The 126,766-nt window shown below is 35.6% G+C and overlaps 2 protein-coding genes across 3 annotated transcripts in view; one reads left to right on the plus strand and one right to left on the minus strand.

Annotated features, from left to right (window-relative positions):
- LOC131161609 (uncharacterized) overlaps positions 1–9,733 on the plus strand; it is a 9,906-nt gene extending 173 nt beyond the window's left edge. The window contains exons 1-13 of the mRNA XM_058117478.1: positions 1–162; positions 495–678; positions 870–950; positions 1,426–1,508; positions 1,595–1,710; positions 1,809–1,919; positions 2,147–2,250; positions 2,509–2,821; positions 2,901–2,978; positions 3,054–3,104; positions 3,231–3,320; positions 7,964–8,032; positions 9,326–9,733. The exon at positions 1–162 is cut by the window's left edge and continues 173 nt beyond it. Coding sequence (XP_057973461.1) covers positions 153–162; positions 495–678; positions 870–950; positions 1,426–1,508; positions 1,595–1,710; positions 1,809–1,919; positions 2,147–2,250; positions 2,509–2,821; positions 2,901–2,978; positions 3,054–3,104; positions 3,231–3,320; positions 7,964–8,032; positions 9,326–9,391 — 1,356 coding nt within the window. The 5' untranslated portion in view covers positions 1–152 and the 3' untranslated portion in view covers positions 9,392–9,733. The remainder of the gene's footprint in view (positions 163–494; positions 679–869; positions 951–1,425; positions 1,509–1,594; positions 1,711–1,808; positions 1,920–2,146; positions 2,251–2,508; positions 2,822–2,900; positions 2,979–3,053; positions 3,105–3,230; positions 3,321–7,963; positions 8,033–9,325) is intronic.
- A 1,283-nt stretch (positions 9,734–11,016) lies between these two features.
- On the minus strand, positions 11,017–88,742 carry LOC131161612 (uncharacterized). Of its 2 annotated transcripts, XM_058117481.1 has the most exons (9): positions 88,241–88,742; positions 73,535–73,694; positions 73,329–73,390; positions 45,516–45,610; positions 23,380–23,493; positions 15,306–15,371; positions 14,949–15,046; positions 13,950–14,383; positions 11,017–12,399 (listed from the first exon to the last, which is right to left on the minus strand). In XM_058117481.1, exons 1-9 carry the CDS (start codon positions 88,638–88,640, stop codon positions 11,330–11,332), a joined length of 2,499 nt encoding a protein of 832 aa, XP_057973464.1. In that variant the 5' UTR covers positions 88,641–88,742; the 3' UTR covers positions 11,017–11,329. The 2 variants fall into 2 exon arrangements, with proteins under 2 accessions (XP_057973464.1, XP_057973465.1); XM_058117482.1 differs by lacking the exon at positions 88,241–88,742 and having other exon boundaries at positions 45,516–45,599; positions 73,535–73,584.
- Positions 88,743–126,766: the final 38,024 nt, after the last annotated feature.

A 126,766-nucleotide genomic window follows, 5' to 3' on the forward strand; every position in this document is an offset into this window, starting at 1 on the left:
TTGTCCTTCGATTCATGTCCGTTCCGTCCTTTCTCCCTTTCGGTTCAAGCTATTTTCGTCGTCGATCTCTTCTTTTTCTTTTCTAAATTGTCTCGTTCTAGGATTTGCAGTCAACATTGTACCCGTTTTTGACGAACAGAGGGCCTGCCGCCATGGGAAAGCGTGAGTTCTTGTTTGTTTGTTTGTTTTTTTTTTTTTTGCTCTTTTTTTGTAATTTTTATTGAGATTAGGGTTTCTGATATTGTAGTCGAATAATTATTGGGGAATTTCCTTGTTTATTAATTAGTTTTTTAATATTTTAATTAAGCCTGAATAATAGGTTTTGCAAAATCCTTGAAAGAAAAACCCTAATCTTGTTCTCGGTTTACAATGGGGTCAATGCCAGGAAAAAAAAACCTAATTTTGTTATGGATATTTGGCGACAACGTTTTGGGTGAGTGGGTAGCTAGTGTTCTGATCTGATTTGTGATGTTGGTATTCTTTCGATCTTGCAGGTAAGTCTCAGCGTAAAACGGCTGTTCCGTCAGACTTTCAGGACGATGAGAGTGTGAGTTCGACGTTGACTGACCAGTCGGATCCTGCCCTTGCTAAGGGGGTTGAAGACGTCCGGCTTGAAGACGTCGAGCTTAACAAGGACAGCTTACTTGATCAATCTCTTGATGCTCTATTTGAGAAGAGGTAATTTAGTTTTTTTCCCCCCCTGCTTAAATCAGTTCTGATTTGTTTGTGATGATTATATGACATTCATTGTGCCTGTTAGATTTATATGCTAAGATTGATTATTATGAGAATAGTTTTTTCTGATAGCCATGCAATGTTTGGCAATTGATAATGCTCTGCTTTTAAAATTTTTATTTTTCTGGATGAAGGGCTTCTACAAGAGAGAAGGCTTTGTCATCAATTGTTCAGGCTTTTAGCAGCAACTTGCAGCATGAGTTTGCGGAGAAGAAGTAAGTTTTTATATTGTTACCCGTTCATGCACATTTTTCTTTTGGGGTTCTATTTTGGGTTTTCTCTGGGGATTAAGATTGAGGCCCAGAACTCGGTTCATTAATTTTTTTCATGAACATTCTTCTGGGAGTTGGAATTTACTGAGTGGGTTTTCTCTGGGGATCAAGATTGAGGCCCAGACTTTGGTTCATTAATTTGGTTCATTAATTTTTTTCATGAACATTCTTCTGGGAGTTGGAATTTACTGAGTCAATGAAAACGAAAACTTAATGAAAAGCAGAAAGAGCAAGCTGAAAACAATTAACAATGAGGATGTTTGTTAAACATTAGACATGTTTTCTACGTATGTATCCATCGATTTCTTCCACCTCTATAGTAATGTTCCTTTGTACTTGCAATGCTTTGGTCATCACTATAACTTTAAAAGATTTTCTTGGTCTGAAAAATTTCTAATTATTTTGAGTTACTCTTCAGTTTTGTTACCTTACTGCATCGGTGTTTGAGTTCAATCAAGCGCGGGTTTTCCAAAGAGATACCTCTTGCATCACGTGCCATCGGTATATGCTTTTAATTGTTTTGACACTTTTTCCCTTTCTTGTTGCCCAATTTTTGGAGACTTTAATTTTAATTCTTCGTGTGGCAGGATTGTTAGCTTTGACACTTGGTTCTGGGGATAGTGCACATGAAATATTCAAGGAGTCAATCCCTGTTTTTTCACAGGCTCTCAAATCTCCATCTCAATCATCTAACCCATCAGCTGTATATCTATACTCCGCTGGTCAATTTGATTTCTTGATTTCTGATATTTCTATGAATGACTTCATTTTTTTTTTGAAAATTTGGATTTATGATTGTAGTTAGTGGAGTGTTTGGCTATCATCACTTTTGTTGGGGAAAATGATCCCCAGGAGGTAGAGAGGGTAGTGCAAATTATGTGGCAATTGGTCAATCCAAAACGGGGTTCCAATGTGAGTACTTGTGCCTGATAAATTGTTTTTAAAGTTTGATACAGACTTTGACCCTATTGGTTACTTGTAATGAGCAACTGAGTCTTTCATTAGACTTTCTTTTATTTCGCTTTAGCCAATGTATTTTGATGATTATCATTATTGATTCCAATCTAAGTTTAATTAATTGATGCTATTGTTGATTTAAATGTGCAATAGAGACTAAACTTGTGCATCTCACTCTTTAGGTTGTTGCAACTAAGCCTTCAGTTGAATTAATGACAGCAACTGTGTCTGCTAGCTCTTTTCTTCTTACAATTATGAATGGATGGAGATGCAAAGATTGGCAGGAGTGAGTGACTTCTTGGTTTAAGTCTTGCACTTAATTAATATTTTGGCTTCTTATTTTGGTTATTTTTATTTATTAAATGCGTACTTGGAAAAGCACAAATGCATTCACATATCTTGACTCCTACGTAGAAGAAAAAGCAGTGTGAAAATGTCACTTTTCTAAAATGAGCAGGGGTGGATATAATTGGGCTACAAGTTCTTTTATTGATGCTAATCAATTTGAAAATAATGGAAAAAACATATTATATTTGTGTCGCAGGTCAGTTTCTTATTTTTCTACCTTGCTAGATAAGGATGACCGATCTATACGCAAAGCAGCTGGTGAAGCACTGGCTGTAATATTTGAGACAGGAAATTTCGAAAAGTTCTTTGCTGAGGCTAAAGGTTCTACTGATGGCTCAATTCATGAAAGAGATAATTCTTTGAAAGGATACGAACATATACAAGGATTGAGGGCGAAAATCTTAAATCAAGTGAGAAACCTTTCTATGGAGGCAGGTAATAAAGGTTCTAGTAAGAAAAATCTTAAAAGCCAGCGGGATCTGTTTCGGGATATATTGGAATTTCTTGAGGTATTTGGTCTGTCCTTTTGCAAATTACTTCTTGATTTGTATGAGTTGTAATGTTGATATTTAATTGTGTTAATGTTAGTATGGATCCTGCCCTGAAACATATACGCTGATAGGTGATGATCCACTAACCACATCGACGTGGTCCGAAATGATACAGGTTCCTCCTCCCTACTTCTATTGCTGCTTTTCAACTCCTAAACTGGTCTCCTAAGCATGTTTCATTTTTTAACAGCTGAACCTTTTGAAGCATTTTCTTGGGGGAGGATTTCTGAAGCACATGCAGGTTAGTTTTCTTGGCTTTAACATAATCTGTTGGATAGATTTTAAAGATTTTTTGCTTATTACACATGCAATTGTCCGTAAACTTTCATTAATTCAAGGCTTATGTAAACCTTTTCTGTTTAAACAGGATAATGAATTTCTTCATGCTGTCTTTGGGTTTGCACCAACAAAAAGGGTACTATCAGGAAATGATCCGCGTATATTTAGAGGGAATAAGGTTTGTACCTTCGAACTTTGAAATCCGATTTATCATAGCTGTTAAAGAGTGTTAGGCTTATATTGTTGCTAAGCAGATCTATATTTTTTAAAATTTCTTTTGATGCATCGTTTGTCTTGACACCTGGAATTTGGGCATGACATGCACAGAACTATAGTTGTGTGGAGATATTCTGCATTCTGATGTTGTCTAGTTTGTGGGGCATGACTGATGCAGTAGTGAATATAAAAAATGCAACACATTGCACAAGGCTTGCCATGCCATATTGGAGTCTTGGGAGGGTATGATACATTAGTGAATGCACAATTTAAAATGTCATTTGCTAATGTAGACACCGTTTAATTGGCATTTAAAATTGTCAGTGATTGTTTGATTTGCAGAATTCTCTAAAACAAAAAACTATGCTTGTGGAAATTAAGATTAGAAAAATCTTATAATTGTTTTGAGGTTGGTGCTATTAGATGGCTTCGTCTCTTCTTGCATTCATTAGATTGTTATCTTTTAAAATTTTAGGCTAATTATACATCAGCTGGCTACTTTTGCCACTGTTTTCTGTAATGTGTTCCATGTATGCAAGATTTTGTTCATTATTGGTTGCCCTCAAAAAAATTTATGGACTAGTTGGAAATATTGTCAAATACGAAATAATTATAACTTCAATTATTTTATTGGATTAGCTCGCTATTTGTTGTTTATTTGGTTGTCAAATAATAAACTAAAATTTTCTGTTTTAGACTAGAATTGATTGGATGGGAGCATCTAGGGCTAGACACATATAGGTTGTTCGATTTACGACATCAAAAATATTCGTACGAAATGATATTCTTGGGAATCTCATTCCTAGGAATAAAACATCTGCCTCATGGGAGTATTTTTTGCTTGGTTCATGTTGTAAGATTCCTAGGAATGAACCTATGTTAGTTGTTTGGTTCAACATGGGAATCATGGTAGGTATTTTAAGAAGATGGCTATTATACTTTTGACACATGTAACGAATATATGAAGAAGAATTGCATTTTTTAACAAAAACACCTACTTAGGATGTGTACTCAATTAAATATGTATTGTAAAATTTTCAACAATTATAAATTTAAAACATTTAATATTGAAATAATTGAGGGCAATATAGTGTCTAATAAATTTCAAATATCAATTAAAATATTAATTAACATAAATATTAGCACTCTTAGTAAACATTTTAAATCTTGTCTAATTAAAAATTTAATTAAAATGTCCTGATTAATATTTGTAAATATTTCTAGTTAAAAAAATTAACCAAAGTTTATGTTTATTAATATTTTAGTTGCCATTTTAGTATTTTCTAATTAAAATTTATCTATTTCTTGATGAATAGTTAATTAAATTTAATTAAAATTTTATAATTAGTATTTTTAATTAAAATTTATATATATTTTGTAATTACAATAATTAATATTTATGCTAATTTAAAATTTTTACTTTAAGCTTATTAGTAATTTATTATTTTAAGTCTTATAATAGAGCGTGATTATTATATATATAGGGGTACTATTGTTCAAAAGCCAAAATAGTGTGGGCAATTTTGTCCAAGAAGCAGGATTCTCATGAAACTTACCCATGGACTGAGATGGGAGTATAATGTCCACGTTTTATAGGAATCCATGAATGTGAATATGTCCGCCACCTCATATTACTATTTTTGGATAAACGTGGAAATGAGATGCGTGGACATCATATTCCCAAGAATATTGAAAGATACCACGAAACTAACGACTCAGTTTTGTTTTATTATCTTTACCAAATATCAACTCCTTTATCTTTTGTTTTTATTTCAACTTTTTTTTTTTTGAGAGCAGATGATAAAAAACAATTATGATTGATATTTGAACATTGTTTGCATTGAAGAACTTATGGATTAGTTGTAAATATCGTCAAAAATCAAACAATTTCACTTAAAATCAAAAAGGAAGTTTTATAGGACTGCTATAAGATCAGCTATGCTATATGGATTGGAATGTTGGGCGATGAAGAAACATATCCAAAAAGTAAAAGTTGGCGAGATGAAAATGTTTAAATGGATGAGTGGTATAACATTGAAAGATAAATTAAGGAATGAACATATTCGTGGTAAGTTAGGTGTAGCTCTTATAGAAGATAAGATAAGGGAGAGATGACTTAGATGGTATGAACACTTGCAACGTAGGCCACATAGTGCACCTGTGAGGAAGAGTGACTTAGTTATTGTGGGAGACAGTAGAAGAGGTAGGAGTAGACCTAAAATAACTTGGAGGAGATAATGAGTAAGAATTTAATATTTTTGAATCTATAAAAAGAAATGGTCCATGATCGCATAAATTGGTGGAAAATGATTCATATAGCCGGCGCCACCTAGTGGAACTAAGGCTTGGTTTTGTTGTTGTATTAATTTTGTGCCGTCACCATCAGCCTTATAATGAGAAATCTTAAGAAAGAAAATGAATTTGTCAAATTTTTGAGTGGGAGAATGGATTGGAAATGAAATTTGGTAATTTAACATTTTTCATAATCAAATATATATATATATATATATATATATATATATATATTGCTATTTTTGTTTGCTCTTCCATTAAAAAAGTAACTTTTGTCCTGTAGAAATTGGTGGAGAAGAGCATCTCTGCCGTCATAGTACCATCACTGCCTCAAAACTATTTATTTATTTGTTTTTGGGTGGGAAAGGGGGAAGATGGAACACTATTGTTGACAATTTTTTAAAATGCGTAGGCGTAAGGTAGACGTTTTACCCTCCACAAGGCGAGGCGTAAGAATTTGGGGACTGTATTTTTTAAAAGAATTAATAAATGAAATCAATTTATATATAGTAAAAAATGATAAAAATTTTAGAATAATGGAGAAAAAGATAAAAACATAATTTTTAAATATCATATAGGCCAAAACATTACAAAATGAAAAGGGTTCTGCCCCTTTGACTCACCGTCAGACATGTTTTTGTTTATTGAACAAGAACAATCAGCAGCCAGCTGCAGCAGGAAATTAAAACTGAAAATTCAAAAATGAAAAGGGAAAACTGAAACAAATCAAAAGCAGCTGCATCTAGCTTGAGTTTTAGAGACACTGGCATAGAATCTCGTGGGAGTCTGCTACGAACAACATTGGAGAGGACGAGAGTTGATTACTCGAAGCAGAGAGGCTGTAGGAAGTTACGGAGAGAGACGAGAGGCTGTAGGGTCTCGCTGGAGAGAGACGAGGTCTGAATGGGTCGCTGGAGAGAGCTGAGACGTCAGAAGGGGTCTTCGGAGGCAGATCAGAGGTTGGAAGGGGCTGTCGACTCGTTGGAGAGAGATGAGAAGCTGGAGGAGTCTTCGAAGCTAGACCCTAGCTTGGAAAGAGATGAGAGCTCCGAAGGGGTTGTCGGAGAGAGACGATACCTCAGAAGCAGTTGAAGACTTGTTGGAGAGAGACGAGAAGGTGGAGTCGTTGGAGAGATATGAAGCTTGGAAGAAAGAAGCTTCGTTGAGAGACGCAGGGGGGGGGGGGGGGGTGTTTGACGCTCATCAAAGCCCTATTAGGCTATTACTTGTTTTTTTTTTCAAATATTTTTACTTAGGTGCTCCCAAAAGGTGTACGCCTTTCCATTTGAGGCGTAAAAGGCGTGGTTTTTTTCTTGAGGCGTACGCCTTCTCCACTGAGGCGTATGCATTTGATGCTTTTCGCCTTTTAAGTTACACCTTAGGGCTTTTAATGCCCAAAATGCCTCAAGGCGCGCCTCACGTACACCTTTTAAAACATCAATGGTTGATTTTCGAGTTACTGGAAGCTGGAAGAAAATGATTTCTAGAATGGGGAGCATTTTGGTTTTGGGCACCAAGCTTGTCTGCCCAATGCAACTTGTGGTACTATATTCTTTGGAGTGTTTGGTGAAATAAGTGTTAAGTGTGTGTGAACACAGGTTTAAAATATAATTATGTGACTGGTTCTAAATTTTAACTGGAAACAGTTGTAGAATATGAATATTAAATAATCTTAATTATTTGGTATCAAATATATGATATATGAATGTGTTGTTTCTCAGTAACCTCCTAGTTTATCTATATAAAAATAGTCATTAGAACAGTAGAACTAAAAGATAATTGCATATCTGAGTTTTTAATCTAATGCAGATGATATTTTTCTTATCATATATTTATTGTGATAATTATAAATAAAAATAATGTAATTATAATTAAATGTTAGCCACTGTATTTATCTAATGGTCCTTTTGGATTATTATAAGGCTTGATATATAATGTTGGCTCACAACTAATAGCTTAGACTTTTAGATAAAGTGGCCGGTACCAAAGCATTGTACCCAGGAAGTCCTGGGTTCTAGTCTTGCTGCTCCCATTGCTTGTTAGTAAAAAATTATTTTGTTCCCTTATATTAAGAGTTATTCATCATTTGTTTCTCTCCCCAAGTGCAACCAGGCTGCATGTGTGGGGGGAGTGTTAAACCTTGATATACAATGTTGGCACAATCTACCAGCTTGCATTGGTTGTTTGATTTATCTAGTCTTGGTTTCCAGTCTTGCCGCTCGCATTGGTTGTTTTATTTTTCTAAGACTTCTAATTCAAAGTGATGATGTTTTGTTTTGTTTTTCCTTGGGCTTTGTGTGATTTGTGTGGCAGAGGATACCAACTTCATCAAATGGTAAAGCAAGGACCAAGTTTCTGAACAAGCAGCGGATGTTATCTCAGGTAGCTTCTTTCCCTGTTCTTCCCCCTGTATTTATTTCTTCTTAGATGGGGTTGGCAGATCATTTTTGTAAATGGAAAATTCTATTAGATTAATGTGGCTCTTTCAATTTGGCAGAACTAGACCTGCACAGGAATTTGCTACGAATTCTAATGTGGTGGAATTTGTGTATAAATATTTGTGCAAACCATAACTGAATCAGCCATGTATTATTTTTTTGCTGTGATTACATGTCTCGCAAGAAAATGTTCCAAGTGTTTTTGTTTTCCTATAGAAGTTTTTATGATATAGAAGTGATGTTTTACTATAAACAAAACAGTTAATAATTAGAAATATTAGTGCACTATTGAATTTTACAAAATTTTACACATTATCCAAAAATCTTTTGATGGATAGCCTTTTAGTACTTGGATATGGTGTTTTCTTTTTCTTTTTCTTTTTCTTTCCCCTCCTTTTTGGATCTTCTATTTGGTACTGAGGCCATGACACTACGTGAAGTCGAATTTGTTCCACATCATCTTTTAGTAGACCATTTTTAAATTTTTTTTTCTATAATTAATAAAATAGCAAGAACTTGGCTTAATAAATTGTACATTCATTTGAACAAATGAAAAATTACAAATGTGATTTGAAGAGGTTGAATGTGTTTTTTAAGAGTAGTATAATTTAATAGAAATAAAATACTAGTGTAAATAAGTTCTATAGTATTTTTAGTATATTAAAATTGGTGGGTAATAATTAGGATTTTTTTGTTTGGGTGATTTGTTATTTTTATGCACTTGTCCTACAAATGGGTATAATTAATATTTGTAAAAACGGTGTAAGCTTGAAAAATGAAGATCTAAGATCAAGATTAAAATATAAATGATTCATTGAAAAATGAAGAAAGAAAAAAAGTTAAGGCACTAGTAGTGGGTAGGAAAATTTTATGTAACATAAATAAAATATAAAATGGAGAATAATTTTGTGTTTGAGATTTTATTTGTTAATATTATGGAACCAACTCTACAATTGCAAAATAAATTTTTTAAGATTTATAAAAATGCATGAACTTTAAATGTGAGGCAAACTGTGGTGTTTGAACCTGTAGAAATTGTGTGATGGATCAAAATTGAAGTGTAAAGTGGGATGCTGCTAATGTAATCTGTTGCTGGTTAAGCTGTAGTGAGTTTTATTATTTTTGTGGCCTGGTCTATTGCTGCTGCTGAGGTTGCGTTTCTGACATTTTAAGGTGTTGTGTTGTAATTATATTGTCTAATGAGTTGGTCCTCATTGCTACTTGTGTGTCTTTGCAGGAAAGGAACGGTGGCGTCTCTTCATCTGGTTGGGACAGTGAGCAGGAAGGGTTGTATGATGATTGATATGAGTATGCGTTGATGGAATGATAACCCATTTTTATTATATTGGGTCCTCTCTTTTATGTGTAAATGAGTTGGTCCTCTCATGCCAACCTTCCAGCTTGATGATGCTTGTAGTTAGTTGTAGGGGTTGGTTACAAAATTTTCTTGTTAATTCGATCACTATCACATACATCCCAAACTAGTAAATTGAGGGAGAGGGGAATTCTCTTATTTTTTATTATTTGTTTTAGTGGTGGGTTCCTAGTACCCTGTCATGTGTAACTTTATGTAATAATTCTTTTTCTAATTAGTGCCAATTCAATGGCCTATTTGATACCTAAATCAAATAGGTTTTGAATCTCAGTTTGATGGAAATTTTGATTGGCGTTAGTCCGAAAACAGGTGGTGGTGATGGTGTTCATTTGGTGGCGGCAAAGAGGTGGATCTACCTCGATGAATGTCTCACATGTTTTTGCCCATTTGAACCAAACATCAACCTACATCTCCAAAATTTTATGTTTTGGTTTGCAAAATGGATTAAAGCAAGTTCTGTTAATAAAATATGTTGCGACTATATTTGCAGCAAGATAAACATGATGTAAAATGTTTTTACCAGTTCGTGAGACTCTTAACTCCCTTTTTTTTGGATTAGGTCTGCATTTGGACCAAAAAAAAAAAATAAAAAAAATTAGGTTCTTCCGGTATGGCGAAGTCCTTTTGTTCAATCAAGTTGGTTGGTTTCACTTTACATGTAGATCAGTGGCATCCATCACTTGGGACTTTAATTGCTATTTTATGGGCAGGTTATATATACTTCTGTTATTTACTATAGCATTAGATATGGTACGTGGATTTACACTTTATAATGATATTGATGCTTGGAATTTGTTAAGAAAATTAATATACATATTATACGATTTGTAATACATTGAACTCCTAATATGTGTAAATGAAATATAGGTCAAATGGGTAATGTATGCGGTGGTCATACTATAAATTAGTTTGGAATCTCGATCAATTCAATTGGTCATACCAAGAACCGACCTACTTCATGGACCACAGTAATTTTCATATTTTATAACACAATGACACCAATATATTTGGGGAACTCGTGATCTAGCCAACCCTAACATACTGACACAAACTAGGGTCAAATCAAATTATTTAAGATTTGGGTTTTTTTTTTTATTCAATCATTTACTTATTAGACACATGATTGATAATTAATTTTATAATTTTAATTTACAGAGTATAAATTTTTCTTTTAAGAGTGTTAACAAATATATAATTACATATTTTTTTTTTTCAATTTTTCAATATTGTTTTTTTTTAATTTTTTTTTGAAGTAATAATATAATTATTGTGCCAATACTTGCATCCAATTAGACCAATCAATTTAAGAATCAATTATGTATTCAATTCATTTACCAATTTGATTTTTGAAACATTGTATTTAACCAAATTTCTCAACCTAATTTATTTAATTATTATTTTGCTCTTCCGACTGGAATAAAAAGGTCAAAAATACATATATCCTAGTAAGGGTAAAATTCACTTTTTCATGTGACTTAACTAATAATAAACTACTGAGTAATTTTTTTACGGGTCCCCTTGATAGTGCAGCAGCACTCGCACAATTCTATGGATTTCATCTTCCAACTTGAAAAAGCCCTTCATAAACATTGTCTATAATTTTTGAATCAACAATAACTCAAATGAGTAATTACACAAAATTTACTTGCTTCTCAAGACGACATCTAACCCAAATTTACATTGGTTGAATGACACCATCCCAGAGGGATGAGCTTACTATACAGCTGTTTGGCAGCTCCAACAAAAAAACCCATTGATCAATTTCTTTCTTCACCCCTCACCTTTTTTTTTTTTTTTTTTGAATCTTTTCATAGAAAATTAAATAGATGGGCAGGAGAAAAAAAAGCACACTTATCCTCAGCATACCTAATAACCACCCAACCCAGAAAAATGTTTCTTGAAGGCCTGGTCCTTCTTGTAATGGCTTCTTCCTCCCCCTCTCCTACCCCTACCCCTAGAGTTACCACGGCTCCCTCTTCCAGCCATCTCAGAAACATCAGGCTGGTCGTCTTGCTCTTCACTCGACTCTGTTAGTTTCTTGACCGCACCAAGAGGAAGGTTCCCACCACGTCCAAGGCCATGAATTAATTCTTTCTGTGCTTGATTTACTAATGATGCTTCATTATAATTCGCAACTGCAACTGAACCAGCAATTTTGTAACTGTAATTCTTACCATCTTTTACAAAGAACTGAGGCTTCTTCCTGGAGCCCCATTTTGAATTAAAACCATGTTGAGCTGGGCTTTCAGTTTGAGTCTCCAAAGACATATTTGAACTGATCCTGTCTCCCAGTATCTCAGTTTCCTCCAAACCTGACTCAACAACACTAAGACCTAAATCATCGAAAGAGTCATCATACTCGTCTTCATACTCGTATTGTGAAACTAGAGCAGCAGTCTTTGCTGAATCCCTTTCATCTTTAGAATTAAGGGTCTCAGAATCAGGCAAGTCATTTTTGGGCTTCCTGGTATACCTCCCAACTGAAGAAGAAGATGAAAATGAGGCACCCTGAGTTTGTTGCTTCTTGTCTACACCTGCCACGTCAGCAGAAGGTAGTGCTGTGAATTCAGAAACTTTCCCCTTCCCCTTGTCATTCCTGCCCAATGATGAAGATGACTTGGGTTGTGGAATCTTTTCCAACGAAGTGTCCAGGGACTGAAGATCTTCATGGAGAGTTCCCTCCAAAATCCTCTGAATCACCTCTTCCGGATTCTGGTTATAGACTTCAAGACAGGCTGATAGGAACCCTTTACCATAATCAGGGAAAAGGTCTCTTATTTGAGAGATTTTGGATTCAATAATCGCAGCATCTTCATCCGTTTGTAGTTTGTTACTTGCTAGGATTTGTGCAGAGGGTTGATTCTTAATAATGGGTTTTAAAGGATGCATGATCCCAGATAAAAACTGAAACTGTTCATCATCCAGGAAAATCCATCCTGCATGAAAAAAGGCAGAAGTTTTACAATATAAGATATCATACTTAGAGGATGCCTAGGAAATGTGCTCACGATAACAAGCATAAAAGTATAGAAATTCATGCATCAAACATGGTCCCCAGTAAACAACGCCACCATAAGGCATCCTATCATCTCATAGATTTGGACAATCTGCTGTTAAGCTAAACCAGGGAGACATTAATGACATTGACAAATTGCAATTACAATGAGCTCATTGAAAAAAAGTTGATACTTCCTTAACATATGTGGAAACATTTAGTTTTAATAAATATTAAAAGGATATGTAACATAAATTTCAAGTGACAAGTGAAGAAATATTACCACAAGAAGCCTCCAATTCTCATACATCAAGATGGATGTAAAATTTCTAAACCAACTAGATTAAAGAAATTAAAAATGGAAGCAGTTTGGTTAAAAAAAATCAGGTGAGGCATTATGAGGCATGTTCAGTTACCAGTAGCCCTTCCAGCATGCTGACAAGCAGCCAACAATTTCTCTTTTATCAACAAAAAAAATATTTGTTTCCCGTGAGTAAGAATTGTTTTTGGAACTTTCAAAAGAGAGGATTTGTGATGCTCCTCCATCCCCATTCGCCCCATTAAACCCCTCCACTCAATCACAAAAGCTGAAGACATAATCAACCTCTAGCGTTTGGGTAGAATATGCAGGACTTGAATGAAATTGTTGGGTATGAATAGATCAGAGGAGAGTAACTCAATCCCCCTTGTCTATGAACATAAGTTGAAAAGGAGAACATCTTGACTACAGGGTGTTTCGGATGCGGGGGCGAGGGAGGAGGACAAATCACTGCTCCTATTTATGAAAATGTTACTTTTGTCATATATCTTGAGTCTTCGAAATAAAAGGAGAACATTGCTTGTGTATTAAGATACCCTTATTTCTTATACAGAACAAAGAAAACAACAGAATCCAATAAGAGCAAACAAAATTTATAGAGATCAGCTGTCTTATTTTCTAAGAGTAATAACATCAAACTACTACCATGATGTTCAATGGTGCAGATCTTGAGATGGATTCAGCAAGTGAACCTATTATCCTGAGTTTAAACGTTTAAGTATCAGGCCTTTGGATTTTACTGTGTTTGAGAGTTTCGATTCAGCCTTAGATTAGAATTTGTGGATGGAACAAAGCGCAGCACAAAATTGTGTTGGGTTTTGTCCAAATCCATGAAAATCCATCTCCAAGTCTGAGATTCATGCTTCAAAACATTTGCTTAATTTAAGGGAAAAAAAGAACAGGTATTACGAGATGTATAAAAGTAAAAAAATCTAGGGGTCTCCCTGATGTGTCAACATGCCTTCAAGGTTTCCACTACAAGGCTGTATGCCTGCTCTACACAATTCTTGTCTTGATGCAGAGAAGAGAAACTAAAGAATTTAGTTAATTCAGCATGCCTTATATCTACCAGTAGTTACTGTGCAATAATTATTAACAAGCAGTAGTTTTTAGGTAGAAATAACCAAAATTTATTCAAATCTTAACCCAATAAAGCTTTATGAATTACCTACCATTATCTCGTAAATTCTCAAGCCTGCTCATAATTTTGCAATTCTTTTCAATATTCTGAAGAAATGTTACCCTGTTCTGGTTCTCTGGAACAGGTTGTGCAACTCCATTGACATCCCTAAAAGTCTGAATCAAAATGTCAGCCCTAACAACGGGATCCTCTACATTGGCTGGAAACATTTTTGTGGCTGCTGGAAGGGAGAAGCTACCATCAAACATCTCATTACTTAGATGGCAAATGTCCAATAATCTCCAACCAAGGTTAGCTATTCTCACTGATAACATCTTTAAACTGACAGCAACATCTGTAAGTACACCAAATGCATTCTGAAGTCCACCTCTTGCAGCAACGATCATTTGAAACCCTCGTTGTAAAGATGGTAGCAAGGAATCATGCAACCTTGCAAGTGCAATGAGCAGTTCCTCATTCCCATAACTGCATGGCAACAAGAATGTAGGATTGGATGAAACTTCAGAAATCCACCGAGGAATCTTGGAGAGCAAAAGGCATGAGATACAGTTCAAATCTGAATCTGTTGATGACAGTTACAGCTAACTATAACAAGACCGTGCCATAAAATAGACCAACTAGGGGTTTTGCTATGAAGATCTTCAGCCCTATGAAAAATATGAATACACTCTACTTTTAGGCAGTCAATCGAGAGCCTCCATTCATCCCCACATAAAAAGTACATTAAGACATTATTCCTCATAGAATTGATTTTGTCGACTTGAACAAATATTTACCAAATCCTATGTGACATGCATCCTCAACTCCTTAAACCCTAGACATTATTACTCATAGGGTTTGGTATAGTCATTCAAGACAACAATTTATTTTTTTTTTCGATACAAAAATTTCAAAAAGCGACTGTTGACTTGAATAACCATGCCAACTCTGCGACATGCATCCTACGCTCCTTACTGAAATGGTAAATATTGACAATTGTGCTTTGATAGAAAATTTTCACAATTCAAGCACCAACAGAAAGACAAAGCACCTCATTTCAACAGGACAAGAGAAGATCACAGCAGCAGGTTTGTATACACTGACAAAAGCATCCATTGATGCAATTGCATCATTTATGAAGTCCATTACCTGCAAAGCAAAACAAATATTCATTCTCCAGTAACATACGGACATGATTACACAGGGTTTCATTAGTCTCCAAATAATGTCATGTTATAGTCAATCAACACCGTTTTCCCCCAACTCCAGACTTGGAAGTCAGTTGACTCAGAAATCCCATTTAGCAAAAAGAGTAGTACTTGATATCTGTAGGCATTAGCACTAGCAGCCATGGTTGCATTTCATGTTTTTCTATATTTCCATAAAAAATAGATGAAAATAAATGTACCTCTAGAAAATCTGCATGGAGCTGACTAGATCCATGCTCTTCAAGGCCTCCAGAGGATGACAAAGCCTGTAAATAAGTTCAGGTAAAATTTGACAGAATGCAGGCTCTAATTGCAAATGCACAGAGAGAGAGAGAGAGAGAGAGAGAGAGAGAGATCAAAGACAAATGCAAGCATGTGCATGGCTAACAATGCAGTAAAAAAATAGAGAGAAAGAGAGAGAGAGAAGTCGACGTCAGATGCATACATGTGCATGACTACCAAAGTGTGAATCTGCATCTATTGCTAAAGGAAAATAAATTATGGCAATATAAACCAATATTCTCTGTGTAAAGACTGTCACACAATATGCTACACCTGACGACCTCAGTTTCTAAAGTGGCCTCATTTATTTCAAAACTCTTTTCTTTCCAGAAACACTGTTAGCATCATTTTACCATCATTGTTGTTTACAAATGTCAACCCCTCTCTGTCCTATAAAGAAGAATAATTTCATTTGCGTGTCTCATAATTATTTCATTCTTGAGAATGGAGCGAAACTCTTTCAACCCACCCCCCACCCAAAAAAAAATTTATTATTATTAAAACAAAAAAGGAAAAAGAATAAGGACAAAAAATAAGAAATATAAAATAAAATCCTCAATTTGTCCCTCCCCATAAAATAACATATGTCGCACAAACCATTCACCCAAAGTATATTTTGGGGACAAAGAATCAACCTTGCAAAGTCTGATAAGATCCATTTGCATAACTTTGTATCATATTATCACTCGACAGTCCTTTTTATTATTAAAATGCCAATACATATAACTACAAACACCAAGGCAGCGCCAATTCAAGGACAGAAGATGTAATACTGATAAATACAACAACAAAATCTATGAGATTCTGCCCAAGTCCCCACCACTCTACCCTGCTCATTACAAAAATCATAGAAGTTCAAGCAATTTACTTTTAAATTTTAAAAGCAAAACAGAAGTTTCCCCCCTTTCACTCATTTCCCTCTCTCCAGTAAACGTAAAAATGGCAAGAATACAAAATATGTCAACATCCTCCAAGTCCACAACTCATCAACCACATGTCCTATAGTTATCCTATGATTTATAAAATGAAGCTAAATTGCAAAATTGTCTATTCATGGTCTTCACAATGGTCTCCACAATGTTTGAAGATTGTTAATGGTCAACATTCTTTAGCACACTGCATCCCAATCTTTTCTTTACTTTCATTTTCCTGTATTTTGTTCTCTCTATTTGGTTTTGTTTTCTCACAACCAAACAGATCCCCTCCCTAAACTTTCTTTCTTTTCTTCCTTTTTCCTTTCTTTTCTCCCAAAGACCCAAACAAATCCAAGGATTCTTATTTCATCAGAGCCCTAAAAGCAAGAAGAAGCAGTAAAGATTTTATGGGTTGAGGAATCTTGTTTCTTCAATATTCTTGGATTTTGAATCTTGAATTTAGATTGAAGAATTCTTGCAATCTCTCGTTGCTTAAATATTTTTTGATTGATTTTCATTAACAACATCAAATTTCCTGCAGCAAAGGGTACTTGTAGTATTTTTCAAGCGGTTGTCATTACCTTTTAGAGTTTCAATCACCAGTGAGATCTTCTCCTCTCTTGTTATTTCTTTTATTATTATTATTATTAATTTTTCCAATAGTTGGTTAGTAGTGGAGATTTTGTGTTTATGATTTGTAGGCTTAGTATATGCATTTTTGTGTTCTTTCATTGGCAAGTTTTGGAATATACAATTTATTGCACGATTTTTTTTTTTTAATAGTCTAGCTAGGATTCACACCCAAAATTGTATGCTTTAAATTTTTCTATGTGAAGAAAAAAAAAATACACAATCATATACTTCGCCAGTGTAAAAAAAATTCTTTGTACACATAGTCGGTCCCAAGCCCAGATAAAGGAGCAGGGTTGTGTTAGGTAGCTTACAGCCAGCGTAAAACTTTGCTAGAACTTATTATCATGAATTCTTACCAAAATCACCTAAGTCAAGGGAATATACCGGGTCCATATAAAAGGGAGAGGGTTAATAAGTTAGCACAAGAAATTGATTAACAACTAGGAATATAGGAACTTACGGGAAAAAGAATGGAAATAGTGGAAATAATGTTTAGAAGGAAAATTAACTTAATTCGCCTTCAAAAGACAAAATGGGTAGGACAGAAAGCTAGAGAAATTGAAAAAAATCAGGATTTAAATTTTGGTACACTGGTAATGAGAAACATAAAAATGGGGTAGGTATTATTATAGACATAGACCTAAAATATGATGATGTAGATGTTAAAAGAATAGGGGATAAGATCATTAAAATCAAAATAGCTTTAGGTGGAGATAGTGGACATCATTAGTGCGTATGCTCCCCAAAAAAGCTTAGTAGAAAATCTTAAAAGACAATTTTGGGAAGATATAGATAGTATTTTAGAAGGCATATTAGTGTCTGAAAAGGCATTCATAGGAGCTGATTTGAATGGTCACATTGGAAGGGATAATATAGGTTATGAGAGGATACATGGAAGCTATGGATATGGAGATAAAAATGAGGCTGATGATACAATCTTATATTTGCATGTCTTACAACTTGGTTAAATAAAAACACTTAGGCTAGGTATAAATAAAAACCAAATAGATTTCTTCTTAGCTAAGAACGGGGATCATCAATCTTGTAAGGATTGTAAAGTTATTTTAGGTGAAAGTTTGGCTACACAACATAGTCTTAGTATTAGATATACAACAACAACAACAACGATGGTAGTAGCAAGCCTTAAGTCTTACTAACTGGGATCGGCTACATGAATCCTTTCCTGCCAATTCGCCCAATCTAGAGCGTTTTTCTCTATTAGATTAAGGGCTATTAAATCCTTACTCACTACCTCATTCCAAGTTATTTTAGGCTTACCCTTACCCCTTTTCATGCCAGGAATAATAACTCACTCCTTCTCACAGGAGTTCTACTACGCTTGAGTCTCAAATGTCCAAACGATCTAAGCCGCCCCTCTTTTATCTTATTTTCAACCAGTGTTATACCTAAATTATTGCATATATGCTCATTTCTTACTTTATCTTTTAATGTTAAACCACTCATCCACCTTAACATACGCATCTCAACAATTTTAATTTTTTGGTACATGTTTTTTAGTTGCAGAACATTTTGAACCATAAAGCATAGCTGGCCTTATAGCCGTTTTATAAAACTTTCCTTTTAATTTTAAGGGTATTCTACGATCACACAATACACCGAACGCACTCCTCCATTTTAACCAACCTATCTTAATTCTATGTAGTACATCTTCAATTTCCCTTTCAACTTGCATAATAGATCCCATATCTAAATCTATCAATGTTATTAATCTCATGGTTATCCAGTTTAATCTTATCTATTGCTAATCCTTACATTATTGAAAATACATTTCATATATTTTGTCTTATTCCTACTTATCCTAAACCCTTGAGACTTTAATGCGGCTCTACAAAGTTCTAACTTAGATTCCACTCTGCTTTTACTATCATTAATCAACACGATATCATCTGCAAACAACATACACTAAGGGATCTCATTTTGGATATTCTTGGTTAATTCATCAATTACTAAAGTAAAAAGATAAAGACTCAAAGTAGGACTTTGATGTACACCTATTGTGATTGGAAACTCTCTAGAATGACCTCCTATAGTCCTAATGCTAGTCACTACTCTATCATACATATCCTTAATGACCTCCGTATATCTACCGCAAACTCCTTTTTTTCTAGTACCCACCAAAGAACTTCCCTAGGTACTCTATCATAAGCTTTCTCTAGGTTAATAAAAACCATATGCGATTCCTTCTTCTTTTTCCCTAAACTTTTCCATTAAACTTCTTAAAAGATAAATAGCTTCTATTGTTGATCTCCCAGGCATAAAACCAAATTGATTTTCTGAAATCTTCGTTTTTAATCTTATTCTATGTTCAATTACCCTTTCCCATAATTTCATCGTATGACTCATAATTTTAATTCCACGATAGTTATTACAGTTTTGACTATCGCCTTTATTTTTGTACAAAGGTACTAACGTACTTCCCCTCCATTCTTCTCAAATTTTCTTGATTTTTAGTGTTGAATAGATTAGTTAACAAAATAATTCCTTTATTCCCTAAACATTTTCAAACTTCAATTGGTATTTTATTAGGTCCTATAGATTTCCCACTCTTTATTTTTTTTAATGTCATCTTAACTTCAAGCCTTCAAGGACTCTAATTTTGCGAATAAATCTCATATTTTTAGTCTTCTCCTCATTTGTAACTTCCAAGTTCAATCTTTTATTTTGGTTTTTATTAAAAAACTTATCAAAGTATCTACGCCACATCTCTTTCATATCTTCTTCTCTAATTAAGACATTATCATTCTCATCCTTTATACATTTTACATCACCTAAATTTTATATTTTCTTTCTTTAGCTCTCGCAAGTTTATAAATATCCTTTTCTCCTTCTTTTGTATCCAGTTTAGTATATAAAGTATCATAAGCTCTATGTTTAGCTTCATTGATAGTATTTTTTGCATTTTTTCTTGCTTTTTATATTTTTCAAGATTTTCTACATTTCTACAATTTTGGCATATTTTATACCAATTTATTTTTGTCTTAACGGCTTTTTGGACTTCTTGATTCCACCACCAACTTTCTTTACTGCCTCGGTATCTTAATTTAAACTCACCTAAAACCTATTTTGCTATCGTTACGATAGAATTTGCCATTTTATTCCAAATAGTATTTGTCAACCTTATCCCCTACTGTCCAATCATACTCTTTGTTCATTTTATTTTTAAATTTTACTATATTATCTCCCTTCAAGTTCCACCATTTAGTCCTCTTGTGTTGATTTATACTAATCCTTCCCTTCTATTTTTTTTTAATATGTATATCTAGTACTAAGACTCTATGTTGTGTAGCCAAACTTTTACTTAGAATAACTTTACATCCCTCAAAAGATAGACCGTTCTTAGTTAAGAAGAAATCTATTGGTTACTAATAGTAAATTATGTAAATTGTTAATGAGGCTTTGGGAAAAATTAAGTGAATAATTTAGAGACAATAAAAACTCATAATTTGCTTGATTTTCTTTGGTATGTAAATTTAGGCTGATATGTAGGGCAAGAATTTTGCAAAAAAAAAAAAGAAAAAGAAAATTGATTACCATGGTGGTTGTCGCCAATTACAGTTTGGTTTATAATGAGTAGGTTATAAAAATTGGGAGTCTAACAGGTGGCTGTTGGAAGTGGGTTAGGAAGGATTGGATAATTTCTCCTCATACATGCGATTTGGGCCAATGGGTTGGGGATTCATCTTTTTACAAGTCATTTCCTACTCTACTCATATAGGTTAGGATATAAGGGAACTTTTGATGAGTCCTTGTGTACGTCCTAAGTCAGTGGGTTGGGAAGTGATGTTTTGTGAACCATGCACTAGATTGAGAGGTAGAGAATTTCTCTTGATTCTTTGACTCACTTTATAGCATGGGCTAATTTATGAGAAGAGGATTCTGCTAAAAAGGGGTTTGACATTTACAACAACAAGAAGTCTTAAGTCCCACTAGGAGGATTCTGCAAGACTGAAGTTTGTTATAGTTCTGCATTTTAATCGGTGGATCTTTTACGATGGGGTTTTTCATGTTACTTAGGAGGTAGGTTATTAGGTGTTTGATATTTTCCTTCTCATGGGTAGGGTTTAATCTGATGCAAATTGAAATAGGAATACGTTAGTTACTATGATTAATGATTCATTTGCATGTCGGATGCATGTTCTTTTGATAGTGTGCATGTCTAGCATATTGGCCCTCCAAGAGATTTCAATCTCCAACCATGTTCAAAGGGGCTAACTCAGTAAATGGTTTTGAAGGTTCATGATTGGAAATGACCAATCTTGGAAGGAGGTTATTGTTGCAAGATATCACTCTAAACACAAAGGTCGAGTTCAAAATATGACTCTTCAGCCTTGAGAGTGTGTGGAAGGAGATAAGGGAAGGATTGGAGGTTTATTTCATTCTAATTCACTTAGAAGTGGGGAATGGTGACAATATCTGTTCCTTGCACAACAATTGATGCGGAGACAACCCCTTTAAAAACCCAATTCAGAGATCCCTGTTACCTTGGTCCAAATAAGGATGCTTAGGTGAGCTCTAGGCTTGATTTAACAGAAATTGGGGTGATGTGGAATATTTCTTTTGAAAGGAATGCTCAGGATGGGGATCTGGAAATTTCACAGAATTTTTTGAGAAGCCATATAGAATGGTGATTAGACATGAAGGCCAACATAAAATGAAGTGAAGGGAACAGTGGTTGCTATGAGATGAGTACCTTTCACAAAGACACCAACGAGCAAAACATTAATGACGGTGAACCATGAAGTCCAACAGGAACTGAGGTTGCAGCAAGGGGTTGCTAGCAGAATGTCAAAGATGGAAAGCCTAATTTTCCATGGAAGGACATTTGGAATCAGCCGACCTGGCTAAACTTGCTTTCCCTGCCTGAGAATCTGTTCTGGGCAAGGTTCTAACTTCACCATCAACAACTTAAAAAAACAGAGAAATGACGATGAACAGAAATTTTAATGCGTCTAAATCCATCTCACATTGCTCTTGGATAAAAAATATGTGGGATTTGACTCTCTTCAATTGACCGCCCTTAGGCAACAGCTGGGGACTCTGGAGGTGGAACTTGAGGCATGGAGGACTAAATTGTTAAAGAGAAAGGAGAAAAGCATTGACTTCGATTTGATTCCTCTAACTATTTCTTGGGTCATGAAGAAGGAAATAAAAGGGAAAATAGATATCACTGTCATTTGTTCATTACTAAAGATATGTGGCTTGGAACCTAACTAGTTGATATGAATCCTTCGGATGTATACACTTTTTTGGACTTACTGGATAACCTGTCTCATACTCGATGTTTATTTGTACTTGTGCTAGCACCCCCTTGGTGCCCTGTATTGAATTTCTTGCCAATCAAAGAAAGTACAGTGTAAGCCTGAACACGATTTCTATGGAGTTCTGCAATTTCATATTGATGTGATCATTCACCATTTGTTGATTCACTAACATCAAACTTTAAGAAAAAATATTTCGAGTATGTGGCTTGTCGGTGTTTTATCAAAAATAAAGAATAGAGTTCTATAAAAATAAATAAATAAATAAATAACAGAGTCAGCAGCTTGACTGACACATTTAACCCTGGACTATGTAATCTTAGGTTCAACTTACTGCGTTAGCAAATGTTATTTTCCATTTAAAGCACAGTTTACCCAAGCCCAAGCTCAACACAACCTCAGTTCTCAAAAACACTTGGTCACTGTTTGTACCAACACAATTGGAATTGTACAAAATGCCACCCTTTGTTTTCTAAATGATCCAGAAAATTGGTTAAATGCTATTTTATCATAATTTAAAAAAAAAAAAAAAAAAAAAAAGAAGAAACAGAATAATAAAATTTTAATTTGCATGGATTAACAAATCATTAATATAGATGTCACTTTTTCCCCCTTAAAGCCAGTTACAGTGCAAACCATTCTACATCAAAACGAACAAAGCCTTAATGGAGTGAACCAGAATTGAAGTTGGCGGTGGTGGACTAGAAATTTTCATGATTGGGTGCAGCATCAACATACTTACGCAAGAAGAAAAATATAAAAACAAAGATTATTTTTTAACCCTAGTTTTCCTGGACGTTGAACTTGAGATCTCCAATGTGGGAGTCTCATATGCGTCAAGCAACAGGAGTGACCCTTACAAAACATTTTAAAGATTTTTGACATAATTCAAACAAACATATAATCTTTACTTTGGATCAATATTGCTAGTACAATCTTATTATTTTATAATCATATTATTAACTTGGGATTTTATAATTATTTTACACTTTTTTCCAAAAAAATCCAGTGGGTCTGCTTGCCTGAACTTGGGTGCACCCCTGGATATTGGCCTTTTTTCCAACTGCTAGTGCTGGGATTATGGCAAGCCTGATTGCACTCCCTAGTGATTGCAATAGTTAAAACAACCACATGTACTCAACAAAGTTCCAAGAAAAGAACAATACCTCCAAAGATGAGCTGCAACGCTGATGCATTGTGTGGACAATGTGCAGAAAATGAAACAACACGGCAGTTAAACCATCATGGATTCCAGGCTGGGCTTTCAAAGCATTCATGACCTGAAAACAGGAATTATGAGAGAAAGAGAGACTCGAACTAAAGTATGCAACGTTTGGACACCCAAGCACACGATATTATTTAACCCAAAAAAAAAAAAAAAATCATTTGAAACACTTTGGTTAACTATCTTGCATTGTAAGACGAATAGAATCTCCTGAAGTACTTGATGTGCAGAAGAGAAGCTACAATGTCAGTGTTCTCCAGTAATTCAGACGGGAAGCCTACTGTTATATAAGGGAAAAGATCTCAAAACAATAGTGTTTTTTAAATCTTAAAAAAAAAAAAAAATGTAGCTAAAAGTAGGAGTTCATTGCACTTGTATACCAACACTCCCTAACCAAGTCTCTACAAAAAAGGAGACGAACAATGATAGTCATTCAAGACATGTCAAACATCAACTTTCCAAAGCTTGAAAAATTTTCTCACAAAAAAATCAAATTATATAAGAGATGATTTATAAAAGCAGAACAAAGCATCAAAATTAGCTATAACCTAGCTGAAACAAGGAAAACTAACATTAAGAGAAAACTAAGATGGCCTTGAGGATCGAAGTTAAAAGAAGAATAAATTTATCCAATCGGTTCATGAAAATAACATCAGCTGCATTGTGAAAATTAAAAAGAAAAAAGAAGAATTTGAACTCAGTTCTAATTGACTTGCTGAAAACATATCATAGCACAGTGGCATGAACAAATGGAGGGTTCTGCGTCAAATAAAACAGTAGAAATGAGGGCTAAAATAAAAAGTACAAGGCAATACTTCAGAATGAAATAATTTTAACATACGATTAGACATGAGATGGTTCAGACCTTAAAAAGCTCAACAATTTAGAAGTACGGATAGTGTCAATCATTTTATGTACAAAAAATATCTCTACTTTTTAAAAATATGAGGAAACATGGCATTAAGTGTTTTCATAATTTGCAAAAAAAAAAAAAAAACATTAATAGTCAAAATTATAAATTAAAAAAAAATTAAAAAAAAAAAAAACCAGCATCACAAGTAATCTATGACATGAACAACCTAAAAGGTTCAATTGAGGCTCAGCATGAGGCTAGCCTCAAGGCAAGGCACGCCTAAAACACCTTGAGGCGTAGTCTAATAAAATACCAAATCCCCAAAAAAAAGACCAACGCATTACATACCAAGGCTTACACATTTATATATAAAGCATGACTTTAGCGCTTTTTTACTAGAGGCTTACGCATTTTGGGTGTGTGAATTTCAAGTTAGATTTTAGTAGAAAATTTTAACTACATGTTTATAAGCTTGAACCTCAAGCCTTCCAAAATAATAGAGTTGCATCCCAAATGTCGAAAATAACTTGAATTTTGCAAAGTTATAGCTATTTCTTGGCATGATTTACTTAATGAATTCAAGTTTGTATTTTTGGAATGGCCAAAAAGCAGTTTATAATAATCATTTTAGTTTTTTTTTCTACATTTGATTTGTATTTTCCCTAATTTTTTTCTTTATTTTAAGAAATATTTGAAATTTATTTACATATTTTTATCTAAAAATAAAATTCTCAAAAGGCTTAAGCCTCAATGCCATAAGGCTCACACCTCACCTCTTATGGGTTCAAACGCCTCGCTTTAAGCCTTCACTTTTTAAAACATTGTTAACAACTAATCTGAGAACAATTGATAGGTGACAAAAGTAAAGCGAAAAAAAAAAAAACCCTGTTCCCCTTCAAAGAGAACAGACTAAGAGAATGAACATTAATTAAATTTATTTCTATAACAAATTATTGGTTTATAATTCTTAATTTGTTAGAGGTAAAAATATGCATATAAATAATAAACATTCAGTTATAAATATGCACTCTTGGGATTTCTATTTTGAAAGAAGTCTTAATGAGAGAGATTAATGAGTTGGCTCTTTTACTCGCTCAACTCATTTCACGCTCACTTGGAAGTGATAAAAGGGTTGGAACGTAGCTCCTTCTAGGGAATATCATGATCCTAATGTGGCCCCTTTCGCCTTGCACTCTTTGATTTGGAAAGCTAAAGTTCCCTAAAAAAATAAAAAGCTTTATTTGGATTGTGACACTTAGGAAAATCAACAACAGTGCCATGATATTTGTGTCCTTTGTTCGAGGAGTTGGGAGACTTGCTCACGTTTGTTTTGTCATTGCTCTCTCACTCTGGCCAATTCGAATAATTTATTTGGCATCTTTGGGAAAACTGGGTTTGTCCTTCAACATTTAAGGCTTTTTATAGAGGATTTGGCAAAGGAAATGATAGGAAGCTTTATGGATGTGCACTGTTATGGCTATTATTTGGTGTGTATGGCTGGAGAGAAATGCTTGAATCTTCAAAGCTGTGGCTACTACTATCAATTTGTTTTGGAGTAGAATGATTTATCTTGCATCGCTGTGGATGTCAGCACGTGGTCGTGGTCTCTTTCAACATGTTTCTTTGGAAAATTTACAGCGGGATTAGATGACTCTGATTCATTGAGTTGTTCTGTCTTTCAGTGATCTTGTAGCTGGTTTCTTCTTGTAAAAGGAAAATTTTCTTATTCCCTCTTTTTTTTTTTTCCTTTTTTCTCTTTTTTTTTTCTGTATATTCTCTCATCTTCTAATACAATTCTTTGCTTGTCAAAAAAATAATAAGAAAAAAAAGAAAAAAAAAATAAAGACCATAGGCCATGAGTTCAAGAAATATCTATACTATATATAAAATATGAATGATGTAAACCAAATAAAATTTTCAACTTAATTGTTAAATTTGTTTCTATTGCACATTATTCAATATTCATCATATTAGGCTATCATCTATAAATTTAAAAGGGTAAGAATATACATGTAAATTAATACACAACAAATCAAATACATAGGTCATGAGTTTGATGGATACAAACACAAATTCAAACAAATAAATCCAATCTTAATTACCATCAAACATCATGAACTAGTAATTTTCATACAAATATGAATAAATCTACATTTCTGTTGGAAAATTTATTCAAAATTTTGACAAAATAACAAATAAAAATATTACAATCATGAAAAATTAGGAAAAAACTACATAAAATATCCTCCTTCAAAGACACAACAACAACAACAACAATAATAATAATAATCATTATTATTGGATAAGAAAAGACGTGTTAAGAAAGGAAAAGAACTACAAACTAAGAGCACAAGAAATCCTCCAGGAAAAATGAAACAAAAGAAAACAACATAAATAAGAAACTAATTAAGAGACCCCCTCTTTAACTCCTTCCTGTCATAATTTATTAGTTAATTCTCTTTGGCCCTTTTTGTGTTCTTTTTACCCCCATCCAACCAAACTTCATTACCTCCAGGATCAGAGAGCACATCTTATTCAGCAGTTGCTGAGCTTCCAAGTCCTTCCCATTTATCTCCTCCTCCATTGGAATAGGCAAAATCCAGCTGTTTTTCATGCATTCCATCATCCTCAAAGATAGATATACCCTTAAGAAATTTCATCGGTAATGGAGTTACATACAATAAATCCCCAAGTAAATCAGACAAATCAGAATGATAGCCATATTGTTACTGAAATTCATTGAGAAGATCACCATCTTCATCAAGCTGACAAGTGTCAACACTATCACTTTCCAATTTTTCTCTTGACCTTTCCTTTACCAAAGACTCCCATCTATGTCCCCATTCTTACCACTGCACAATACACAAACTTCCTCAGCATTTCTGCTTGAGGTTTTTTTCATTCTCCCATCAGAATCCCCTTGCTTGGAATCAGTATCTTTTCCCACATCCACAACAGCCTCACCAGCCTGCAGAGATAGACCTTATTACCTCTTAACATTTTGACAGGTCCTTCCCTTCCCAGTAACCTTATCCCTCACATTATCTCCTTCACTATGAAAATCCTCATCCCATCCTCCATGATTCTTAATCAACCACCCTCCTCCTAAAAAGAAAGGCATCATTCACTGATTTCTGTATTCAGATCTTGTCATTGGCAGCAACCCTCTCTCACCGAGTACAGAGACTTCAGCCAACCTGCCACACTCACCACGGTCATTACTAGTCTGAGCTTTCTTTAGCCCTATAGAGTGTACCTCATTATTTAACCTGCAAAGATGAAGTGCTCGTATTCTTCTTCCCTGACTGAGAAACAGACCCATTGGGGCTGCAAGAATGAATGTTCCCAAAAATAATCCGAGACCCCAGTGCTGTATCCTCTTTCTCCTCAGTAACCTATTCATGTGCCCAGCACCCTTCTTTAATAAACTAGAATATTGGCCCTGATTAACACCCACCAATTTCTAAATCAAACTGAGCTTGTTTCTTTAAACTTTAAAGCCCCAGAATAGACTTCTGCTTTATTACCTTCCAGGTTGATCCTCCCTTCAGACTCCTTATGAGGCCCACCATTAAAATGGGTCCTCAATGAACCATGCCATCTATTCAAAGTCCATTTGGCATGGGCTTGAGCCCGATAATGACTTGAGAGTTAGGGCATTTAGAAGCTGGGCCTGCTGACAATTGGAGCTTGAACCTGTCACTCAGCCGGCCCACCTCAAATCCTCTTACCTGTCCAATAATTAGCCCAAGTCCAACATAGTCCTCAAGCATTCCGGCCCACTCTAGCCCATCTTCAATGCACTCCCACTCCACAGCGAAACCCTAGTAACCTCTGCCATCATTGCTGTAGTCCTCATATGGAGATGCTGTCTCACGGGCAATGGTCAAAAGGCTGTTTCTGCTTCCGCCTGCAGCTGCATTTTTCACAAATGTTATTCTTCTCCACCTTAACTACCTAGCTCCATGTCGTTACCTCACTTTATTCCTTTGCCTGTATCGCCATTACTAGTATAGAAGACCTTAGCCAATGCTCAGAATTCCTTCACAAACTCTTGCCCAGAGTTGTTATAATCTTACAATTTCCGATTTGATTCATATGATTCTACTCATACGATCCATATCAGTTCTGCACCAAATTGGTTCAAATCTTACTAGCAAATCCAAAAACAGCTGAATTGTTGCTGAATCTATTGATTTACCTTGTGAACCTAATGCATCGATCTGAATCTATCAATTCACATGATTGACCCAGACAGCCCAAAAGAAAACATTTCTGTTCTTTGTATTGCTTTAATTTTTACACGATTACCTTCATTCCTTGTCTATGTCAATTTTTTGCTACAAAAAGAAGAAAAAAGAACTTTAGGTCATGCTTTGCCTTTATAAAATCATTCTTCAATCATGAAGGAGTACAGCTTTCTGCCATTGAGAAGAAGGGACAGAACACTCATTGGTCAAGGTGGCACTCATGTTTTGTTGTGTTTTTAAGTTTCAAAAGTTAGCTTTTTAGTAGTTTGTTTAATTATTATCATTTTTAGGTTAATTATTTTTTTTATTTTTATTTTGAGAAAGAATATGCATGCAATATTATTTTTTAAAATTGTTGATAAACACCAAAAGTTCAGTTTTTTTTTTTTTTTTTTCATTTTTTCTGATCCTTCACTTAAACAGCATAAAGTTTAAAAAAAAAAATACTAATATTTCTTGATTCATTCCCTAAATTTTCATTTGTCTAGGGAAGCATGCAAATGGCATGATTTTTTAAAATTTCAATTTATATGTACATCGATTCACAATCCCCAAAACTGGAATTTCAATTCACCAATCGAATCTCAATTTGACTACTATGCTCTAGCCACCAATCCCACTTGATCCACCAGGAATGAACACTAAAAAGCGTCTTCCTTTTCTCCCCAACCCTAGATCCAAAAATTTCCCATGTTTCGTTTGTTGAATCACGCACCAATATCTCACACTACCAACTCAAAACTTTGAAAAAACCCTTCACAAATTTCCAAAACCTGATGCCAATCCCTCCAAAAACCACTTTGCCACCACCGAAGGAAGACACACACATCGGTTACAACTTTGATTATGCTCAAGAACCAAAAACAGATCTCACTTTCCCACTTTCTCCTGTATCATATTGGAAGTTTTCCCTTCAATTTGGATGGATCAAAATCGATCACCTCTTTTGATAGCCTGTGGCATGCCATATTTTTGTTGTTGCTGTTGTTGTTGTTATTTGAAAACTTGTGCAAGGGTTCAAGTATTCAACATTATGTATATAGCAAAAAAGTGACTTTATTCGATGCTATTAAATATTTAAAAATTTCATGTAATTGCTAGCTCAATTCACTGAATAAGTTAAGAAAAAAATCATTTACAAGTTTAGTCTACGAACAATAAAATTATTCTCATACCATAACATTTCTTTTATGCAAAAGATAAATGTCACAGTAATAAAGATGAAAAATTTTGTTTCTATACCAAGATGAAGAGTATGCATTCACTATCAATGTAGGGAAAAAAATTAACAGTGACAAACCAAAAAAAAAAAATACATGGAGACGTAATTGATATTGAATATATCAATGAAAAGAAATAGATTGCTTTATAAAAATATTTATTAATTTAGCCAATCCAATTCTGATAATTTGGCTATTTTCTATTTTTTACAAGTGCATTACAAATATATACATATATATATATATATATATATATAATTTCAATTGATAAGCTAAGGATTTTTAATTAATTAACTAATACTTTCAATATTTTTTTTTTTTATAAAAAAGATGATTTCATTGAACAAGGAAAAATGTACAAAAAAGGAGAATAAGAAATTCTCCTAACAAAAAAAAAGTAGAAAAAAAAAAAAAAAACAAAGGAAAACATCAAACAAACCAACAAAGATACCCATTCCCATTAGATGTTAGAGAATCCCAATCCTATAAAGCAACTAGCACACCAGAGCAAATCAAAGTAATGAATCTTATCCCGCAACAAAGGAATATTCAGCTTTTACCTAGTAAATATATGCACATTATTTTCCAACCATAAACCCCACAGCACTGCAAAAAAAGCACATCTCCATAATGCTATAGCATCCTTGCTTCTACCAAACCAGAAAAAAGAGAACCAAAAAATTCTCCAGTGTCTGGGAAAAACCAATTTTTTCTCAATAAACCCAAAGGCTTATTCCACATTTTCCCAGAAAAATCACTGCAAAAAAATAAAAGAGAAACTGCTTCTGAAATGCCAAAAGCATATATATGGAGAAAGTGCCTTCAAAGCTCTCCTAATCTGCAACACATTGTTGGTGCTAACTATATTAAACACAAGCAACCAAATATGCTGCTGTCTAGGAGCACTTAAAAAAGTGCTTATGACACTTATCACTTAAAATATTTAAAGCACTTGTAGAAAATATCCTCCTGTCCCCCCCCCCCCCCTCTCTCTCTCTCTCTCGGCATAGGCACCTCTGAACCCTCTGTTCAGTGGTTCAGTGGTTTCTCCTCACAGTTGTTGCCACTTTATGCTGCAATCGCCTCACATTGCCCGAACTTCCCTTCCCCCTCCTGCTCCCCATCTCTCCTTCTCTCTCTTGGGCCAATGTGCAGGATATCCTCCTCATTGCATCTCCTCTGCCACCTAATGCCATAAAAACCATCACCATGAGCCCCATTTGTCCATCTCCTTATAGTTGTTGACCATGCCATCATCCCATCCCCATTGCAGATTAAAACCGCTCCTGTATTTTTGGGGTTTAATTAATTTATTAATTAGTAATTACTGATGAATTATAAAAAATTATAAAATCAATAATACTATAAAAGAAGTTAATAACAATATCACTGTTAAATAGGGAATAATAATCATAATTATTTATTATATAAAATCTTAACAAATATTCATCAACATAATATTAATTAAATTGTTAATTAGAAAATTTTTAAAATATTAATTAGAAAATATTATGTAAAAATGTTAATTTATTTACAAATATTATTACTAACATAATAACTATATATTATGTTATATATTATAATATATTTATATAATAATATTATTCATAAGATAATAAATATTAAATACAGATATGGTACTGAGTACCTACATAGCCCTTATTTTACCAACACTTGTAGTCAGCACTTAATTTTAGACACAACCACACAGCACTTTAACTTTTAGTACTTTTTTAGTTCAACACAAAACAAATTTAGAACCTTTTCAGAAAATCACTTTTTCATAAATGCTTCCAAACAATCCAAAGCCTTAATTTTGGGGGATGTTTGATTCACAGCATCTTAAAACATTCCTGGGAATGTGATGCACATGACATCTCATTCCCACATTTCTTGGGGCACCAGAATCTACATGGTGAGGGCATCTTAACATTGCTACTAAAAATGAAAGATTCCCACCAAGACATGAGAATCCTATTCCCACCCTCCCGTGGGTGCATTCCATGGGCCCTTCTTGTGGGAATCCTACTTTTTTTACCAAATTGCCCTCAGTATTTTGGCAACTTGGACAACAATATTCCTGCAATATTGTATTACTAGTAAAACCAACCCGCTTCGTGACAGGCATATGTATGTACTTCGATAATTAGTTTTAACAATAAAATTAAAATCTAACATATTATTTTACACCATTTGTTCAACAGAATTGTCAAATGTTGATAAATTTATATGAATAATACAACGTTTATAAAAATTACATGTAGTACATAAAATTTTAAAAATGTTAGGACATGTACATATGATATAAATTTATTTGCAGCAGACCAATTTTAATATAAAATTAAAGAAAAAAAATTAAAATTAAAATACAAATATAGATCATACTAATATTGAATGAGGATTTAGAATGTAAAATTTGAGTAAAATTTTTAAATACTTTATTTTATAACATATGAGAAGTTGTACAAAATATTTTAAAAATAATTCAAATTTTAATATATATATATATATATATATAATGTATATGAATAGAAATGCAACATGGTATATATATATATTTCGATATTTTCAAATAATATAAATTAAAATTAATTCTCTATTTTAAATAGATGTAAATATAAACCAAAGATAAAGAAAGTAGGAAGTAATAATTTAAATCAATTCTATAATATAAAAGTATTGAGAAAGAAAGTGATAAAAAGTTGATCAATTGGGATCCATCTAAAAATATATATATTTTAGTAAAATTCATTCATATTGAAATTTTTAAATTTTATCTAATAAAAGAGAAAAATGAGTTCAAAAAATAATAAAAATTTAATGAGGCTAGATGTAGGAAGGGAGAGAAAAAATTTTTTTTAAAAAAAATTTAAAATATAGTGGAGCTTGCGTGAGGCCAAAGAGAGAAGTTTACAAATAAATTTAAAATAATTAAATTTTTTAGCGGGACTCACTTGGGGCCCCCTACCTCTGCTATATAGACAGGTGGGGGAAATATAATTGTTAAAAAAATAATGGGGCTCGCAAACAATATAATATTTATAAAAATTGCATCTAGTACGTAAAACTTTAAAAATATTATGCACATGTACATATGATATAAATTTATTTGCAGTGAATTGATTTAAACATAAAATTAATTGAGAAAAATAAAATACAAACATAAACCATAAAATATTGAATGAGGATTTAAAATGTAAAAATTGAGTAAAATTTAAATATTTTATTTTATAACATATGGAAAGTTGAACACTTAATAAATTACATGTGTTTATGTATTTATATATAAATGTAATATTTTGATATTGGAACCTTTGGGTGGAAGATAGGTGAGAAGACAACAACTCATTTTAATTTTAATGCATATAATATATCTGTAAACAGAAATGTAACACAATATATATAAATATATATATATATATATATATATATATATTGAGTAATATCAACTAAAATTAATTTGATAATTTTAGTGAAGAAAAATTGTATTGTATTGTATATATTATATTAAATATTTTAAAAATAATTCCAGTCATTTATGCTAATTTTAATGTATATAATAATGTATGTAAATAGATTTGTAATACGGCATATACCTTTCTATATTTTTGAATAATATAAATTGAAATCAATTCTACACTTTTAGGAGATGTAAATATAAATCAATAATAAAGAAAGTAGGAATTAATAATTTAAATTAATTGTAAAACATGAAAATATTGAAAAAAAAAATGATGGAAAGTTGTTGAGTTGGAATCATTTTTCAAGGGAATTCACTAATGTTCGGATTTTTTAATTTTGTCCAATAAGAAAAAAAAAATCCTGGAAAAAAATAAATAAAATTAATAGGATCAAATATATATATATATATATATATATATAGAGAGAGAGAGAGAGAGGGAGAGGTTCAATAAATAAATTTTAAAAAATTGGTGGGGCCTGCATGGGACCAAAGAAAGGAATTTAAAAATAAATTATAATTATTAAAAATTTAATGGGGCCCACATGGGACCCCCTCTATCTATGGTGGGTGATAGGAGGAAAAAAAAAGTCAATAAATGATTAAAAATTGTGGGACCTGCATGGGCCTCCTCCATCTGCCCCAAAGAGAGAGTAAAGTAAGAGAGAGACGACAAAAGCTTTTAAAAAATAAAAAAAAAAATATGGACGCAAAAAAAAAAAAAAACAAAAACTCTCATTGCCACGCGTCAGCACTAGGTGTGGCACTAAGGTTCAAAATTCATATATATATATATATATATATATATATATATATATATATATCGATATAGATTACACTTTCTTGTTATATTTAAAATAATAAATTATTAAAAAAATGAAAGTGATGTTATAAATTTATAATTATTGTGTCATAATAATATAATGCAATTGAAAATCCAAAAATAAATTGAAAAATCAAAGAAGAAAACAACACTTAGGTTAGAGATGAAGCGAAGAAAAAACCAACATGCAGTTTTCTTGGAGCCTTACATACAACTCCAAGCCTTTCACTTATCTATTAACAACAATAAAAAGGAATCAAGAACAAAAATACCCCCACTTTCACAAACTACTTACAAAGACATATTTCCTTCTAACACTCCCCTCAAGCTGGAGGTGTATAAATATCACCTAACTCTATCTTGTTGCAACCATTAGACAACGCAGGCTTAAATAAAGGCTTTGTGAAAGCATCGCCTAACTAATCCATAGATTTCACAAAACAGAGTCCTCACTACCTTCCTCAACAAAGCATCCCTCACAAATGACAATCAACTTCAATGTGTCTTGTCTTCTCATGAGATATTGGATTGCTAGAGATATAAACAGCAGCTTGATTATCACAAAACATATCTATTAGATTACCAAGAATCCCATCTCTAACAGCTATATCTCGATATTCTGCTTCAGCACTAGATCTTGCTACAGTAGTTTCTTTCAAACTACACTAGGCTCACAAATGTTCAATATTCAGTGGTACACCTTCGATCATCAACAAAAGCCAGTCAGCAGCAAAGTATCCCACAATCTCATAGTTTCTATTACCTTTATATATCAATTATCAAACCTTTGCTAGGGAAGCCTCTGAGATACTGCAAAAATCATACAAAACAACATCCTAACGTGATGGTTTGAGATTTTCCATGAACTGACTCATCACCCCTATTACAAAAGATATGTTAGGTCTAGTGACAAAGTAGATCAATTTGCCAACCAAATGCTTGTCTTGAAGTTCAATCCATCATCCATAGACAACTTCATATTAGGATCTGTGGAAGTATTAACTGGTTTAGCTCCAAAGAAAACAGTCTCACTTAACAAGTTCAAGGTATATTTTCAATTAGATTCAGTTATTTCCTACATCGTACAACCTCAATACCAAGAAAGCAACACAAAGTATCCAAGTCCTTGAATTGAAATTTAGCTTGAAACCAGTGCCTAACATCTGCAATCCCGCTGTGATCACTGTCATTATGATATCATCAACATAAATTAGTTGAAGTACCACTCCTGTCTCCCACTGGTGCACAGAGAGCGAATGATCATAGTAGCAGTAGATAAAGCCAAATGTAGAGACCACCACACTAAACTTGTCAAACCAGGCTCGAGAAGACTGCTTAAAACCATAAATGGCCTTACGCAATTTACAAACTCTATCATCCTCCTCCACCAAGCAAACATATATAGGAGGTTGCTCCATGTATACCTTTTCCTACAAATCTCCCTGCAAAAAGGTACAAAGGCCAATAAAATTAACTTCCAATGAGATCAATACACAAACCAAATTTAGTCGAGTGACAGGAGAAAACGTCTAAAAATAATCAATACCATAAGTTTGGGTCTCTCCCTTCACAACCAATCGAGCCTTAAGCCATTTGATAGAGCCATCAGGAAGATATTTGATGGTCTAGACACAACTCCACCTAACCAAAATACCAAATCCTTGTTGTGAGGAAGATACACCAAGTTTGATGTCAATCGAGTGGTTAAGGCATCTATGTCTATATCCATTGCATGCTTCCACCCATGATTAGCAACATATGAGGAAGAGATAGAAACAGAGGAAAAAAACAATGCAAAGAGGATGCATAGGACTAGGAAGGTGAGGAACTAAAACATAGTGAGCAATAGGACAAGCAACTAAGGAATGCAGAGTACATGTTTGACGGGCAAATCCAAGTCATACTGAGATGGATCTACAAAACCATAAACAGTGATGGGCAGAAGAGGTGGCTGCATGGTGATAGTGATGTCTGTGCTTGATTTGCATTGTTTATAAATTGTCAAATGTTTCTATGAGTTAGTAACTATTTGATTTGGAAGAGTAGTAGATTTTTATAGAGGAATAATTGCAGTACCAAAAGGATTAACACACGAGGGGGGGCATATATTGTTGATGGACTAAAAATAGATTCACCCGAGGAGATCCTTGCACCTAAAGAAATAAGGTGTTCCCTAGAAAGAGGAAACATCTTTATTGACATATTTCCTACAAGTATGGGGATCTTAACAACTATAACCTTTTAATCTCGAGTACTCAACAAAACACATTTAACATCATGAGGAGAGAGTTTATCCTAACTAGTATGTGGAATATGAATCAAACATGTGCACCAAAAGACATGAGGCACAATGGAGAACATTGATGTTTTGAGCACACGATGGAGAAGGGAATTTGTCCTCTTACAATACTAGAGGGCATCCTATTGAGCAAAAAAAGAGAGTTGTAGGAACAACATCAGTCCAAAAGTTTTTAGGAACATGCATATGGAGGCGTAGAGACCATACCAGGTCAAGTAAATGTCCATTTTTCATTTCTATTACTCCATTCTACCGAGGGGTATGTATACATGACATTTGATGAATAACCCCTTAGGACAAGCAAAAGACTGAAGTTTATTTTGAACAAATTCGAGTGCATTATTAGATGAAGAAATTTGAATACCAATGCAAAAAATAGTTTTTATTTCTTGGTAAAATTGAGTAAATGCATTCAAAAATTTAGACTTGTCTTTAACAAATAGATCTAGGTCACACACGAAAAGTCATTCACAAAGGAGACAAAATATTGATGAACAAACAAATTCTTAACTCTAAACGGACCCCAAATACCTGAATGAATAAGAGAAAACAATTATTAGCTACAAGACTCGATTTTGGATAGGAAAGATGTCCTAACATGCTTTCCCGCATGCATAGCACTCAAAAAACTTGATGTAGTTTTTGAAGAGATGGATGACCCAAACGAACGTGCCACTAATCAAGAGAAACACCATGAGTCGAAATTGAGGAAGCATATGACAAGAGATGGATCTATTACCACCACAATCAAAGTAGTACAAATGGCCCTCCTCAAGCCCTCCACCAATGTTCTTCTTCGTGGAGATCCTGTATAACACAATGAGAAGCAATGAAGGTCAAAGAACAGTTATGAGATTTAGTTAATTGACTAACTGATAACAGGTTCAAGAAAAATTTAGGAACATATAACACAGAGGAAAGAGGTAAAGAAGAAATGAAAGAATATTGACATAACCATCAGCAACAGCAACCTTAGAGTGTAAAGTAGTGGGTTTCAAGGACTGATATAAATTAGACCACTAGTCATATGGGTAGAAACACCAAAATCAATGACCTAGGGTGAAGTGGATCAAGAGGAGAGAGGCCTAGCAATAACCCAATGGACCACAACAGCATTAGATGTAGAAGAGTGAGTTTGGAGTTGTTGAACCATGAGGATAAGACTGCTATACTCCTTTCAAGACACAGTAGATGGTGTACTCAACTCCCTAGTGGGGTGGCCAAGTGCACTTGGAAGTTCCAATAATATTGAAGTCGCCCAAGACAAGGGTTATATTGGCCTAAATTTGTTTCCCATAGAGATCCCAACAACGATTGACAGTATGGTTTTCCTTACTACAATGTGCGTAAATGCAGAAATTGCCACGACAAACTCCTTGCCTTTATACACTATCTCTGCCACACTTTCCGCCTGTCCTCATCCTCTTAACACTTCCCTTACCACAGTTTGGGTTGCTAACCAAGGATGAACTATAATGGGAAGAAGTTCGAGAACAAAATTGAGAGCCATCTTTGGTGATACATTGGGTCCTAGCATATGCTGCATTCATGGATGGTATGGATTGACTAGAAAGAATCCAAAAACATGAATGGATTGAAGCTCAAGACTCAACGAAGACAAAAACTTGGTAGCCAAAAACTCTGCCCTTTTCCTTCTAATAGTCACAACGTCAGAACTAACTGCTACTGGTTGATTATTGTTTAGTTCCTCCGACATACCTTTCAAAGTGCTATAGTACTCACTGATGTGCCTACCTTCTTGATCACATTTGGAAAAAATTTCATATAGGTCACAAAAGAAAAGTTTGATTTTTATTCTTTGATAAACTTCCACAAAGATCATTCCAAACAACCTTGGATGTTCTATGAAACATCACAATCGCAGCAATTCATGGATCCATGCTATTCCACAACCACACAAAAAATATGTCATTCTCTTTCACCCAATCTTCATTAGTACTTGGAATCCGGAGATGGAGAAGAATGCAACAAATACTTGGACTTACCTTTCACGTTAATGTACATATGCATTGCATCGGTAGTTGGAGGACCAACCAATTTGATGGCTGTGATTTATACATTAACAATATTTGGTGAAGTTCTCTTCGTAGAGCCATCAAAAGCACCCCCATACACTACAATCAGCATACTCCAATATCAAGAATGAATAACACAGAAGCTTTGCAAAACAAAAGAAGTGCACACAGGCACAGGACAGCACTCACACAGAGGCACAGAGCACTTCGAATCTTAAAAGTTCCAGGACTTCAACAGGAAGCTAAAATCACAGAACTGATGTTACAGTATCCTAGGAGGACTCATACACATAAATACTCTCACTCATCTTATCAAAGTTGGCTTTTAGCAAACAAAGCAGAGGAGACCACACTTTGACCAAACAGAACAGGCCAGACCACAACTAAGCACCACAAACACTTAAACAACACTGCATTGACTACACAACCAAGCTAGCAGCAGCTAGAAGCATAAGCAGGCATGGCATGGAAACAGCAATTACAGCATCATAACAGGTTCACCACTGGACTACAGTCAACGGAACATCAGAACAGCAATAGCAGTCTGTGAGTCAGTAGGGTGCCGTCTTTACATGAGTGAATCACCAGGAGCTACACAACACCCACGAGAGTGGCTGACTGCTGACAGGAGAAGGATAAGAAACTCAAAAAGATTCTCAAACCAGGAAAAAAAAATCTCTACTTTAAGGATAAACAAGGGAGAGGAAAAGAGAGGAAGAGAAGAAGAAAAGGCTTGGCAATTTTCCTGGAGCCTTATGTACAGCTCCAGGCCTGCCCTTTTATAAACAACAACAACAAACAAACAAACAAACAACAAAAACCAAGCCTTAAGTCCCACTAGTTGTTGACTACACGAGTCCCTTTTCGCCAATTTAAACAATCATGAGCAATTTCCTCCGATAAGTTAAGAGCTATTAAATCTTTACCCTCTTGTTCCAAGTTATTTAAAGTCTACCTCTATCCCCTCTATTACCACTGAGAGTAGCTACCCCACTCCTCATTGATGCACAATTTGGCCTATGTTGCAAATGCGAAAACCATATGAAATGTTCCTTATCTTCTACAGTCACACAACAACTCAAAGCACTTCTTCAATTTCTCCATTTTACTTGCTCTTCTTTAATTCTATGTATAACATCTTTTTCAATTTCTCCTTCAACTTGCATGATAGATCCTAGGTAGCGAAATCTAGGAGTGATAATAGTTTCTTGACCATTAAGTTTAATATTTTTCCCAATATTCCTCCTACCATTACATTTCATATACTCTATTTTATTTCTATTTACACTAAACCTACAGATTCTAATGCTTCCCTATGTAATTCTATTTCTAACTTAGATTCTACTCCATTCTTAACATAGTAGTTAAAATTGCACCTCAGGCGCAAGGTGCAGTGAGGCAACCAAGCTAGCGCCTCATTCTTCTTCAGGCGAGGTGCCCTTCAAGAGGCACAGGTAGGCGCACACTGATTCTCTAGGCGCAGTGAATTGTGCCTTGAAAATTTTGAAGCTGTTAAGAAATAAAACGTAGCCAGAACCAGCCCCAGCCCACTTCCAGCAATCCAGCCTTTGACAGTTTGACTTGCACCAGCCCTAGCCCTTCTTCTTCGACCCTTAAAGCAGCACAAAACCAGCAGGAGAAGTTTTTTTTGACCAATCAATCCTTCGAATCAGTATGAAACCAGCAGGAGCCCTTCGTCTTCGACCATTCAAAGTTCGAACCAGCACAAGGCTTTCGTCTTTGACCCTTCGAACCAGCAGGAGCTCTTCGTCTTCAAGCCTTCAAACCAGCAGGAGCCCTTCATCATCTTCTTATTATTCTTCTTCTTCAGTTCTTGTTCTGCTTCTTTTTCAGTTCTTCTTCTTCTTCTTCAGTTCTTTTTTGTTTTTCAGTTCTTCTGCTGCTTCTTCTTTTTCAGTTCTTCAGTTCTGCTGCCTCCTGCCGGCTGCTTCTTCTTATAGTATTAACTTGCATTAAGCCTCAAAGTTAATATTATATAATGTGTAATTAATTATGTAGTTTAATGCAATTTTAAACTTTATAATTAATATATAACATTTTTTTACTGAATTTTGCTGCTGTTTTGTAATTTGTTTGGAAATGCAGTATACAAACTAAATATTTTTTTTCTGAAATATATTAATATATAACATTTTTTACTGAATTTAGCTGCTGTTTTATTGTACTCTTTTATTTTGATATTGAAGATGCTTTTGGGCCTTCAGCCTGGCAATTTTATTTCATTTCTAATTTGAAGCTTGTAATCTTGCATGTGTAATTACTTATGTTGAACTATGTTTGTCTCACCTGGAACTTGGTACTGAATTGTCATAATTACTATTGAATATTTTGGCATTTTAAATTCTGATATAACTATTGATGTGTTTTTATATCAATTACCCACCAAATAGGCATTGTACACAATTTAATTATTGTGCGCCTCACCTTCGTGAGGCACGCGCCTTTGCCTTGGGCCTCGCGCCTCAGCTCCAAGTACCCTCTGCGCCTCAGTGCACCTTGCACCTTTGACTACTATGATTCTTAGTTTCATCAATCAAGACAATGTCATCTTCAAAAAACATACACATTTTGGATATTCTTAGTAAGTTCATCCATCACCAATGCAAAAGGATAAGAGATCAAAGCAAATCCTTGATGTACACCTATTATGATTGAAAGTTCCCTAAACTCTTTACCCATAGTCTAACACTAGTCATTACTATATTATACATATCCTTAATGACATTAGTATACCTACTGCATATACTTTAAAAAACCCACCATATAACTTCCCTAGGTACTCTGTCATGGGCTTTCTCTAAGTCTATAAAAACCAGATGCATTTCCCTCTTCATTTCCCTAAACTTTTTCATTAATCTTCTTAAAAGATATATAACTTCCATAGCCAATCTCCTAGGCATAAAACCAACCAATTTGATTTTTTGAGACCCTCATTTCTAACTGTAGTCTTTGTTCAACATTACGCTTTCCCAACATTTCATTGTATGACTTACAAGTTTAGTTCCACAATAATTATTATAGTTTTGAATATCTCCTTTACTTTTGTATATTAGTGTTAAAGCTTTTTTCCTCCACTCATGGCATTTTATTAGTTTTTATAACTTTGTTAAATAAATTAGCTAACCATATAATTCCTTTATCACCTAGGCATTTCCAAACTTCAATTGGAATGTCATCTAGTCCTATAGCCTTTCCATTTTTCATTTTTTGAATGCCAATTTCATCAACTCTAATTTTGTGAATAAATATCAATTTTTTTAGTTTTTTCCTCATTTGTCATCATAATATAAACCTTCTACTTGGTTTTCATCAAATATCTTATTAAAGTAATTTCACCTTTTTTTTAATGTTTTCTTTAACCAAGACATTATCATCCTGAATTTTTATATGTTTTAAATTACCTAGGCCCTTGCTCTTTCTTCTCTAGCTCTAGCAACTTTAAATATGCTACTTTCCCCTTTTTTTGCATCTAATCTAACACATAAATTATTATATGTTCTGTTTTTAGCTTCACTAACAACCTCTTTTTGCATTTTTTCTTGCCTCTTTACTCTTTGAAGTTTTCCATGTTCTATATTTTTGCCATGTTTTACACCAAATTCCTTTTGTCTTTACAACTTTTTGGACATCTTGATCTCATCCCAAACTTTCTTCACTTGTCGAGAATCTTTCTTAGATTCACCTAAAATCTCTTTTGCCTATCCTACACCAAAGTATGTTTGCAACTACACCATTCCCTATAGTCCAATCACCCTTTCGATCATTTTATTTTTAAATTTTATTATATTTTTCTACTTTTTCTCCCTTTAGGTTCCACCACCTAGTTCTCTTGCATTGATTTATGCTACCCATTCTCTTCCATTTTTTTAATACATATATCAAACACTAGGACTGCCCTCTTATGTATTAATAAGAATAGAAAAGATTAAAGGACAAAAACGATCCCCACTCACACAACCTAATTACTAAAACAACACATTTCCTTCTAGCAAATATAATGGTTAATATTTAGACACCATATTTCCCTTAATTATTTTGGTTCATTGGATTATTTAAATGTTGAAATTTGTTATGCTTGTTGAAAATTTTATGACATGATTTTAACAAGTACATATTCTCAGTAGGTTTTGAGGATAGGCCTTGAATCAATGGTAAGGTTGCTCCTTAGTGACTAGTTGGTTATGGGTTCAACTCCAAGGAAGCAGCCTCTCTACATAAAAGTAGGGGTAAGATTGTGTATGTGTGCTATGACGACCCTCTCCCTACCCTGGCAAAGCAGAGCCTTGTGGCCTAGGGCGCCATTTTTATATTTTCAGTAGCTTTTAGGGTTGAAAATATAAATCCTTCATTTATTGGTTATACAGATGTCAAGAGTATAATGGTATCTTCTTAAATGCGTGTCAGGATTCCCATGATGAAACTTATAGTACATTCCTTCAAATTTAACACACGAACCAAACAAAAGTATTCCCATCAGGCAGGCATCCAATTCCTGGAAGTGTTATTCCATGGGAATATCTTTTATGCTGCGAACCAAAAGCCCCCTTGGATTTAGCTTTCCAAATTATTTTATAGAGCGGAAAGGAGAAATTAGCATTAGAAATAAGGTCTCAAAAAAAAAAGATTTGCAGCAATAAACCCCCAAAGAACTCAACGAGCAAGAACGACTTTCTGCTTCAAGGAAAGATGACTATTTCCAACATCAACAAAGAAGAAAGCTCATCTACCTCCTTATAATTAAAAGATCCGTGAAAGTGGAAATCCCAAGAATGCATAGGACCAAAGAGAATAAATAACAGCACTATGCCCCAAAGTCGAGCAATAAAGACAAAGAAAAGAAATGAACAAAGTAGCATTACCCACCTAGATGTCTTTGAAAAAATGATTTCAAGAACCCTCACCTAGAACAAACTTATATAAGGAATGGAAATGGGGTAAATCTGATACATAGACCTCCACGGGCTTTCCACCAACATTCCAATACCGAAACCCACCTTCATTGTAGACCTACACACCACTTCCCAACAAGCCAAATTATCCCTTTCCCCCCCGCAACCCTAGACCAAAGAAAATCTCTCATAATTTTCTCCAGCTTACTAGCTATATCCAACACAATCCTAAAGATAGACATGTAATACAAAGGGATACTAACTGATAAGTGTAACAAGAACCCCTAATGAAAATAACGCATCTTTCCACTCATCTCAACTCCTAGACTCCCTCTCCAGTCTCCACCATTGGTCCAAAAGCCCACCAACCTAGGATTGTCACTCAAAATAATACTTTCAATATGGTAGTGATCTTATGTGGTATTACGAAATCATACATGCTACGCATCAATTCCATTGAATTTAAATACTTCCTAATTAAAAAAAAAAAAGATTAAATTGTGTACATTTAGTTTGCCACTCAGTATTTTAAAATAAAAATATAATGACCTCAATCTCATATAATATTACTCACTTTTCAACCAATAGTGTCATGTGCAATATATGTGAAAAAAAAATGACTAATAAGAGAAAGGCACAATGATTTATTTTTGTAAATATGTTCAATTATATCTGAGGAGGAGACTCAAACAAGATTGAAAAGAGTAAAATGGTGGAGCACCACATGGAGTATTGTTGCTATAAATAAAGAACTATGAAAATAAAATGATAAATGAGTGGGCACTATTTATGGCACAAAATGTTCTGCAATGAAGTACTGACATGTTCACACGATGAGCATAACAAACCATGGATGTTAAAAGATGAGCATGTAAGTTGAGAAGGCAAAGGTAACCTATTTAGAATGAGATGTTGAAGTAAGTTGAGATAGCTATTGATGAGCAAAAAAAAGGCTAAGAGCTGCAGCTGTGATGAAAGATAGCATTGCCCATGTTAACGGGTCTCAAACAAACAAGGGTAAAACCAAAAGCAAACTAGTTTATTCATATTTTAAGAGATTATTATGCCTTTATGTGCAGAAATTTGGATTTGGATTCAAGCAGTCAACCATAAGTACTGAGGTGTTTGTTGAGTTGCATTGAGAAGACATCATGAGGATGTGATTCTTAAGAGAAAGACTGTATGACCCATGCATAAAATAGTGGAAAACCACCCTATTTGCTCTAGAACAACTCAGAGTGTGATCCAAGGGTCTTGAAATAATGCCAAAATATTGGAAGTGCTCTCTCTACCCAACCTCTTGTGATGCTTCAATAACTAATATCTGTCACAACACAAGTTCAAAAAAACATTTTCCTCACAAAACAAAGCCAGAAGTTATATTCCCAGAAACTTGTTTTAGAATTCCTTGTTCCATATTCTATTTCCCAATGTTAAAATATAAGCACAAGATAAATATGTACATGAGCAAAATATAAATTTAGAAAAACAAGAAAGCTTTTTGGAGACTTGGCAACGGTATCTATTTTGAGAAGATGCGTGTGTATTCTCATCCACTTCATCTTGAAGAAAAATAAAAGAAGTTATAATTTTCATCCCTCAACAGACTTAAACTCAGTTCATCAATGGGGCTATCTTGACCTTCAGTAGAATGCTTTTTATCCACTTGCACGGGTCCATAAAATTCAATTTAAACAGCTTCTCAATACCATCAGAATGGGGAAAGCCTATAAACCATAGCTTATAGGTTATAGCTCTTCTACTAGGTCCAAAGTTGGCAATGGATATAGTTGCAAATGACCAGCTAGTTCAAAATATTTATCCAACAATATAAATTGGAGCAAATCAACACCTTTAGGCATACATAAATTCTAAACAAAGCATTCTTACTATCACTCCAAATTTGTCTTGCATGGCTATTTTATCTGATTTTCTTCTACATCAAAAACCATCCAATCCTTTGTCCTCAACTCTATTAAAATATATATAATGTTTTTCCTCATTATGGAAGAAGGTCAAGAGTTAGAAGAAAGTTTACTTTGTGAAGCAAAGCTAAGAACCAAGCATAGTTCTTGCATTCCAATTACAGGACCATTGTTCTTACGATATAAAAATATTGTACCAAATTATTAGATATTTACAGTTAACATTAAAGAATAAAGTGGATGTGTGGAAAACAACAATGAGAGCTAATAAATAAACCAATATAGACACATAAATGCCTACCAGTGACCTTGTCAAATCTTGATTTTCATGTCCATATATAGCACATATATCTAACAACTTTGGTAAGTCGAGCAACTTCTTTTCCTGCAAAAGAACTACATATAGAATTAGTGAACAACAATGCAATGGAGGGGAAAAAAAAAAAAAAGAGGAAATTATCACCGGAACTTCTAATCACAATCATAATATTTGCAATAGCAATTCTTTTTGAAGCATTAGACTACTTTGTCTCTTATATTTGATCATTAGAAAAAGAAAAAAAAATTGATAGCAGTCCAAGTAACATTCATGACGCAATGTCTGAAGCTGTGGCAATTGTTCTGTAACAGGAAAAGTTGTCAAGAGCCTGTTTGATGTGCACCAAGACACAAGCTGCACCCAGGTGCCAAGTCATGCACCTTTGGTAGCCTCAGGCAAAGGTGCATAACTAGGAAACCAACGTGCATCCCTGGACCAGGTTCCAAACACAAAAAAGGGGCACCTGGTGCATATTTTACTCTGAAAAAACCAGCAACTTACAGATACTGTTTGCAGTACTATGAACAATTCAAGTAACTGTCATTATATCATTTCCTTTCCATCCACTTAAGATGTTACAACTAAATAGAGAAATGCAACCAATTAAATTCAATAAAAAATACTTCAAATAAATTTCAGAAGAATAAAAATTTAATACTCCACTTCATGAAGAAAATTGAAAATTTTCAAGATTGTTTTGCTCTCCCCCCCCCCCCCCTAAATTTCAGGTTTGAATGCATCCAACAAAATAAAGCTTAATAAAAATAAAATAAAATAAATCTAGACTAAAAATTATTAGAGATCCAAAATCTGGCAAATATTATTCATTAAAAAGATTCCTAAGGTCTTGGTTAAAATTTGGTCCAATATAAAAGATTCTCAAACTTAGACAGGTTCAAGATTTGGTCAATCCTGTCAACCTTGTAATGAACATAAACTTGATAAAAAAATTCTAAGCACTTGAAAAAAAGAAAACAATGAAATTAAGTCAAATAAAGAAAAGAACAGTATTTAGAACCATAAAACAATGAAATTAAGTTAAATCAAGAAAAGAACTTTATTTAAAACCATAAAACATCCAATTACACTCTAAACCAATAAAATAATTCTAAGCATTATGCACTGGCGTCATTGATTTTGTCATACTAGGGCTTATCACAATGTCCACAAGCACCATTCCTATAGATAATAATAATAATAATAATAATAATTTATTTACAAATTAAATATTTATTCAACAAGCAATTTATATTCTCGTATTTAATGACTGAGCACATCATTTTCCTTGCGCACACACTTGCACCTAGCAACTGTAGTTACTGTACCAAGGCCATAGTTGCCCATTTCGCCTTAGTGCAACTTGTGCCTTAACTTTAGCAATAGCCTGCAGATATTGAGTCCATGAATTCAATTTTCAGATTAGTAAACTCGTGTTTTAACCCTAGAATCCACCATACTAATATTTTAATTAATTTCTGGTAAATTTCAATCAATATATACATAAACATTCCATTTTATCCCGATTTTTAAGCCACAGGCAGCAGGATTCATGCAATACACATGAGCTTTTTAAAATAGTGATGTAACACTTTGCCAATTCGATTCAAAGCCAACATAAAACCACAAATTTGTAGGATTGCATAGGATCAGAAAGATTCTAGTAGGATCTTAGGATCCTACGAAAATTCATGTTTTTCGCTTTTTTCTAAAAGCTTGAACCATGGATTTGGTATCTGTCCTGTAAAACTTGTATAGGAAAAAGGCAACCTAGAATTTAGTTTTGCTTATTTAAAGCTAACAAAATTATTTTTTTTGTAGATAATAAATTTAACAAAATTATGAACTTAATAATTCATTTTAGGGCATTTTGTTCAATAAGAGCTCCAAATATTAATGATATGGTTGGGATAGAAATTAGTGCAATACCACATTTGATGATAATATTGGTAATGGTGATGATTATGAGGCATAATGAAGCCATTGATGATCTCAATGACATTGATGGAGCAATTCGTGAATTAAAAATGATGACAGTAGTGTCGAAGAGCCAGCTTCGATAGCTTGATTTTGTATTTGCTAAAAAGTTATTTCTTTGACTTTAGGTATTCTTGTTAAATAGCAGTGTGTTAACTGATTGTGTTTAAAAGGTCGGCAATTGAATTAGGAATGCAAGAATTTGGTCCTTGCTCTCTTAGTTGTACAAGGCTCTACTATTTGACCTACTCCAATTGCACTTCTTCTCATTGGACGAATCTTGCAAACATTATGGTTGCAACTTACTCTTCAAACTTTTCTAGATGACATCTCTCTTGTGGAAACCCCTACAATCAATTTCAAACATGTATCTTTTCAGAAGAATGAAAAATATTGAAGCATAAAATGATCAAGATGATCTCAATGAGTATGGTATTTTAGCAACTACCATTTCACAAGAGGAAGAGGTGAGAGAAATGGATGTTGCAGCACAATTTCTTCTGGAAGAGTGGGCCTGAGACTGTCCACTCTTGGAGGGAACAAAGTTAGATCAGATGGCAGTAAGAGCAGGAAGAAAAAAGGTAGGACAAAACTAGATAATTTAAAGTGCTGGATAAATTATGATGGAAAGTGTCTGAAGAAGGGCTTCGTGAATAAGTTGTCTCCGTTCCTTCTTTATTTTTCATTACATTTTCATTTTTAGTTTGGAGGATCTTGTCCTCAGTCAGCTCATATTTCTTTCCCCTCTCAATGAAATTTCTTTTCTTATCTAAAAAATAAGAAAACATAACAAATGGATACATTTTATACTGATTTTGTATGCTCAGTAGAATCCTCAATTCGATCCTACGATTGCTTCCTGCCAACCCCCCCCCCCCCCCCCACATAAAGGATCCCCATTAATGAGGCCAAAATTTTATTTTACTATATTTTGATTTTTTTAAAAAAATTCAATTTAAAGTTCTTTTTTTTTACTACTCTTTCGAGTACTAAGGCAATTTGTATAAGTATAAATGCAATAGAAACTAAGGAATCGTATAACAAAACATACACAGCATAACAAGCTATAAATTTTTTTTTTTTTTTTATAGCAGAAGAAGAGATTTCATCAGAAAGAGAAGAATTTACAAAGAGAAGAATGAGACATCTCCCATCAAAATTCTGGAATAATACAGAGAAAAGAAACTAAAAGCACCAAAAAATACATTGAAGTATCAAAGCAAAAAATTCTTCCAATCTGAAAAGCTCACTCCTAAAGCATCCAAAACCCCAAACCAACTGCCTATTTAATTTTTTCCTGAAAAATCTGCGCATTGAGCCCCAACCATAAACCCCACAGCACTGCAAATATTCCACATTCCCAAAGAGCATCCCTATCCTCCTTCCAAAAAACCCTTAAAAAAAAAAAATAGTCAACATTCCTTCCACCAACACTGGACAAACACAAGCTTCTCCCAACGTACCAAATAATTTATTCTATATGCTCCAAGCAAAATCACAATGTAAGAACAAATGAGATGCCGACTCAGAATTCAAGTAAAAAAGCACACAAACATCAGGAGATACCTGATTTGCAACAGATTATTAGTATTGATTCTATTAAGCACAGTGAGCCAAATGATGGCCTTAATCATTAGGGGAGCTTTGGCCTTCCAAATACATGAGAATAGAAAAAACAAGAGTTTGAGCAGGTCAAAAACTCAGAAAGATATACAAATATAAACCTCCAAATGATCCAATCCCAAGACCGAGAATCCCTACCTGAAGAAAGATGACAATTATTCAATAATGACAACAATAAGGAGAGTTCATCAACTCTCTACCATTTAGGGATGTTCTGAAATGAAAGTTACAAGAAACTAGTGGGCTAACCAAGTCAACCAAAAAGAAAGAAATCATACTATCCTGCCCTAAACTCAATCAAAAGAGACAAGGATAAGATGTAGATAAAACATCATTCCCCAACCATGGATCTTCCCAAAGATAAATCCAAGAACCCCTCCCCACCACAAAATTAATGTCAGGAGTGAATAAGGGATAGATACGAGAAATGCATCTCCAAGGACTTTCCAAAGAACATCGCATAATAACAAGCTATGAAATGTTTCTTGTACCTTCAATCAGATTAATCTCAATTTTCAATTTCATTCTTCATTTTTTAAAAGTGTGACCTAATATTAAAAATATGCTTTCTAAGCTTTAAAAGGTTAAAAATATTTTAAATACAAAACAAAACAAAGCAACAAGGGGGCAAACGCATTTAGGCAATTGACGGCCTTCTGTGAGTTGTTTTCCTTTTCACCCTCGTTTGGCTACAAGGCAACATTATAACCACTCGATAAAAAATAAAGAGAAAATAAGGAGAAAATCTTAGGCATTACCTGCACCAGGATAAGTGGATAACATATACACAGTTACACGCAAATATAAATTACAGAATAATATATTCAAAAAGGCACTAAGGGATGTGAACCCATTTGACAACCCAAAAAGTCAACAAAACAAATAATACCTTTTGACAACTTCACCTGTCACACTACCAATAATATAAACAACCGATACATATATCTGTAAAGCTCCTACTAGCTAGCTCTATACCTTCAAAAATCTCCTCCCCCACCCCCCCCCCTCCTCCCGCGCTCGCCCGCCCGCCCACCCACCCACCCTTATTTATCTCTATTCCTGACAATTCCATGCTGTCTAACATCACCAGGCCCAAAGTTCCTTGAAAAATTGTATCAGTTTGAAAAACCCTGCTACCCCTCATGCTCAAGCCACCCCCAGAGCTTCCTCGTCCACCTGCAGTGAGGGAATAAGTGCGGCACAGTTTCCAACTCTTCCTTACACAACATGCACCTAACAGCAAGCTCTTCCTTTCTGCAGGTTCTCAAAAGTTAAACCTCTTTCTCAGGCTGCTTCCCATGCAAGAAAAGCAACTTTGATTGGACCAATGGTTTTCATATAACTCTCCAGGGGAACTGCAGCAGTCCCCATCACCCACAGCCCTAAGGATCTTTTTATAATAAGTGCATCTGCATCCGCTGTCCAACATCCAGTTCATTCCATCTTCCCTTTGAACTCCAAGGTCCAAATCATAAATCAGATCAATGAAGCTAAAGAAGAGTTCCACCTTCCAATCTTGCGCCATCCTATTCAAATTCACATTCCAAAAAGTTACATTATCCAAAGTGTTATAATAAGAGAAGACTAAAGCTTGTTTATCTGAAACCATGAAGAAAACATATGGAGGACAGACACAGACGGTTGCGCCCCGCACCACCTATTTTCCAAATATGAACCTTCTCTCCATTGCCAACAATGAATCCTGTTAGAAGAAACCATCTTCCCCACCCCTTCTAATCCATTATGATATCCCCATCCCAATGGACGCATATGGTTTCTGCTTTCCTTGGTTATGCACCCACTGCTATCAGGCCCATAATTGGTTTGAATGATGAGAAGTGCTTTTTTTTGGGGATATAAAATAAAATATATTGAAAAGCAGAGGAAGAAGAAAATAAAAAGAAGAATGAGTTGTCCTCAAACAGAAAACAAATCATCAAAAAACCACATCATCTTAATAAAGCATTCCAGTCTTCGACGATACCTTCAAAACAGCAACTCTTAAAACAGCCTGCACTACAAGCCCAAAGAGAAGCCTAGTATTGATCCCATTGACAGTCTTTCATTTAAAAATTCTAACATTTCTTTCCAGCCAAATTCCCCACAACAAAGCCACAAGAGCATGTCTTCACAGAATTTTAGCGTCCTTACCTTTCTCAAAGCCAGCAAAAGAAACAGTCAACATATCTTCCACTGAACTTGGACAGACCCATAATTCTTCAAACACCCAAAAAAAAAATCCACATATTCCAACGAAAAGAACAACGAATAAACAAGTCAGCCACATCCTCTTAACTATTCCCACACACTAGAAATATAAACAGTAACAAAGCTTTAGAAGACCTCCTACTCTGCAGCATATTGTTGGTGTTAAACTCTATAGGACCACCAGCCAAACAAAAGCCTTTCTTAGAATGAACTTTAGCCTCCCAAGCACCCCGATAGAGGGGAAAGATCACATTAATCTTAACAAGATGAGAAAAGAGAGAATTACAAGAATAATCCCCCGAAGAAACCACAAACCGAACTCAGCCATCACTATTACTGAAGATATGACAACCCTCCAGTAAAATAAGTAAAGAAGCTCCTCCACCTTTGTATCATTTAAATCCCTTCTAAGGTGAAAACCCCAAGAAAAGGAGTCCCTCTCAAGAGAGAAAACCACTCCATTATGATAGGATGAGCGGCAATGAGGCAACAGAACCAAGCAAAGCAAGAAGATAATGCCCCCCTCAGACAAAAAAAAACAAAACAAAACAAAAACAAAAAAAACAAAAACAAAGCCCAAACATCTTCCCAAAACCTAATATGATTGTCTTTTCCAACGAAATTTTGTTAGAGGAAGAAAAGAAGTATAAACCTGAGAAATAAATCTCCAAGGGCTTCCACAAGAGTTTCTAACAACCCAACTAGCATCCCACCCATTGTTTTATAAGCCATATTTGCTTTTTATTACTATGTGCCAAAGAGATGTCACTTCCAAGGGAAACCTCCAAAACCATTTAGCCAACAGGGAAGTGTTTTTAGACAGCAAATTACCAAGACCCAGTCCTCCTCCTTTAAAACTAGAGAGTACACCATCTCCCACCTAACCAAATGATCTCTCCTCTCTCCTACACCTGACGAAACAAAATCCCTCATAATCCTTTCTATCTTATGAGCTACCCTTACTGGAATCCTAAAAAGCAAGGAAAAAAACAAATACTGCAGGATAGTGGAAGGGCTGGTCCAAATAAAAGCAATTTCTACCACCTAAAGAAAACAAAGGCCATTCCACCCACCCAGCCACTTAGCTGCCCTAGACACCACTGGATCAAAAAGGCTAACATGCCATCGGAAGTAACTCCTAAATAGACCAAAGGCCACTCTAAAACACCACACCTAGTAAGGGAATCAGCTCCAAAACCCTCAGGGGACTAACATTTGAAGAGATAAGATTTTTAACCAGCAACTTTCTTGGCTAATGGAATCTTTAACAATTTCCCGTTAACAAGGTGGTACTTGAAACCCTCTTCCACATTAGCACAAAGGGATCTTCTCTGGATGCCCATCAACCTTCAAGCCATTGAACAAGGGATAGGAAAAAGGAACACGAAGTGAACTAGTAAGTCATACCTACACTCCATCCCACAAGCCATTTCATAATGGGAATCCATAAGGATTTTTTTATTCAATTTAACAGAGTTGCAGCCCCAAGTCAAATGTACTTCCCCACCACACCCTAAATCTCCACCAAGAACCCACCACCACCCCACCCCAACTTGAATCAACTCACTCTTATTTAAATTTTAAATTCACCATGAGACCAAAAATAACTTCAAATGATAAGAGAATACATCAAATATTAAGGTTTTGGGCTATTTCCACCCGGCAAGAATAATAATGTCATCCAGGGAAAAAAAAGAAAAAAAAAAGAAAAAAAAAGAAAAAAAAAAAAAAAAGAGACGCTATCATTTCGCTACCCCGACCTCCACTTTTGAGGACTAACAAGATACCAACCACCAAAGCCTACAAAAATTTCCATGATAAGGATGAATAAAGGAGAAAGATGAATTCCTTATCTCAGCCCCCTCAAAGATTAGAAGAAGCCTATTTAGCTGCCACTAATAAAAATTGAGAAGCTTGGATACATACGTGCTTTCTAATGCATCAGAATTTTTCTTTATAATCCATCACTCCTAAGATAAAGAGAATAAGATCCCAACTTACATGAACATAAAAAGATGTTTGATAAAAAATCAAGCACCTTTGAAGAGATAGTGGTTGTGGATTGATGATGATGAGATGGGCAAAATAGACTTGCTATGCCAGCCCCTGTCAGAGGTGTATGGATGATTACCCTATTTCACAAGGATGTCACATGAAATAAGGAGTAGGAGAGAACCATAGAAGTTGTAGAAATAGTAACATAAGGGAGAATATGGGGGAGGTGAAAAGAATCAGATTAGAAGAGGGGAAAATAAAGAAAGGATAAATTCAAGGGAGATGAGTGTGAGGTAACAAAAGCGAAGAAGAGAGGGAGAGAGCAAGGAAGGAAAAAAAGGCATTGGCGCCTGTTCCAGCATTAGACTATTGTATTGGCATGTTAAATTTGGTTAAGTTGTTAGTCCTTTACAACTGAAACTAAACACATATTTATACCCTCCCCAAATTAAACTTGGAGTTACAATTGATCCCAAATTGTGCCCAAAGCATAGCTACTATGAATTCTAATGTTACAAATAAAAAATTCAAAGCAGTAAAAACCTAATCATAAATTGGGACCGTTTCTAAGCATTAAAGGTCCAATTATTATCATTGACTCTCATGTTATGCCCAATGATCATTTGCCTCGTCGCCTAGAGACTAGATGATGTTCGTCCTAAGTGACTAGGCAGCCATGATTGGGCGACCTATATCACCTAGATGACCACTTAAATGACAGAGCGATAATCGAGTCTTGTAAGCTAGGAGACTACCTTGCTCCTTGCCTACGCGACCTCCTTTACAATTTTTAAGGCGGCATCACAATAAGTAATTCGCCTTACTTGCCACATGCCCAGTCAACTGCCATAGCCAGGTGATTGTCACCCATGATCTTAAATTTCCACGAAATTGTTGAAATTTTTGGCGAAATTTTTTATTTTCGTCACCCTCAAAATCAAAATGGCAATCAATCTCCGTATTGCATAATTTCCATCGAAATCTCAACGAATCCTCTTTAGCAAAATTTATCGAAATTTTAACTATACGATGCAATTTCGTCATAATTCAAATGAGAAATTTAGGAGTGAAGTGAAATTTCTATCTTAATTTATTTTATTTATTTTATCGAAACAAAAGATTATTACAAGCGATTTTGAAATTATATGAAAAAATAAACTTACGGTAACATTTTATTTAACCATTCATGTCTAAATTATCATTATTTGTATAATAAATAATATTAAAATGATTTATGTAATGTATATTATCTTACAAATAATTTTGATACACATACTATTTTACAACTTTTCCACCTCATACAAAAACATAGATGTATTTAATTTGTAATATATTAGTCCTAAAACTTATATTATTATGTTTGTTAACCATTTCTAAAGTTTCACAAAGAATTCCATGCTTTACTACTAATTTCCGTTATTTTTTCAAATTGAAATTGAAATTGACATCGAAATCGAAATTTTCATCGAAATTTATGTACTTTTGGAGCTTTGAAATTTGAGTCGAAATCGAAATTTAAGACCTTGTTGTCACCATATCCCAAGGAATGCACAAAGATGGCACAAACAATGCAGCTCATGACTACCCCATTTAATTTCTTATAACACGTATAAATGAACAGTTGTGAATCACGACCAAAGTTTTGGTAGATCAAAAATATTTATATCCTTCCTTTTTGTGCAATCCTTATTTGGAATGTTATTGGTCAATTTTCAATGTAATACACCATGAGACGACAAATCACGCACTTGAAAGGTATATTAATCACTTCAGAATCCCATCCATAGCCTAAGCTATTGAACAAGGTGATATTTGCCTAGATGAAGGGGGTTTAGGCAAACTTAGACTCTTTCGCACCCCATTACGAGGATTTCCCTTTAGTCTAACAAACTTGAATTTAGTCTCACACAACTTATGGGATGATTTGGGTGACCTTTCGATTAGTTTCTAAGCAGCTCGGTGATCTCCCAAGTGACGGGCCACTCCTTGTCACCCGATCACTTGACCACTGTCGCATGGTCTTCATTCCTTTCCTTTTACTGCCTATTGTCCAGTATGATCGCACAACTATTCTTCATGATGCAAAGGTTAAATTTCTAGGATTTTACATTTTGCGGTGTTCTATTTAAGCCTCCTTCTCTCTTTTCATAGCTTTAGTCTCCGTTTTGCTCCCATTCTCAAGCTCCACCTCTTGCTTCCTCAATAGGTAAGCAATTCTTCCTGCTTCTCAACCTTTTTTTGTGGATCCATTCAAAATTGCCTACATGCAAGCTAGGGGTTCCATGGAGGCAGTCTTTAATTCCCTCTTCCAAGAGGAAGAGGTTGTCTCCTTGCCATTAGCTGCTTTTTCAAAGGCAACGACAGCGCTAGAACTCCAAGGATTATCCTTATAACTCTCTCATGGAATTTCGAATCTATCTGATGAAGCGACAATGGAATCTCACTAAGGTTGTAAGGATTCAAGAAATGTCCTAAATTTCTATTAACATGTGGATCGCCAAACTCATGACATCCCTCTATGTGGGTCCTAAGGAGAATAATAACTATTGCAAGATCCTAGCTAAAGAAGAGAGATATCTCATCGAAGATGCATCTCTAAAATCTAGTATGGAATTCCTTCGAGACTAGTATTATCAAGTCAACGATTAGCCACATAAAGATGTTCACAAGTTGGCAAGGTTGGAAGTTAAGGGTTAATGTTGTTTGCGCTAGGATGAACTCTTCATCCTCACTTATTAGCTTGATACTACGATGATGCAAAGAAAAAGATGAAGCAATTTGAGATCCAGAATCACCCCAAGGCTTTAAGCCCCTATATATAAAAACTAAGAAAATGCCAGATGAATGGATGAAAAGCACTTTAACACCTATATACAAAAATAAAGGAGATATTCAAAATTGTAATAACTATTGTGGAATTAAACTTATGAGTCATACGATGAAACTATGGGAAAGGGAAGTTGAACAAAGATTAAGGTTAGAAACGAAGGTCTCAAAAACTCAATTTGGTTTTATACCTGAGAGATCTACCATAGAAGCTATATATCTTTTAAGAAGATTAATGTAAAAGTTTAGGAAAAAGAAGAAAGACTTGCATAAGGTATTTATTGACCTAGAGAAAGCATATGATAGGATACCTAAGGAAATTCTGTCAAATATTTTGTGAATGGCCAAATGAATTGGCCTTGAGTTTTGTATATTATATATAGACTTTACAAGAATGCTACACATGGAAAGTAAATAAGGTCTAGCATGATTCTAGCCATATACAAGTAAACTATAATCTGTCAAGCCCTATACATGTAAACTAAATATATGCTAACTGTACAAAATAATAAATTGAAATATAAGGGAAATAAATGTGGGCTGAAGTAAGGAAATAAATCTTTTGCTTTGCTATTTGCTGTTCCGTTGACAGCCCCCTCAAATTGATGCGAGTTGATCAACAAGCATCAATTTGCTACTTAGGAAGCAATGTCAATGACAAGTGAGAGCCTTGGTGAAGATAACTGCAGTTTGTAATTCAGTGGAAATGCGTGGAAGAGTGATAACACAAGCTTCAAATGCTTCACAAATAGAGTGACAATCGACTTCAATATGCTTCGTGCGCTCATGATAGACAGGATTGGCCATGATCTAGATAGCACTCGTATTATCGGCATGTAGAGGTGTAGGATCGGTCTCAGAAAAATCTAACTCAGCAAGCAAGCCCCGAAGTCAAATAATTTCAGAACGAGGAAGAGGCATCGCCCGATATTCACATTTCGTCAATGACTTATAAACTCTATGTTGCTTCTTACTCTTCCAAGAGATCAATGCATCACCTAAGAACACACACCAACCAGTGATGGAGCGACGTGTATCCGCACAACCAGCCCAATCAACATCGCTATAAGCAGCAAGGCGAGTAGAATTACCTGCAAGGAAGAATAAACCACGGGCAGAAGTGCCCTGAACATAGAGTATGATCCTACGGACAGCAGCCAAATGAAGATGACGAGGAGTCTGAAGAAACTGGCTAACTTGTTGTATAGCAAAAGAAATGTCTGGTCTAATAATAGTGAGATAGACAAGACTACCCACCAACTTCCGGTATAAACTAGGATCAGCAAGTAAATCACCCTCCTCTTTATGAAGCTTGACACTTAATTCCATGGGAGTATCAACAGAAGTACCCTTCTGAAGGCCAATTGTGGCCACCAAGTCACTAGCATACTTATGTTGATTGAGTGAAATACCTAAGGGACTACGATTCACCTCAAGACCAAGAAAATATGTGAGAGACCCAAGATCTTTAATATGAAAGGACTCTGAGAGATGAGTCTTGAGCTGAGCAAGTAAAGCTGAATCAAAACCAATAATCACAATATCATCAACATAAACCAAAAGAACAACAATACCCATGTCTGATTTCCGAAGAAACAATGAAGTGTCATACTTGCTTTACTTGAATGAAAATTGTAATAAAGTGGTGCAGAATTTATCAAACCAGACCCTCAGAGCTTGTTTGATACCATAAAGAGAATGACGAAGCTTACACACATGTGAAGTCAGAGAGGGAAACAAGCTCGGGGGTGGCTTCATATAAATACACTCTTTAAGATCCCCATGAAGAAAAGCATTCTTGACATCCATCTGATGTAGTGGCCACTCACTGGAAGCATCAATAGCCAGAATCGTACGAATAGTAGTCATCTTAGCCACAAGAGCAAATGTCTCTTCATAATTGACACCATATTCCTGATTATTCCCAAGTGCAACAAGGCGAAGTTTGTAACGATCCAGACTTCCATCAGATTGGACCTTGACTGAGTAAACCCATTTACAACCCAGAGGAACAATGGTGGGAGGACAAGTCTCAATGTCCCAGTTGTGAATGGCCTCGAGAGCGGCAATTTCTTCCTACATAGCTTGTCGCCAACAATCATGCTTGGCAGCATATGAGTAGGAAGTGATAATATCTAAATTGGACAATGCAGCAGTAAAAGCTGAAACAGAGTTACCAGAACTTGAAGAGGGAAACCCATACCTATCTGGGGATACAAACACTCAAGAAGAGCAACGTACCAAAGGCTCTGGAGGTACTGCAACTGACTGAATCTAGAGCATGGCAAGATCAGATATTGGATGAGCTACCGAAAGAGACTGTGGGCGGGAGTGCCGCGTATACACAATACCTGGTTTAAAACAAGAACTGACTGGATGATGATCCAAGAACTGCTCCTCAAAGAAGGGGAGAATCATAGTAGTAGAGGAGGGTACAGAGGACACAAGAAAGAAATGTTGATTTTCAAAGAAAATAACATTCCTAGAAATGCGTGTATTATGTAATGTAGGATCATAGCAAACAAATCCCTTTTGACACATATTGTATCCCAAGCATGCACATCGAACAGATTGAGCAGATAATTTATGTCGCTCATGAGGAGTTAAATGAACAAAACATACACAACCAAAGGTACGGAGGATATCGTAACTAGGTTGCTTAGCAAATAAATGGAAATAGGGACTCCATGAGTAGGACTTGAGAAGGTAAACAATTAATCAAGTAGCAGTTTTCCGAGCCTCAACCCAGAACAAGGATAGAACAGAGGATTCCAACAAGAGAGTACGAACCACATCTAGGAGATAACGATTTTTCCGTTCGACTACTCCATTTTGTTGGGGAGTAGTAGGACATGAATGTTGATGAATAATGCCTTTAGAAGCCAAAAATGCGTGAAACTCGGTAAACACATATTCACCACCAAAATCTGTGCACAATGTCTTAATAGAAGCAGAAATTTGATTGTCAAAATAAGCTAAAAACTCAGTGAAAGTACGAAAAATCTCGGATTTAGAGCAAAGAAAGTAGACCCAAGTAAATCAGCTATGATCATCAATGAAAGTCAAATAGTATTTAAATTTTTCATGTGAACTAACTAGAGAAGGTCCCCAAACATCACTATAAATAAGGTCAAAACACTGAGAAACTCTACTAGCATGCAAAGGCAAGGGAAGAGTTTTGCTTTTACCAAATTTGCAAGAGGCACACACAAGAGATCAAGAAGAACGTTCTCTATTACCAAGTAAACCAAAGTTCAATACATTAGATAAGATCTGAGTATTGGGATGGCCTAAACGACGATGTCACGCCATACTAAGATCTGAAACATTATTACAAGCAAAAGACATAATAGAAGAAACTGGAGAACGTGCTGGAACGGGCAAAAGTAGTGGAAACAAGCGCCCCACTTTAGTCGCCTGAAGAAGAGCCAGGGGCCACAAGTCACTATGGGGGGTACACTAACAGAAGTCTGGAATGCCTAGGCCAGACGATTCTGCGAGCGGATACGACATTCTTTGATAATGTGACCCTTCTTCTTGAAATAAGAGCAGAATTTCTTAGAACAATTAGCAATGATATATCCAAATTCTTTGCAGCAAAAACACTGCAAGGTGCTAGAATGCGTAGGCGGTCCCTCATTGTTGAGTAGCATAAACCATAGGGGCAGACCCGAAACAACCATGAGATTGTGCCAGAGTAACTTGAGTACTGAGTCGTAGTTCTTCACAAAGTAACTCACCAAAACAAACATCTAGAGAAGGAACAGGAGAGCGATTTAGCAGAGATGAGCGAACAGATTCATACTTGGGGCGGAGTTTCATAAGAAACTTATCACAACGACTAGTCTCGTGAAGATAGTGAATAATGGGAAGAGAAGCCATAGGAACATCTGCAGTAAACAGATCAGAATATTCATTCCAAAGAGTCAGAAACCCTGAATAATAGTCTTGGATAGAACGGTTGTCATGTTGAATCATGACAATCGCATGCTCTAACAGAAAACAACGGGCAACGTTATCTTGATGATATACTATTTTTAAATAACGACATATGGATTGAGCGGTGCGATAAGGTCACAAGTTGGGGGCAATATGTGGCTCAACTGAGCCAAGAAGCCAAGACATAATCTGAGCATCAAGCATAGCCCATGAAGGACAAGTTGCGGACCCCTTGGATTTATCAAGATTGGGTGCACAATCCGTGCCATCAATATGACCCCAAAGATCTTTTCTCTTTAAGAAAAGTTCAAACTGAAAAGCCCAAGTAGAATAATTGTTACCCGTAAACTTGGCATACACAGGTGCGGAGTCCATGCTAAAAAATGTAGAAAATCGAGAAGCCAAAAAAAAAACAGACTCTGCTGAAAGAAATAGACCACTAGAAAATCTAGAAGCCCAAAATAAACGCAGGTACAAAGAAAAACCAAGAACAACCTCCCTGCACTAAAAAATTAAATCTTGAACCAAAAAACTGCACTAAAAATTAAACCTTGAACCCAAAAACCTGCTGTGCCAAGAAGAAAAGTGCAAGAAACAGCAACATAAAGTTGTTGCCTGCTTGCCGAAGGTCACAAACAGCAACAGAAAAAATGGAGAAATAAGTGACAAACCAGAAACCTGCTGTGCCTGCTTGCCGAAAGTCACAAACAGCAACAGAAAATTGTTGCCTGCTTGCTGAGAATCACAAAGACATAAACTGGAGGAATAAATGGCAACCCAAAAACCTGCTGTGCCGACAGCCACGCAGCCACAGAAGTACCGAAAGAACAGAGAACAATTCCAGAAGATAAAACAAAACCACAACAGCCACGAAACCGAGAAGACAAAAAAAATCGAAGGGAAAAATAAAAAACCTAGCAATTAGCTGGCTCTGATACCATGTCAAATATTTTGTGAATGGCCGAATGAATTGGCCTTGAGTTCTGCATATTATATATAGACTTTACAAGAATGCTATACATGGAAAGTAAATAAGATCTAGCATAATTCTAGCCCTATACAAGTAAACTATAATTTGTCAAGCCCTATACATGTAAACTAAATATATGCTAACTGTACAAAATAATGAATTGAAATATAAGGAAATAAATGTGGGCTAAAGTAAGGAAAGAAATCTTTTGCTTTGCTGTTTGTTGTTCCGTTGACAAGTTCTACGGTGGGTTTTAGGGAAAAAAAAAAAAAAAAAGGTATATGTAGTATGTATACTGATGTCATTAAAGATATGTATGATGGAGTAATGACTAGTGTTAGGACTATAGATGGAGAAACTAGAGAATTTCCAATCACCATAGGTGTACATCAAATCTGCTTTAAGCCCTTATCCTTTTGCTTTTGTGATGGACCAACTGACTAAGAGTATTCGAAATGAGGTTCCATGGTGTATGTTGTTTGCAGATGATATTGTATTAATTGATGAAACTAGGGGCGGAGTAGAGGCTGAGTTAAAATCATGGAGAGAAGCTTTGGAATCTAGAGGCTTTAGGATAAGTACAAATAAGACAAAATATATGAAATGTAATTTCAATAATAGTAGGAGGAATATTGGAGACAAAGTTAAACTTGATAAAGAAACAAATAGCACTTGTAGATTTCGATACCTTGGATCTATTATGCAAGCTGAAGGAGAAATTGAAGATGACGTAATGCATAGAGTTAAAATTGAGAAGTGTTTCAAGTGTGCTTTGTGATCGTAAAATATCCTTAAGTTTTATAGGACGGCTATAAGACCGGCTATGCTATATGGATCAGAATGTTGGGGGACGAAGTAACAGAATAACCAAAAAGTAAAAGTTGCAGAAATGAGAATGCTTAGTTGGATGAGTGGTATTAACACTGAAAGATAAATTAAGGAATGAACATATTCGCAGTAAGTTAGGTGTAGCTCCTATAGAAGATAAGATAAGGGAGGGACAACTCAGATAGTATGGACACTTGCAACATAGGCCACATAAGTGCGCCAGTGAGGAAGAGTGAAATAGTTACTGTGGGGGCAATAGAAGGGGTAGGGGTAGACCTAAAATAACTTGGAAGGAGATAGTGAGTAAGGATTTAATAGCCCTAAATATATCAAAAGAAATGGTGCATGATTGCACAAATTGGCGGAAAATGATTCATATAGCCGACCCCACCCAATGGGACTTAAGACTTGGTTTTGTTGTAGTTATTGTTGATAGAAAAACTACATGTGTTTGTATAATCATAGTTTTTCATTATTTTTATGTGTGATAAATTCTTATGTGAATAAAATAATTAAAAAAATAAAATACATTATACACTCCATTAATCTATTAGACCCATAAGACATACAAATAACACAATTACACAATAACTAGAAAAGAAAAGAAGGTTGAAGTTGAAAAATATAGAACACAAGTATCAAATTGCTAATATTATCAAAATAAAATATTTTCCTAACAAGTTAGTATTTTTCAAATTGTTGATTAATGCATCTCTCATGAGTATTAAAAAAAATAGTAAATTTTGAATCACTATCATCCTCATTATAATCTTTTCCCCTAGTATTTTCAAATTGTTAATTAATGCATCTCTTGTGAGTATTTAAAAAAAAAAATAGCCAATTTTATATCACTATCATCCTCATTATAATCTTTTCCCCCTCTCGCTTCATAATATATTGAGAATGATTTATGAAAGGGGGGAAACAAAAGAAAAATTAAAAAATAAAATAACTTTTTTGGGCATAACGGTATTGTAGCAGTTACATAACGGCCGTAGCGGCCTTTACGTAACGGTCACAATCCATAACATCCTCTATAGCCGTGATTTTTCTTCCCACCGATTTTGCAATGTGTAACAGAATTAGGAATCCAAAAAATCGTTACATAACAGCGTTACATAATGGCCACGGCTGTTATTTAAACCATAATAGTAATTAGCACCATAATGGGTCCAGTGCGAGCATGTCAACAAGATGTTTGATCAAAAAACAAGCACCTTTTCAAGTGATGGTGATTATGGATTGATGATGATAAGATTGATGATAACAAGCATCACATGGGCACTGGGCAACCTCACCTAAGCTAGCCTTGCCAGGGCATGAGGTAGACTATTTTGAGGCGACGTAAATCATTTAATCATTCGTAAAAAGGTCGCCCAAGGTAAAGCACTCACCTATGAAGATGTAACGCTCCAGAACAAGGTAAACTTAAGACGACAACCTAGTTAAGGTAGGGAATGATTCAAGGCTAATAACTTCTTTAACAATAGCCTCGAATTTGGTTAGTGCTTGGGACTTATCCCGAGAGTTACAAGATAAAAGGAAAAAGGGAAACCTAATTTAATTATCTCAACATCTAGGCAAGTGTAGATGGATCTCGTAGCCATCAAGCGAAGTCCTCATAATCGACTATTGTCATCTTTGCACAAAACTATTAGGGCTCAAAATCTCAAGGTGATTATGGATCTACAATCACTTTGCAGTCTTTTCCTATGCAGCATTGTAATATTGGGCAAAGAACACGAATGAAGAGTTCATCTTAGCGCGAACAACATTAACCTCAGCCCTTGGTGTCACGGCTCCACTTCGGATGTGTACTAGGGAGATCTTGGGTTTATAAGAAGGTTTGGACTCCAACTATATGAGGAGCCTTTTATAGGACAAACCTGTGAGGCCAGTGGATCAAAGCGTAAAATACCTCATTGGAGTTGGGCCCAAGACCATTACATTTGGTGCCAGAGCCACCCTAGGGGTATCATGTGAGTAGATCCACCCTAGGGGTACTATCATGTGAGTGGATCCTACACACAAGTGTAAACCACTTTGACGAGGACATAAAAAATCAGACGGAAGAGCTTGTTACGATCCTACATTGGATGTGTACTAGGGAGATCGCTCTGACGAGGACGTCAAAAATCAGGCAAAAGAGTCTATACCGATCCCACACCGTATGTGTACTAGGGAGATATTGGGTTTATAAGGAGAGTTTAGGCTCCAACTATGCGAGGCGCCCTTCATAGGACAAACCCGTGAGGCCAATGAGTCAAAACGAACAATACCTCACCAGAGTTAGGCCCAAGATAGTTACACCTAGCATCGCTAGCTCCTGAACATCCCTGTGTCACTGATCTAGGCTAGATCTTAGAGATGCATATTCAATAAGATATCTCTCTTCTCTAGTCAAGATCTCATAGTGGCTATTATGCTCCCTAGGAGCCATAGGGAGCAACGTTAGGAGTTTGGCAATCCACCACTAATCAATGAAAATTTGGTGGACATCGCTTCAATCCCAACAGACTTGGTGAGAAGAGATTCCAATCTTGCCTCATTAGAAAAAAATGAAACCCTATCAAAGACCAACAAATAATCCCTAGAGCGCCTACGTCAACGTTGCCTTTGAAAAAGCAGTCAATGGAGAAGGGACAACCTCTTCCTCTTGAAGGAAGGAATCAAAGAACGCCTCCATAGAACCCCTAGCCTGCATTAAGGTAATCACAAATGGATCCACAAGAAATACTGAGAAGAAAGGAGAATCCCTTACCTACTAGGGAAGCGAGAGGAGAAACTTGCAAATGGGTGCAAAATAGAGACTAAAACTACGAAAAAAGAGAAGGAGGAGGCTTAAATAAAACTTGGCCAACAGAAAATTCTAGAAAATTAACCTTCACATCACGAAGAATCCATCTTGCGATCATACTAGACAACAAGCATTGAAGGGGAAGAAATGAAGAGCAAGCAATAATGGTCTTGTAAGCAATTAGGTAATAGAGATCGGCCCATAACTAAGGAAATTGCCTAACCGCTCTAGCAACCAAGTGAAAGGTCGCCCAAGTGAGACAGGAGTCTAACACAACCCAGGTTGGGCGAGCCTAAATTCAAGCTTAATTCAACTAAAGGGAAATCACCATAGTGGAATGCGAAAGAAGCATGAGCATGCCTAAACCCCCTTCACCTAGTCAAAAATCACCTTGTTCAGTAATTTCGGCTACTAAGGGCTATAAGATTCTAAAACAATTAATATACTTTTCAAGCACCTGATGTGTCGCCTCACGATGGATTGCATAGAGAACTGACCAAGAACATTCCAAATACGGATTGCACAAAAAAGGAAAGATAAAAAAAATTTGCGATGGGTCAAAACTTAGCTCGTGATTTATGGATGCTCATTTATAAGCACTATAAGTGACTAAATAGAGCGATCGTGGGAGGCATTGTTTGTGCCATCTTTGTGCACCCCCTGGGATATGGTAACAATCGCTTGGCTATAACAGTCACCTGGGCACATGGCAAGTAAGGCGAATCACTTATCATGATCTTGCCTTAAGAATTACAACGCATGGCTTTAAATATTGGTCGCGACCATTACGTAATGGTCTTTTGGGTTCTCAATACCATTACACAACGCGAAATCAGTGGGAAGAAAAATCACGATCATAGCGGCTGTTATGGACCGTGACCGTTACATTTATACAAGACTTTTACGCCAAAAAAATTATTTATTTATTTTTTACTTTTTCTTCTCACTTTAGTTTTTTCCCCCACTTTCATAAATCATTCTCAATATACTATGTGGCGAGAGGGAGAATTAATGGAACGTATAATGTATTTTGTTTTATTAATTAAGTTAGCACACATAAGAACAATGAGGAGCATAAATACACACACACACACACACGTAATTTTTCAATCAATGGTGGTTTAAAACAAATGTACACTTCTTACCCTTACCAACAACTTATTTAGTTGAGCTAAAGGATCCAAAATACACTAAAACTCTTTCTAAGAACGGTTAAAAGCTTTAAACATGCAAATACACTAATATACACAAGGTTGTGCATGCTTGAAAAAAATTCACGATTGTTACACCCACTCCCTGTTATATAACATATGCTACTCCAGCTTCCCGTTACACCCATTATCGTTATGTTACGCTACCCGCTACCACGATTTAAAACCATGTTACAACGGGAGTTCACATAGCGAGGTGCATGGTAGTTGTGCAGCCTACACCCTATATCATCCAGGAGGTCTAAGCGAGGCAAACAACTAATCACCAAGCTCGAAGGAGTTACAAGTAGTCATCTAGGCGATAGAGGTCATCTAGTCATCAAGTAACAGAAGGCGGCCCAATCACTTACGAGTTACGACGAACGTCGCCCTATCACCAGGCAACAAGGAAGACAGCCATTGGGCATAGCATGAGAGTCAACTATAATAATTAGACCTTTCATGCTTAGAAACGGTCCCAATTTATGATTAGGCCTTTAATGCTTTGAATTTATAATTAGTAACTACAAAATTTATAGTAGCTATGCTTTGGGCACAATTTGGGATCAATTGTAACTTCAAGTTTGACTAGGGAAAGATATAAATATGTGTTTAGTTTTCAGTTGTAAGGGACCAACATCTCAACCAATTTAACATGTCAATACACTAGCCTAGTGTTGGAACAGCCCCAGTGCCTTTTATCCCTCTCTCTCTCTTTTGTTACTTCACACTCATCTCCCTTTAATCTGTCCTTTCTCTATTTTCCCCTCTCTTGTTATGATTCTTTTCACCTCCCCACCCCCCACCCTTTTTTTTTTATATATAACAAAAGAAGATATCATTAATAGAAAGAGAATTCACAAGAGGGAGAATGTGAAATATCCAGACACAAACTGAGACATTCCAAGACTAAACCAAAAACATAAAATAATGCCCAAGAAAAAAATCATCCAGTCAACGTGTTCCGCCAATCTCTTTGAAACTCTTGAAAGCTTGCCTCTATAAAATACATACCCAACACACCACGAAGAGGCCAAGTACTTTATTTTTTCCCAAACCACCATATAGTTTAATTTTTTCCCAGAAAATATCTAGGTATTACGTTCCATCCATAAACCTCATAACACTGAGAAAAAGCCACACTTCTATAAAGTTTCCCTCTCCTTTCTTCTACCAAAGCCTACTAAGGATATTTCTAAAAATTCTTCCACCAAGGGAGGACAAACCTAGCTTTCTCCTATAACGCCAAAAAGCATATTCCAAATACTCCCAAGCAAATTACATTACAAAAGAAGGTAAGAAATTGTCTTAAAGTTCTTGTAACAGAGCACACATAAACGAGAGAGAGAGCCTTCATAGGTCTCCTAGTTTGCAACAAGTTATTAGTATTTATCTTATTAAGCACAACTAACCAAGTGAAAGCCTTTATTTTAAGGGCAAACTTAGCCTTACAAATAGTAAAGTATAGTGAGAAAGAAGAATTGGAATGAATCAAAAATTCAAAAAAAAAAAAATTGCAAGAAAACATGCTTGACTAGTCCAAACCAAGAACAAACGTCCCTCTTCGAAGAAAGGTTATCCCACTCAATAAAGATAAAGATGACAATTCCACCCCCTCCGTATCATTCAAAGGTCTCCTAAAATAAAGATTCCAAGAAACCAAAGGACTACTCAATTCACCAACAAAAGCAGAAATGGCTTTATTTTGTTCAAAACTTAGATGAAAGATACAAGGGAAAAGTGTAGAAAATAGTGCATTTCCCAGGCAAGGGTCTTTCCAAAACGAATATGAGAACCCCTCCCCACTTCAAATTTAGTGTGAGGGATTAAACAAGGATAGATTTGAGAAATGGATCTCCTTGAACTCCCCAAAGAGCAACTTAAATTCGCAATTAGCATCCCACCCATTCTCATCCATTCCAAACTTACTTCTTTCTACTTTATGCTTGAGGGACGATTCTTCGAGAGGGAAGCGCCAAAGTCATTTGGCTAGAAGACCGGTATTTTAGACACCAACTCGCTAAGACCCAAACCCCCTCATTTTTAGGTCTACAAACCTCATTCCAACTCACTAAATGGTCCCCATGACTCCCCCTGCCGAACCACAAAAACTCTCTCATGATCCTCTTAAGCTTGCTAGCAATACCCACTGGAATCTTAAAGACAGACAAGAAATATAACAGGATGCCAGCAAGACAAGCATGAATCAAAGTAATTCTACCCCTAAGAAAGAAGAGGTCCCCCTTCCACCCATCTAATCTCTTCATCATCCTTTCCATTATTGAGTTCCAAAAATCCACAAGTCTAGGTTAATCACCCAAAGGGACACCTAAGTGCGTCAAAGGCCAATCTGAAATACCACACCCACTTTGTTAGCCTGCTCCCTAACATGCTCGACTGGCACATTCACAACCGCAAAACCACTCTTCCCCATATTGATTTTGAACCCAAACACCTTCTCAAAATATGAATACCCAAAATACTCCCAAAAGAAAGATTGTGATCGTCTACAAAGAAGATGGTATCAACAGCGAACCGGAGGTGCGAAACTACCAGACACTCTCTCCCCACTTAACCGAACCCCTTTCCACCGCCTTATCCACCAACCTACTCAAAACATCAACTACAAAGACAAAAAAAGAAGGGGATAAAGTGTCTCCTCGTATAATACCCCTTGGAGCACCAAAACAAGATTTAGGCACACCATTCACAATTACTGAAAACCACACATAAGACAAACAACACCTGATCCAACAAGTGTTGGCCCACCAAAACTCTTTCTCGTAAAAACTCTATCAAAGAAACTCCAACTCAATCTATCGTAGGCTTTCTCAAAATCTATTTTAAATACAAACACCTCTTTTGATTCCCATGAATATCCTCCGCCACCTCATTGGCAACTAAAATAGCATACACTATCTCCCACCCTCCCCCCCCCCCCCCCACACACACACACACAAACAAACACGCTTTTAATACTAGAGATGTTATCATCAAGCACCACACCCAACTTATTTGCTAATACTTTAGTAATAATCTTATACACACTAGAGACAAGACTAATAGATGTAAAGTCCTCCACTTTAATAAAAATATATTTCTTCAGAACCAAGGCTGTAAATGAGGAATAATACTCTCTTACTAAGGAATCCGTTTTAAAAATTTTCTAAAAACTTTCAGCAAATCCTCCTTTACTATATCCAACACTCTTAAAAGAAAGCAATAATGCAATGCTAAAAACATCCAAACCTAGAGCTTTATCCCTTTCCATCCCAAAAACCACCCCCCAACTTCCTCCTCGTCAAAAAGTCTCTCTAACTAAGGCATCTAATCAACAAAAATAGGATTCCAAACTAATCCCTCTAACATCGACTCATAGTGATCCTCCTTCGAATATGGGTTCTAGAATAAATTGGTAAAACAGAAGCAATATGGCATTGATTATTAGACACTATTCCATCCCCCACATCTAACTCCCTAATCAAATTCTTACTTCTCTTTCCATTAGCTAGTCTATGAAAGAAATAAGATTTGCAGACACCATCCTTAACCGATTTGAATTTGGCCTTTTGTCTCCAACTCCTCATTTCTTGAAAAATCACCTCTTCTAGCTTGTTTTTTAAGGAAACTCTCCATATATCCTCAATATCTGTAAGATTACATCCTGCACCTTCCCATCCAGTGAAGTAAACTAGCTCAAGATGTTCGATTTTCTAATTCTGATCTCGCCAAACACCTCCTTGTTCCAGACTTTCAACTTCTCCTTTGGGCATTTCAACTTTCACATAAAATGGAATCCACCCCAACCCCTTTCCGAATCCTATCCCTAAGAGTCCCTAACCAAAGGCTAGAAGGTTGCATGATCTAGCCACATATTCTCAAATCTAAAAGGCGTAGGACCCCAAGACACCTTTCTGGATTCCAACAAGATTGGAAAATGGCCAGACGTAGTCCTAGAAGAACACAATGAGAAGGGTTGGAAATTCATCCTCCCTCATCCTACGATTTCTATGACTTCTACAATTCTTTCCCACTCCTTATTTCACAAGGCACATCTTGTGAAATAGGATAATTACCCCTACAACTCTAACGAGGGGCGACATAATGATTCTATTTCAAGACCTCCATGTCCACCATACAAATCTCTCCTGCCACATCACCTTTCACTAAGGTGTAAGTCACTTCATTTGCCATAAGAACAGCATCAAGGATTTGTCTCTTTTCAACACAAACATTTTGAAAGGGATCCCACCACCTTCTTAAGCCTCAAAACTAAGACTTCATGCTCACTGCACAATGCTTTTTAGGGCGGCAAAACTTGAAGCTAACTACAAGCCTTTTTAGGAATCAAAGCAACAATCACATTAAGACCATCCACAAATTGCACTAAATTGTGTAATTCTTCAGTAATTCCCATCAAATCCTTTTTTATCATACCCCAATTTTGCTTACTAAAAAGTCATTGTAAACTTATCAAAACCCTGCACTTTGTTTCCATTATAATCCTTTTTCATCAACCCAGCACAAGATGCTCCGCCACTTTTATCATAGTATTAAAAATAAAATAAAATAAATTTTACCTCCTCATTTCTCTACTTCCTTTGCTGCTCCCATGTTCTCCTTCTTTCTCATTACACTTTTCTTTTTCTGCATTTTTTTCTGAATTTCTCGATTAAGTTTGTCAGTGTTCAAAGCCATCAAAAGAGATAACCCACTAACCTGCACACTATCTTAACCCTCTTTAGAACCCACTCAAAAAGTTGCTCTTGGAAGTTTTTCGCACTCGGGTCAAAATAAAGGTCAAGTCCCAGCATCATAGCTTCAACTGGGTTGCTCTCGTTTAAGCATAGCTCCCCCTTTTCTTTTTGATGATAAAAGAAGAATTTCATTAATAGAACAAGAATATACAACTAGGCGAATAAGACTTCTCCTTGACAAAATCTGGAAAATCCAGATAAAAAACACCGAAACAACCTGAAGACTATAAAACACAAGGGAGAAAAACCAGCACGAACTAACACTCTAACACACAATGCCAATCACACTGAATATCAGAAAAGCTCACTCCCTTGAAATTGCCGTGTCCCACACACCAAAGAGAAGCCAAATAATGTATCTTTTCCCAAACGAACAAATGAGACTTCTTCCCTAGAAAAATGTGAAGTCATATGGATAGCCATAGTCTATGATACAAAAATCCTTTTTGTCGCTGCTCCTTTCCAAGGCGTCAAGCACTTCCCTCTTCAACTCCAACTGCAGTCTCTCAAGCAACAATCCCCCTTCGAGAACTCCTCAGTAAACAAAAAATCCAGTTGGGTCTTGGATTCAATGGGTCTCTACACTTCCTACTGCCACTACTAAAATCACCAAAAAAGGTTGGGATTCTCCCCTAAAGAGGAGGACCTTCGTTTTGGTCTCCAATTCTTTAAAAGAGCTTGTCCAAATAGGATTCTCCTTTAGCCCATTTAGCTTTTAAAAGTTGAAAAGATTCGCAAGTTCAATGCTGTCAGTCAACCTCCTTGTCATTGCTCACATAGGAGCCTATATGCCCACATGCTTCACCTTCCTTCCCAACTTCCAGATGCTGAGCTTGAGAGGATCATTCTTCTTCCATTTATGCAGAAGCTCAACTTTCAAAATGCCCCCAAAGTCAAAGCAACAATCTAAGAGATTGACCCTTCCCCCGCCCCCAATCCACAATCTGATCAGGGCCTCCCTTCAAACCACTCTCCTCCCCTTTCTCCTTGTTTTAGTGGTTAGGGTAAATTTTTTTTTTCAAGTCTATCCCTTCCAATTTGCCCAAATAACTCAACCAAATCTTGCTTTTCAAACCTTCCACTAAGTTAACTGGCCTTGTCTCGCTGCAGTTTACTTCCATTTGCGCCACCATTCTACCATTGGAGTTGTGTTTTACCAAAAGAGCAATCCATCAGTTTTCTTCAGCTTCTAGAAACACAAACCCCACATCTAGTATGCGGAATCAGGCCTGGAATGAAATCATATTCCTGAATTTTGTTCACGAAATCAAAGGTAAAATCATATTCCGATTGAAATACAATTCCTGCAAACGGCAGAATCGTGATTCCAATCCAAGTGGGCTGGAATCCATCTTCACTCACTGGAATCAAACTCATTTTATAATAAAAATATTATAAAAACAACAACAATTAGTAATTAATAATAACTAATAATAATTAAAAATAATTATTATTTTAAGGAAAATAAATTAAAAAATAATAACAGCAATAAAATAATAATAATAACACTCATAATAATAATCATTACAAATTTGAATGATTATGCATTAGGGATATTTATAAAAATGGCCTAATGTTCATTCCATTATAGAAGTCATTGAAGAATACCAAATGTTGTAAAGAAATTGAAACTGAGATTCCTACAGTCATTCCATAGTACCAAATGCAGTAATTGCATTCCAAAAACAATTCCATTCCTGTCTTGATTCCATTCCTCCCTTATTCCTTTCATGCTTCAATTTCATTTTGCAAACCACAAGGGATAATAAGCTACCTTTTCCAAGCTAGAACCCATTCCAAGCCATCAAAATCCACTCAAAACTCCTCTGAATCCAAGTAAACTGAGACTCTTTTTTCTTCACATACTGTTACCTTTTATCTTCCTTTTCTTCTCCCTCCCAGCCTAAAATCAAAAAATTTCCTCTCAAAAGCAATGACCTTCTTGGTATCAGTTCTCCACGCCATATGTTTTTTAAGTTGATTGTCAATCTCTTACTCAAAGTTATAAACCCTAAAAACTCATTACCCCTTCTTTAATCTATGATATAGAGATAAAAGATACTAGACACAAGCAAAAGATAGAAGTCCAATACTAGCACATGCAAGCGCACACACAGACACATACACAAGATAATAGTTTAATAGCAACATAATCTTAAAATCTGATACATCTATGAAAAATTTATCATATATATTTTTAATTCAATTTTTCAATTGTTTAGATTGGTGAAAAGTGTCTAGCCTTGGGCAACACACGACATCTGCAAGGAGTGACCATCAAATAGAGACCCAAATTAGCTAAATCAGCCACACTATCACCATAGTAATGCATATCCATTGTCTGTACTTTTTATATAATAACTATAGTGACAATAGAAGTTTATGTGATGAAGAACTGAACAGGCAACAGCAAAAGACAGCTTGAAAATCAAGATGTGATTCAAAATAACAGCATAAAGTTTGATTAACTACAGTTCCAGAATACAGCATCCAACTCGACTACCATGGTATTTGCCACAACATTCCAAAATAATACAATATAACCAAGACAAAGAATAAACTTGTCTTAAAGCAATATTCAAACATTTTAATCAAGCCACAAAGATTCCATTCCATATCCTGATGTAAATTCCTGCATTAACTAGAAGGCCATATAAGCACAAATTATAGCGAAGCAAGGAGACACACCAGCATGGTCTTTCGAATTGAGGCTATCAGCAGCTCGAGCAACAGGATCCCTATTGGAAGATCTGCAAAAGAAAGATATACCAAATCAAATGGCAATCAAGAATGTGCAAATAGGAAGAAACAATGATAAAAAAATGAACAGCAAAGGAAACTCATAAATGCAAGTAATATACAAGGAGCTCCAGGGAATTAAAACAGATACTTACATTCGATATAATACCATGAAGACGCGTTGACTTAACTCAAACTCTCGAACAAGGATGCCTGCAACTATTCCCTTGGCTCCATGATGAGGAAAATCATACCATCGACTCCTAAACTGTAGGAAGCTATCTAAAAAATCATGCAAAGATGTGTCGCTGGCCACTGAAAAAAAAAGAAAAAAAAAAAAACAAGAAGAAGAAGAAGAAGGGGAAATATTATGCCATAAATTTATGTTCTTTTCAAATCAAAAGATCATGAGTAGCTAGTCAAGGGAAAGGCACTTTAAATACAAATAAATGGCAACTCCTGGAGCATAAAGATAATAAGCATATCATTTACCCATATGTTTTCACAAAACTTTTATTAACAAGACAAAATATGTATGGCAACTATAGGGGTTGCAAAACGATTCAAAACACGACACGTGACCCGTGACCCGTCCGTTCAAACCGGGTTTGGGTTTAATGCAAGTTGACTCATTTATAAACGGGTCAACCCGAACCCAACCCGTTTATTAAATTGGTTAAGCGGGTTTGGGTCGAGTACCCCCTGGATGAACTGCTTATCTTACTCTATATATTTAAAATGAACCCTGACCTAGTAAGTCTGTAACCCAGCCCTACCTTCTCCGGCTCTCCCTTCACAGGTCACAGTGAGAAGCCTCAATCCCGAGTCCCATCTCCCTGCTACCCAGAATCCCAGATCTGAGATCTCATCTCACAATTCTCACCCAGTACGTAGGGCTGCACTCCGCAGGCTACTAGGCACGCAGCCATCGGCCCATCACAGCAGCAATACCACCCGGCAACGCCACTCTCCACTCACTCACACTGGCAGACCGCAAACGGCAGGCTCTCTTCTCTGCCTCACTCTCGAGTCCCGTCTCCCTACTACCTAGAATCCCAGATCTGAGATCTCATCTCACGATTCTCACTGAGTACGCAAGGCTGTAGGCATGCAGCCGTTGGCCCGTTGCAGCGGCGATACCCCCCACGCGGCCACGCCACTCTCCACTCGCACTTGCATAATCGCAGACGACAAACTCTTTTCTCAATTCTTACCTTCTCGACTTCTAGCTAGAAAGTAGGAAGAGGAGGATTGATGGACATAGGCTACAAATGAACCTGAATATACTGCGGCCTGTGGGACTAATGACATTCGGGTTCGTTCTTCCTTATCTTGCCTAGTAGGTTGTTACAGAAAGAGCCAAACCAAAGCAGGGACTGATTCCACATGGGAAAAGCGCTCGGCGACGGCAAAATGAAGGAGTGTTTTTCTACATTTTATGCTTTTTATTTAGATATTAATAAATAAAATGGAGTGTGTGTTTTTTTTTTTAATTATGTCAATTTATATGAAATGTTTAAAAATTTTAAAATAAATAAATTAAATTTTTAAACAGGTGACCCGTTTATAAACGAATGGGTTAGGGTTTACATATTAGTCACCCTTTAATAAACAAGTTAACCCGAACCTGTTTAACCCCGATCCGTTTATGACCTGCCCGAACCTGGCCTGTTAATCCGTTTTGCAACCCCTAGGCAACTACTATAATGTGGAAAAAATTTTGAAGCTGCTATCAACAACCACACCGGTATCTTTATATCATTCCCTTACTTCACAGAAATAGCACATTATTTTTCACTCTAAATATTTTAGAACCTATGTTATAACCCCAAAAATTTGACCAAACCAAACTATAATGTTGTTTTTGGCACATTAATTTAAGTGCCAACTTAACTCAATGTTGTGAACATGCCCTAGGCTATGTGCACACAGAGCAAATTAAAACAAAACAGAAGAGGAGTGAGAAGAATTCAGCAATTTACATGGTTCAGCAGTGTGCATATAATTAGGGGTGAGCATAATTCGGTGAAAACCGAATTAACCGGCCGAAATTGGCCGGTTCAGTTTGGGTAAAAATCCCGATTCGGTCGGTTCGGTTATAATTCTACAAAATTTCGGTTAATCGGTTTCGGTTCGGTTAAGGGTAAAAAAAATTTCGGTTACCCGATTAACCGAATTACTAATTAATTAGATTTTAAATATAATTTATGAATATAAATTTTTCTTATGCAAGTGCATTAAGGAGTTTAATTAACCTATATGGATTCTTTGTTCTATGGTAAAATATTATTTTCATTAATAAAATTAATAAATAAGGTATTTAATTAAGCTGGATTTGGTTTTAAAAAAAATTTATAATTGTATTATATTTCTAACAATTAATTTTTAATGATTTCGGTTAAAATCGGTTAACCAAATTACCCGAATGGGCAATTCGGTCGGGGTCGGTTCGGTGTCCTTCGCCAATTCGGTCGGTTCGGTTAATGATATTATTTAACCGAATTTTCGGTTAATTCGGTTAATTACCCGAATTTAACCGAACCAACCGTTTGCTCACCCCTACATATAATGACATGTATGTATGATTTGGCTTGAGCACGCCCTAGGGTTTTGTTGTTTATTGATTTATCGCTTTATTTTTTCCCCCTCTTGATGGGGAGGATTTCTTATTCTCCTTTTTATATATTCTTCCTACTCTAATGAATTCATCTTCTTTTGCTATCAAAAATATGGTGTGTAAGTTGTGCCTATATATCCCCATGCGAAAAAACATAAAATGCCCTCATACAACAATATTGACACTATGCACTTACTAAAATTCCATAACATCCCACTACACCCCCAACATTGCTAGGCCTTTTCCTAGGAGGTTCCAATGGAGAGTGAAGGGCCTAAGATTCCCCTCCCCCCCCCCCCCCCCCCCCCCCCCAAAAAATTTCAAGCTTTCAAACTTGTATCTCCAAGACTTCTGATTGAGCAAACTTGAAAAAATAGAACACATTCAAGCAATGCAAATATTTTCCTTGGTAAGGACTTTCATCTACAAGTTTACTACATTCCCCCATAGCCACCTTAACAAGTTGAATCTCAACAATAGCAATCAACTCCCGTACCTCATACATGACTGTATGCTACATGATTGTAATGTGTTTTGTCCTGGTATGACAGACCTCATTCATTGCTAAGTAAATGGAGTCACAATGCAAATGAATAGCATGTTTCCCTATGCCAAGTTTAGTTACTAATCCTTCCAATTACAATATCCTCCACAACTTCTCTCTCTACCACAATGGTAGATAATGCAATAAATGACCTTGGAATAGATTTTTAAAAAAAAAAAAAAAGAGGTCCACCGCAAAATGTAAAACACAACCTATGGTGGACCTCTCATCCAAGTCTCTTGCATACTTTACATCAATGTTTTAAAAGGCATTCATAAGGCATGCCTCTTGAGGCGTTTTGAGCATAAAACGCCCTGAGGCGTAACTGGAATGTACGCATCAGGGAAGAAGGCGTACACCTCAGGCAAAAAATCATGCCTTTTATGCCTCATTTGGAAAGGCGTACGCCTTTCGAGAGCACCTAATTTAAAATATTTATAAAAAAAACAAACAAACAAGTGACTGCTTGTTTCCTCAAAACCCCCCTCTCTTGAGACGAAGCTTCTTTCCTCCAAGCTTCCTCTCTCTCCAACAATTCCTCCAGCTCCTCTTTCTCCGATGACTCAACGACTGCTTTCAACGATTCCTCCAGCTCCTCTCTCTCCGACGACTCAACGACTGCTTCCGAAGATTCCTTCAAGCTTCTCGTCCCTCTCCGACGAGTCAATGATCCCTTCCAACCTTTGATCTGCCTCTGACAACTCCGATGACGTATCATCTCTCTTCAACGACTCCTTTCAAAGCTTGTGTCAGACTTCGAAGACTCCTCCAACTTCTCACCTCTCTCCGACGAGTCAATAATCCCTTCCAACCTCTGATTTGCCTCCGACGACCCTTTCGACGTCTCATCTCTCTCCAACGACCCATTCGAACCTCTCGTCTCTCTACAGCGACCCTCTATAACCTCTTATCTCTCTCCGCGACCCCCTACAACCTCTCTGCTTCAAGATTTCTTCTCACTTCTCAGTCTGAGGTCTTTTCTCTTCTTTTTGTAATGTTATGGCTCATGCTTATTTTTTAACATGTATTGTTTGTGTTTGTTAGCTATAATTGGCCTATATGATATTTAAAAATTATGTTTTTATTTTTTTTCTCTATTATTATAAATTTTTTCTCATTTTTTTACTATATATAAATTCATTTTATTTATCAATTATTTAAAAAAATACAATCCCAAAATGCTTACACCTTAATGCCTTAAGGCTTACGCCTCGCCTCATGGAGGGTAAAATGCCTCGCCTTACGCCTTCGCCAAACATTGCTTTAAATCAACACAAACCTCAACAAAAGCAAAATCTAGCCTCGTACCAAACTCAAGGTCAAAATTAGCAATATCCTTCTAGGGAACTCATTTCAAAACTCTCCAATGCCCCTGCCTAGATTTATCATAAATTTACCCACAATACTAAATGCATGTTCAAAATTCAAACAAGAACAAACCATGACTTACATCAAGCATCCCAGAGTCTAGCATGTTTCCCTAACATCTCCTCCACATCCTCCTCTAACTATGGACATTATGCATAAAATAATAAAAAATGATATGCCAATGGGATAAACACTATCTTACCACTACTCGTGCTAAACCTCTCCAACACCTTCCCTATGTAAAGACTTTTAGGAGACCCAAAGGTCTCTTTCTTGTCTCCATAAACTCCATCCTACAGATCTTTCTTGCAGCACCAAGATCCTTCATTTTAAAATGTCTCATTCAACAAAGATTTTAAGTGATTAAAATTGCTCAGGTTCTTTATAACAATCAGCATACCTAGCAGGAAGACAAAAAAACCATCATATGAAACTCACATCAACATACTCGAAGCAAGTATGTCCAATACTCAATAAGCATGAATTGAGACACTTATATCAATTTGACAATATGTATGAACTGAATCACTTGTATCAATACCTTGGTTATTGTGTTAAACCATACAATGATTTCCACAACCTGCCTATAGGGTTCTCCAGCCCCAACCCCTTGAAACTTCATATAAATTTGCTCCTCTCAGTCACCATGAAGGGGTCTAGATCAAATCAAGTTGTCATAATCAATATCACCCAAAAGAAGGTATGTTGGACAACTAGAGGGTGAATGCATCATTACATGACCACATTCTACCTTCCAGTCAAAGATACCCTTTTGCTACTAGTCTAACTTTAAGTTGTTTACCTTTCCTATCTAAACCATCACCCTTCTTCCTCTACACCTATTTGCATCCTAGAGATTCCTTTCCTTGAAACGCTCCATTCGTTCTCAATTCCAAATTTTATGCAAAGACTCCACCTCTTGCTGGACTGGACTACACCTTGAAAAAGAATGTGAATCTCCATCACTAGTGACTAGGCCAAAAAGATCATGTTCTAAACAACACGGTCTTAAATTTTTTTTGTAACTATGCTCAAATTCTGGTTGAAATTTCAAATTTTGAGAAGGCCGAAACAAAATCAATTTTCAACTTCTTTTTTGCTTCAAAAATTTCAAAAACTTCAATTGGAAGTCACAAAATTTTAGAAGACAATTTCAGTCAATTTTTTGAATAAATCAGCCAAAATTTTAAAATACAAAACAACAACAAAAAATTTCAGCTACATGAATCCTTTTACACTAACTTACATGAACTTAGGCAATTTCCTCCAATAATTTGAGGGTGTTAAATCCTTACTCCAAGTTATTTTAGGTCTTACCCCTCCCCCCCCCCCCCCCACCTTTTCAACGGCAACTAAACAGCAACTAATTCACTCCTCGTCACATGTGCACTGCAGATGCACAAACTATCTCAGCCACCCCTCCCTTTTCTTACCACCTAACTTACCTAAAATAAGTTCATTCCTTAATTTATCTTTTGAGTTATACCACCCATCCCCTTAGGCCTTAACACTCTCATTTCTACAACTTTTGCTTTTTGGATATGTTGTTTCTTAATCGCTCAACATTCCTTATAGCCATCCTATAAAACCTTCCTTTCAATTTAAAACAGTGTTTTAAAAGGCTTAATCAAGGCTCACCTTAAGGCTCACCTCAAGGCACAACATGCTTAAAATGCCTTGAGGCTCAATCTAAAATACCAAATTCCAAAAAGGCTAAAGCATTATATGCTGAGGCTAACGCATTTTTACAAAAGGCACGCCTTTTGCATTTTTTTAGTTGACGCTTGTGCATTTTGGGGGTGTGATTCTCAAGTAAAAATTGGTTAAAAAATTTTTAACTACATGTTTGTATAGAAGGAATCTCGTAATACTCTTGAACCTCAATCTTTCCAAAATAACATAGAGTTGTATCTAAGACCATGAACATAGTTTGAACTTTGTAATAGTATAGCTATCTCTTGTCGCGATTTATGTCACGAATTCAAGTTACCAATTTTTGAATGGCCGACAAGTAGTTTGCAAAGTATATATAATTTTTCTTTCTTACATTTTATTTGTGATTTTCTTAATTTTTCTTTATTTTTAAAATATATAAAATTTATTTACATTTTTAATCTTAAAATTAAATTCTTAAAAGGCTTACACGTCGCCTTTTAAGGGTTTAAACGCCTCACCTTGCACCTTTGCCTTTTAAAACAATGATTTAAAATACAAACAAGGGGGAAAAAAACATAAGAAAATTTGTGGTTTTTATTTTGTTTCTAAATTTTCATAATCACTCTTTATATTTTGAAAGTTTCATTCGAAATTTCCTTAATTTTTTATAAGTTCCTAGTGTCTCTTTAACTCAAAAATTTTGTTTAAGTTTTGATAAATAGAGACTCTCAAATTTTCCATCAAAATCAAAATTTTAGTCCTTGGCTCCCTGCTCAAAACCATATATCTAAAATGCACAGGTGATGTGTCTTGGTCTGATGCTCAGCAAAGAAAATTTCATAAACAAGCACCAAGGAGATGCCACCAAAATACAATCAAATAAAAAGGAAATGACCCACATCACAGGGTGTCAAAAATGTCAATAATTGCACAATTGTCAATCAAAAACAATCCAGTATGCCAAATAGTGACAGTAGCAATGCGTCATTCTTTAATAACATGTAAGGGCGTAGTAGCTGATCCCTTAAAAGCCCTCTTATTTATTTCCCTACACACAAACCAAAAAAAGGCCAGAGAAATGAGGTACAAATATTTCCTCCTTTCCTTGCTCAAGTGGATACATTTCCAAGCCTGTAGTAACCCATAGTGCTTGATGAGAGAAGTGGCAAGGTTCCAACTGTTTCTGGGAGCAGCTTGACTGATTCAGCATTTTTCAAACACAAGAAAAACCTGTTAAAAAGAGGCAGGCCCCTTTTCCACAAGTTATCAACAGTAAGAAACTAAGAATCTTTTCAAGAGTTGCCTCCTGTGCAAAGAAAGCAAACTTTGCAGAAACTGTTTTTTTCAGATGGAAGCTTCCAGGGGAAGTTGTTGCCAGTTGCCACTAGATGAGGATCTGAACATAAAGTTACCATTCTTATCCAGGTTCCACTTGGGACCATTAGTAGTGTTGTGATATTAGATTTTGTACAAGTTACATAAAAATTAGTAAGATGGTCAATTGCATAAATATTAGTAAGATGGTCAATTTCCCATATGAAGGCAATTTCTGATTAGGACTTCCTTGTTGCAGACCAAACTGAATTTGGAAGGGAATTTCATGCCAGGGGAGATTAGCTGCACTGGGTATCATGCAAAAAATGATCTTTCTCCTTCACAAATCTCGAAAGCCATTGCCCAAGAAAGGCTTCTTTTACAGCCTCCATTTAACGAGATGATATTTAAATTTCTTCCCCATGCTCCCCAAAGGAATCTCTTTTGAACTCCTTACAACCTCTTGGGAACTGAGCAAGGGATAGGAAGAGGGACATGTAATAGATAGTGATATTTGATAAGGTGCTCTTGATAAGGGTATGTGTCACCTTTTGACAGATGATTCCTTTTCCAACCAACCAATTTCCTCTCAATCTTTCAATGATCAGTCCCAAACTCCTTGAATTTGGCTCCAAAAGTGGAGAGCAAGTAAAATCTAGCATTTCCATGACTTCACCCTTCCATTAAAAAAACCTCCTGCATTTCCAGCAATTCCAAGGTAAATCCACCTGCAATTCTTATGCCCCCATAAGCTGTTGACCATAATCTTATACACAGATTCAGTTTTAGTTTCCTGCAAGCATACTATCCTGCCCAATCCATGAGAAAAGACTTAATCAAAGCCCTTTTTGATCTATAACCCCTCACATCCCATGAAATTAGTTTCCTTAAGATAGGTTCACCGGTCGCTGCCAGCCTCCACTAAGCTTGAGAAGTGAGATTCCCCCATTTTAGTCATAATTCACTAAAAAATCCAATTGTTGAGTTCCTTATTAGCATCCTTCTTCCTACTACTGCCCCCAAGATTTCACTAATAAGTTTCCCTTCTTCTCTCTATTTCTATTTCTTCAAACAGACCCATGACTCTATGTTTGAAGCCTACTCCGATGGTCTTACAAACCATCTTCATTTTCCAAAGAACCAAATCAAATACCTGCTCTTGGAACAAGCATTGCTAGTGTCCAGCCCTTTTATCTCCTAAATTCCAGGGTTAGGGGGACTATCCTGCATGTCATCTAAGCATGACTTGGGGCTAGAACTAGTGGCCAGCAGTCTTCTTCCTTACGTGACTTTGAACTCCAAATCAAACTGCCAACTAGTCTCCTCGAGCTGAGAAGTTCTGCAGAGGTGGAAACCCTGGGATTGCTCAAGCAGGAGTCTCAAAGCTTACTAGGACCCTATAGCTACATTCTGCATCTTCTCATCAAGGAACTTTCGTTTGTTGGTCGTGCAGTTTACCAAACTCTGCCTGCGTCCCTAGTCCATCTATGTCAGCCTTTCTTCCTAGTTAATTTTCTTTGTCCTTAGAATTGACACCTCATCAAATACCACCACATCTCAGCTCATCAGCACCTTCTTATCCTTCAAATCCCTTTTCTTCTTTGCCTTGTTAATTTAGGTCTAGCTTGGATTAAAGCTCACTAGGAATGTAAGCATATGCTGGGCAACCAAAGATCCTTACTGTAGAATAGTCCACCTCTTGATTTATGCAAACTCCTCAACCACCTTACCATCAAGTTCTGTATAAGGTGACCCATTAATAATACAACAAGTCTTGTTAAATGCATTTACCTAGAAAGTCTCAGGCAATCTTGCATGTATCTCATACTCCTAGCCTTTTCAAGTAGGGATCTATTCATCCTCTTAGTCACCTCATTCTGCCACAAAGTCTTAATAATTTACGTATAACAATTCCTTGACTTTTGACTTGTACTTCCCCAAATTTCTATTTGTTTCTCAGCCTTTGCTTTCCACTAGGGATGTACAAAAATTACTGAAAATCAAAAACCAAACCGAAACCAAACTGTTTAACATTTCAGTTCAGTTTTGAATTAAAAAATAAATAAATAAACGGTTTTTAGTTCCGATTTTGTACACAATAACCAAATAGAAAAAAACCGAATAACCGACCAATAATTTAACAAATATATTTGTTTCTATTTATATATACATTATTATATTTATTGTTCTTTATATGTTCACATATTTTAAATTTAAAATTTAATTAATTAATATTTTCTATCATGGTGTATGGAGGAGTGGAGGCCTTTATAGAGAAGAAAAGACCCCCACCTTTATCCTTTCCGATGTGGGACAAGATAGAGCTGAAAGTGTGAAAGGGTAATTGAGAGCTGCTGGGACTTGGGAACAGTTGTCCCACAATGATCAACTGAAAGAAGGAAGACCAATAAAACTCCACCCCATGCTTTCACTTGCCCACACCTTGGCTTTAGCATTTATGCACAAATGTGTTCCCATGGGCCCTTATGCTAAGGCACGTTATATTTATTAAGAGTTGGGCCCAATTAACTGGCTTGAATTTCAAAAATATTCAAATAAAAAAACAAAAACACAAACAGATTAAGACAGTTTTTTGTTACGCTTAAACCATTGGTGCTCAATTTGATTGCAGTTCATGAATTTTTAAACTGATAAATTTGGTTCAGTTTTTAGTTTTGGTCAGAACTGACCCAGACCGGACTGATCTGATTACACCCATATCTTTCACTACTTGACTTTGGTGAAAGCTTCTAACTTTTTCTTCATTCAGTTAACCCACAACTTCCCAAAGTGATTGAAAGGAAGCTAGCAAAGTCCCACGACATAGTTACAACAGCGTCAACACTACCACACTACCCACTAACACGTTAACAAACCGTTTACTCTTCATAACAACTATAGAACTTTTAGACACCTTTAGAATTCTACTGCTTTGAGCTACTACAAACAAGGGCTATGCAAATTCGGTGACAACAACCTTGACGGTTCCTCCCCCTCTGTGCTGTTGCACCCCTCATCCCAATCAAAAAGTCACAGATCAACCCTCCTTCCTTGGCCAGTGATTCTGACTACAGCAAGCATAGGCAACTTTCCTTCCTTAGCCTCTTAGTGGCCTGGCCTACTGTAAATTCTCCTCCCTTGGTCCCATGTTAGCATATACAAGTGTACACTAGTGTTGGGCCATTCATCAACTGAAAAACAAAGAAATTTTCAAGAGGTTCGGTATACTAGTCAAAGACGCACCTCAATGTGCATGCCTCAGGTGGAGGCAAGGCCACCTTGAAGAGATGCAGAGCGCAGTGAGGCACACCTCAAACATGTTTACTTCATACCTTTTTTTTTTTTTTTTTTCCTTCTCTTTTAATCTCAGCCATCTGATTTGTGTGTGTGAATATAAAAAAAGGTAAAGCATGCAATACGATATATTTTATCTTGCACCAAATATCTTTTGTCTCTCATCAAGACAGCATTCTCTCATAGAAATAAATAAATAAAGAAAATCTCAGCATCTTAAGATACAGGTAGAACTTCAATCAAAAGCCAACCCTAAGGTTCTCAAGACCAATCTCAAGCTTTAATTTAAGGCCAACTCACAATTTTTTCTCCATCTTCTTCTCCTCTTTTTTCTTCTTCTTCTTCTTGATTGACCAAAATCAGTGATTCTGATGCTCAGTGCTATCCAGTTAGAGCATCTGTGACCCTTTTTTTTCTTTTTTCTTTATTTTTTTCTGTTTTTATGGAATATCTGCAACTTGTTCCTAACATGTTTGCTCAGTTACTCTCTTTCTTCTTTCTCATTTTCTTCTTCTTTTTCTGCCCTGCTGTGCTGCTCAGTCAAAGCTGCAACCCCCCTTTGGATTTCTTTTGCAGTCTTTTTTTTTTGTGGGGCAACTCCTCCTTTTTCCTAAAATTTCTGCTTTGCTGCTCCTCAGTTTTCTTTTCTTCTTCTCAACTGCTCTGCTGCTTCAAGCCCACTTATGGCTCTAGGTACCCTTTGCACCTTAGTATGCCTTGCATCTTTGACTACTATGAGGTTTGATCAGTTCATTGGCTTGCATGCAGAGGTTATTTGGTTGGTTTGGCAGCTGCTGGTGGAGAAATTTTAACGAGGTTCTGTTCAGTTTGATTCTCAGAATTGCCTAACCGTGGTTTGTCCACCCACAAAACTGAAAATTTTCAGTTTCTTATTTTCTGCCCCTAAATAGACTAAATATTACGCGTTGCTACTCCAAGCAATCTTATCTAAGCAACCAAAAGCATATTCTCCTTCAATTTTGAAACCATTCTGTGATGTTCTAATAATAACATCAAAGGAAATAACTTTCAAAATACCAATGTCACTATCAAGACAACAATGTGATCATCCCCAAAAATGACTAAACACTACCACATTCTCGATATATATTGAACCACTCCCTATACATATATTAATGAAAAGAGCTGCCTACATTCACAATCCAAGTATCATGGAAAAAATTATTGCCTGAAGCAACAAGAGTTCCTCTTCATGTGAATTATTCATCACCAGACTTGCTGAGGCTGAAGCAAAAAGCACAAGTTCCTCCTCATCTGAATTATTCATCGCCACACTTACTAAGGCTAGTGGTATCCCTTCTATCTTTCTTCCAAAGAAGGCAATTCAGCTCATAGTATCACTTTTGTTTGCACTTGAAGAAATCAATCACTTTTGTTTGCACTTGAAGAAATCAATATTCCCAACCCTTGATTTAAACATCAACAAGCACTTCTACTTATCCCTCTCTTTGATCTCCCTCTTGTATGCTCAAATTTTGTGACCAAGCCTTTTCATTCATGGTCCTCCTTATTGAGTATTCCTAGTTTCTTTGACCTAAGAGCCCCAGAAATATCTTTGTAGCAAAGGGTGGACAGAGCCATAATCAAATGTTCAACCAAAGTAGAAAGAGGATAGCAACATCAACCTTATTTTCATCCTCATTCTCTGCATCCCCTCTGAGCAAATTGTTGAGAATCTGATTAAGATGATATGCTGATCCCAATATCCACCCTAAGGAATACAACGAAACGGTCGTCACTTCCTTAAAAGCAATTAGTTGGTTTTACTCTTAGGCATGCACGAGCTCTCTAATTGCCCCTATACACCCTTTCCTTTTTCAATTCTTTCTTCCATCATATTACTAAAACTGGATAGTACCTAGTTTCGGTGAGTCATTTTCATCCATCTTTCCTAGTTTCCTCCAATTAGCACCTTGTAATCCTTCTATTGGACAAACTTCTAAAGTTTCTCTTTCCATCAAACTTGTCAAATCAGTCTTCACCCCACTCATCCTTCTGCAACTTCTATGAAAACCTTAGCCTCAACCTAGTGCACTAAACCACTTCATACTTGCTAACATTAGGGTAGTCCTCATGCAGTCTTGATATAGGTTAGCACAAACTTGACCCAAAGGATTTAGTCATTACGCCTTGGGCCCATCCATGTATGTGTCACTCCTCCGCTCCCCCACCCACATTTTCAATGTGGGACAACTCGTGGATATTCACTACAATCTCCTTCTCATTTGGAAGCTTCTAGAACTCCCCCTTTAAGGAGCAACCATCTACCCCTAGGTGCACGTCTAAATCTCCAAGAATCACCCAAATGAGCCTACAGCAACTGCATTCAACAAGGGCTTCACTTGCTAGAAGACAGAGTGGATACCTTAATAGACCTAAAGGCTAAGGGACTTCCTCTTCCCTCCATTCCTGATCAAGGAATGGGGTAACTTTTCATCCGAATGGCAAGGCTTGCTAACTAGCTAGATCGGTTATGCCATAAGTTGAGAGACCTTCAAGCACCTTCAGACCACCCTTATCTTATGTGCCCTGAATTGCATTCCACAAGTTTTCATGGCCAATTTACACAATCATGGGCAATTTCCTCTGACAAATTCAAGACTATCAAATCCTTACTATCTCATATCAAGTTATTTAGGTCTACCCTTACCCCTTCTACTTCCCCTCATAATAACTAGTTCACTCCTCTTCATTGACGCACTATTTGGTCTACATTTGAGTTGTCCCTCCCTTATCTTATCTTATCTTTTAATGTTATACCACTCATCCACCTTAACATTCTCATCTCGGCAACTTTTACTTTTTGGATATGTAATTTCTTAGTCGCCCAACATTTTAATCCATATAGCATAGCTACTCTTATAATCATCCTATAGAAATTCCCTTTTAATTTTAAGGGTACTCAATGATCCAATGTTTTAAAAGGCTTAATCAAGGCTTGCTTTAAGGCAAGGGATGCCTAAAACGCCTTGAGGCTCAATCTAAATATCAAATCCCAAAAAGGCTAACGCATTACACGCTAAAGCTTACGCATTTGTACAAAAGGCACACATTTTGCGCCTTTTTACTTGAGGCTTACGTTTTGGGTGTGCAATTCTCAAGTAAGATTTTGCTAGAAAATATTGATTTCATGTTTATATTAAAGGAATGTCATAATATGAGTTGATTTCTAAAACTCTTGAACCTCAACCTTTTCAAAAAATTAAGTTGCATCTTAGATCTTGAAAAATAATTTGAACTTTGTAACGTTATAGCTATCTGGCATGATTTATGTAATGAAATTAAGTTAGCAATTTTTTTTTAATGGCCAACAAGTAGTTTGAAAATTATATTTGGTTTTTTTTTTTTTACATTATATTTGTGATTTTCTTAATTTTTTATTTATTCTTAAAATATATAACTTATTTACATATTTTTATCTAAAAATAAAATCTCCCTAATGCCTTAAGGCTTACGCCTCGCCTATTAAGGGTTAGAGCGCCCCGCCTAACGTCTTTCCCTTTTAAAACATTACTATGATCACACAACACACTTGAAGCACTTTTTCATTTTATCCAACCTACTTTAACACTATATATCACATCTTCTTCAATTTATCCTTCAACTTGCATAATAGATCCACGTTATTGAAACATACTAGTGTTATTGATTTCTTAACCATCAAGTTTAATCTTTTCTCCAATATTTCTCCTATTATGACCGAAATTACATTTTATATATTCTGTATTATTTCTACTTAGCATAAAATTTTTATATTCTAAAGTTTCTCTCCATAATTCTAACCTAAATTCTACTCCATCCCTAGTTTCACCAACCAAGCCAATATCATCTACAAACAGCATACACCATGGAACATCAGTTTGGATACTTCTAGAAGTTCATTACTCCATCATACGGAACAACTAAAATAACCAAAAAAGCGCTCCCCTAAACAATGATAGATTAAACAAAAAAATCACGAAATGAAACCCCCAAAAAAAATGTAAACAAACCAGTGCATAATGACTTCATGAATTTATCAAAACCAAAAAGGGAGGTTGACATTACCTTCTTTCCAGAAATCTCGAGGGTTCAGTTTGAGCAAGCGCGACAACTCTCCGTTGAGAAGATCGACCACTCGCTGAGACTCCAGGGGATCCAATCCTCCTTCCTCGGCGCCAAGTCCCGCCGCAACGGCCTCATCTTGCGGCAAGTAGTTTACAAACTTGCCACTGTGATCTCTACCGGAAACACAATCTCCGTTATCCCGCAATCGGACCCGACTGCCCGAGGCAGCTGTTGCCCCGGATTGTCGGGAAAGAGATTGTCGAAAAGAAGAGGTGAGCGTGGGACTGCCGGTGTTTGGTTCCCTTGGGGCAGAACCGTGCGTTCTGGGGACGAACTTTTTCTGGGCTTTGGCGAAAGCCCTGTTACCATCTTGTCTGGTAAGGGTATCTCGATTCGACATAGCGTCTACTCTGCGTAGATTGAAGTTCCAGGGAGAGTGCAAAGCCTTCAGGGTAACCGAGGAGCTATAGTCACAGAGCTCAACGCCAAATTTTATAGGCAGGTTTCCGAATTCGTACATAAACTTAAATAGATATTTGACTCATTTTTATTTATAAGCGATATGATTATAAGTGTGGTTGATCTTGTTTAATAGATTTATACTAGACTTGTACATAAACTCGTTTTATAACATCCAACTAAGTTTGATGGATTATAGTACAAAAGAGATTGTGAGGGCGAGCATGTTCAAATTGAACTTCAAAACTTGAATTAGATAAGATCAATGCTCAAGCCAATAAATAGGTTTGGTGGAGGCAAGTAAATTAGTAAGAGTCTTTTTTATTTTTTCTTCGTAACAAAACTAATAGAGTTTCTCGTCTCTCACATTAAGAAATTTCAAAAGAGATAAATTATTCATGAACATCTTAGTAGTTCAACTTGACAAGGGTTCATTAGTTCATTTTTTTACATAGTAAACAAATTTGAACAAGTATATTAAAGTTTGATTTGAGTTTAACTGAGTTCGAGCTTGGTTAAATTTTAATAAATAAGTTTGAGCATGACAAAAGTTCAACTCTACTTAACTCATTTGCAACCCTAACTTTGGGCTCTAGTTGTATATAGGTCCCAAACAACAATTTGTAGCATGTTGGTCTTATAACTATTTAACTCGATACGATATAGTCATGCATTGTGGGCGTAAAAAGGAAATTTGGGGCAAATTGAGGTTTTATTGCCTAGTAGCCTATTAACAATTTAGTAAAGCACCTATGGTCTAGGAACTATGGGACAAATTGCACATGGGTACTAGAAACTCAACTTGTTGAATTCGTGATCTTGCAACACTTAAGTGTATTAATATTTTCTTGCATTGCGCATGTAAAAATGAGGATCTGGCAATTGATAGTAAATGGAGATTATTGGATCTTGGGTGTTGCGAGTGATGCATGGCGGCTTCAATTTTCAAATCCCTCTTTTCATTAGTCTTCGAGGACTACATGAGGCTTGACTAAGCCCAATCCAATAGCCATATTTACCATGCATGTGTGCGATAACACTTGTTTGTGTGAAGGCCACTTGAATAAGCACTTTAGTAAGTATGCTCCATTTTTCAGATGAATATGTATTAATGCATGTCTATTTTATATGTTGTATTAAGTGGATTTTTATGGATGCATGTGAACAAATAATGAGAATGTGCAATAACACTTGACTATGGGCAATTTAATAGCGACTTTCATGCATATGTACAATAACACTTGTATGCATATAGGCCACTTGAATAAGCACTCCAATAAGCATGTTTAATTATCTACATGAATATGTATGTACGTATATGTGCATTTCATATGTTGTAATAAGTAGGTTTTTATTGATGCATGTGAACAAATAATGAGCATGTTTGTAATTAATTAGTATTGTTGATATTCTTGGGTAGTGGTTGGGAGCATAGATTTTAAAATTTGGATTTAGATTTTTGTGAGTCATTTCATGGTAGTTCCATCTATCACTTTATTATGAGAGACCAAATTGGATCGTGGATTTGGTACCATTATACCCAAATCTACACAATCCAAATCTAAGTCTTGAAATCCACACTTCCAAATGAAAGGTTAGTGTTGCTACCAAAACCAAATGCATTCTCTCATCAACCTCAAAACCTACAAAAGCTAGAAGGGAAAGGAGACTTGGGAGGCCCTAGAGGACCTCTGTGTTGCTAAATTCAATAAGAAAGCTTTTGGAGGATAGAGAAATGGAGGAAAGAAAGGGAGGGAGTTTGATTACAAGAGAGTTGAAATTTATCCTTCATTGAGGTGAGTTACCACTTATACCTATTGTTCTAAGTGATGGTCATGTAACATGCGTCGTTTGGTCAACTCTTAACTTCCCAATCCCCCACACATTTTTAGCCATTATGAAATAATTAATATTCTTTAACTATGAATGATCTCCCCTCATGTTTTGGCAAAAGGGATCTTGATTTTCTATATTTGAGTGGTGATACTCCCTTGTTGTCATGGTCAATCTATTCCCATGAGAGGCGCACTATTTATTTATGGGTTTGACATATAGAAAACCTAACCTACCCCCTTTTTGGGATGCCACTTGGTCACATGGTCAAGACATAACTAGCATATGCTCCCCCTCCTAGGGAGGTCCCTTGGTATACACACGACTAGCACATGACTAACCCAACCTACTCCTTATTTAAGAAAGTTAATCCCTTGGTCACGTGATCAATATGTGGCTGACCTAACCTATCCATTTCTAAGAATGCACTCTTTGACCCAACCTAGATAGATGCTTTTGATCACATGATGGCACGTGGTTGATCTAAACTTCACCCCCACACTTAGCTTATGGTTACACTTAAGATGTTGGGGCTAAACCCCCCTTTATAGCACCTATTCTATACATGATGAATGATATCAATTAACATGCGAATTATCCCTCCAATTTTGATTAAATAATCCTTGAAATAAACACTTTCCCTTCATATATAGTTTGCTTTAGTAACTATTGTTTTTTTTTAGAATTTTTTTTTACTTCATTACCACCAAACTGTGCAATCTACTATCGTTTGCTATGGATTAATTGAATATAATTGCATTTAGAGGAACCCTAACTCATGAGGTTAGCCCTAATTATCAATAAATAACCCCTTTTCCATCATATTCCTCTTTTTTGTAAGAGTGTACAAATATTATTAAAAAGATGAATTCCACTTTATAATTTTACTTGTTTAATGCAAGAATACATTAATGCAATAAGTGTTATAGGACCATCGATTTAATAATTGAAGCTCTAAGTGTAATAATCCAGAAAAAAAAAACATAATTAATTAAAATTATTAATCAATTAATTAGTTAAACATTATTAAATTAATATATTAAATGAACAAATAAAAAGGAATAGTAAAAAATTTTAAATTAAATTAAAATTATTTATTACTAATTAATTATTTAATTAAATATTATTAAGTTGAATTAATTGAATTAAGTAAAATGGTGGTTATATGTATATAAAAGTATATAATATGATGTTATGTAAAGTAAGTAAGGAAAAAAAGAAAAAAAAGAAAGAAAGCTTAACATGTGGATTGAAATTGGAATATGTTTCAATTAGAAACAGAACCTCAACGGTCTCTCCACATCGCTCTCTCAATCTCTCATCTCTCCCCTTCGACTCTTGTCCCTCTCTCCTCAATTTCTCGATGGATATTCAACCGATCGAGAAATAGAAGGTACCGTTGTATTCCTAACTCCGCCATCGACATTTCTATGAGAGCGAATTTATCATGGGAACGGCGTAGGCATCACTCCTTGGGAAAGGTATATTTCTCCTAAATCCTTAATTTCTCCTTAGATCTTCTGTCAAATCGACGATCAGACACCACTATGGGGGGTCCCAATCGCGATCGTCGTCATTTTGGCTGGAGTAAATTTCAAATTGGGGTTTTCTAAGCCCCACTTCAAAGCGAAAATGAGATTTGGGAAATTACGTAAATTGGTTATATTTGAGGGCGTAACTGTTTATTTGGTATTTAAGAGCCTAGGAAATATTAAAATAATATTTTATTTAGGATTGATTTAATGGAATTAGGATTTTTGATTCAAGGTCCGGGTGAGCGCCGCAGGTATTTTTCGAGATCTCTGTTGGCGTAGTTCAAGAAACCAGGTAAGGGAAAAAACATATATTAAATCATAATTTTTATGAATTTAATAGAAAATAAATTATGTTATATATACGTGTATATGTTTCGGTATGGGTTTAAAATGTCAACTATTTAAATTGTATTTTTTTCGAGTTTAGGGTTGTTTATTATATACGTATATGCGAAAATAAACTGATGAAAGTGGAAAATATTTTCAAGATAATTATGTAAGAAATTAAAGGTTATTCAGTATATAAACGTTAAATATTGGTTGGCTTATTTTACAGGCAATGTATGAATTGTTTTTACTAAATTGTGTGGCATGAGTAATTGTAAATTCTATGCAAATGCATGTTAAATGTATGAGATGTAGCCTAAGTAAGTAATGTATTGAGAATAAAATATGATATGAATCATGCTACTTGTGTATGTTAATGCAACCATGTAAATGTATGATAGCTGAAAGTCGTGTTAGTAGATTCTAGCGCATTTCTATGTAAACTTACTGATGACAACTAAAAGGAGTTGTGTTAGCATATTCTAGCGCATTTCTATATAGACTAACTGATTGCGGCTAAAAAGCAACTATAGTACGAATGAATGAAATGGAAATGGAATGAAATGACAATGGAATGAAATGTGAAATGTGAATGATGTAAATGGAAAAGAGTCACTTAAAGTGAAATACAATGCAAATGTTTAAGTTAAGAACATGAATAGATGTGAATGGTTGAATAATGACAGAAAGAATAATGTATTATGATATTAGAAGTATCTATGCTCGTAAAACATGTTACAATTGGGCGGGGCGTACTCTTTGCCTGAGGGCTTGTTGAGAAAAGCGAGTGCGCTAGTAAATTCAGATGTGGCAGTAGCTACATAACGTACTAGGGCAGAGGGAACTTACTTATATGGGCGAGTAGATTTTCCTATCCTTGGGGCCTTCGCTGGTAAATCTTTGTTTGAATTGTGTGAGTACGAGATTAATCTAATACTTGAGGGCTTATTGAGTAAGGTGAGTGCCCTGGTATGCTTCAATAGCGACCATTGGGTTGCTAAATGTATCAGAGCAGAGGGGTGTTACTTATATGGCGAGTAATCAACCCTATCCTTGGGTAATCTCGTGGGGTTAAATATTTTGCATGTGTTTGATTATACTTAGAGAATGATTTCAGTGTTTATGATAACGTTTTGTAAATGTTATTAAAATGATATTTATGAACCTCATGTTAGCTACACGCTATTTTAATATATTATTTCTTTCCTTACTAAGATGTGTCTCACCTGAATATGAATTCATCTTTTTCAGGTCTTCCATGTGATCGAGCTTAGAGAGCTCGAGGTTATTATAGCATTTTTTAGATATAGAAATAAAGGGTATAATATTGATAATATTTTGGGATGTACAAAATTAATATTTTATGTTTTATGTCTTAAGTCTCCTAGATTTTATGAATGGTTGTGAAACATAATGGTATTGTGAATATTGGAAGTGTAGGTTATGTTTTGGAGATATGTATATTTGTGAACACAGGTGGATGCATGGTTTATTATGGTGTATAGATAGGAGTGGAAAACTCTGGTATTATATTTTTTAGAAGATTATAATTATGTTTTTCTGCTGCGTACATGATATTAGAATGTGGATTATCAGGTAAATGAATGGATTAGTAGCACTCTGGGCCCACATAGGGGGTCGGGGCGTTACAGATGGTATCAGAGCAATGTCCAGTCAGAAGTGTGATTAGATTCATATCGCCTGGATATGGAAATATTAGAGTATTAGGTTAGGGATGATTTATACCAGAGTATAGGATTGAGTTGCGATAAGGATAGGAATGGGTAGATTAAGATACCATTAGGAATTATGAGTTGTGTTTCGTAAGCTTGGGGGCAAAAATCCCCTGACGGTCTTCTGTGTTTTTCAGAAGAAGTAACTAGCTTCAGAAAATCATGGTAAATCCATCGATGGTAATGTTTCTGAGCATAGAAATTAGAACTAGGAATTTGAACTCAATGGTTAGGTTGGTTGATTTAGAGAGAAAAATCTTTGAAAAGAATAACTTAGGTGTTGTGGTTTAACGGTTTGTGGTCAACTTAGGTGTTTGATATTTAAATTGGAGTATATGGAAAAGTGTGGTATGAGGTTGGTTAGTTGATTTCAGAGGTTATGGTATCGGGGGAAACTAGTAGGTACCTCTAGGTAGAGGTGAATCAGCACGAGTGTATTCGTTGATCCTAACTGAGGCAGATGTTGTCAAAGGCGTAGATATGTGTAGTGACCTGAAGAATAATAGCATTTTTAAATATTAAAGAGGGAGAGAAAATAGAAACAGAAACAGAAGGAGGCCGTAGACTCGGGATAATATTAAATAATCATAATTTCAGAAAATTGCCAAGCTTCGTTGACGAACACAGGGTCTCGTCGACGAAGGCCTTCAGAATTTCGTCGACGAGAAAATACCGAGAGACGGTTCAGGTTGCTCTAAATTTCGTCAATGAATACAGGGCTTCATCGACGAATTTTGTGAAGGGCTCGTCAACGAGGTGACGCGTCTCGTCGACGAACCTAGCCTTATAAATAGTGGAAACCCGGGATAATTCTCATTTCTCTCGCCGCTCTCTCTCTCCTCTCTCTCTCTCTCTCTATCTATCTCTCTCTCTCTCTCTCCTACGACTCCCTCTCCCTTCTCTCTTCTATTCCGGTCCCACCAGTCGCCGGATCGATGATCCAAGGCTACCATGACGCTCTTGGCGGAGTTCTCTGCGAATCTGCCGGAGCGAATCGTCGGGAAAACAGAGTTGGATTTCATCCCAAATTCAGGGTAAGGTCTTTTATCCAGTTTTTGACTTCCTATCAGTTATAGGAAATGAAATAGGCGGAAAAATACTGATGTTTTGTTCTGGCATATATTAGTTTCACGGTGTTTTGTAGGAGGCCCTACGGGTGTTAAGCTTGTATTCCCTAGGGGCTTTTCAAAGTTAAGGTAAGGGAAATACGATATGTTAGGAAGTTTCTAAATATTATACAGTGTATTTATTTACGAAAATTATGTATTAAAATATGGTGTGACTTGTGAATATGTATGTAGTACGGGGATATGTTTTACGAGTTGTAGTTTCATGATTTTTATGAATTTCAGTACCACGATTTTACGGATTTAAGTACTATGATTATGAGAACTTCAGTAACATGATTTTATGAATTTCAGTACCATGATTATACGAATTCCAGTATTATGAATATGCAGTTCCATGTTATGATTATTCAGATTTTAGTACGTTATGCAACATCATGGTTAATATGATTACTTCAGAATCATGGTAAATCATATAGATATGTATAGAAAAGTATTATATGATATCAAACCCTGTTGGACTTGCAACTACAGAGTACGGTACCATTGCTACAGATACTATGTTACTTTACGAGTGCAACCACCTATTCAAATATACGTGGTAAAGTCAACCACCTAGGCCCTTGAAGAGGTTAGACTCCCAATTCAGATATGGGTTGAGGTGGGCAGGTCGACTGACGGAGTTCAGTGATTTATTTCTGGTTGGCCAGTTAGGGTAAATCCAGCCTACGGGCCGCACAACCTCGTTATGAGGGGCATGTCATGACACAGATAGCCACAGGGAACAATTTCAGTTACTATTACTTACGTATTGATTTACAGAAACGGGGGTCCTACTTATATACATTAGAAGTCTTTTGAATTATAATCATAATACTGATATGTCAAACAATAGGGAAAAGGGGTGTGTACTTTATTATTTGTGTTGTACTGTTGTACTCAGTTATTCATGTTTATATGAAACAGATTTCCTGATATATATATATATATATATATATATATATATATATATAATAGCTCGTTTGCCACACACTAGTAATAACATATTTCTTCTTACTGAGTGTTGGCTCATCCTAGTGTTGAAATATTTTTTCAGGTGATCCAAGTAGGCGAGCAGACCAGGCTCGCAAATAGAGGGCCGTCTGTAGTGCCCTGTCAAAGAGTGAGTATCATTTTGGGAACGTTTTTGTAAACCCTAGCTAGTTGAGGGTATTTTTGGGAAACAAATGCATGTACATATTTTGGAAACATGTAGTACTCTGGTATTATGTGGTATTGTATATAATGGTTTATGGTTGTGTTTGTATGATTTCTGCTTCCTACTGCTTAGGTTAATACTATGGTATCAAAGTATGTTATTTGCTATTATGGAAAAAAAAAATCAATTTAATAAGCAGGTCATTACAATATGAGTTTATGATTAAGGTAATAATGATTTAATTTGGCTATGGATGATTGTGAAGTTTATATGATGATTTTATTTCATTATGGATAATGTAGGAGTTCATTGGATAGATACTGGGATATGTGAGATGTGTTGAGTTGTGAATTCTTGAAATGAGGAAATGATTGATTAGTTGGTAAAAATTTCGAGGAAGAAATTCTTTTAAGAAGGGAAGAATGTAATAACTCAGAAAAAAAACATAATTAATTAAAATTACTAATCAATTAATTAGTTAAACATTATTAAATTAATATATTAAATAAACAAATAAAAAGGAATAGTCAAAAAATTTTAAATTAAATTAAAATTATTTATTATTAATTAATTAATTAATTAATTATTATTAACTTGAATTAATTGAGTTAAGTAAAATGGTGGTTATATATATATAAGTATATAATATGATGTTATGTAAAGTAAGTAAAGAAAAAAAAAAAAAAAAGCTTAACTTGTGGATTGAAATTGGAATCTGTTTCAATTAGAAACAGAAGCTTAGCGGCCTCTCCACATCTCTCTCTCAATCTCTCGTCTCTCTCCTTTGTCTCCTCTCCCTCTCTACTCAATTTCTCGATGGATATTCAACCGATCGGGAAACAAAATGTATCGTTGGATTCCTAACTCCGCCACCGACATTTCTACTGGAGCGGATTTATCGTAGAACGACATAGGCACCATTCTTGGGGAAAGGTATATTTCCTCTAAATCCTTAATTTTTCCTCAGATCTTCAGTCAAATCTATGATCAGACATCACCATGGGGTCCAGTCGCGATCGTCGTTATTTTGGTTAGAGTAAATTTCAAATTGGGGTTTTCTAGGTCCCACTCCAAAGCGAGAGTGGGATTTGGGGAATTAGGTAAATTGGTTATATTTGAGAGTATAACTGTTTATTTGGTATTTAAGGGCCTAGGAAATATTAAAATAGTATTTTATTTAGGATTGATTTAATGGAATTAGGATTTTTAGTTCAGGGTCCAGGTAAGCGCCGCAGGTATTTTTCGAGGTTCCTCTTGGCGTAGTTCAAGAAACCAAGTAAGAGAAAAAATATATATTAAATCATAATTTTTATGAATTTAATAGAAAATGAATTGTGTTATATATATGTGTATATGTTTTAGTATAAGTTTAAAATGTCAACCATTTAAATTGTGTTTTTCCGAGTTTATGGCTGTTTATTAGATACGTATATGCAAAAATGAACTGATGAAAGTGGAAAATATTTTCAGGATAATTATGTAAGAAATGAAAGATATTTTCAGTATATAAACGTTAAATGTTGGTTGGTTAATTTTACAGACAATGTTTGAATTGTTTTTGGTAAATTGTGTGGCATGAGTAAATGTAAATTCTGTATAAATATATGTTAAATGTATGAGACGCAGGCTAAGTAAGTAACGCATTGAGAGTAAAATATGATATGAACCATGCTGCTTGTGTATGTTAGTGCAACCATGTAAATGTAAGACAATTGAAAGCCATGTTAGCAAATTCTAGCTCATTTCTATGTGGACTAACTGATGACAGCTAAAAGGAGTTGTGTTAGCAAATTCTAGCACATTTCTATGTGGACTAACTGATGACGGCTAAAAAGCAATTGTAGTACGAATGAATGAAATGAAAATGGAATGAAAAGACAATGAAATGACAATGGAATGAAATGTGAAATGTGAACGATGTAAATGGGAAAAAGTCACTTAAAGTGAAATGCAATGCAAATGTTTAAGTTATGAACATAAACAAACGTGAATGGTTGAATAATGACAGAAAGAATAATGTATTATGATATTATAAGTATCTATGCTCGTAGAACATGTTACGATTGGGCGGGGCGTACTCTTTGCCTGAGAGCTTGCTAAGAAAGGTGAGTGCGCTAGTAACTTCAAATATGGTAGTAGCTGCAAAACGTACTAGGGCAGAGGGAACCTACTTGTATGAGCGGATAAATTTTCCTATCCTTGGGGCCTTCGCTGGTAAACTTTTGTTTGAACTGTGTGAGTACGAGATTAATCTAATACTCGAAGGCTTACTGAGTAAGGTAAGTGCCCTGGTATGCTTTAGTAGCGACCCTTAGGTTGCCAAATTTATCAGAGCAGAGGGGTGCTACTTATATGGGCGGAGTATATAGTCTAGAGGGGGGGTGAATAGACTCTTTTCGTGGAATACGTATTCTTCTACAAAATAAAAACTCTTGGCAAGATGCAAGAAATTATATTGCAATATAAATATAAATCATGCACAAGATATAAAATAAAGAGTGTAAGGGAGAGAAAGAGCAACATCGGTATTTTTACGTGGTTCGGCACCAAGCCTACATCCACGTCTTAGCACCAAGCAAAGGATTCCACAATCCACTATAATCGCTCCTTCCGCAGATGAGCAAGCCTTAAAAACTCATGAACAAATCCCTACCGCTCATAAAGAACCTTTACCGATTCGGTTCACAAAGAACCTTACAACTTAGTTCACAAAGAACCTTTCACAAGAAGATGGAAGATTACAAAGAATGTTCCTTACAATGAGCAAATATAATTTACAGCTCAAACCTCACACTATTCTCTCAAGAATTGAATCAAATACAATAAGTGAGTAAGAGAGAATGAGCACATGTAATGAAGAACTAATATGCGATGTGCTAGGTTTTGCATAAAATGATATTTTTTACTAACAAAGATCAAAGACCTTCAAAACCATGTTAATACAAGTCTAATAGCTTGTATTTATAGCCCAAGAGCCTTAGGAGCTATTAACTAGTCGTTGGGGGGAAGAAAAAATATTTTATTTGGTTAATTAGCTGTTTTCCACCTGTTAGCGTCATTCTGCCTGTTGGACTCGTTGACTAGGCCCCTGCACTCGTCGACTAATCATATACCACACCTCGTCAACGAATCCCTTGGGTTCATCAATGAGGTCCCTAAATTAGAAAATGTCATCAACATGAAAGTTGTGGAATTTTGTCTTAGCTTTCTAGGGACACCAAGATCGTCCCATTTGGACTTTCCTAGTAAAAGTTATGCCCAAAATACCGGAAGGTATTCAGGACTCAAGGTTGCACTACAGTAGTGACAATTGCTTTGTTTTTCCTTATCAAAAAGCATTTTAATGACTCAAAACATTATTGTACAAAAGTATATGAAATTTATTAAGTATAATGAAAATTAAAACTTCTCCAAATGAGTTTTCTTTTGAATATAAGATATTTTGATTAATAAAATACGTTTGAAAACTCATTTTGATATTTTATATGCTTAGTATGTCATTTTATAAATATACTTGACTTTCTTTGAACCTTTAGGGCACAAGACTTGTTTTGATAAAACCTGGACTAAGTATGAAAATGTTCCAAATAGTAAGATGTGTGAAAACTTGTCTCTTTAGAAAACATATTTGAGTTTAGGATTCATTTAACAAACTCTTTAAGTGTCACTTTGAAAGTCATGAAAGGTTAGTTTGTGTTTATGTCTTTAGTGCAATCTTATATGCTCATGTGTCATAGTATGCTTATGCAATGACTCAACTCTTACTCAGAAATCATGTAAGATATACATCGCAAGAGTTACAATATGTACTCACTCACACAACACTTATTATAATTAATTTATACACAATAAAAATTTTAGGATGTGCTTTGGTGCTTTCAAGTCAACGTCCTTCCTATCTTTCCTATTTGACGTTTACTTGGTTCGATCTTTGCTTCTGATTTGGTACCTCCGTGTATCCAACACTTTGTACCTGTACTAGATAAGATCTGCAAGGATGGAAAATACTAGGAACAACAAATAAGTTAATATCATCAAAACATATAAACCAAGATGGTATAGCTGTCTGGGCTAACATTCTCTCACTTTTTGATGATGTCAAACTTATTAAGAATCTACTTAATCTTTGCATTTGTGTTTGTTCTTACTAAGGCTTATTGTGCAAAAATAATCTTACTTAGAACCACTAATGGGTTGTTATCATCAAAACAAGACAATTAAACTTACGTAGCCTCTAAGGCTAACATTCTCCTCCTTTTTGATGATGTCAAACCATTGATGTTCTATATGAGGTATGTTTTAAAGCTCCCCCTTAATTTATGCGCTCCCCCTTAATTTATGCATATTGTTAAATGATATTTATAATTTGCTTTCCCTTACTATATGCATATGAGGCATAAAAACAATTAATGTTCATTTGAGCTTTTAACATGCATTCCATAAAATAGAAATTTTATAACATTACATGCATATTTTCCCCCACACATACATCATGTTTTCCCTCACATATATAACACCATAAATCTTATCCCCATGGATAATTTCAAATATCTTATCCCCTTTTGATCATCATCAAAATGAGAGATGCAATTCATTTTAGCTAAAAATGATTTCTAACCCTTAATATAAGATTCCATGGTGGTGAGGTGAGTATGTGCTAAACACATAAGCCAATTGTTGGTGCTAAACTATAACATATGAAATCCCTAGATTGGCTTCCTTACTTACTCATGAATGATGATTTCTAAGGTTTATTTCCACTTGATGTTGAATCAATCATTCAATGATCATTCAAAAATGGACATTTTCAAAATAAGCACAAAATATTTATGCTTGTAATTTAAGCATGGTAAATATGTCCTAACAACTTGGCAGAAAGCATGTAGACGTAAACTTGGCTTTATTTGACAATGCTCTTTAGAAAATAGGAGACATGTTTTCCTAATTTGCCACTAATGGGAAAGTATTCTTCAAACATAAATGCTTCATTTTATAATACCATTTCTTGTTATGATTATTTTTACGAAAGTTCAATTTTTAAGAATGTTATGTTTTAGATAACCAAACTAAAGCATATATCATCAAAATAATTCACATGAGAAAAACAAGGTTTTTCCATTTATCACCCATAAAATTTATTTCTAACTAACAAACTTTGCATGCTACTTCATCCCATAAATAATAGCCAATAAAAGGAAATAAACCAATTTTCAAGATGAATACAATTCAAGAAATCATATTGGTTTTAGTATTTTCATTCATCAACATTGGCTTGATCATCAAGAATTCCCAATAAAGTAATTTAACAATTTATAATGCATAAATTAGGATTTTTTCCTTTAAGCACATCTTAGTCATCATATTCTTTTTACCTAAGTAAAGTAAAGTCTACCTAAAACTAATTCCTAATCCTAGGTTCTAAGAAAACAAGAATTCAAAAATCACGTGTTTCCTTTGGATACCCATTCCTTTGCGTACCCATTCTTCCTTGGGTGCCAATGGGTTTTTCTTTACTACCCATTCTAACTTCTTTTGTTTGCCTCTATTTCCTCTATAAGGGCAAAAATATCTTATGTGACATTTTCTTTCACAATATAAACAAATTTTATTTTCATGTGAGGGTCTTGACTTATTTGTATTATTTTTGTTTGTCGAGGCATGACCATGTGGTTTAAAATTATTTTTGCAAAAATTATTTTTCTTAACTCCCAAAAATGCTTTGGAGTTTTCTTTTCCTTTAATGGTTTTACTATGATCTTCCTTTTTCTTTTTCAAGAGAGTCTTTTCTTTCATAATATTTTCAATTTGATTTTTCAAATTTTCAACTTGCTCTTGAAAAATTTTATGGTCTTTTTTGAGCTCTTTCACTAAGCTCCTCATTTTCTTTTCTACGGAAGCATTTTCATCTTTCAAGGAAGAACAAAGACAAGGTTCTTTTCCTTTGTATTTTGACAATTTTTCCTCCAAGTTTTTTATCTTTGCTTGCTCCTTTTGAGAATTTAAAACAAACTCCTCATTCTTCTTTTTAAAAGAATTATTTTCTTCTATCAATGAGGATTCCTTATGTTTTGACAAAACAAGTTCTTTCTCCATATTTTTGTTCCTTCTTTTTACTAAAACTAATTCATCATATTGTAGATATCCTATTTTTGCCCTAGCCAAATAGAGCAAGGGGTTCCCTTTTATTATTTTATTATTATTAGTATTTTTATTATCGTTATTTTATTATTACTTTCTTATAATTATTTTTATTTATTATTATTATTATTATTATTATTATTAATTTACTATAATTATTTTGGAATATTATTACTATTATTATTATTATTATTTTTACCTTATTATTATTATTATTAGCATTAGTATCTTATTTTGGTTATTATTATTTTTATTATCTTCATTTTTATTAGTAATGTTATCATTATTATTATTATTATTAATTTTTACTTTTAATATTAGTATTATTACTTTATTTTTATTAGTATAATTATTATTATTATTTTACTGATAGCATGTTTATTATTTTTATTTTTACTATAATTATTATTATTTACTATTAGTAGTAGTATTATTATTATTTATTACTATTATTACCTTATTGATGTTATTATTATTATTATTATTATCCTTATATTATTACTATAATAATTATTATTATTATTATTTCTATTTTTATTATTACCATAAGAATAAAAGCAAAAAAAAAAAATCAAAAAAGGAAGTTTTTTAGGGTTTTCAAAATTTTTTTTTTTTATATAAGGGCAGGGCGCTGCGTGCACAAGGAGAGGCCAAGGAAAGGGGAGCCAAAGCAGAAAAAAAAAATAGAAAAAAAAAAAAAAAGCTTCTTCTTCTTCTAGTCCTCTCCATCATCCATCACCACAACTCTTCGAACTTCCTCTGTTCTCCCATACTCCCTTCGCCCTCACGGTCTTCCCATCACCGCAGCAAGCACCCAAGCTCCCCTCGCAACCCAGTTTTCCTTTCTTCAACCAGCACCACAACCACCCTGCCGCTCATCCAGTCACCATCCGAGCCTTCACCAACCTCCACACCAGTCTGCAGAAACTCTGCCCTAGCCACCGCAGCAAGCGATTTCTCCTCTGCTGCAACCAAGCCGCCAACAGAGCCACCGCACAGCAGCAGCACCGTGGAGATTCGAAGCCACTGCAGCCATGAAACTCCTACACCAGCAGGCCACCACCAACAGCAACTCCGGCCAGGCACCACAGCAGCAGCCAAGCTCCACGGCCAGCACAGCAACCTCCGCCAGCCTTCTGTCCCTCGCCAGCACAGCAGAACTGCGAGGCCACCTACTCCCGCTTGCTCCGGCCAGGCCCACCACTACTCCACGCTTCCCTGTTCAGATCTCCCACGGTAAGTCCCCTATGAAAGTCATTTGCTATACCTGCGCGCGCACACACACACACATAAAGTTTAAGTTTTGTTTTTATTTTTATTCTTTTACATGCTGTGTATACACACACTAACTTTTATCTAGTTAAAATTTCTTATTATGTATTTATTTTTTATCACTATACTTGTTAGATATTATCTTTAGTGTTTAATATTTTTCTTTTAATAATATTAAATACTAATTGATTTATTCTTTTTGATTGCATGATTTTTGTTCATATTTAAATTTTTATTATTTTTTTATGCATATTAAATATTAATTGATTTATTCTTCTTGGGTGCAGGATTTTTGTTCATATTTAAATTTTTATTGTTTTTTAAATACTAATTGATTTATTTTTCTTGGGTGCAAGGTTTTTGTCCATATTAGATATTTGCTTGATGTTTAAATATTATTATTGAACTTGTGTTATTTAAGTCATATCTCTTTAAGGTATGTTGTAATATTGTTGTTTATTGATATTTTCGTCTTGTATATATTTAGGTAATATGGTGATATATTATTTCATATTATTTTTATTATTATGGTTTATTAGGTTATAAGGTTGTTATGCATATATGATTTAGGTACATTAGGGGTTATGATATTGTTTCTATTATCATGTATATGTTATAATTTATTATTTTGTATTGTACGTAATATAATGGTCTACCATGTAATATTGTATTATTGTCATGTTAACTGTTTAGGATTATACATTAAATTTGATTTGATTTATTACTATAAGTTTTGAAGTTACCAAACTGATTGTTTGCATATTAGTAATAGCCTGAATAGGTTTCCATAAGTTCATTATTTGCTTCCCTTTAATTTGATTTGTTTTATTAATTGATTGCTTATATACGCGTGTATTGTATCTTTAATGGGGTGTCGATATTAAGGTAAATAAAATATGTATATTACTATTACCATAAATATTGTTATTATTCCTATCATTACTTATTATTATCCTTATCATTTATTACTTACTATTATTATCATATCTACTATTTACTATTATTATTTATTCGTTGTTATTACTATTATATTTACTACGTATATTAGTATGGTATTATTATGATACTATTATAGTGTAGCATCGCAATTTTAATATGATATTATTAGTATAAGACTATTATTATAGTACTATGTTTTTATTATTGTCAATATTGTCATCACTTTTAATTAGTACTAATGTTAAATATTTTTAGTATTTTTGTTCCTTGGATATATTTATATTATGACATTCATTTTTATTATTTTATAGTATTATTTATTTTGTGTATGTTTATCCCTATGATTTTATTGCGGGGTATGAGCCTTCGGGCATCACGTACCTTAAGCTCTGAGGGAATATATATTTGTATATATTATATTTATTTATTTATTTTTCATGTGTATTTATAAGTTCATAAAAAGGAGTAATTTAAAGACTTATTAGATTAACTTAGGGATAATTTCAAATTAATTAGGTACCGTTCGTAAGAACAGATGCGCAGGGGGTGCTTGTACCTTCCCCTCGCGTAACCGAACTCCCGAGCCTAACTCTGTTAACGTAGACTCATTTTACCATTAACGGGATAGTAATCATGTGTTCTAACCACACTAAAAGGTTAGTGGCGACTCCGATATTCCCATTTTTTCTAATATTAAAATTGATTTTTATTTCGCCGCCCGGGGCACACGCGCTCTCAGGACGTCGTGACAGCTTGGCGACTCCGCTGGGGACATTAGAGAGTCGAGCCATTAATTAATTAGAAATTATCCCAAGTTCAAATTTAATAAATCTTTTAATTACTCCTTATTTTGTGAATATTGTAATTCGTAAATAACCTTGATTAATTGTAAATATTTTACTTCCATAATTTACAAACAACCGTAATTAATTAAAAATATTTTCTTTCCTAATTTTTTTTGAATATTAATTGTAAATATTTTGTTTCCAAATATTCTGAATAAGCATATTAATTGTAGATATTTTGAATAAGCATATTAATTATAGATATTTTGTATACTAATCGTAAATATTTTGTTTCCATATTTTTTTTAAGTAAGCATATTAATTAAAAATATTTTGTTTCCAAAATTTTTGAATAAACATATTAATTGCATATATTGTGTTTCCTTATCTTTTGAATAAATATATTAATTGTAGTTATCTTGTTTCCATTTTTTTAATAGCATGTGAATAAATGTGGGGATAGCGGGATTAGGTTAAATTTAAATTCACACACTCTCACGCTCTATACCCGGGCTTTACCTACTAAGATTAGAAAAGAGTGTAATACTGTTTGTCCCCACGTGGCAGGGCTTGTGGGGACCCACGAACCACTCCGCTCAATTTAAACTTTGTCCAAACCCCATTGGGTGATGATGGAGGTTAGATTGAGAACCTTTTTATCAATAGGGATTAGAGCCTACCCACACATACTTGTCTATAGTCTTCCCTAACTAGGATAGAGCCATGAAGAACCCTGTATAAACGTACCTACCCTGGGGTGGGACAGGAGCCACATCCTTCTCCACATATAGTATGTTGTACATATGTTGTGAGATACCTGGTATTATTCCATTCATTTTGCATCAACTTTAGATATACATACCACTAAGCCAATATTCTGAAAAAGCCCAATAATGAGACCATGGTCCATCCTTTCAAATAATGAAGAACTTGGCCCAAGCACTTTAAAATGTGGGTCGGCCCAACCCTTTTCAAATAACTGGCCCAATTTTTTTTAAAAAAAACAAGCATAGGCCTAACCTCTTCCTAAGCAAAAACCTGGCCCAAGTCTAATTTTCAAAAAGGGTAAAACCCAAATTTCAAAAGAGGGCTTCGACCCCATTGCCTAAAAATTTGGACCAACATTTTTCAAGTAATCAAAGTCCAATTCTTTTTCAACTAGGGCCTTATCCCATCATGAAATAGCTTGAAGCCCATATTTTAAAATACTTGAGGCCCAAGTGCACACTAAAGTCCACAAGTCTGCATTGAACGAATCCCATGGGTTGACTAGCCTGGGTCAACCCCAACCTCAGAACATAATCTGACCTTTCATAGAATCTGAGGTACATAGACCATCATCAAGGAAATGAATGGTTGAGGGAGAAATTGAATTGAAATAGTGGTCCATCAATGGTCATCTTAATCTTGAAGTCTTTTATTAGTGGAATTTTTCCTAGAATGCTGGCTAAGTAGTTAGTTAAGTTACATTGCATCCATGCATAATTTCACACATAATCATGCACGATAAGTCGCATACATGTTCATATCATTATTTGTATGTATAAATGCACTAGTTGCATCCATGCATAAACACCCATTACATAACCTAATCGTGCATTCCATGCTCAATTTCATTACTATGCATGCATAGTCATCTCCAATGAGTCGGTAATCATATACCAATTTCTTGTAAAATCAGTGTGCCAAGGTGGTGAAATCGAGATTTGAAATTCTAAAAGTAGGCCAAACAGAACGGTTTATGCACATCCTTTTAAGTTCTTGACGAAGGTTTAGACTCATGCGGAAGGATCTAGAAGGTCAGATGTGCTCTCCCGCACCAAATCCTGAAGATGTCCATCAAGATGTGCGAAAGATTAAGAATAAGATGGAGGAGGTAGCCCCCTCGTGGAGCCAAACTACAGAACATCCATAGCAGGCAGTTGAAAACAATCCTTTGTTCCAACCATGGTTGATGGAGTCGTTAGTTGGTCTAGGCTCAAGCCTACACACATTTGTCCTATCAACCCAGGACCTGAAACCTCAACCGGTGAGAGATGTCCAAGTTCCACCCTTCATCAATCCTAGTATTCAAGAAGGGGGAATACCTAAAGAAATGGGCAAAGAGCAGATACCTAATGAAGAAATGAATCATAAGAATGAAGTCTGAGAAGAACAGCTGCAAGCTATGCAAAAAGCAAACATGTTTAGTTCATCGGATGCTTTCAATCCTTGTCTAATGCCGAATTCGATCTTACCCCAAAAGCTCAAAGTCCAAAATTTTGCAAAGTTTAGTGGGTCTGAGTGTCCACTAGCTCACTTGGGGATGTATTTACAAAAGATGGCTGCATATTATGATAATGATGATCAGCTCATCCATTGTTTCCAAAGTAGTTTAACAGGGGAAGCTCTAGAATGGTGTCGCCAAGTAAAAATACATACATGGAGAGATCTAGCTCGCGCTTTTATGACTCAATATCGCCAGGAGGCAGTTCTAATCTCAAAGAGTAGGGAGGATAAGACAAGCGATTGCTCTTATCAAAAGAGGGAGATGACAGCCCAGAGTTACCCTATGATAGGAAAAGGGAAAGTAGTTTACCCATATCCATGTGTTGCCCGTTTCCCTAAAAGTACCCCCAGAATAGTCCCAATCGGGCAGTCATCCAAGAGCAAATTGAAGATGCAATCAATATGGGGAAAGCAAAGTGCTCAGAGTCAGAATGAAGCCTTGTTAAATGGGTTGATAGAAAGAAAAGTAAGAAAGCCCAAATGACACAAGAGCAATGTTGTCAGACAGTCTCGCACATCGAATCTTGAAACAACCTCGCTTTTAAACACCATGATGAGCAGACTGTACATGCAAGCACAAGGCCTTTGGTCATGCCCGCCCATGTTCAAACACAAGATAGAGGTGTCCAGAGGAAAGTTAGAAAGATAGACCGTATCCCGATGACCTATGCAGAATTATTTCCACAATTGGTTGAAAGACATCTAGTTGCGCCTACACCTGGAGCGTTGGTACAGTTCCCTTACCCAAGATGGTACAACCCAAATGCTCGCTCTGAGTATCACACTAAGGCAATAGGTCATTCAATTGAAAAATGCTAGGCCTTTAAGCATAAAGTACAATCATTGAGAGAGGCTGGTTGGTTAACCTTCGACATCAAGCAACCTGGAGTCCAGGGGAATCTTTTGCTCAATCACGAGGAAGGAAGCATTAGGAGGTTCCCAAATCAATGGTTTCAGTTGTTATCCATAGAGGTTAAAGTGCTGGAGTAGCAAGATTTTGACTATCTAATCCTTTTCATTTGATGTTCTTTTGTTTTCCCCATTATTATTTGCCTTTTGTAATCTGTGGACGCCTGTGTCTCGGAAGATTTTCTATCTTCAATAAAATGAATTATGCATTTAGTTCTCTCATTTGCGTCATGAGTCCAATTGCCAAATTTTGTTTGCTTATGTTTCATGCCGGAATAAGGAAAGTAATGTTGCCAGTATTCATAAACCGAAAAGAGTTGTTAATTTTTGAAAATTTAACCCGAGAGGCAAAAGTAGAGAAGGATGAAACAATCTTCGAATTCAAATGTTATGAAGAAGTATCTTACTTTCCAAGGAATTCAACGAAGCGGTTACGCTGTTATGATAATCTCTTGTCAATTCATCACTCATGTTTTGATCAAATAATGGATGGCCCTCTTTGGTCGACCAATTAACCCCAAAAAGAACCCAAACAATGATTTACCATTTGTTAACCAAGTTAAGCCTGAATGTTAAACTAAGTTTTTCTTAAAGTCAGATTACCAAAAATCTAACTTGGGCATGGGTACCTTAGCGTTTGGCAAATCATTTGAGACAATAGTCATTACCAAAAGGATGGCAGGCTATTGTTCTGCTACCCAAAAGAAAGTCAAAGAAGAAATCCCTTGATAACCCTTTTGAGCCTGAAAAATTCATTCCTTGATTAACCTGTTGAAGGATCACACCCCATACTGGGGCAGTTTTTAAAAGATTAGTCCAAATTGAAGTTCAAATGAAAATAAAGTCAAGATTCCTTTATAAAAGAAAAGGGAAAGTTGCAGTAAAAAGAGATAGAGAATGAAAGAAAAAAAAAAAAAAAAAGAGAAAGAAGAAGAAGAGGAAGAAGAAAGAAAATATGAGACTTACTACATATGTGATCTTTAACCAAATTACCCTTGATGAAATTGATGATTTTGAGCCTTATGTAACTTCTTTCTTCTTTAACTCATATCCTTAGCCTACATTACGGTCCAAATGAAAGTCCTGACCAGATTGGTATACATTGTTGTCTTAAATGATTTGTCAGACTCAATGCTCGTATGAACTACGTAATGACCTGATCCTGAAAAGGTACGTAGGCAGCTTGTATAAATAACAAGTTCGGTCAACATCTTGCAAAACACCTCAACTCGAACTGGGGGCATAAAACATTATTTGGGGTGGTATATTTGAGCCTTAGTTTCCTTTTTATTCTGAAAGCCTACATCCCTAAGCCTACGTTTCGTCCTGAGTCTTAAAGACCATCTTGAGATCAAAGCATGAGTTGATGGAACTGGGGCAGTTGAAGAGAATGACAGTCATCTAGGTTAGGAAATCAACATTATATGACTCTTGAATACTGGTATAAATTTTCCCCTATGATAGCATTGAAACATGGTAAAACATTTATTTTGTGTGGATGGACTTTTGATTTAGCAAGTTGATGTCATAGTTGCATAATCATTCCTCGTTCCTTAAAAAAAAAAAAATGGGGAACCCTTCTTACTCTTTAGAGCGTTAAAAGATGATGGATAGTCAAAGAGTTTCAAAATCACCAGTACTTTCTATGAAAAAGATACCTGTGGAGAAAGAGCAGCCTAACTGGGGTAAATGTTATGTCAGAATCTGCTTATTCAAAAGAATGCAACAATAGAGTCAAGATCGGTGATAGATGAATTTAACTGGGGTAAATTTCGAGTTGAGTCTCAGTAGGTCCCATTCAAGCGCCTTTTTATCAGATTGGAATATGAAATCAGAGTTAAAATCATCTTTTGGTCCATTCAACTGGGGCAGATTTTGTGATTTTCATTTGAGCTGAGTCAATCACTTCCATAACCAGATGAATAAAGAAGATTAAGCCAAGATCAGTTACAGATCCATTCAAATGTGGCGAGTTTCATGTAGAGACCAAAGATGAGGTCATTGATCACAAGTGCATTGGGAGAAAAGATTCATGCATTGTCATGCATTACCCCAAATTTCACGCATTATCATACATTTCATGTATTGCCATGCATTCCATACATTACCATACATCTCATGCATTGCCATGTATTTCATGCATCACCTAAATTTCATGCATGGCAATGCATTTCATGCATTACCATATATCTTATGCATCGTCATGCATTTCATGCATTGCCTACATTTCATGCATTGCATGCATTACCTACATTTCATGTATTACCATACATCTTATGCATTGCCCTGCATTTCACGCATTACCATACATCTTATGCATCGTCATGCATTTCATGCATTACCCTACGACACATCTCATGCATTGCCATGCATTTCATGTATTACCATGCATCTCATGCATTATCATGCATTTCACGTATTACCATACATCTCATGCATCGCCATTGTGTGTTTCATACATTACACAAAAAAATAAAAAATAAAAAAATAAAAAAAATGCATACATATAATCATAAGTTAGTAACATGCATATCAATAGCAACATATCACTACATTATAAGTTAGCAACATGCATCCATATAGTAGCTTATCATTGCATTCTAGCATCACAAGCAGCAATAGAACACCCTTCATTCTTGTCTTGTTGAATAAGATTTCAAATGATAATTTGACTGAGAGATTCCTGTTGTGCTAATATCTGAGCTGGGGTAGTCGACCCCCAAGCGCACGTTGATTCACTTGGGAACTGGGGCAGTTGGCCCCAAACACACATTGATTTATTTTGAACTGGGGCAACAGATCCCAAAGACAAGGGGATTCATTCATTGACATTCGGACTTTACCCCAAGTGCATTTTCCAAATAGAGTAACAACTTTCCAAACTTTGCTTTCACACCTTATTACTGGTTGAGGTGGCTCGGATAATCGTATCCGCTACGGCTCGGATTCTTACATTCGAAGCAAGTCATCATCGTATTCCTACGGCTCGGATTCTTACATTCGAAGCAAGTCATCATTGTGTCCCATGGCTGGATCATCGTATCCCTATGGCTCAGATTCTTACATTCGAAGCAAGCCATAATTGTGTCCCATGGCTGGATCTACAGCTCAGATTCTTACATTCGAAGCAAGCCATCATTGTGTCCCATGGCTGGATCATCGTATCTCTACTGCTCGGATTCTTACATTCGAAGCAAGCCATCATTGTGTCCCATGGCTGGATCATCGTATCCCTACGGTCGAATTCTTATATTCGAAGCAAGCCATCATTGTGTCTCATGGCTGGATCATCGTATCCCTACAACTCAGATTCTTACATTCGAAGCAAGCCATTATTATGTCCCATGACTGGATCATCGTTCCTTATGGCTCGAATTCTTACATTCGAAGTAAGCCATCATTGTGTCCCATGGCTGGATCATCGTATCCCTATGGCTCGGATTCTTACATTCAAAGCAAGCCATCATTGTGTCCCATGGCTGGATCATCGTGTCCCTACGCCTCGGATTCTTACATTCGAAGCAAGCCATCATTGTGTCCCATGGCTAGATCATCGTATCCCTACGGCTCGGATTTTTACATTCGAAGCAAGCCATCATTGTGTCCTATGGCTGGATCATCATGCCCCTACGGCTCGGATTCTTACATTCGAAGCAAGCCATCATTATGTCCCATGGCTGGATCATCGTATCCCTACGACTCAGATTCTTACATTCGAAGCAAGTCATCATTGTGTCCTATGACTGGATCATCGTGTCCCTATGGCTCGGATTCTTACATTTGAAGCAAGCCATCATTGTGTCCTATAGCTGGATCATCGTATTCCTAGGGCTCGGATTCTTACATTCGAAGCAAGCCATCATTGTGTTCCATGGCTAGATCATCGTATCCCTACAGCTCGAATTCTTACATTCAAAGCAAGGCATCATTGTGTCCCATGGCTGGATCATCGTATCCCTACAACTCGTATTCTTACATTCGAAGCAAGCCATCACTGTGTCCCCTGACTGGATCATCGTATTCCTACGGCTCGGATTCTTACATTCGAAGCAAGGCATCATTGTGTCCCATGGCTGGATCATCGTGTCCCTACGGCTCGGATTCTTACATTCGAAGCAAGGCATCATTGTGTCCCATGGCTGCATCATCGTATCACTACGGCTCGGATTCTTACATTCGAAGCAAGCCATCATTTTGTCCCATGGCTGGATCATTGTGTCCCTACGGCTCGGATTCTTACATTCGAAGTAAGCCATCATTGTGTCCTATGGCTAGATCATCGTATCCCTACGGCTCGGATTCTTACATTCGAAGCAAGCCATCATTGTGTCCCATGGCTGGATCATTGTATCCCTACGGCTCGGATTCTTACATTCGAAACAAGCCATCATTGTGTCCCATCGCTGGATCATCGTGTCCCATGGCTGGATCATTGTGTCCCTACGGCTCGGATTCTTACATTCGAAGCAAGCCATCATTGTGTCCTATGGCTGGATCATCGTCTCCCTACGGCTCGGATTCTTACATTCGAAGCAAGCCATCATTGTGTCCCATGGCTGGATCATCGTATCCCTACGGCTCGAATTCTTACATTCGAAGCAAGCCATCGTTGTGTCCCACGGCTGGATCATCGTATCCCTACGGCTCGGATTCTTACATTCGAAGTAAGCCATCATTGTGTTCCATGACTGGATCATCGTATCCCTACGGTTCGGATTCTTACATTCGAAGCAAGCCATTGTTGTGTCCCACGGCTGGATCATCGTATCCCTACGGCTCAGATTCTTACATTCGAAGCAAGCCATCATTATGTCCCATAGCTGGATCATCGTATCCCTACGGCTTGGATTCTTACATTCGAAGCAAGCCATCATTGTGTCTTATGGCTGGATCATCGTGTCCCTGCGGCTCGGAGTCTTAAATTCGAAGCAAGCCATCATTGTGTCCCTGGATCATCGTATCCCTACGGCTTTGATTCTTATATTCGTAGCAAGCCATCCCTGTGTACCTCAACATGGATTCTTACATTCAGTACAAATCATCCCTGATTGGCAAAAGCAAACAGTACCTGATTGAAAAGCCCAGACAGTTATGTGGCTTGGCTAAAATAGGTGTCTTTTATCTTTGCAGCCTTGTTGTTGCAAAAAACGTAGGAGAGTTCCTACCATTATATTGAAGCAACAAAGCCTACAAAGAGGGGCAGCTGTAGACACCCTATTTTTGCCCTAGCCAAATAGAGTAAGGGGTTTCCTTTTATTATTTTATTATTATTAGTATTTTTATTATCGTTATTTTATTATTACTTTCTTATAATTATTTTTATTATTTATTATTATTATTATTATTTTACTATAATTATTCTGGAATATTATTACTATTATTATTATTATTATTTTTACCTTATTATTATTATTATTATTAGCATTAGTATCTTATTTTGGTTATTATTCTTTTCGTTATCTTTATTTTTATTAGTAATGTTATCATTATTATTATTATTATTAATAATTTTTACTTTTAATATTAGTATTATTACTCTATTTTTATTAGTATAATTATTATTATTATTTTTCTGATAGCATCTTTATTATTTTTATTTTTACTATAATTATTACTATTTACTATTAGTAGTAGTAGTAGTATTATTATTATTTATTATTATTATTACCTTATTAATGTTATTATTATTATTATTATCCTTATATTATTACTATAATAATAATAATTATTATTATTTCTATTTTCATTATTATCATAAGAATAAAAGCAAAAAAAAAAAAAAATCAAAAAAGGAAGTTTTTTAGGGTTTTCAAATTTTTTTTTTTTTTTTTTTTTTTTTATATAAGGGCAGGGGCGCTACGTGTACAAGGAGAGCCCAAGGAAAGGGGAGCCAAAGCAGAAAAAAAAAATAGAAAAAAAAAAAAAAAGCTTCTTCTTCTTCTAGTCCTCTCCCTCATCCATCGCCGCAGCTCTTCGGACTTCCTCTGTTCTCCCATACTCCCTTCGCCCTCACGGTCTTCCCATCACCGCAGCAAGCACCCAAGCTCCCCTCGCAACCCAGTTTTCCTTTCTTCAACCAGCACCACAGCCACCCTGCCTCTCGTCCAGTCACCTTCCGAGCCTCCACCAACCTCCACACCAGTCTGCAGAAACTCTGCCCCAGCCACCGCAGCAAGCGATTTCTCTTCTGCTGCAACCAAGCAGCCAACAGAGCCACCGCACAGCAGCAGCACCGTGGAGATTCGAAGCCACTGCAGCCGTGAAACTCCTACACCAGCAGGCCACCGCCAACAGCAACTCCGGCCAGGCACCACAGCCGCAGCCAAGCTTCACAGCCAGCATAGCAACCTCCGCCAGCCTTCTGTCCCTTGCCAGCACAGCAGAACTGCGAGGCCACCTACTCCCGCTTGCTCCGGCCAGGCCCACCACTACTCCACGCTTCCCTGTTCAGATCTCCCACGGTAAGTCCCCTGTGTGAGTCCTCTGCTGTATCTGCGCACACACACACACACACACACACATAAAGTTTAAGTTTTGTTTATTTTTTTATTTTTTTACATGCTGTGTATACACACACTAACTTTTATCTAGTTAAAATTTCTTATTATGTATTTATTTTTTATCACTATACTTGTTAGATATTATCTTTAGTGTTTAATATTTTTCTTTTAATAATATTAAATACTAATTGATTTATTCTTTTTGATTGCATGATTTTTGTTCATATTTAAATTTTTATTATTTTTTTATGCATATTAAATATTAATTGATTTATTCTTCTTGGGTGCAGGATTTTTGTTCATATTTAAATTTTTATTGTTTTTTAAATACTAATTGATTTATTTTTCTTGGGTGCAGGGTTTTTGTCCATATTAGATATTTGCTTGATGTTTAAATATTATTATTGAACTTGTGTTATTTAAGTCATATCTCTTTAAGGTATGTTGTAATATTGTTGTTTATTGATATTTTCGTCATGTATATATTTAGGTAATATGGTGATATATTATTTCATATTATTTTTATTATTATGGTTTATTAGGTTATAAGGTTGTTATGCATATATGATTTAGGTACATTAGGGGTTATGATATTGTTTCTATTATCATGTATATGTTATAATTTACTATTTTGTATTGTACGTAATATAATGGTCTACCATGTAATATTGTATTATTGTCATGTTAACTGTTTAGAATTATATATTGAATTTGATTTGATTTATTACTATAAGTTTTGAAGTTACCAAACTGATTGTTTGCATATTAGTAATAGCTTGAATAGGTTTCCATAAGTTCATTATCCCTTTAATTTGATTTGTTTTATTAATTGATTGCTTATATACGCGTGTATTGTATCTTTAATGGGGTGTCGATATTAAGGTAAATAAAATATGTATATTACTATTAACATAAATATTGTTATTATTCCTATCATTACTTATTATTATCCTTATCATTTATTACTTACTATTATTATCATATCTACTATTTACTATTATTATTTATTCGTTGTTATTACTATTATATTTACTACGTATATTAGTATGGTATTATTATGATACTATTATAGTGTAGCATCGCAATATTAATATGATATTATTAGTATAAGACTATTATTATAGTACTATGTTTTTATTATTGTCAATATTGTCATCACTTTTAATTAGTACTAATGTTAAATATTTTTAGTATTTTTGTTCCTTGGGTATATTTATATTATGATATTCATTTTTATTATTTTATAGTATTATTTATTTTCGTGTATGTTTATCCCTATGATTTTATTACGGGGGTATGAGCCTTCGGGCAACACGTAAACTAAGCTCTGAGGGAATATATATATATATATATATATGTATATATTATATTTATTTATTTATTTTTCATGTGTATTTATAAGTTCATAAAAAGGAGTAATTTAAAGACTTATTAGATTAACTTAGGGATAATTTCAAATTAATTAGGTACCGTTCGTAAGAACGGGCGCGCAGGGGGTGCTTGTACCTTCCCCTCGCGTAACCGAACTCCTGAGCCTAACTCTGTTAACGTAGACTCATTCTACCCCTAACGGGATAGTAATCATGTATTCTAACCACACTAAAAGGTTAGAGGCGACTCCGACATTTCATATTTTCCTTGAAAATTAAAATTGATTGATTTTTATTTTGCCGCCCGGGGCACACGCGCTCCCGGGACGTCGTGACACATATAATTTATCACAATTTTTTTTTACTTCATCTTATGAAGGTGCATAATCCTCCTCATCCGAACTTATTTCATCTTCTTGTTTGTTAGCCATTAGGCATGGATGTGCTTTTTTCTCATTTTTTATTATTTTTTCTTTCCTAAAGTATTGTTTTTCTTCATGGAATTTTCTAAAGTCTTTTATAAGTGATTCCATATCATCCATACTATCCTCATCATTTTCTAGCATTTCTTTGAATTTTGGACTAGATGATTTAAGAGCAACACATTTATCCTTTCTAGGCTTTTGAGGATCCAAAATCGTATTTTTCTTAAGTTCATAAGTCAAAAGTGATCCAATAAGCTCATCAAGTGTGACTTTGGTTAAATCCTTTGCCTCCTCAATGGCGGTAGATTTAGCATGCCATGACTTGGGTAAAGATCGTAAAACTTTTTGAACATTATCCTCCATAGAATAAGTTCTACCAAGTGCTTTTAATTCATTTATGATGTGTGTGAACCGAGTGAACATGGACGTGATGGATTCTCCTTCATCCATTTTAAACATTTCATATTATTCACTAACATGTAAATTTTGGACTTCTTAACTTGTGAAGTACCTTCATATGTGACTTCAAGTTTTTCCCATATTTCTTTACCGGTATCACAACCACAAACACGATTGTATTCATTATCACTTAGAGCACAATAAAGAAAATTTTTGGTTTGAAAGTTAAGCTCAACTAACCTTATTTCGGTGTCCGACATATCCTCAATATTTTTTGGTTCACCCTTGGTATTTTTGAATTCGTAATTTCCCTCTGAGATGACACTCCACATTTTGAGATTGTGCACTCGGATGAAGATGGTCATTCGGTTTTTCCAAGCCGAGTAGTTTGAACCATTGAACAATGGCAGTTTTGCCACGAATTGTCCTTGGGAGGAGGTACTCGCCAAATTCTCCATTTGATCTTTACGCTCTAGATTTTACTTCGAAAATACAAGCGTCTCGCTTTGATACCACTTGTTGGTAGTCCCAGCTCGGAGTATATAGTCTAGAGGGGGTGAATAGACTCTTTTCGTGGAATACGTATTTTTCTACAAAATAAAAACTCTTGGCAAGATACAAGAAATTATATCACAATATAAATATAAATCATGCACAAGATATAAAATAAAGAGTGTAAGGGAGAGAAAGAACAATACCGGTATTTTTATGTGGTTCGGCACCAAGCCTACGTCCACGCCTTAGCACCAAGCCAAGGATTCCACAATTTAATCGCTCCTTCCGTAGCGGAGCAAGCCTTACAAACTTGGGTACAAATCCCTACCGCTCATAAAGAGCCTTTACCGATTCGGTTCACAAAGAACCTTACAACTTGGTTCACAAAAAACCTTTCACAAGAAGATGGAAGATTACAAAGAATGCTCCTTACAATGAGCAAATATGATTTACAACTCAAACCTCACACTATTCTCTCGAGAATTGAATCAAACACAATAAGTGAGTAAGAGAGAATGAGCACATGTAATGAAGAACTAATATGCAATGTGCTAGGTTTTGTATAAAATGACTTTTTTTACTAACAATGATCAAAGACTTTCAAAACCATGTTAATACAAGTCTAATAGCTTGTATTTATAGCCCAAGAGCCTTAAAAGTCATTAACTAGCCATTGGGGGGAAGAAAAGATATTTTATTTGATAAAATAGCTGTTTTTTGCCCGTTAGTGTCATTCTGCTCGTTGGACTCGTTGACTAGGCCCCTGCACTTGTCGACTAATCATATACTGCACTTCGTCAACGAATCCCCTGTGTTCATCAATGGGGTCCCTGAATTAGAAAATGTCATCAACATGAATTTTGTCTTAGCTTTTTAGGGACACCAAGATTGTCCCATTTGGACTTTTCTAGAAAAAGTTATGCCCAAAATACCAAAAAATATTCAGGACTCAAGGTTGCACTACAGTAGTGACGAATGCTTTGTTTTTCCTTATCAAAAAGCGTTTTAATGACTCAAAACATTCTTGGACAAAAGTATATGAAATGTATTAAGTCTAATGAAGATTAAAACTTATCCAAATGAGTTTTATTTTGAATATAAGATATCTTGATTAATAAAACACATTTGAAAACCCATTTTGATATCTTATATGCTTAGTATGCCATTTTATAAATATACTTGACTTTCTTTGAACCTTTAGGACACAAGACTCGTTTTGATAAAACTGGGACTAAGTATGAAGATGTTCCAAATACTAAGATGTTTGAAAACTTGTCTCTTTAGAAAACATATTTGAGTTTAGGATTCATTTAGCAAATTTTTTAAGTTTTAACTTTGAAAACCATGAAAGGTTAGTTTGTGTTTATGTCTTTAGTGAAATCCTATATGCTTATGTGTCCTAGTATGCTTATGCAATGACTCAACTCTTACTTAGAAATCATGCAAGACACACATCGCAAGAGTTACAATGTGCACTCACTCACACAACCCTTATTACAATTAATTTATACACAATAAAAACTTTAGGATGTGCTTTGGTACTTTCGAGTCAGTGTCCTTCTGATTTTTCCTATTTGATGTCTACTTGGTCCGATCTTTGCTTCTGATTTTGTACCTCCGTGTATCCGACACTTTGTACCTGTACTAGATAAGATCTGCAAGGATGAAAAATACTAGGAACAACAAATAGGTTAATATCATCAAAACATATAAACCAAGATAGTGTAGCTATCAGGACTAACAATAAAGTTTTGAAAATGTTATTAAAATGATATTTATGAACCTTATGTTAGCCACACGCTGTTTTAATTTATTGTTTCTTCCCTTACTGAAATGTGTCTCACCCGAATATGAATTCATCTTTTTCAGGTCTTCCACGTGATCGAGCTTAAAGAGCTTGAGGTTATTATAGCATTTTTTAGATATAGAAATAAAAGGGTATAAGGTTGATAATATTTTGGGATGTATAAAATTAATATTTTATGTTTTATGTTTTAAATCTCCTAGATTTTATGAATGGTTGTGAAACATGCTAGTATTGTGAATACTAGAAGTGTAGGTTATGTTTTGGAGATATGTATATATGTGAACACAGGTGGATGCATGGTTTGTTATGGTGTATAGATAGGAGTAGAAACTCTACTATTATATTTGTTGGAAGATTATAATTACGTTTTGTGCTGCGTACATGATATTAGAATGTAGATTATCAGGTAAATGAATGGATTAGTAACACTTCGGGCCGACGTAGGAGGTCGGGGCATTACACTAAGACCCAAGTGCAACTTTGGCCTATAGTTATAGTTCCACAATGCTTCACCAAATCGCTATGTGGGATTCTTATTAGCACCCCTCCCCCCAATTTATTCCAAATTTCCCTCTTACATGTGGAATGTAGGGTTGCATTAAAAAAAGTCAAATAGTTACGGGACCACTAGTGTAATAAATTGAAGTTCATAGACCGATATGCAATCAGGCCCATAGTTTTAGGACCAACCATGCAATTTACGCTAATAATAGTACTACATATTAAAAATTTGCTCTATTTTACATTAATAGCAAAAGTATGTTTTTTATTATTATATATTCTTTATATAATATTCAATGTGAACTTAAACACTATAATGTACTCGAATCCCAATAAAAATGACAAGAAGTGGGGATATGCTAATTTTTATCTAGGTTTTCTTCCATGTTTTTGTCTCCATTTTGGGGTGTTCACTCCTAATCGATTCGGTAATATGACTTTCTTTGATGTTTAATGTCACTGGTTGGTTATTTTAGCTTAATTTCTTAGTCACTTTGTTTTATTGTAATTTTGTATATATTTTTAAAGTAAAAGACACTAACTTCTCTTGAGATTTGACAAAAAAAAAAAAAAAAAAGGAATCTCTCCTGAGATTTCAAAAATCTCATTGAACTCCCTTGAGATTTCAAAAATCTCACATGCCTCCCTAGAGATTTGCCAAAATAACACAAATCTCCCTTCAAAAGACTTGTTTTTTTTTTTTTACAAAATATAAGGGAAGATTTGTGTATTTTTGAAAAACCTCAGGGGAGGTCCTTGAAATTTTTGAGATCTTGGGAGAGGTCTTTAGGATTTTAAAATCTCAAGAAAGGTCTCTATCATTTTACCAAACATGGGGAAATCAATATCTTTTGCCCTTATCTTTATATTGTAAATGTTAGAGTTTCTCATTCTCTTTGTACTTCCCTTTTATCTTTTAATGAACCTATTCATTTTGTAGAATAAAAAAAATGTTCTTTCATTTTAATTCATTGGCACATGCCTCCAAACTCATGTCATGATATAATTTGTCAAGGATATGTAATGCCCGTGTTTGTTACGTTGTGATGCTAAACTTGCTTGCAAAAAAAATAACATAGAATCTTGAACTAAAGAATCTAAATGGAGTCTTTACTTTATTTTTTTGTATTTAAAAAAAAAGAAAAAAAAAAAGGAATTAGGCATCATTGCAAGGAAGGTATCTTAAGTGCCTTTGAGTAATCTATTCTAGGAAATAATTAGCATTATCAACTATATGCTTGCTAAGAATTTATTCTACAAAATGTAATTAAATTAAAAATAGGAGAGGATAATGTCCCACTCATAAGAAAGTACCCACATTGAAACACATAGGTGATTATTAGAGCAATTTTATTTTATTATCCAAGTCATTCATGTGCACGTCACGTGGGATGTGAACCTACTCTAGGTAGGTCAGTCATATGCAGGTCACGTGGGGTGCAAACTTGCTTTGGACAAGTTGGTGGCATGTAGGTCATGTGAGTTTAGCCACGTTCAAGTTATATGAGATGCAAACTTTCTTTGGGCAACTCGGTCACATGCAAGTCAAGTGAGATGCAGATCACAACTCATGTGATACGTAGATATGTTTTGGGCAAGTTGGTTGCATGTAGGCCACATGTGGTGTAGACCTGCTCTAGACACGTCGGCCATGCCCAAACAAAGATCAACCACCCACTAGCCATGCCTATCGCATTTGTGATTAAGCATAAGTTCATGTACAGAAAACCACCAAATAGGAGTTGTTAATGACTCATGGATAACCACCTCGGGTTAGGGGTAGGAGGCTTATGTTAACAAGATAGGTATGCTTCTCCATTGGAAGGAGACCTGTCAAAATAATCATGCTATAAGAACAAGAGAAATTTCCTCTCAAGGGGGAAGTACACACAAATATACTCATAACTCTCTCTCTCTCTCTCTCTCTCTCTAAAGTCTTGCCATCTTTCGATTTTCTATACCAATCCATAGATTTGGGCATTGGAAAAATCCCTGAAAGCCATCGAGACCTCCCAAAAGCCTTATTTCGCTTTGTAGATCTTAAAAGTGACTATGGATATTCAAAAACCACTCAATTCACCCGTCTCACCAACTTTTGGAGCGATGAACCACTATTTGACATCGACGGAGAAGAATACTGGATTAGTTGTATCAAAATTCAAAATACTTACATTCACTTATTAAATTTGAAAAAATGGATATTTATTTAAAATATAATTAATTTTTTTTTTTTGAAAAATGTTGGTCTGATTATCATTTGGGTAAGAAAATCAAGCTAGTACAAACAGTCATCTCCTTGCATATTCTTTATGTAATATTTATTTTATTGGAAAAGAATTTTAATAATTTGTAGTTCTTTCTAGGAGATCTGTCATAGGAGAAATCCCTAAAATATTTATGTTAAAAAAATATTATTTATTTATTGTGGCATTTATCACAGCCGTTGGATCGTCTCTAAATCCAACGGTTGTGTGGTGTCATATATATGTTTGTAAGTCATGAGAAAAAGAATGTATTGCTTGTCATTTTGTGCAAGGAGAGTTAGAGAGGGCTTTCTCTCTAGGAATAATTTTTCTTCACTGGTTTGAGGTGAGGGGTGTACAGGGGATCTGAGATCGGTGAAAGTTTGATCAGATCTTGTACTGACATCGTTTCATAGTGGATTTTTCTCCAAGTACACTTCGTGAACATAGGCAATCTTGTCGAACCACGTAAAATCTCTCGCCTACATTGTTTCTGTGAATGTTCTTTGTGCTATTTATTTTGTTGATCGAAAGATTAAAATCGTTATGCGTCAACAAGTGGTATTAGAACATGGTTTAGGTTGGGTGCAAATCTGATAGATCAGATCATATTGAAAGAAATCTTTTGGATAGTTTTTTCGCGGGAGTGCTCAAGATTAGAGTGGTTCGTTTAGATCGGATTGAGTTATGCGGATTCAGATCAGGTGCTGGAAAATTATTTCAGAATTTTTCAATTGAAAAATTGAATTGAGGTACGCAGATTCAAATCAGGTGCTGGAAAATTATTCCAAATTTTTTTTTTTCAATTGAAGGAGGATCATTTTTTCAATTAAAGGTGAGAAAAAAAAATCATTTTTTTTTTTTTTTTTTTTTTTTGCGGATGAAGAACATGATGAACAGTGCCAGAATTGGGTGATAGACTCGGATTCAGAATCGGGTCAGGTACGGAATGCAATGGGTTAACACGCAGGTCAAGAGGCTAGGTTGCGGGTTGGATCCAAGAAAAACCTATCGGGTCAAGGCATAAGTCAGCATCCGGGCACGTGCAGTGGATTAGGGATTCGAGTCGAGCGGAACGGGTCAGGTCGAGGCACGGATCCTCCCCTTGGAGCGCTGACGTCATCCTAATAGGTGCTGACATCAGAAGAGAGAGAAAAAAAAAAGAATTTTTTTTTAAAATGGTGAGTACTTCGACGACCAAGTTCGAGGTGGAGCCCTTTAATGGAAACAATAATTTCAGTTTGTGGCAGAGCACTGTGAATGATATGTTGATCCAACAGGGACTGATTAAGGCACTGTATGGAAAAGACAAGAAGCCAAAGACCATGTCAGATGATCAGTGGGAGGGGCTGGAAATGAAAGCGGTAAGTACCATTCACTTAAGTTTAGCTCCAGAAATTAAATATGGTGTGTTGAATGAAACATCACCAGCTGAGCTTTGGAAAAAATTGGAGAATATTTATATGTCCAAGTCCTTAGTTAATAGACTGTATTTGAAGAAACAGTTGTATCAGTTGAGGATGATTGAGGGCATAGAAGTCAGAGATCACCTCAATTATTTTAATAAAATAATTACGCAATTGCTGAGTATTAAGGTAAAAATTGAGGAGGAAGATAAAACACTATTTTGTTGTATTCGCTTCCTAGTTCATTTGATACTTTGAAAACCACACTACTGTTATATAAGGAGACTTTTACAATTAATGAGTTGACTACTGTCATTCTGGAGAGTAAGAATTTTCACAAACCAGATTATCCAGGACATGGAGAAGGCTTGGTGGTTAAGGGTGTGTCTAGCCAACAGCGGGGCAGGAGTTCTAGCAGGGGTAATTGGAATCAAGTGAAATCTCGATCCAAGTCCAGGGGTAAGAATGGGAACTAGAAGAGTGGTTGTTTTTATTGTGGGAAAGAAGGGCATATGAAGAAGGATTGTCTAAGTAGGAAAATATATTTAAAGGAAAAGAACAGGAAAAAGACTAAGCAGACTACTGTAGTGGAGAGCAGTTCATTAGTTTTTGATGGGGATCTTTTGGCTATTACTACAGGTTTCAGTTACTTAGCAGATACCTGGACTTTGGATTCGGCGTGCTCATATCATATGTGTCCATATAGGGATTGGTTTGACTTCTATGAACCAATCTCTGGAGGGACAACGTTGATGGGTAATGATGCTTCCTGTGGTACTCTTGGTATTGGAACGGTCAGAATCAGAATGTTTGATGGTGTGGTTAGAACCATTAGGGATGTGAGGCATGTTCCATATCTAAAAAAGAATCTGATTTCCTTGGGCTCTTTAGACAGTAATGGTTTCTCTTTTTCAGTTAGGGATGGTGTGTTGAAAGTGGTTAGAGGTTCACTGGTAGTAATGAAGGGTCATCTAAGAAACAATTTGTACACTCTGGTGGGTAGCACAATGACAGGTGGAGCTGCTGCTAGTACCTCTTTAGGTACAAATACAGATGATACTACTCTGTGGCATATGAGGCTGGGTCACATGAGTGAGCATGGTTTGCAGGAGCTGCACAAGAGAAACTTACTAGGAGGTAATTCTTGTTGTAAGCTTAAATTCTGTAAATACTATTTGTTTGGTAAACAGCGCAGGGTGAGTTTCAGAACAAGAAAACATACAAGCAAGGAAGTGCTGGAGTACATTCATTCAGATGTATGGGGTCCCACATAGGTACAGTCTCACAGTGGTGCTATTTATTTTATCTCATTTATTAATGACTTTTCTAGGAAAGTTTGGGTGTATTTTCTGAAGCACAAAAATGAGGTATTCAGTAAGTTCAGGGAATGGAAAACTCAGGTAGAGAAACAAATAAGGAAATAGGTGAAGTTTCTGAGATCTGACAATGGACTAGAGTACAAAAACAACCAGTTAATTAACTTCTGTAAGGAAGATGGGATCACTAGGCACTATACAGTTCCACATGGGCCACAACAGAATGGGATGGCTGAAAGGATGAACAGAACATTACTAGAGAGGGCAAGATGTATGAGGATTCAAGCTAATTTGCCTAAGTCATTCTGGGCAGAAGCAGTGAGTATGGCATGCTACCTGGTAAACAGGTCTCCTTCTGTAGCTATTGACTTAAAGATTCCTGAGAGAGTATGGATAGGTAAGCTAGTAGATTACTCTGTGTTGAGAATATTTGGTTGTCAATCATATATGCATGTGCAGGAACAGGAAAGATCAAATTTGGACTCTAAGTCCAAACCGTGCGTATTTCTTGGTTTCCAAGAAGGAGTGAAGGGATACCGGTTGTGGGACCCTGTGGCATGGAAGGCGGTCAGTAGCAGGGATGTGGTCTTCGATGAGGAAACATTGTTGAAGGAGAATGCTGATAAGAAGATGGAGTCTGATTCAACTGGAGTACCTATTTAGATGGTGCTGGACAATATTCAAAATTCAAGTATGGGTAATACTCAGACTACTGTTGTTGATTCTGTTGCACAGGATATAGCGAGACAAACTACAGTTCCTCAGGAAATTCCTCAAATAGGTGATAGACATGAGCTGTCATGCCCCGAACCCGGAAATGGGACCCAGGGGTGTATTAGTAACCTAACATGTCCCTGTATCATACAAATAACAACAATACAACATAATGAATAAGGGTCCGACCCCGTGGGGTTACCAGGCACCCTATACGCATCCATACACAAATCATATACATAGAGAGAAATGTCATTTTATACAAGTACTGTACCATACCAGAGTCTATATAAAACAAAACAGAGTCCTAGCTCCATACATATAGAACATACATCAGAGTGACAACATACCCCAAAAAGACAAACCGTGAAACAAAAGTCCTAGCACTTACCCAAGCGCTACCCGCAGTACACCGGCTACTATGCTCCCAACTCTAGGAAGCTAGTTCTAGTTACTTGAAGGACCTGTAAAAATGTACGTACAGTAGGGGTGAGACACATCTTAGTAAGGCAAACACAGGTTATATTAGTGTGTGACATTCAAGTGTTATCATGACAGCAAATAAACATAGTTAATGCAATTCCAATATTCTCACAATACAGTTCTAGTATAGTGCATACACGCGCACACAAGCATACGCACGCCCATGATCTACATAGTTTCATCACACCCCTCGGACCGTAGCCGGTCCATGATATCCGACGTTGGCCCGTAGCCAACTCGCAACACACAACGCCACCGGCACATGGCTAGTCCCAGACTCCCATGGCATCATACCGATGCTATCTGGTAGATCCACACCTTTCAATGATCAACTGGTATAGGCTCACGCCCTTGGATATAGAGTCGAAAATTTTTGCCAACATGGCAAGCGAAACACACGCCCT

This window comes from Malania oleifera, chromosome 8 (assembly GCF_029873635.1).
Source record: "Malania oleifera isolate guangnan ecotype guangnan chromosome 8, ASM2987363v1, whole genome shotgun sequence".
Classification (NCBI taxonomy): Eukaryota; Viridiplantae; Streptophyta; class Magnoliopsida; order Santalales; family Ximeniaceae; genus Malania; species Malania oleifera.

Coding starts and splice junctions, on each gene's coding strand:
- LOC131161612 (XM_058117481.1), bottom strand. CDS start 88,640: ATGTCGAATCGAGATACCCTTACCAGACAAGATGGTAACAGGGCTTTC. Junction 73,391..73,534: donor TTCATGGTATTATATCGAAT/GTAAGTATCTGT, acceptor TTTCTTTTGCAG/ATCTTCCAATAGGGATCCTG. Junction 15,047..15,305: donor TCCATGCAGATTTTCTAGAG/GTACATTTATTT, acceptor TTTGCTTTGCAG/GTAATGGACTTCATAAATGA.